The sequence below is a fragment of the Myotis myotis genome, unplaced genomic scaffold, assembly GCF_014108235.1.
Source record: "Myotis myotis isolate mMyoMyo1 unplaced genomic scaffold, mMyoMyo1.p scaffold_m19_p_2, whole genome shotgun sequence".
Taxonomy (NCBI): domain Eukaryota; kingdom Metazoa; phylum Chordata; class Mammalia; order Chiroptera; family Vespertilionidae; genus Myotis; species Myotis myotis.
This window is the reverse complement of record NW_023416324.1, coordinates 171926236-172066736: the sequence shown is the minus strand read 5'-3', so window position 1 is coordinate 172066736 and position 140501 is coordinate 171926236. Positions and strand designations below refer to the sequence as shown.

The 140501-nt window shown below is 42.2% G+C and overlaps 5 protein-coding genes and 5 non-coding genes across 11 annotated transcripts in view; 9 read left to right on the top strand and 1 right to left on the bottom strand.

The window, feature by feature from the left end:
* HRG (histidine rich glycoprotein) overlaps positions 1-1207 on the top strand; it is a 12071-nt gene extending 10864 nt beyond the window's left edge. The window contains 3 exon segments of the mRNA XM_036348551.1: positions 362-597; positions 599-898; positions 900-1207. Coding sequence (XP_036204444.1) covers positions 362-597; positions 599-898; positions 900-1164 — 801 coding nt within the window. The 3' untranslated portion in view covers positions 1165-1207.
* A 5154-nt stretch (positions 1208-6361) lies between these two features.
* LOC118675748 (kininogen-1-like) lies at positions 6362-38155 on the top strand. The gene is given in 11 exon segments (XM_036348549.1): positions 6362-6711; positions 10825-10931; positions 12693-12777; positions 18478-18650; positions 19780-19887; positions 29207-29291; positions 30155-30228; positions 30230-30337; positions 36254-36361; positions 36479-36565; positions 37887-38155. Coding segments are annotated over 11 exon segments (1245 nt in total). The 5' UTR covers positions 6362-6512; the 3' UTR covers positions 37998-38155.
* A 42719-nt stretch (positions 38156-80874) lies between these two features.
* EIF4A2 (eukaryotic translation initiation factor 4A2) lies at positions 80875-87142 on the top strand. Its single transcript, XM_036347775.1, has 11 exons — positions 80875-81011; positions 81798-81843; positions 81930-82062; positions 82344-82483; positions 83238-83406; positions 83494-83603; positions 83852-83995; positions 84308-84445; positions 84690-84779; positions 84996-85075; positions 86355-87142. The coding sequence occupies exons 1-11, from the start codon at positions 80983-80985 to the stop codon at positions 86497-86499; spliced, it is 1224 nt and encodes a 407-aa protein (XP_036203668.1). The 5' UTR covers positions 80875-80982; the 3' UTR covers positions 86500-87142.
* Positions 82174-82242, top strand: LOC118678071. The gene has a single exon (XR_004974739.1). It is a non-coding gene; the product is annotated as a small nucleolar RNA SNORD2 (small nucleolar RNA).
* LOC118677929 lies at positions 83650-83776 on the top strand. Its single transcript, XR_004974635.1, has one exon. It is a non-coding gene; the product is annotated as a small nucleolar RNA SNORA63 (small nucleolar RNA).
* Positions 84042-84219, top strand: LOC118678065. Its single transcript, XR_004974733.1, has one exon. It is a non-coding gene; the product is annotated as a small nucleolar RNA SNORA81 (small nucleolar RNA).
* LOC118677928 lies at positions 84497-84628 on the top strand. Its single transcript, XR_004974634.1, has one exon. It is a non-coding gene; the product is annotated as a small nucleolar RNA SNORA63 (small nucleolar RNA).
* Positions 84809-84945, top strand: LOC118677969. The gene has a single exon (XR_004974668.1). It is a non-coding gene; the product is annotated as a small nucleolar RNA SNORA4 (small nucleolar RNA).
* Positions 86898-101367, bottom strand: RFC4 (replication factor C subunit 4). The gene is made up of 11 exons (XM_036347776.1): positions 101104-101367; positions 99474-99615; positions 97340-97418; positions 94258-94337; positions 91974-92093; positions 89924-90067; positions 89621-89741; positions 88825-88950; positions 87558-87638; positions 87367-87483; positions 86898-87285 (listed from the first exon to the last, which is right to left on the bottom strand). Exons 2-11 carry the CDS (start codon positions 99602-99604, stop codon positions 87190-87192), a joined length of 1095 nt encoding a protein of 364 aa, XP_036203669.1. The 5' UTR covers positions 99605-99615; positions 101104-101367; the 3' UTR covers positions 86898-87189.
* A 92-nt stretch (positions 101368-101459) lies between these two features.
* ADIPOQ (adiponectin, C1Q and collagen domain containing) lies at positions 101460-139484 on the top strand. 2 transcript variants are annotated; one of them, XM_036347778.1, is made up of 3 exons: positions 101460-101496; positions 136127-136348; positions 137236-139484. In XM_036347778.1, the coding sequence occupies exons 2-3, from the start codon at positions 136135-136137 to the stop codon at positions 137754-137756; spliced, it is 735 nt and encodes a 244-aa protein (XP_036203671.1). In that variant the 5' UTR covers positions 101460-101496; positions 136127-136134; the 3' UTR covers positions 137757-139484. The 2 variants fall into 2 exon arrangements, with proteins under 2 accessions (XP_036203671.1, XP_036203670.1); XM_036347777.1 differs by lacking the exon at positions 101460-101496 and adding an exon at positions 122485-122607.
* The last annotated feature ends 1017 nt before the right edge of the window (positions 139485-140501 follow it).

The window sequence follows — 140501 nt, the reverse complement described above, 5'->3', positions numbered from 1 at the left end:
CCATTCTGTAATATAATTTTATGATTTCATATGGAAATGAGAAAAATAAAGTTAATAAGATAAATTGTTTGTGGTATAACATATTACATATAAAAGAACCATCCTTTACTCTGAGATTATCTTTCTGACTGTTGTTATAAAATATTATTGCTATTGTGAAATGATGGTGGTAGATGATAATTTTTCTTTGTATTTTAAATGCCAACTTTCCTAGATAAAAATTTGAGAACCCTTCTTTGATATCCTACTTTTAAAATTTATTTCTGCAATCCAAAAGTATGGACTTAGTTGAATTAAATCAAGTTAAACATCTAATTTCTTCTTTACATGATGATATTTCTTTTTCTGTGTCCTTCACCAGAAACATAGAAACATCAGTGATGTTCAACCCCATTTGGACCATCTCCTACACTCTGGAGGCCATGGGCATTCCTCTGCTGGCAAGCCTTCATTTACACACAGTAGATCCAGATATAACCTCCATCCCCACAAGTCACATAAACCTGGATGCCCACCTCCTCTGGACGACAAAAATCACTCAGACAGACCACCACTTCAAGAAGGAGCTCCTTCTTGACTGCCCCCTTCAAGATGTCATCTTCCTTTTTGGCACCAATGGCACACATGCACCCCCTCATAATCATAGTTCCAATGAGCACCATTCCCATGGACAGTGTCCTCATGAGCATCATCCTCATGGACATCATCTCCATAGACATCATCCCCATGGACACCATCCCCATGGACACCATCTCCATGGACAACATCCCAATGGCCATGGTTTTAATGACCATGGACCCTGTGACCCACCACCCCATAGGCAAGGTCCCCAAAATCACCATCACTGGGGCCATGGCCCACCACCTAGGCACTCAGAAGAAAAAGGTCCAGGCAAAGGACACTCCCTTAAAATGGAGACAAATTGGATATGTTTACCGACTCCCTCCATTAAAGAAAGGTGAAGTTCTTCCTCTTCCTGAAGCCAATTTTCCCAGCTTCTCATTGCCAAACCACAACTATCCTCTAAAGCCAAAAATTCAGCCCTTCCCTCAATCAGCCTCTGAATTATGTCCAGGGATGTTCAACAGTGAATTTTCACAAGTTTCAAAGTTTTTTGAAGAGACATTTCCAAAAAGAAATCTGAGTTCCTTGAAAAATGAGTAATGTTCTGAATTAGAACCATAAATAAAATGTAACCAATAATAAATGCAACATTACAAGTTATTGTAATCTTAACTTTCATATTCAGAATAGGACAAAATGTGGGTAGGGGAGGAGATGACGTGAGAAGAACAAGAAAAATGGAGAGGAGAGGAAAAAATCTTAGTGTCCCAAGTCAAAAGTTAATTCTCTCACTGGCTACTACACCACTCAAAACAAACTTTTGATCCTCAGAATTTCTTTACTTTCTGGGCTAAACTCCTTTAATTTTAGCATCACGATCCCCTTTTAGTATTTATGTTGTAGCTGGGCACCCCAAGAAATCATGTATTGTCATATAAAGGATTGTTCTTATAAAAGTGTTCCAAATTCTCTCCTACTTCTTATTTCTAGTTCTCTATATCATCTTTATTTTGGGAAATAAGTTTCTTAATTTAATTATGAAGCAAAAAAAGCTCAGGATATAATTTTCGAAGAAGTTTATAGGCATGAATCATGACCATAAATTCAAGTGCCCCAGAAATAACACTTTATTTTCAAAACATTAATTTATATTTCAAGTTGCCATCCTGCTGGGATAATAGAAAACTTAACCTCAGTCCTCTTAGAGTTTTCCCTCCCTGCTCCTCCCCACACAAAGTTATGCCACAGCTCAAGATTCTCATATAGTCCCAGGTGTTTGTGTGGTGGGCATAAGATGGTCTGATTCTTTATCACTGGTTTCCCAGGTCCCTCTACTAAGGGATGCTTACTACCCTGTCCACATCACTCTTTGGGTCTAGTGTATCTGCTTCTTCTGAATCAAACTGGGGATGCAGGAGTCTCTCTAAGACTACTGATGAACATGACTCTGAAGAACACCATATTCATCTCCCCCTAGTATCTTGCTGTCTTTCAGGATACATGTCCAGAAAGCAGGACTGAGGGTCCTCTGCTTCCAGACCCCCAGACTCCTTTGTTCTTCTCATATCTTCTCCCATGTTAGGGGCCTTTCTAGTCTCAGAAAGTTTTCTTTATTCATTTTTGAGGCCAGGGGACTCTATTTTCACATTTTCTTTTTCTTTTTCTTTTCCTTCTTTCCAAACCAGATTCAAGCATTTAGACTCAAGCTAATAAGACTTTAGATTCTCTCTATCTGACTTATTGAAGCAGTTCAGGTGTGTGGTGGTGGCAGCAGGTAGATTCTAATGGGGGAAGGGAGAGAAAGAAAAAAACTTAGGGTGAAAGAGACTTGGGTAAGGTATTGAGCTGGGAAGAAAGAGGGACCCACAAGATGCAGAAGCTGAGGGTGGGAGATGACTGATGTGCGTGGTCCAGGAGGAGTGGAAAGGAGCCCAAGGCTGATCACAGTGGGTGCTTCAAGTGAAGACTCAGAAACAGGACCTGGAGATGAAGGTGATCAAAAGATGCAAACTTCCATTGTTAAGAGAAGTGAGGACTAAGGTGAAATTTACAGAATGGTGACTATAGTTAACACTGCTGCATGATTTATAGGAAAGATGCTCAGAGAGTAGATCCTAAGAGTTCTCATCACAAGAAGAAATCTTTTCTTTTTATTATATCTACATGAGATGTTTAATAATAACTAAACCTAGTGTAATCATTTCAAACGATATATAAATCAAAGCACCATGCGGAACACCTTAAACTTACACAGGGATGTATGTCAATTATCCTATATATAAAAGCCTGTGGTTGTGACGCCCTCACGCCATAATGACTGATCACCAGGAGGGTGCATGTGCAACAGGCACACTGCGTGGGCAGGGCTGCGTGTGCAGCGAGGCGTGCATGTGTGGGTGGAGACTTGATGCTGATTCTTGGTGGGCGCTGGCCCAGACTCTGACAGGATGGAGGAGGGAGCTGGATACCCACACCCAGGACATGACTCTGTGTCTCACAGTGCTGGCAGGACCTGACGCTGCTTCACTGCGGGCACAGGCGGGGACTTGACGCTATATCCCTGTGGATGCCGGTCCAGACTCTGACAGGATGGAGAAGGGAGCCAAATATCTGTACCCAGGACCCAGACAGCAGGGCAGAGGGAGCCCCATACCTCGTGGAATCGGCCATTGTTCAGCTTGCTCTCAGCGGCCTGTCAGCCCGGAATCCCATTCAGCCGCACCAAGGATGCAGACGGGAGGGTGGTGGGAGTCCTGTCCCTCACAGAATCAGCCAAATCAATGTTGTTCTTATATCATGTTTTTGTTGTTCTTATATCATGTTTTTGTTGTTTTTATATCATATGTTTGTATTTGTTATATGATGTTATTGTTTATTTATTAATAAATTTATATATTACTTTCATATACATTTTTCTAATTTTCTTTAACCTCTGACACTTCTATTATAGAGAAATGGCAAATAGTGATATTAAAATATTTCTTCTAATTAAATCCCTTTCAATGTGCACAAATTCATGTACCAGGCGACTAGTTCATTAATAAAACTGGAACATGGCAATGGATTCAGGCAGTATAATAAATAGAAAAGCATGTGACTTTGAAGAAGGTCCATCTGGGCTCTAATCCCAATCCTATAATTTATTGATTATAAGATTCTAAGAAAGTCATTAAACCTCTTTGGGACCCATTTCCTTTTGTAAAAAATGGTGATGGTGGCAGCCCATTTCCTCTTTCTCCCTAGAGTAGAGCTAGATGTCATTTCTTGAAACCACACGATGATACCCAAAATATTTAATAATATTTAATAACCCAAATGACACCAGTGCTGACCAACAGAGCAGATACAACAGTCAGTCAGAACGGTCGCCAGCGGTAAAAAACCAGGGAGTCTCCAGCCAAATGTTTGCTCTGCAGAATCACGTTCCTCCAATGGCGTGAATACAGGGATGGCTGCTTAGACAAAGAATAAAGAAAGGTGAAATACAAGAACCCCCCTCCCCGACCGACTGGAAAAAAATGCAAAGCTCAATAACTCACAGAAGCATTTCACTAATGTTTTTTTTTAATTTATAAAGTACTTTCACAAATATTGCTTGAGTTATTGAAAATAGTACCTGGAAAACATGGGATTGAATGTTCTCAATTTATGTCCATTAAATGCATTTATAATATGCAAACACAGTTGCCACAGCTGAATAATGGGGTAAGAAACAATCTCTACTCTAGTTAGCTTACATTGTACTAGAGATTTAGACAAGATACCATTGATTGCTCCTTTTCTAGATTTGTTTTATTACATGATAGCTAAAAAGTGTTTGTTATAGTCAGTAAATTGGGCCTGGGATTAGAACCCAGATCAGCCTCCTCCAAAGTCACATGCTTTCCTGTTTATTATGCTGCCTGTATACACTGGCAAGTCCTGTTTCTGAATCTTCACTTGAAACTCCCACCCTGATCAGCCCTGTGCTCCTTTCCAACTCCTCCTGGACCATGCACATCAGTCATCTCCTCCCTCTCCCACCCTCAGCTTCTCCATCTTTGCGGGTCCCTCTTTCTTCCAAGTCTAAGAACTTATCCAAGTCGTTTTCATCCTTAGTTTCATTTCCTACATCTCCCACCACCCCCTGGCCCTGCCACACACACACTAGAACCTACCTTCTGCCATCATCACACACCTGAAACTGCTTCACTCAGTCAGGGATTCTTAACCAACCAGCCCTAATATTAGATATAATTTATAGGAACAATTATCATGCTCTGCACATATATTATCTCATTACTCCTCAGAAAACCTCATAAGATATTATGATATCTCACTTTTCCAGATGAGAAATGGAGGCTCAGAAAGGCTATATGGCCCTGATTTGCTCAGGATCACATAGCAGTTAAGTAGCAGAACTGGATTGGAATCAAAGTTAGACTTACTGCTGCCGAAAGCCGGTCCATCCTTGCTGCTTGACACAGTCGCTGCAGGGAAGAAACATCTGCACAGCATATGTTTCAAGGGACCTGGCGTATATGGCATACTGTTCTTAATATGTTTGTTCACCTTCTTGGCGCTATGTGTTTTAATCAAGGTCACCTATCCGAGAAAGGTTGTTTCCCCAGGTAGGGATTTTTCCCTGAAGTTAGGGAGGGAATAAAACCCCTTAACTAAATGCCAGGTGGGTAATTAATCACTTTAACTAGGAACAATCATGCTTAAGCTACATAATCTTTACTCCCTGGAATGGAGATAATTAACGCCCTAACCTTTGGAATAGAAATTGATAGGATTAAAATCAAATGGTATAAATACAGATGTAATAAGACAATAAAACACAGAACTTGGCTGGAGATCCTGGCTAGAGATCCTGGCTAGGATGCTGATCAACTGAATGCTGTCTCCGTGTCATTTTTTCTTCCCCGACTCTGTCCACACTTTTGGGGACCCATGGACCTGCTGGGGTTGGACCCCAACATACTGCCAAGCTCATGTTCCTGCCACTCTGCTACAAGGCCATCATTCAGCTCCCATCGATCCCTCTTTTCCAGGGGCTCTCAGGGAAATTGCTTGCCAAACTAGATACCCGATTACCAACAACAAAGAAGCCAAACATCTTTGCGGGGGAAGAGGGTAAGACTTGAAGGCAAACATCTACTAGCCCTTATCTTTAACCTACCTATAGACCGCCTCTCCCTGAATAGTCTAACTTTACCTGAAAGGTCAATTAGGCTTGGTGAATAAAAGACCCCTATAAAGTCCACCAAACCAGAAACAAGAAGGAAAGACAGGGTAAGCAGGCTTCACTCAAACCATCTCTCCTTAAGTTTCTCCCCTGTCTCCTCCACCCTGGGAACATTTTCCTTTCTACAGAAGATCCAGTTGAGTGGAGAGATGCTGGCTTGGCCAGAGACCAGATAGGATGCCCATTTTTTATTTTCAGTCATGCCAATTTCCTGTGTGAGACTCCCTGCACTCACTATGTCCCTGTGCATGTGCTCTCCAGGAGTACAAAGAAATTTTATTGAAAGGGTTCTGCACATGTTGCATTATTGTCACATGTAGTGACCTTCATACATAGCTTTGGGAAAGTCATTTGGGAAAGGGAATAGCAGGTGGTGTGTTTCTTTCCCTTTTATTAGATTGTACTCTGATTTTCTATACAAACTTGTGCAATTACCTGGAAATGTGCTCACACATGCCTCCCAAATGAGAACAAGGATGTCAACGACCCAGTGTTGTAATGTAGCAGCCTGAGATCTGCTTGGGTAATCCAGCAGAGCCATTTGTCCTTTTTGTAGTAATAGCAAATAGTGGAGGGCAGCAGGAAGCCAGGCAGAAACCTGAAGTGCTAAGGCAGAGAGAGGAGAGACAGAAGAGATAAGAGGCTGAAGAGGGTTAACATCAGCCTCCAAGTTAGCTTCCAATTCTTGGTGAAACTCCCAGAGGGAGACTGATAAGTCATGAAGTTACTTGCCATCCTTTTCCTTTGTTCCAGGCTGTTAACAAGTTTTGCCCAAGAGGACCAACCGCAAGAAGTTGACTGCAACGATGAGGATGTATTTAAGGCTGTGGATACAGCTCTGAAGAAATACAATAATGCAAGCAACAGTGGCAACCAGTTTGTATTGTACCGCATAAAAGAAGTCATCAACACGGTGAGTGAGTTAACCTTGAAGTCATTTGGGATTTATGCTATCACTTGAACCCAGGACACACACACACACACACACACACACACACACACACACACACACATACACAGACCATATCACACACACAAAAAACCCCCTTATAATTAAAGGTAGAGGCTTGCAGCTCTTAGAAAAGACCAACCTCACTCTCTGGGCTGGGACTTGGGCAGGGTATGACTAGTCCTCAAGCCTCCAAGGTTGGCCTCCCGGGTGATCAGAGGACAGGTATCCTAGGCTGAAATTAAAGAAAGGTAGATGCAGTCATTTGAAAGGGACTATGTAGAGTGGGCAAATCCAGAAACTCAGTCAGGCCACAGCCAGAGGATTTACTTGGTGACTGTCCTTAAACTAAAATATAAAGACTTCCAGACCTCAAAGGGGAGGAGGTGTTTAAGGGAGTATGTCTAACACATACTGTATAATCTCACATATAAATGGTATCTAAATAAGTCAAACTTAACAGAAGCATAGAAGTAGAATGGTGGTTGCCAGGGACTTTGGGATGGGAGAAATGGGGAGGTGTTTGTCAAGGGTACAAACCTTCAGTTATAAGATGAGCCTCGTCGCTTAGCTCAGTGGTTGAGCATCAACCTATGAACCAGAAGTTTGTGGTTCAGTTCCCAGTCAGCACACATGCCCTAGCTGCAGGCTTGATCCCCAGTGTGGGGTGTGCAGCCAATCAGTGATTCTCTCTCATCATTGATGTTTCTATCTCTCTCCTTTTCCCTTCCTCTTTGAAATCAATAAAAATATATTTTAAAAAATAAGATGAGTAGGTCCTGGGGGTCTAATGTACAGCATGGTGAATAGAATTAATAATACTGTATTGTATACTTGAAATCTGCTAAAGGGCTAGATTTTTTTTATATATATTTCTTTATTGATTTCAGAGAGGAAGGGAGAAGGAGAGGTAGAAACATCAATGATGAGAGAGAATCGATTGGCCGCCTCCTGCACACCCGCCCCCCCCGCCCCCCCGCCCCCCCACTGGGGAATGAGCCTGCAACCCAGGCATGTGCCCTTGGCCGGAATCGAACCTGGGACTCTTCAGTCCGCCAGCTGATGCTCCATCCACTGAGCCAAGCCGGCCAGGGCTAAAGGGCTAGATTTTAAGAGTTCTCACCACACACACAAAAGAGGTAATTATGTTAGTTGACAATATGTTAATTAGCTTATTTGTGGCAATAATTTCACAATGTATACATATAGCAAATCATCTTTTTGTATATCTTAAATATATGTAATTTATTTATACCTCAATAAATATACCTCAATAAATTATATCTTAATAAAACTAGGGTAAATGAGGGACAGTGGGGTATGTCAAGAGGAGTCAGAAAAGAAGTTAATATAGTTCTATTATATTAGATAAAATATCTACCATGAAATCCTGATGGCTGGATGCATCAGGGGTAATAGCAGTGTTCTAGTTGGTTTAGAATATTCTTTATCACTAATGGATACACTCAGGTTGAAGATAAATCCTGACAGGATGTGTGATTCCAAGAAATACAACTGGATGCATCAAAACTATTAGGTTGGGGGGATGGGGTGGAGGGTTTAGTTGTGATTTTTTGTTTTGTTGTTGTTTATATGAAAACATTCAGAATGATGCAACTGAAAGGGAAAAAAAAATCAAAATCAAACAACCTTTAGCTTTATTTCTCTTTAAAGTCAATCATCATCTCTTGATAAAGGAAAGATTAAGCAAACATGGCTCAGAGGACCACTCTTCTCTCCAAGGACATCCCCAGAAAGAGTTTGTCTGCCTAACTTTGAAAATAAGCAAATCAAACACAATACAAGAACACTTAAAGAATGTATATGGCGTTAAGTATCTCTGTGATGGTGCATTCCACAGAACATATGCATATTTGACACACTGCCGTATTGCATAACTGATCTATTTATTATTGCATGCAGATAACCTAACGTTGTTGAGGGAGTGACACCACAGGACATTATAAGTACTTGGTCCCATGGATGCTCTTTTTTGCACTGTCCTTGACATCCCAAGCCCAATGACGTTACTCATACACCATTTGCTTCTCTCCACCAACTTTTTCCGACTACTTTAATTCATTGCAGTCCCTGTTTTCCACCTTTCGTTGTTCCAGTTCAAACGTTAACTAGGGAGACAAAATAACTACCCTGATTTTCTTCTTTGTGGTCATTTTCCTGAAAGTTGGGGCCCAGTCTTTGGCTGTATCCGTATAATGATCTTGGACACTGTAGAAAAAGCATCAAATAGGATCATATGACTTGCTGTCTAGCCTTAGTCAATAAACCTCTGGAACTTTTAAACAAAAGTGCACATGTAAACGTCCTGCATCCAGCATTGTTGAGCTGTCATCAACGTTCTTGTGTCTGTTTTACTGTTACAATATTAGGTAAATATGGAAGCGAAGCCATTCCACAGGGTCATTTTGAAAAAGGAATTCTGGTTCTGTTTTCTAAAGAAATGTAGAAATTCTTAATTTGGATCTATTTATAGTTTCAGCTTTCTTCAGCTGCCAGTGTGTTATCCATCTTTAGCCTAAAAAACCTGGCATAAGAGATTTTTGTTTGTTCACATATGATCCTCATAGACACTTTTATATTTGGAAAATTAACATCTTTCTTTGGGGGAAATTCTTGGTTATTCTGCCATAACAGAATATGTATTAACTTGTAGATTCAGTGGTTCGATACCTATTTAATCACGTGCTGATATTCCAGAAGGATTTCTTGCATGGGTGAAAATAAAGATGAGACAAGGGGGGGTATTTTTGTTTTTGATGTACCCTGTTTAGAAACTAGAAGTCTTGTGTCATGCAAAAGAAAGCAAATTATTTTCAAAGGAAAAAAAGCAAAATTTAAAAAATGCAAACTTTCAATAGTTTGTTCAAATGAATTTCACTATGTCTCTGTGATAGTTTACTTTGGTGGAAGAAAAAAATCCATCCATTTGACATGATGAGATTAAAGAAAACAGCACAGTGGGCTTTTTATCTATTTCTGAAAGTAACATTGAGCCATTCTTACAAACTAGTGTAGTCATGCGAGTCCTGGTGCCCTCGGCAATATTTTATTGGTGTTGTCGTCATTGGCGGACATCTGTGGCAAATGTGTTGTTGTTGGGTATTTTTTTTTCTAAAATGTCCACAGAATCACTATCACCTACTGCTTTATCTAAATCTGAGACCCGAGACCCCAGACGAACCTCGGAACTATCGTGTTTGACTCCATCATCTCCCAGTTGCAAATACTCTGACAAGTGCAGGCTCTGAGAGAGCACTGCCCCTGGACTCAGGAGACCCGGGGTCTGGGTTGGCCTTGCCTTTCCAAGGTGGGAGGCTGCCTGAGCTCTGCCCTCTCTACTTGGGGCTCCTTTCTCTCACCTGCAAAGTGAGGGGCTGGGCAGCAGCACCTCTCAGGTCTCTTGCTGCTCCAACGTGCCAGGATTTTGCATCTAAAAGCTCATCTAACTCAGAACCTTGCTTTAAAAGTTTTATTTATTATTTTATGACATGTTAGAAAAAAATAGAAAACAAACAAAACCAAATAAAAATACTAAAATTACCCATAACTAATCCCATCATCCAGAGATACCTGTTAACATTTTTTTTTCAAAAAAATGACAAAAGAAAGTACTCTTGTTTGTTGGTTTGTTGATTTGTTGGTTTATTTTCTAATTGTAAAAGTACTATATATTTGTTTTCAGGAAATAGTCAGAACATTTAGGAATGTTTATTTAAAGAAGAGAATAAATGATAACCATACATCCACCACTGAGACGATGTTAACAGCTTTGTTGCATAACTTTCAGGCTTTTAAAATCATATATGTACATGTAATTTGGTTTCTACAAAAATAGGCTAATACTATGTATACTACTTTGTTATTTGAAAATACATGTTTATAAATATATTATGAACATGCTTCCAAGTATTTATAACTTTCAGTACTTTTAGTAAATGTTTTGCTCTTGTTGAATTAAATCAATATCAAATATACATAACTGCACCAGATCCCTCTCCAATGGTCTGCTGTTGTCAGTTGAATGAGCCCTATGTATCTTTGTTTGCTTTTTTCCAGGGAGACCATGACATATTTTATTCTGTCAAATACGAAATGAAGGAGGGCGACTGTCCTGTACAAAGTGGCAAAACCTGGCAGGACTGTGACTACAAAGAAGCTGAGCAAGCTGTAAGTGTGATGGTCCAGAGCCTCCAGTTTTCTCAGTCGAGACTGTGGGGTTATTCTGTTAGTGCTGGGGGTGATGAGTACTGTGGAGCCTGCTTATTGTGAGGGGCACATAAATGCTTATATGTGTACAAAAGTGAAATGGTTGATGTCTATTTTCTTGCACAGACAGAAAGGGCATGGGAGGCCAGCAATGAGAGTTGAAAAAGCCCTCCCATGAAGAGGGGATTCCTATGATCAATTGGGTGCTTTATTTCTGCAGACCTGAGTTGGAATTCTACTCTGTCTCTAATTAGCTGACCACTTTTAACCCAGGAGCTCCCTTGTAAAAAGGAAGTAAAATTGACCTAACTTGGAATGAAAGAATATACATATGAAAAGACCTTGTTTTAACAACAAGGAATATTATCCAAATGCCTACCATCTGTTTGCCACACCACAGCTGTTGTTTGGCCTTACCTGAGGGAGTGAACAGCCAGTGTCTGCCAGGAAGGAAGCCACACTTTCCACAGTCCATGGACTCACCTCTTTAATGTGTCAAATGTTATTGGTGGAAATGGGGTGTCCACTGGTGGGAAGTGGGGGATCCCTTTCCCCACTGGATGTTGGGGGTACAGTCCTCACGACATCTTGAGAAAAATAATTTTCTAAGACTCACACTTTATTTGTGTGGAATTCCATATCTGCATTTCTAAAGTCCCAATTCCCTTAAACCAGTCCTAAAAGAGGTGCAGCTGGGGACGCAGCAGAGCCAAAAGCAAAACCAATGTCTCAAGTTTCCATTCCATGGTGGAGCTGGGTCTGGCACAGCATCAGGCTAGTTCCCATCCATTAGTCCATTGTGTGTGTGTGTGGGTGTGGGGGGGACATATGGCTGTGGGCCATGTGGGTGCATGCAGGGAAGTGTGTCCCCTGCAACAAGAGAGCCAGGAGCCATAGTGTGCAAGAGAGACAAGAGAGAGAATTCCTTTGTTTAGGAGTTTAATATCTGAAATCTTCCCGTGCTTGCAGTGGCCACACCGACTATGTTCCCAGGGGTGACTGACAGACAAGTACCTTCCCTAGGTCACCCAGACTTTACTGGGCATGTGTCTATTTGGCCTTCCCTTTGCTCATTTTCAGTTAATAACTGGTTATTACAATGGTATCAAAAGTACCACATCCTCTGTGCAGTTGAAACCTGAAGTTGAACTGTAAGAGGAGAGTTGGGCAGGCTAGTTTTAGGGCACTGTGTTCACCTTGGTGAAAAAGGAATATCTCCAGTGCTCCAAACATAACATTATTTTAAAACCTCACTATCTATATTGCCTCTCCTCCGGACACCTCATGAATATCAATGACTTGTAAATAATAATGATTAGGCTACAAAAACATTCATTCTTGTGTCTCAAAACTCTGTTAGAAAAGAATCTTAAGTTTTAAATAAGAGAAAAGCCATACTTACTAGTAGCAACAGCACTAGGTGCCCTTCTCCATCTGAAAGATTAAGATAAATGGTCTCCTTTTTCTTTCTTTCTTTCTTTCTTTCTTTCTTTCTTTCTTTCTTTCTTTCTTTCTTTCTTTCTTTCTTTCTTTCTTCCTTTCTTTCTTTCTTTCTTTCCTTTCTTTCTTTCTTTCTTTCTTTCTTTCTTTCTTTCTTTCTTTCTTCCTTCTTCTTCTTCCTTCCTTCCTTCCTTCCTTCCTTCCTTCCTTCCTTCCTTCCTTCCTTCCTTTTTTTCCTTTCTTCCTTTCTTCCTCTCTCTCTCTCTCTTTCTTTCATTCTAGGCCACAGGAGAATGCATGGCGGCCATAGGGAAGACATGGAATATGGAATTCTCCGTGGCTACCCAAACCTGCCACATTACTCCAGGTAGCTGATATATAGGGTGGCACTGTCCTGGGGGGAAATGAACCATTTCCATGTGGGGCCAGGAGCATAACCTGGACAAAGCCCTTTCCCAGAGGGCAGTGGATGGCTATGCAATGCTATTTGCAGACTTGGGGGTTGGGGGTCTTTGGTGACAGAGTCCTGAGGTGGGGCCAGGCTCCTGCCAATCATCCCCTGGCCTCTCCCTGAACAGCAGCACTGAATTAGGTGTGTGCAAAGGCCCTGGGAAAGGACTAGAAAACATGCCACATGCTTCAATTGTGGGGGTGTAGTAGAGCCAGAAAAGCACAGGCTTTGAGGTCAGATCTGGTCTGCAATCCTTCAAAAGCTCTTCACATTTTTGGTTTCCCTTTTCCTTAAAAGGGAATCAGAGTAATTCTCACTTCAGAGGGTTATTGTAGACTGAAACTAGATGGTAGGCTTGAAGTTAAAGCATAATAATTAATTGATGATCATCAGAATAAAAGCAATCATAGCTAAAAAAAAAAAAAAAAGTAATCATGGCTGATATTTATTGAGCACTTATTGCTAGCCACAGTGCTAATCATTTTTCATATGTTGATTTATTTCATCCTCACAACAATTCTATGAGGCAAGTGTTAATAGTCTCATTTTATAAATGAGGAAACCCAGGCCCACCACAGTTAAGTATTTAGCAGAGTTGGTATAGTAGAACTTATAAGAATGAAGCAACTTATGCAGAGATATAACCACTGTTAGCTCCTTCCCTCTGGTGGCAGAGTGGCTGGGTGCAGAAGAATGGGCACATCTAGGGACTGTCAGTCACAAAAGCCAACCCAGAACTGGCCTTTTGCAAGATAGGGTTTTAGTATATGAGGCTCCAGAACAGCATCTTCAGCCACACTGGTGAACATCAGTGGAGGAGCCATTGTTCTATCTTGGCCTTAGTCATCCATAAGGAACCCACAAAAACTCTGTTTCTTGAGTTTCAGCTCTTGCAAGAAGTGGCATTCAAAGAAAAACAGTCCAAAGCAGAAATCACAATTGTTTTTTAAAAAAATGGAGTAGCTTTTAATTATTTAGTTTAAGAACTCTAACTCATAAGCAAATTTTCACATGATCCAGAACATAGCACTTATATACTATGAGTGAAAAAGCTCTTTGCAACACTGTGTAGATCCACAATTACTTCAAGATCCACAGTCCCTTATCTGAAACCTTTTTGGCCAAATATGTTTCAGAATTCAAAATTTAAAATCTTTTTTACATTTTTTAAAAATTTCCCTAGAAATGTTGGAGCAGGATGAAAAATCATTCCATTGCCTGGAAAAACTGAATTTGCATCTTTCACCCTCAAAAGACTGCTCCATCTCTCCTCTTACCCCAGTCAGAGCTGCCCTTGAGGTCAGCAAACCAGCCTCTGGTCTCTACTCCCTCCCCCTCCCCTTCTGTGTTCATCAATCTTTTGTCCTGCCCTCAGTAATTCTCTCTCCTTTCCCATGTAAGTCCCCTCCAGTTTGTTAACTTTGTCCACTGCCCTGATGCAACATACCTTCTGCAACGGGAGAGCAGTGAGGAAAGCTATGAATATTCACCCAGTAAATCTTTTTTCTGACACACATGCTTATGGAGTGAGTGCCAAGAAACAGCTGCAAGGGGAGTTGTGTTGAGGGACACTATTGTAGAACACTGTTGGCCTCCTGATTCTGCTTGGGTCCTACACACTCAGACAGTGAGAGCCCAAGGCAAAGGGGCCCAGGATGCCTTCATGGATTCCTCTCTATAGCGTGTGCCTCTACTGACCAGTGGGTTAAGACTATCTGTTATAAACATTACTTGGTAACCTAATACAAGCTCACTCCTGTTTTAATATTTTATATTATTTTATTAAAACCCAGTCAGTGGCACCCCATCTTTACTGTCGACCACTCTTAATTCACTTCAGTGGGTCTATGCACACCCTGAAATTATATGGAGAACGTTGTGAGTACCGGCATTTTCCTGGAGAGGGCGCCATAGTTCTCATCAGGTTCACCAAGGAGCCCATGACCCTTGGAATATAGTTCATAACTCCTGGACTCCAGAGAGTGGCCTGGGTACCACAGCAGAGGACTCTCTCTTTTTTTTTTAATTAAATCTTTATTGTTCAGATTATTACAGTTGTTCCTCTTTTTTCCCCCATAGCTCCTCTCCACTCTGTTCCCACCCCACCCTCTGCCCTTACCCCCCCCCCACTGTCCTCATCCATAGATATATGATTTTTGTCCAGTCTCTTCCCGTACCCCCACACCCCTACTCCCCTGAGAATTGTCATTCCGCTCCCTTTCTATGCCCATGATTCTATTATATTCACCAGTTTATTCTGTTCATCAGATGATTTATTCACTTGATTTTTAGATTCACTTGTTGATAGATATGTATTTGTTGTTCATAATTTTTATCTTTACCTTTTTCTTCTTCCTCCTCTTCTTAAAGGATACCTTTCAGCATTTCATATAATACTGGTTTGGTGGTGATGAACTCCTTTAGCTTTTTCTTATCTGTGAAGCTCTTTATCTGATCTTCAATTCTGAATGATAGTTTTGCTGGATAAAGTATTCTTGGTTGTCAGTTCTTGCTATTCATCACTTTGAATATATCTTGCCACTCCCTTCTGGCCTGCATAGTTTCTATTGAGAAATCAGCTGACTGTCCTATGGGTACTCCCTTGTAGGTAACTAACTGTTTTTCTCTTGCTGCTTTTAAGAGTCTCTCTTTGTCTTTTGCTCTTGGCATTTTAATTATGATGTGTCTTGGTGTGGTCCTCTTTGGATTCCTTTTGTTTGGGGTTCTCTGTGCTTCCTGGACTTGTAAGTCTATTTCTTTCACCAGGTAGGGGAAGTTTTCTGTCATTATTTCTTCAAATAGGTTTTCAATATCTTGCTCTCTCTCTTCTTCTGGCACCCCTATAATTTGGATGTTGGTATGCTTGAAGTGGTCCCAGAGGCTCCTTGCACTACCTTCATATTTTTGGATTCTTTTTTCATTTTGTTTTTCTGGTTGGGTGTTTTTTGCTTTTTCGTATTTCAAATCTTTGACTTGATTCTTGGGATCCTCTAGTCTGCTGTTGGATCTCTGAATAATATTTTTTATTTCAGTCAGTGTACATTTAATTTCTTGTTGATTCTTTATCATATCCTCCAAGGTCTCACTAGATTTATGGAGGATCTCACTAAATTTATTGGTGGTTTCTAGAAATTTTTTTAAAAACCTTATAACGGTGGTTTTGAACACTATATCCAGTAGTTTGCTTTCCTCCATTTCTGTCATTTGTGACCTGTTTCTTTGTCTCTGCTTTTTTTATGCTTCCCTGTGTTGGTAGAGTGGCTCTGTGTCCTCAATTACCTAAGGTGGACACTCTTGGTGCACCCCTTTGTGGGCTTTGTGCACAGTCTTGTTGCAGTTAAGCCTTGATTGTTGTAGGTATCACTGGGAGGAATTGACCTCCAGGACAATTGGCTGTGAGAATCAGTTGTGGTTAGGGTGGGAGAACTTCGGTGCTGAAGACACCCTTCTGGGGCAAGACTTGCTTCAGTGGGGCTTGGTGCTCACTGAGTCTGCCCCCTGTGTGTGTCCCTTATGGAGCTGAGGATTTATAATCTGGATGGTCTAATCTGACCACTGGGTACACTGGCTCTTGGATCTCCAAGGAGGTGCTAATTTAGCCTCTGCCTGAGGTTACCCAGCAGGAGCTACAGAGAGATCTGCAGATTCCTCTTCTTTGTTTGGAGTTTGTAGGTGCCCAGATGAGGCCCAGCTGTGAAGCAATGAAAGCTGCTGTGGGGCCTTGGGTCTTCTTTTGGATTTTCTGTATCTCTCTGACCCAGCTGCAGTTTGTTAGGTAATTTTAGATTTCAAAGGGCCAGGTCATTCATATGCAAAAGCATCTGTGCACAGCTTGGGTGGGGCGGGGTCTCAGGGAATCAACAGGATGGAGCAAACAGCTATGGCTGATCCTCAGCCCTGCCCTAAGATGCCCCGGGTCTCACTCTTCCGTGGTAATTGCTGTAAGCACCTCTGAGAGAAATCGTCCTCAAGTTCTGCCCAATGCCAGATAGTCCAGTTTCTCCCTGTATGAGTCTGGGTCCTCAGAGACTCACCCGGAACTGGTGTTCAGAGCAGTCGGGAGCTTGTGCCTCCCTCCCGATTGAAAAAGCCAACCACGTCCTCAGTTGCCAGCTCTTTCCACGTGTGCCTCTGTACCTCTGCACTTTACTTCCACACCTCCTCTGAGTCTCAGTGTGCTTTTCTCTTTTTTTCTAGTTGTAGAATTTCCACTCATCCAGCCTTCGTGTGGTTCTGGATGATGTCCGTTTTGTCTTTTAGTTGTATTTTTGAAGTGTTTGTGTGAAGCAGCAATTTCAGGTGTTTACCTATGCCACCATCTTGGTTTCTATTTCCAGAGGACTCTCTTTAACTGTCCAGACCACAATAGCCAGTCCCTGCCCCCTGCTTTAAGCCCAGTAAAAAGTATACACCGCATCCCACACGCTGCCCCTGACTCATCCTGCTTTCTTGAGAGCCATTCCTCCCTTTGTTCCTTCTTCTCAGGCTCACACTTTATGTTGCCCAGTTGACCTTGACCACTTTACACCCTTCTTAGCTCAGGCCTCTTCTCCTCATGAAAGTCTTTCTTGAGCTCACTCTGGGCTCCTGCCTTCCCAAGCTCTTGCTGAATTATTTTGAAATATCCATCTGCAGTTCTGTCTCTCCCACTCCACTTTGCTCAACACCTTCACTACTGCCAGTACTGACCAGCAGCCCCTGAACGATGGATGAACAGATTACTCAGACACAGTATGACTATGAAAGACAGGGCTAAGGGGCTCCTGGCTCTAGTGGCCAGAGCAGCCTCAATTGCCTGTCTTGTTACCCTTTTGTTGCAGTTTTTATCTTTTGATACAATCAATAGGGTGAGTAATCTCAGGGGGACACAGGTGTTTACATTGTCATCTATGCAAGGGCATCCAGGGATTAAGCATAGGGATTCCAGTTAAGACCTGGGGTCTGTATGTAATCAGACTTGTTGGGAAAGGTCAGGAGATAATAAGGGGTGCCAATTTTGGCACTGCCCTATGTCTCCCCTAAGTCGGAATTCAGATAAACAGGGCAGGCGACCTTCCACACACTTCCCTTTTATCAGAATGTCCTCCTTACAACTTTCCAATCCAAGTCTCCTGTGCTCCCCAACACACCACAGTGACCATTACTAACAAGTTAACATAACCACACAGTCTAGCTCAGCACCTGACATATTACAAAAGGAGCAAAATATGTACATGTTTGTTGAAATGAATTGATACAAAACATATTATATCCTGAGTGAGGCTTCAAGGAGCTTTAATTAACACTGAAAAATAAATAATACTATATCTGTACTGTTTTACTTTTTTATAAGAGGATAAATTAATGTATTATTTCTATAATTTATAATGATTTCTAAAGAAATTTAAAATAATTATGCACAATAGTATGCACATAAGATGTTCATAAGTCAATGGTAGGTTTTTTCTCTTGACCAAAAAAGCAGTCCTATGTTCTCTTTTTCTAATACATACCAGAATGTACTAGAAATGTTGTTTACCAGGGTCTTTGAAATTATCTTACTTATTTAGGACAATGTATCTGAATGCGGGTTTTGCTCATTAACACTGCCCTTTTGCCTACTCTTTCTTTGTCAAGCCGAGGGCCCTGTGGTGACCTCCCAGTATGACTGCTATGGCTGCCTGCACACCATAAGGACTGTCCCCCCGGACTTCGACCCTGTTCTGAGACATGCCATTCAGCATTTTAACAACCACACTAATCATTCCCACCTCTTTGATCTTAAAGAAGTAGAAAGGGCACAGAGACAGGTTTGTGATTTAGTTTCCATTTCTCACAGTATTGCTAAAATTTGTTGTATCTTTATGTTTAGGGTTTCATAACCTAAAATAAACCATTGGTCAATAGAAAACCTATGATTCCGTTACTGGTGGTGAGGGAGCTCTTTTATGTCCTCATCTGACTGGCATAGGAGGTAAAGCGCTTTCTCTTGAGTCAAAGTGATTGGGATACTACAATATATAAAGGGCAAAAGTGTGGCTAATCAGACCCCTGGCTCTGAGGTTGGTTTTATTGAATGGGTAGTCAGAAATACATGTTTTTCTTCGAGATGGTGAGATGAAAAGATCATTCTAGCCTTAAGGTTTTAAGAAAAGTACATTATCACTTAGCCATCATGAGTCAAACATGGCTCCAAAATATGAAATGGAACCCAAACAGTTGGCACGGCTTTCTGAGCACTCTCTAAATTATAGCTTTCATATCATTAAAAAAAAGTAACACTCGGAAATCTGGCCTCTTCATTGACCCAGTTCACTAAGTCTTTACTGACAGTTGACTGGGTTCCTTGTATTTCAGTGTCTAATTATGAGGGACTTACTTTAGTCAGTAACATTCCCTGCTTTTAATAGACCATCCAACTTCCCTTCATACAAGATGCATGTTCTACTCAATTATGTTCATAGCCAGCGATCGGGGTGGGACTAGCCCAAGATAGAGCAGCACAAAGCTTACTGCCTGACTGTCTGGGAACCTGAGAACTTATCAGTAAAGGCCATTCTAGCTCCAATGTGTTTTTAACCATCTAGAAGAATATTATTAATATTTCACAAAATTCAAAAGGACATTATTTTTCTGTTGCTTGGCAGAGGTGATGTTGCTAGGTTTTTCTTAAGAAAATACAGTAACTCACGTATATATTGCTTTTTATTTTCAGATGTGAGTGTGTGTGTGTGTGTGTGTGTGTGTGTGTGTGTGTGTGTGTTGAGGAGTGTGAGAGTCATAAAGTGTTCAATATTTATTCAGTCATGACTTTTGCCTAGTACTAAGAGTTTATATTTTTGAGTACTTGCAATATGCCAGGCAGTATTCTAAGTTCCTCATAACACAGTGAATAATGTTTAAACTGCCCTTTAACTATTCAATTCAACATTGTTTCAGGTGGTGTCTGGATGGAACTATGAAGTTACTTACTTAATTCAGCAGACTAATTGTTCCAAGGAGAATTTTAAATTCTTAACCCAAGACTGCAAGGCCCTTCGCAGTGGTGTAAGTAGGCAAAAATTGAATTATAATGTTATTAGCATTTGGTGTCCTGTATTTACAGGTGTGGGAATACTCAGCCGCATAGGAAGACTTGTAAGATTTTAGATGACATGCATGAATTCACAGCCACATTCTCCATGTCACTAGTCAAGCTGCCTTACCTACCTGGTCACAAGATCTGTACATCTGGCAATAAGCATTTACAGATATAACCGGGGCTTGAGATAAAATGATGCCCTGTCAAGTTTGTCTGTTCATGTCTTCACACTTTCCTGTCTCCCTTTCTTCGCCACCTGCTTAAGGTCCTTCCCGGTGCTCCTGAGCCCTGCGCAGGACACTCCTTAACTTCAAACTTGCCTTTGCTTATTTTCCCCATCCCCTCCCCTCTCTTTTTATTTCTTTATTTTTAAAAATATAGTCCTGAGCCTCCATAACTGTATCAGAACCAAAATTATGTTACAAGAGAGTATCACAAGGTGGCAGTAGTTAGTGCATGTGCAGATGCCTAAGGCACAATGACCATCCCAGGGATATTTGCATTTTAGCAGAAAACTACTTTAAGCAAGGGATTGCTTCAAGCCCTTTAGTCTGTTGTTCTACTTCTACAATTCTATTATGTGGGAAGAAAATGAGGAACCCAGACAGTAAGATATTAATTTCAGCATTATTATTAATAGAAAAACATTGGAAATGTTTTCAACATTAGGGAATGTTTAAATAACTTACAGTATATCCACACAGTAAAATATATGCAGCCATTAAAGTATGTTTACAGAATTTTTTAGTGACTTAGTAAAATGGTTATAATATGGTAAGTTAAAAAATATATAAAATTATAGATACATATTCATTTAAATATATAAAGTAAATGTAAATATCAAAAGTGATGGAGGGGCCCTGGCTTGTTTGGTTCAGTGGATAGAGCGTCGGACTGCGGACCAAAGGGACCCTGGTTCAATTCTGGTCAAGGGCACATTACTCGGTTGCAAGCTCCTCTCAGCCCAGACCAGGCCCTGGTTCACAGCACGTGCAGGAGGCAACCTATTGATGTGTTTCTTTTCTTTTTTAAAAATGTATTTTATTGATTTTTTTATGGAGAGGAAGGGAGACGGAGAGAGAGTTAGAAACATTGATTAGAGAGAAACATCAATCAGCTGCTTCCTGCACACCTCCTACTGGGGATGTACCTGCAACAAAGGTACATGACCTTGACCAGAATCAAACCTGCGACCTTTCAGTCCACAGGCCAACACTCTACCCATGATGAGTTTCTCTCACACCGATGTTTCTCTCTGTCTTTCCCTTTCTCTGCCACTCTCTCTAAAGTCAATGGAAAAATATCTTCAGGTGAGGATTAACGACAACAAAATAGTCATGGAGGGGAGCATTTGAGAATTGCTCCCTGTCATATGTTGTTCGTTTGCCTCAAGTAAACTCATAAAAAAACATTAAGTGATAAAAAAATATGCAAATACATAAAACATAGTTGACTTTCAGTTGAAACTATGGCTGATTTTTTTTTTATTCTTTATACTTTTTGATACTCTTTAGTACTTGCCAATGTTTCTAATCAAGCATGTATTTATTTAATAATTGGGAGAAAAGTTAAAAGGATACTATTAAGAGAGTGAAAAGACAACCCAGAAAATGGGAGAAATTATTTACATCATATATCTAATAAAAATTAAGTATGCAATATATAAATAACTCCTATAAAACAATAATAAAAAGACAATCAACCTAATTTTCAAATGGGTAAAGGACTTTAAAATAAACATTTCTCTAAAGAAGATATGCAAACAGTAATTAAACACATGAAAAGATGCTCAACATAATTAGCTACCTGGGGGGGAGGGGATGTAAAACAAGTCACAATGAGATGCCATTTCACACCTAAAAGATGGCTATAATTTTTTAAAAATTAGAAAATAACTAGTATTGGGGAGGACGAGGAAAAATTGAAACATTTGTACAAAAGTACATTTGAGTTTACTAAAAGCTAGAGGGAGGGAAAATGGGGACTCATTACTTAATGGGTACAGAATTTGTGTTTAGGGCAGTGGTCGGCAAACTGCGGCTGGTGAGCCATATGTGGCTCTTTGGCCCCTTCAGTGTGGCCACAAAGTTTCAATCCCAGTGTATGTGCGTGCCCGCACTTGGTATTTTGTGGACGAGCCACACTCAAGGGGCCACAGTTTACTGACCGTTGGTTTGCAGGGGTGGGCAAACTTTTTGACTCGAGGGCCACAATGGGTTCTTAAACTGGACCGGAGGGCCGGAACAAAAGCATGGATGGAGTGTTTGTGTGAACTAATATAAATTCAAAGTAAACATCATTACATAAAAGGGTACGGTCTTTTTTTTTTTTTAGTTTTATTCATTTCAAATGGGCCGGATCTGGCCTGCGGGCTGTAGTTTGCCCACGGCTGGTTTAGGGTGATGAAAACTACTGGAAATAGAAAAACCAAGATGGCGGCATAGGTAAACACCAGAGATTGCTGCCTTGCACAACCACTTCAAAAATACAACTAAAAGACGGAATGGATATCATCCAGAATCACAGGAAGGCTGGCTGAGTGGAAATTCTACAACTAGAAGGAAAGACAAAAGCATACCGAGACTCAGAGTGGTGCGGTGCAGAAGTAAAATACAAAGGTGCAGAGGTGCATGCGGAGAGGGCTGGCGACTGAGGACACAATTGTCTTTTTCAATCGGGAGAGGGTCTCAGGCTCTGAGCTCCAGTTCTGGGTGAGTCTCTGGGGATCCAGACTCATACGGGAGAAATGGGACTGTCTGGCATCGGTGGGAACTCGAGGGCAGGTTTCTCTCCGAGGCACACTCAGCAATTGCCCGCGCCTTTGAGGGCAGGACTGAGAGCAGCCATACTGCTCGCTCCACCCACCCTGTTGATCCCTTGAGAACCCGCCCTGCCCAAGCAGTGCACGGAGGCTTTTGCATATGAAAGGCCCTGCCATAACCGGTTTGGCTCAGTGGATAGAGCATCTGCCTGCGGACTGAAGGGTTGCAGGTTCGATTCTGGTCAAGAGCATGTACCTTGGTTGCGGGCACATCCCCAGTGGGAGGTGTGCAGGAGACAGCTGGTCAATGTCTCTCTCTCATCAATGTTTCTAGGTCTCTATCTCTCTCCCTTCCTCTCTGTAAAAAAATAATAAAAAATATTTAAAAAAAAAAAAAAAGAAAGAAAGGCCTGGCCCTTTGTAATCTGAAAATTACTTAACAAACTGCTGCTGCCCCAAGGCCCCAGGGCAACTTGCATTGCTTTACAGCTGGCTTCTGCTGAGTAGCCTCAGACAGAGGCTTGATTAGCACCTCCTTAGATCCAAGAGCCAGTGTACCCAGTGGTCAGAGTGGGACCATCCAATTACAACTCTTCAGATCCATAAGGGACACACTCAGGGGGCAGACTCAGTGAGCACCAAAGCCCCACTGAAGCAAATCTTGACCCCTTAAGGGTGTCTTCAGCACAGAATTCTCCCGCTGTAGACACAGCTGATTCTCACAGCCAATTGACCTGGAGGTCAAATCCTCCCAGTGTTACCTACAACAATCAAGTCTTAACTACAACAAGACTGTGCACAAGGCCCACAAGGGGGTGCACCAAGAGTGTCTACCTCAGGTAATTGGGGAGGCTGAGCCACTGGGCCCTATAGGACACTTAGCACAGAAAGCCACTCTATCGACACAGCGAAGCATAAAAAATGCCAAGACAAAGAAACAGGACACAAATGACATAAATGGAGGAAAGCAAACTACTGGATATAGAGTTCAAAACCGCACTTTTAAGGGTTTTCAAGAATTTTCTAGAAACTGCCGATAAACTTAATGAGACCCTCAAGAAATCTAGTGAGATCATCAATGTTGTGATAAAGGACCAACTAGAAATTAAGCATACACTTACTGAAATAAAGATCATTATACAGACTCCCAACAGCAGACCAGAGGATCACAAGAATCAAGCCAAAGATTTGAAATACGAAGAAGCAAAAAACACCCAACTGGAAAAACAAAATGAAAAAAGAATCCAAAAATACGAAGATAGTGTAAGGAGCCTCTGGGACAGCTTCAAGCGTACCAACATCCAAATTATAGGGGTGCCAGAAGAAGAGAGAGAGCAAGATATTGAAAACCTATTTGAAGAAATAATGACAGAAAACTTCCCCCACCTGGTGAAAGAAATAGACTTACAAGGCCGGGAAGTGCAGAGAACCCCAAACAAAAGGAATCCAAAGAGGACCACACCAAGACACATCATAATTAAAAATGCCAAGAGCAAAAGACAAAGAGAGAATCTTAAAAGCAGCAAGAGAAGGAAAGTCAGTTACCTACAAGGGAGTACCCATAGGACAGTCAGCTGATTTCTCAACAGAAACTTTGCAGGCCAGAAGGGAGTGGCAAGAAATATTCAAAGTGATGAATACCAAGAACCTACAACCAAGATTACTTTATCCAGCAAAGCTATCATTCAGAATTGAAGGTCAGATAAAGAGCTTCACAGATAAGGAAAAGCTAAAGGAGTTCATCACCACCAAACCAGGATTATATGAAATGCTGAAAGGTATCCTTTAAGAAGAGGAAGAAGAAGAAAAAGGTAAAGATACAAATTATGAACAACAAATACACATCTATCAGCAAGTGAATCTAAAAATCAAGTGAATAAATAATCTGATGAACAGAATGAACTGGTGATTATAATAGAATCAGGGACATAGAAAGGGAATGGACTGACTCTTCCTGGGGGGGAAAGGGTTGTGGGGGATGAGGGAAGAGACTGGACAAAAATCGTACACCTATGGATGAGGACAGTGGGTGGGGAGTGAGGGCTGAGGATGGGGTGGGAACTGGGTGGAGGGGAGTTGTGGGGGGGAAAAAGAGGAACAAATGTAATAATCTGAACAATAAAGATTTAATTTAAAAAATGGTCATGATATATGATATGTAAAAAAGATAGATTACATATCGTACTAGAGGCCCAGTGCATGATATTTTTGCTCTGGGAGGGGGGTGGCCCTCAGCCTGGCCTTCACCCTCTCTAATCAGGGACCCCTTGGGGGATGTCTGACTTGCAGTTTAGGCCTGCCCCCAACTGCCCTCCCCTACTGGCCTGATCGCCCCCAACTGCCTTCCCCTGCTAGCCTGATCTCCCCAACTGCCCTCTTCTGCCACAACCCACCTCCGCTGGACCCCGCGAGTCTCTCTCATCATTGGTGTTTCTATCTCTCTCCCTCTCCTTTCCTCCCTGAAATCAATAAAAATGTATTTAAATTAATTTGAGAAGAATTGATGTATGTATATATTTTGTCTTTTCAGTCAAGAACTTGGCATACATCTATACTTAGTCAAGTTTTATTTTAAACTTCTAAAAGTTGTGTGATTTTATTTATATATCCAGAACTTTGCTCACTAAAGTTATTTCTAGGTGTTATAGGGGTTTTGTTTTGTTTGTTTACTTTTGTTTATTGCTCTGAAAAAATTACATTTTGTTTTTCATTTTATTTTATTCTTTTTAATGTTATTTTTATATAAATGTATCAATTTAGACATATTTAGCTTATATTCAGCAAGTGAGCTCTAATTAACTCTAACAGCTTTGCATTCATTCTTTTGATTGTTCTAGGTGTTAAATAAGATATTGTTTTATCTCCTCTTTTCCAATGCTTATGTTTTTTTTTAAATATATATTTTATTGATTTTTTACAGAGAGGAAGGAAGAGAGATAGAGAGTTAGAAACATCGATGAGAGAGAAACATCGATCAGCTGCCTCCTGCACATCTCCTACTGGGGATGTGCCCACAACCCTGGTACATGCCCTTGACCGGAATCGAACCTGGGACCCCCCAGAGTCTGCAGGCCGACGCTCTATCCACTGAACCAAACCAGTTTCGGCCCAATGCTTATGTTTTGTTCTATGTCTCAATGAATTGATCAAATTTCCAGAGATATTCCACACATCTTTGTTTCATTCCTGATTTTATTAGGAAAGCCTCTACAATTTTGTCATTTATAATATTTGCTATGGGTTCCAGGTAGGCATTCTTGTCATATTAAAGAAGCATCCTTGCATTCCTGCTTTTAAAGAAGTTTGTTTAGTTTTTAAATAAGATATTGGTGCCGAAACCGGTTTGGCTCAGTGGATAGAGCGTCGGCCTGCGGACTGAAAGGTCCCAGGTTCGATTCCGGTCAAGGGCATGTACGTTGGTTGCGGGCACATCCCTAGTGGGGGATGTGCAGGAGGCAGCTGATCGATGTTTCTCTCTCATTGATGTTTCTAACTCTCTATCTCTCTCCCTTCCTCTCTGTAAAAAATCAATAAAATATATTTAAAAAAAAAAAAAAGAAATTGGTGTTAACAGACTCATAGATACAGAGAGCAGATGACAGCGGTCAGAGGGGAGACTAGAGTGGGGTTAGGTGAGAAAGATGAAAGAATTAAACAAAACAAAACAAAACAAAACCCAAGAACTCACAGACACAGATTACCAGAGAGAAGGGTTGGGGGAAAATAGAAGAATATTAAGGGAGGATAAGTGATGACAGAAGGAGACTTGACTTTGGGTAGTCAACACTCAATACAATATACAGATGATGTATTATAGAATTGTACACTTGAAACCTATATAATTAACCAATGTCACCCCAACAAATTTTTTTTAATTTAAGAAAAAAAAGAAATTTGTGTTCGAATTTAGCAAATGCTTTAAATATGTATTGAAAAAATATCATGTTATGTATTTCTAATTCAATCTGTTATTTTGTTTTGACAAGTTTCCTAATAGTAAACTTAGATTCATAAACTATTTGCTTAGAGTTAGTTATTCTTTAAATATGCATTTGGATTTTATTTTTAGTTCAAGAAGTCTACCTCTTTATAAGTGAAAGTGGTTTGGCAGTTTTCTAGGCGTGGCTGTGTGTGCATTCTATTTTTTCAGGTTTTAGTATCCAGATTATACTACATAATAAAAGGGCAATATGCAAATTGATCCTAACAGCAATACGACCAGTCGTTATGGTGCACACTGTCCACCAAGGGGCAGATGCTCAACACTGGAGATGCCCCCTTGTGGTCACTGCATTTCCACAGGGGGAGCTCCGCTCATCCAGAAGCCAGCTATAGGGTAGCTGCAGTGGTGGGAGCCTTTCCCGCTTCTGCAGCAGTGCTAAGGATGTTCAACTAACGGCTAAGGCCTGCTCTCACTGGGTAGCAGGCTGAAGCCATCAGTCAGACATCCTCCAAGCCAGTGGTTCCAAACCTTCTGGCCCCTTAAATATAGTTTCTCATGTTGTGACCCAACCATAAAATTATTTTCATTGCTACTTCATAACTGTAATGTTGCTACTGTTATGAATCATAATGTAAATATCTGATATGCAGAATGGTCTTAGGTGACCCCTTTGAAAGAGTCGTTCGACCGCCAAAGGGGTCATGACCCACAGGTTGAGAATCGCTGCCCCAAGGGCTCCTGAGCTGCCAGAAGGATGTCTGACTGCCAGCTTAGGCCCACTCCCTAGGTGCCTAAGCCAGCAGGTGGACATCCACTGAGGGGTTCCAAACTGCTAGAGGACGCAAGCTGGGCTGAGGGACCCCTCTGAGTGCACGAATTTTCATGCCCTGGGCCTCTAGAAGTTTCCTGGAATGAATTGAGTATGTGTTACATGCAGTTGAGTCAGCTCTGATTCCTAGTGACCCTGTGAATGAGTGATGGCCACACTGTCTTGACCTCAACAGCTCTGCTGAGCACCTATAGACTCATTTCTATGGCTTCTTTTATGGAGTCAGTCCATGTCATATTTGCTCCTCTGCTTTCCCTACTGCCTTCTATTTTTTAGTTAGGTGGTTAGCCACTATTTTTTGGCTTGGGTAGCTTGCCACTATTTCCTATATTCAGAAACAGTTTACATAGGAAGGAACTAAATGTTTCTTTAATTTTAAAAATTATTCATCTATAAAACATCTATGTTGTTTGGAGGTGAGAAAAGGAAGTAGTTTCTTGTTTATTTGTTTAAATATATTTTTAGGAACTTTTTTCTTTTGGTGCTAAAGTCAAAGCACATGACCTGTATTGATTCAATTTGGAAGTTTATTGAGCCTTTCTTGTAACCTAATGTGAAAGCAATTAAAAATATCTATATCATACTTATAAAAATATCATTTAAGTCATATGGATCAAATGAAAATACCACCTAAATATATTTTTATTATTTTATTTATTTTTTATCCATTTGGTCTATCTTAAATTTATAGTTGTACATAAAATTTCTCCACCACCATTATTTTAATCTATTTCTACACATATATATCTAATTTCTGCTTTATGTATTTTAACTCCATGCTTCTAGACTATATCTTTATAAAAATAAAATTATCTTGTTTACTACCATCTTGAGTTTTTTGTTACCTTGAAGTTTACTTTGTCCAATATTAATAATACTCAAGATCCTTTTTCTGTTTATATTTGCTTCATATAGTTTTGATCATTCATTATATGTAACCTACCTTTATCTTTTATATTACAAGATATTATTCTTGAAAAATGTAATGCATTAATTTTGTTTTTAACTTAATACAGAAGTCTTTGCCTTTCTCTTTTTAAAAATGTTTTTATTGATTTTTAGAAAGAAAAGATGGGAGAGTGATAGGGAGATAGAAATACCAATGAGAGGGGAATATCATTGATCAGCTGCATTCTGCATATCCCACTATGGGGATTCAGCCCACAACCCAGGCATGTGCCCTGACCAGGAATCTAAACATGACCTCTTGGTTCCTGGGTGGACACTCAACCACTGAACTACACGGGCTGGTCCTGAATTCTTTGTTTTTCTAAAAGAAATTTTACCCATTCAAATATATTATTTCTTAAATATAATTTGTTGACTTCAAGGAGGAAGGAAAAGAGCAAGAGAGATAGAAACATTGATGAGTGAGAGAACCATTGATCAGCAGTCTCCTGCACACCCCACACTAGGGATCAAGCCTGCAATGTGGCCATATGCCCTGACCAGGAATCAAACCATGACCTCCTGGTCCATAGGTTGATGCTAAACCATTGAGCCATGCTTCCTGGGCTATATGATTATTATTTCTATACTAGGTATTCTTGTCATCTTATTTCATATGTTTGTGTAAGTACATTTTTTGTTGTTGATGTTAATACCTAACTGTTTCTTATTCTCTCTTTTGCAATGAGGTTATGTTTTGTTTTGTTTTCTATGTAAAGTCAACATCCTATATTTAATGTTACTAGTTGTTTACTTTAAAAGTTCTTAAAAACATTTTTAACTTATTTACTTTTGAAAAACTAGGATACCGTTGAATGTACAGATCTTGCATACGTGGATCCTCAGCTAAGAATTGCTTCCTTCTCACAGAAGTGTCAGATTTTACCAGGTATGCGATAATACATGTTTGTGCTCTAGTAGTACATGTTGATCCCAGACAACTGGCTAGGGGTTTTTATAGGAATTGTGCTTTAGGTCCCATGATATAATCAACAACCCTTACAGCTGTACCCTATTTCTGCACAGCTGTGGTGTAGCTGATGCAGTTGGGACTGCTCTGCAAGTGGCCAGAGGGAATATGGTGACAGAAAAAGATTTATGTTCTTTGGGCAAAGCTGATCTCCAGATGCAATGTCAGCTGGTCTTCCTTGTGTATAAGATGTCACTACATCAGGTGTTATAAATTGGGGAAGCTGTATCTCCTATTTAATTACTCAGAATAAGTTCTTTCAATTAAATACTTTTTTTCTCCTGCATGTTATAATGGGGGGAAAGTGAGATAGTGCAAGTTTATGGTCAAACCAGTGTTTCTTATACCAAGAGTTGGCTTTTCTCATACTTGGAAGATATTTGCATACATTCCACAGTGAGAAGCATCATTGAAGCTCCCTGCTCACCAGAATCAGAGGACTTAAAATTTTCCCACTAGAGAATCATTCCTTTAAATTAAGCATTGCTTTTTTACACTCTTTCAAAAATGCAAAATAGGAACAGTGCAGCACATTGATATTGAAGGTGTACTAACTAACACCTTCTGATGGAAGGCTTCCCTAAATGCCCTTGACTCTGAGGAGAGGAAAAGAGGGCAGGCAGTAAGGTGAAGGTCACACAGACAACCTCTACCCACTCACTACTGGCCTTAGGCTGCACATGGCCCCATATAAATGAGTGCTGGACAATGTGCAGGAGAGGTCCTAGGCTAGACTGCTCCTTCAGTACACACACTGACTTAAAACCTGATTCTTCTTTCAGGGGAGGATTTTGTACCACCATCTCGCAGAAATTGCCGTGGCTGCCCCGAAGAGATACCTATTGACCACAAAGCCCTGCCCTAATCTGAAGGATGCTCTGACTCATTCCATTACAAACCTTAATGCAGAGAATAATTCAACTTTCTATTTCAAGATTGACATTGTGCACAGAGCAACATCACAGGTCTGTAAATTGAGCTACAAAAATAGTGATATTATAGTCTATGTGCGAACTGCTTACTAATATTGCCGCTGATCTTGGAGGGGGGAAATAGTGTACCTGGTAAAAAGAATTGAATATCAAGTCTCAACCTCACTATATGCTTGCTATGTGGCCTTGAAAAAGTCATTTAGAACATTTTCTGTCTTTAAAGGATTGGGGTGAGACTCAAATAAGCCTTGGCCAGGTAACTCAGTTGGTTAAAACATTATCCCTATATGCCAAGGTTGCAGGTTCAATCCCGTCAGGGCACATGCAAGAAGCAACCAGTGTATTCATAAATAAATGGAACAAACAAAGAGAGATATAATATATGTCAATACATTATCTTCTCGAAATTTAAAGTGTTATATAAATTCTAGCAACTATTATATAATTAATAAAATGTAGGGCAAGGAAAAGCTACTCTTATTCTCTGCCTCTCTAGAGTTGTTCCTTGTTGTAGCATCACTTAGTGCCTTGGGATCAGCCACATGTCAGTCTATCATCACCCAGACTCTCTTCACACTCTCACCTCCATGTCACTTCCCCCTTGCCTACGTGTCCTTCCAGCCCACAAATGTACCCTCTAGGACAGTGGTTCTCAACCTGTGGGTCGCCAATCTGTGGGTCGCGATCCTTCGGGGGTTGAACAACCCATTCACAGGGGTAGCCTAATACCATCGGAAAACACATACATAATTACATATTGTTTTTGTGTTTAATCACTATGCTTTAATTATGTTCAATTTGTAACAATGAAAATACATCCTGCATATCAGATATTTACATTACAATTCATAACAGTAGCAAAATTACAGCTATGAAGTAGCAACAAAAATAATCTTATGGTTGGGGGTCACCACAACATGAGGAACTGTATTAAAGGGTCGCGGCATTAGGAAGGTTGAGAACCACTGCTATGGCTTCATCTTTTCTTCCATGCCCTGTCAAAAGATAAGGAGCATCCTAGTCTGGGGGTCAGAAGACCCAGTTCTACCAGAGCCTCAGCCCTCATGTCCTGGGTAACCCCGGGCTGTCATTCAGACTCACTCAGTCTTGTGGCCCCATCTGTAAAATGAATGGCTGGGTGAGAAGAGCCCAAATTTCTTCCAACTCTAACAGCATCTGAGTAATCTATTCATGGGCAGATTCCTATTATAAACCTCAAAACTGGCCTCCCTAAATGTGAACAAAATAGAACCAACAAAAGTAATCAAAATAAAACCAAACTGTTTCAGCAAACCAACATAATCTGATGGGGGGAGGGGTACTTCAATTATAACAATTCATACTTTTGGCTCAGTAATTGAATTTCTAGAAATTTAAAATAGAGTCTTTATAGACAATGATACTCATTGCAGCTTTAACTATAAAAGACAACATGGTAAACTGTCAAAACGATCAATAATACAGAAATGATCAAATACTGTCTGGCATATCCTTAAAATAGAGTATCAAGGAGCAATTTTAAAGCATCGTTGTGAGGAGTTCTTGATGTAGGAAATGCCTTGTGTTAAAATATGCAGTGGGGAAAAAAGAGGCCATAAAATTGACTATACATTCTGTTGTCAGGTGTGTTATAAAAAGTACAGAAAACAATACTGAAAGGAAACAAATGCCTCCAACTATTCACAGTGGTGGGCTTTAGGTGATGGCACAATGGGGTTTACTTTCATCTTCTAATTTCCTGTATTAGTTTCTCTACTGCAGGGGAAACCTAACCAAATGGTATTAAAATAAGTCAAAACTGACACTTTGCTCTCTCTCCTACTCAGGCACTTATTCCTGCCCCTGACACCACAACCTTTCTCCCTCCTTTCAGGGACACATGACCCATGTTAGTGGTGTACTCACATGGTTCACCAATCCATGCAATTCTTTTGTTTAATTTGAATTCTTTATTGTCTAAAGTACTGCATATGACTCCTTTTCCCCCATTAACCTCTCCCAGGCCGGTCCAACTGCCAGCACATTCCCTCACCCCCTAAGGTCTTTTTCCATTGGTTATGCTTAGATGCAAGCATACAGGTCCTTTGATTGATCTCTTACCCTCCAGGCCCCTGCTTTCCCTCTGAGGTTAAATGGTCTTTTCGATGCGTCTATGTCTCTGAATCTATTTTTGTTCATTAGTTTATGTTGTTCATTATATTCTACCAATGAGTGAGATCATGTGATATTTATCTTTCTCCAATGGGCTTCTTTGGCTTAGCATAATGCTCTCTGGCTCCATCCATACTGTTGCAAATGTTAAGAGTTCCTTCTTTTTTACAGCAGCATAGTATTCCATTGGGTAGATGTACCACCATTTTTTAAGCCATTCATCTGCTGATGGACACGTAGGCTGTTTCTAAATCTTACCTTTTATAAATTGTGCTGCTTTGAACATAGGGGTGCATATATCCTTTTTTAATTATTTACTTTTAAAGTATTTCATATGTCTCCTTTTTTCTCCATTGACCTCTCCCCTGCCCTTCCCACACCTAGCACACGCCCTCACCTCCCTAGTGTCTGAGTCCATGGGTTATGCTTATAGGCATGTATACAAGTCCTTTGGTTGCTCTCTTACCCACCCACACCCCCCAATGCTATTCTTGTGTTTGTCAGCTTTTCTTCTCACTTCATATTTCTGCTTTCTTGTGAATCTCCCTTATTCTTGATGCAGGAATACCATCTACTCCACCATATATTGCATATCAGAGGTTTGCTGTCAGGAGAGAAACACTCATTTTATACATGACTATCTAGTCTTCATAGTACTTATAGTTCTCTGTAAATTAATGAATCAATATTCTAGCGTGGTATGTTTTGTTTATGCTGAGGATGCTAGAGGAACAACAATAGGCAATGTTGTTAATTGAAGGGAACTGTCATTCCTTCACTTGCCAAGTCAATTTGAAATATGTTGAGAATCTCAAACTTACTTACAAAAGATGAATCTTTACTGGTTTTTACATTTAAAGAGAACAATTTGGCTGTTCTGACATGATTATTCAAGGAAGCCCTGCTGGAAGCAGCCGAGTTACTCGAAATCCATTTACCATGTGATGAATTTGCCAAATGACCAATTTTTGCCAAAGATTTATTTTACAGATTTGGTCTTGCCTTGGCTTTGCATATTTAGTCCTATTTGGATGCATGTCCATTTCAAGCTGGTTTCAGATGCCAAATGTTTCTTAAATTCTCCATTTGCACATGTGAATATTGTGATTTCTGTCATAGGCCATTTATTTTGCCCTGCCTCTGCCGCCACTGTCCCCACTGTTGTCCATATTCCTCCCTGTTTTTGCTCAGATGAATAAACTTCAAGGACCTCTGTGTGTGCACATTCAGGAAGTTTTCCTTTAACAAAGTACTAGAAATGTCAAGGCGTATGTATAGTATGTCTAAGACTTCTGATGCAAATTGCCAAATTGCCAAACTGTTTGCAATTATGCCAATTTACATTCATACCACCTGGCCATAGGACCTTGATCATCTTGCTTTGAGTTCTATTCCTACCAACAGTGACTGAGACTGTGTGCTCCCCACACGTGGCCAATACCAGGTATCACCTCTGTCTTTTATCCTTGACAGCATATGGGAGATTAACAATGCTGTTGCGTTGTTGGTTTTTTTTTGGTTATTAATGAAGATAGTCATTTTTTCTGGCTTAATGACCATTTTTTGTTTCTGGCTTAATGATCATTTAAACTTATTTTCTGAAATACTTGTTCATGTATTTTGTTCATTTTTTCATGTTGGGCTTTACATGCATAAGAATATTAATCTTATACCATATTTCCCCAGCTTTTATTTTTTTACTTTGCTTGCTGTGATGTTTGAGAATCAGTTGTCCTTTCTGTCTGAACAAATTTAGACTTTTTTTCTCCATTTATATTTTCTTCCTCTGGTTTTCACCTAAGAAAAGCCTTCTTTCTCTTGAGACCTGATGGGTACATATTTATATCTTTTGAGCTTATTTCTTTAATTTAAATTGTTAATACATTTGGAATTTATTTTGCTATGTGGTTATCTCTACTTTAAAAACAAAGGTTGAGCAGGATGGGTTTGAGCAGGGAAGACTTTTGATAAAAATGACACCTGATAATAACGGCAATATAGATGCCATCCTGAGGCCCTCAAATGGAAGATTTACATATATTTAATTCCTTCTTCTTGACCCTGAATAGAGTTGAGCCATCAGTTGTGGTTTGTGTCACATATTGTCCAGTTTCTTAGGCAACATTACTGTGATCAACATTATTGTTACAGAAAATTGGATTAAGATATATTCTAAACTGAGCAAGAAAACTTATGATCACCAAAATATAGACCCTATAACCCTCTTAGAACCTTCCTCCCCATTTACACCTATACCTGGAGTCTTAAAAGTTAAGTATCAAATTTTTCTTAAAAATGTAACCATGTTTACCCAGCAGATCAATGCCAGAAAAAGTAGAGGGGGAGCTTAGCTCTTCCTATGACTCTGTTCTCCTGCTCTCTTCCTCCCGCCACACGTTTTCCATGCTTTTAAAAAACAGAGAGAAAGGGAAGGCAGCTGTGTTTTGCTTTTTCAAACGACATTCTACTATTACCCTGTGATTTCATTTATTTTATTTTTTAATATGCTTTTATTAATTTTAGAGAGAGAAGAAGGGAGAAGGAGAGAGAACCATCAATCCGCTGTCTCCTGCATGCCTCCCTCCCGCCCCCCACCTGGGGATTAAACCTGCAACTCTGGAATGGGCCCTGACTGAGAATCAAACTCAGGACACTTTGGTGCCTGGGATTATATTCAATGAACTGAACCACACCAACCAGGGCTGGAACTTCATTTTTAAAAATAATAGTCATCTCTCCAGGTCAACTGATATATTCATGTGTTCTTTTACACACACACACACACACACACACACACACACACACACATTTAGATCCTAGAATTAAGTACTGAATAACTTGAACTACAAATTGGGCCATGTCAACTAACTTTTTAACATACAATTTAAAGTCATTTTTACCAAGTGTATTTTTTAAGTGTAAGAGATGTAAGATATGGCATTTTGAAATGACTTTTAAAAAGCCATATGTGCAATTTTATTGAAGTCAGTGCATTTTAAAAAGCAGTGTGAGTTTAATTTTTTAAATAAATAAAGTGTGCCTCTTTCATATAAAATAAATAAATTGGGCCACAAAATATTCATTGTGGACACAGCATTGTATAAAGATTAAAACTGTTGCTACAGTACTGGCGAGTGTGGCTCAGTTGGTTGAACAATCCTACTGAGCAGCAAAAGCTTGTGGATTCAATTCCCAGTAAGGGCACATGCCCAGGTTGTGGGCTTGATCCCGAGTAAGGGGCATGCAGGAGGCAGCTGATCGGTGTTTCTCTCTCTCCCTCTTCCTTCCTCTCCCTCTAAAAATCCAGTTTAAAAAACTATTGATAGAGATTAAAATGGTTTCTTAATATAAAACAATTAAGAGAGGCAAACTACAAAATCCAAAGAATTTTCCTAATCACATAATTTAACCCACAATTTCTGTAGTGACACTAACTCGGTATTTCTCTGATTCAAGACTTGGAAAGACAATAAACCATACTTAAAGAAAATGTTTAAGTTTTTCTTCCTACTCTTCTTAAATTCTATTACAACTTGAGCGCTTGAATGTTATTGAATAATAAAACTCAGAAAAGTATAAAAATAAAAATTGTAGACCAAACAACAGCCAAATATTTTACACATGTATAGAAACTAAGAGTTTATTTGTCAAACATTTGTACTTTATTTGTATACCTCTCATTTGAGCAGTGTTTAATTAAAATTTTAATATTCTCCCCTAAGATCCCTTAGAGCAAAAACATATCATTTATTATATAATATTAATGAAGGTTCTACTTTGTGCTAATTAATTTTCCAGGTGGTGGCTGGATCAAAATATTTTATTGACTTTACGGCCAGGGAAACCACATGTTCCAAGGAAAGTAATAAAGAGTTGACTGAAAGTTGTGAGATCAATAAACTTGGAGTGAGTAGTCATGCAACTCTCTACTTATTCCCTGGAAATCTACTTGATATTTTATACTTGTTTAAGTATTTCATGAATAACACTGTTCTCTCTTTTGGCCTTTGTTTTCACGGATAGGAAATTCTAAGATGCACTGCTGATGTTTATGTGGTACCTTGGGAGAATAAAATTGACTCTACTGTCAAATGTCAATCACTAGGAAAGGTATGATTTAAATTTTGCTCATTCTGCAAAGTCCTATTTGGGGTTGAAAATGAACCACTATTTAAATGAATTGGGGGACTATCTTTTTAGAATGGAGAGAACTCTCACATTTCTGTGCTGACCTCTCCTTTTTATGTCTAGAAAGGAAAACAACAGTCAGTCCCCTAATCACTTCTCACCCTTTGTCAGTGTCCCATCCTTCAGGAGGCTCTCTCTTAATGAAGGGCAGCCCCTGCCTTGCAGAGCCAATACTAGCTCTGGGGCTTTAAGATGTGCCTGAGATGCTTCACTGGCATCTGTCTCCATCCATGGGACTTGGGAGAAATACAGATCTCAGACTCCACTCCACATCGACTGTATCCAAATCTGCATTTTAACATGGTCCCCAGGGCTTCATACCCACATTCAAGTGTGAGAAGCATTGGTTTTTATCATTTTCCAATTCTAAAGAGAATCTTGGGAGGTAAGCAAGACTTTTCCCATTGTTAAGGATGAGACACTAAAAATTACAAAGATAATGAGATCCTGAAGTGGATAGTAGTATGATCAAGTGCTTGCTCTGTCCCAGGCACTGTACTGAGGGCTTCACACATATTTTTCTCTTGACAACTCTATGAGGCGGGTTCCCTGTATAGGTATATATGTAATCTAACACAGACATTATATAAAGGCTCTGTTTCAAGCTTGTGAACATGACCTAATATGTTTCAGCCCAACAAAGTAATTGTGGGCACATGCTGCATATATATTTAGTCCATAAAGCTATTTTGGGTCTTTGGTATAAAAACTGTAATTGTGCTAATAGAATTAGTATCAATTAATAAATAATGTGCCATGGTATTATGTAGTTCAACCTCCCAATTTTTCCAGATGAAGAAAAACCTCTCCAGTTTAGAGGAGTATTATTAAGAAATATCCACAAATTATAAAATCAATTAAAGAGAAAAAGATATTCATTCTCATCCTTTCTTCAATATTAACATAGCATTTAATACCTGGCTATGACATTGAAGAGCGCTGATTTTTACCAAAAAAAAAGACAATATGGTTGTCTTTAATTGCTTCTAATATGAAGGAAGAACGCACTTCATAATCCTTGCTGTGTTCTGCCTAGATAAACAAGACAGGGCTTTAAACACCTACAGTTGCTTGTGGAGGCATATGCCACTGCTACTCCAAGTTATCAGATGCATTTGATCCTTTGAGTTTTTATTCCATTTCAAATATTATCTTTACTTTTCAATAAAGAACCAATGATGTCAGGAAAAAGTCTCCTCTTGACAACTGGTTGCTTCACTCTTCTCTTGTTGAATGATAACACCATATTAACAGAATTTTACTATACTTACAGAAGCAACTAAGGCCCTGCGTGTACAAGGGCCGACCTCGGGAGGCAGGGGCACAGCCAACATCTGAGAGTGTGGCCTCTTGACCAGTGGGCAGAATCTCCACGCCTGGCACAATAACCCCAGCAACCTGTCAGCAGCCCTGAATGGAAGGACAAGAAGATGGGATAGAATGTCAATAGAGAAGAATGCCATTTTATCATTCTGTTTCTGGGTGAAATAAAGTTTGATCTTAATGTTCTCACTCCTGGTTCATTCACAGTAGTCTGCTTTCAGCCACACCCATCCTGCAGCAAAGTCCAGTTGATCAGAGAGCACGCTCTACCATGGAGACTCATAGTGCAACTCTGGAACAGGCGGGGATCCCTTAAGTGGGCCTTCCCTACCACCAGGACCTCATCATGGGCTCTAAATCAAGGGTTTGTGGGTGATGTTTCCATCAGAAATGTACGGAATCTCTCTACCTTCCCTTCTTCCTCTCTCACCTTTTTTTGTTTCCCTCCTCCTGATTCCAGCCCAAAGTTAAGAGTGTTTTGTCTTGCTTTTTTCCTTTTTTTAAGATCTAGATAACCACCAAAAAAATAAAACAAACACAATTCTATGTAAATAGGACACTTACCAATTTTCACTAGCAAAACACATCAAACCTCAAAAAAGTTTAAAGAAAATTTAAAATTATCTTTCTGGTTCAAATAATGATAAAAAGTAGAAATCTAATAGAATCAAAAGTGATAAGAGATTTTTAATTTTCTGTAATAGGTATTTACTGAGTGCCTATTGGAGCCATTTACCATGCTAGACAGTTTCTGTTTGGTGTGTGACTTAGTCCTCACAACAACTCTGAGGTCCCCAGGACCACCTTTCATTTACAATGAGGAAACTAGCTCCCAGTGCCCTGCTCAGGGTCACATAATTACTACACGACAGAGCTGGCATTCATAGTCAGACCTTTTGAACTTCATTACACCAAGTTACCATGAGGTATTATTATCAATGTCGGCATTACAAAAACACATTTCTGAATCTGAGATGATCATTATCTCAATACAAAAACCCTTATTGAATATCTTATTGTGTCTGATGCTGTTCTGAGTACTGCTCAGGGTAAACTATGATGGAGTCAAGCACTGGCATTGGCTAGTTACTGTTTGTTTAGCACTAGGTACTGAAAAGAAGAGAAACAAGTGTTAAAAGACATAATTCCTGAAAGAATTTACAATCACATTGAGAAGTTACGACTAAAGCAGGTAGAACAACATTTAACCCATGCCATGATCATTTGTGGAGCAGTAAGCAGACCTGATGGATGGTATAGGAAGATATGGAAGACGTGGAAAGATAAAATTAAGCCCAACATTAGAGCATCTCCTAAGAAAATGAGTAAAGGTTGTTCAGTTGAGTGGGGGACACAAACACATAAAAACGTATATAAAGATTACAACCAGAGGTAGAGGTGTGCTTATGGGGCAGTGAGAGTAAAAAGAAAGAATCAAGTTTGGGAGGCAGTAAGCAAGCTGAGAGGGCAAGGACTTGTCTCTCACAGCACCATTTTCCCAGGACCGAGGCACAGTTAGTGTCATTTAGTGTCCACACCCATGTGTGGTCTTGAGACCACTGAGTTGACAGGGAAACATTATCTGGAACCCTCCGGTCTTGGGATAATTGTGCTGTCCTGGTTCCCAGGTACAGAGGAATTTGCTTTCTAAAACCAGTAAGATCACAATCAATGGGATTACAATCAATAAAGCATTCAATCTAATGGGATGACTTATATAATTCAGAAAATCAAAATAACTTTTCTATTGGTAAGCCAAACAGCAGGATTAGAGTTAAACTACAGTTTCTACCTGGGATGATTGCTACCATACTTCAACTGCTACTATTTGTCAAGTCAGTGATTTTGACCCTGACCTATACATTAAAATCACTTGCAGAACCTTTAAAACATGACTTAACAGGTCTGGAGTGATGGTCCTAGCAAGGTATTTTTTAAAAGTTGCCCCAGTGATTAAGAACTGTTACACCAGCAGTTGTACAATATGCCTTAGACCAGCAGCACCAGCATCTCCAGGAACTGGGAAGCTCAAATTCCAGCCCTTCCCCCAGGCTTATGGAAGGAGAAATTCTGGGAGTGGCCCCAACAATCCAGGTTTTAGCAAGCCTTGCAGGAGATTTTGATGCATGCTCAAGTCTGTGAACCACTGCACTAGATTGTTAGCTAAGTGAAGGCATGAACTAGCCGTGTTTGTCTTGTTCAGTGCCCTATTCCTAGGACTTACCACTGTGCCATATTACAATTCAGTTTACTTCAATTCAATTCAATTTTTTGTGAAGGCCTGTTCCAAACAAGCCTTCCCCAGTTTTCTACAGTTGAGGTTTGTACCACCCCTGACGTGGGCATGGTCACACAGGCCTGAAAGAGAGTATACAGGCTGCCAACTGTTAACTGTCTCTTAATAGAGACCAAAACCTGATGGGTATTCTTCTTTGCCCAGATGGGCACCTGCCCTCTCAGCAGCTACAGCTACATTAAAACCTGTAAGAGAATAAAAGGTTAATATAACATATTAATACAATGAAACATAATATTGGCACCATGGCCACTTCAGGCAGCTAAATCTTCTGCTACTACACATGATATATGGTAGGGCTATAAAAACATCTTAGGGATAGAGAAACCAAGATGGCGGCATAGGTTAACGCTGGAGTTTGCTGCCTTGAACAACCACTTCAAAAATGAAACTAAAAGATGGAATGGACATCACCCAGAACCACAGGAACGCTGGCTGAGTGGAAGTCCTACAACTAGGAGGAAAGAGAAACGCATACGGACACTCAGAGGAGGCGCAGTGCTGAAGTCAAATTCTGAGGTGCGGAGTGCGCGGAGCGGGCTGGCAGCGGAGGGCGCGGTTGGCGTTTTCAACCGGGAGGGAGTCGCAGACTCTGAGCTCCAGATACGGGCGAGTCTTTGGGGACCCAGACTCAAACGGGAGAAGCGGGACTGTCTGGCTTCGGTCAGAGCGAGTGCAGCTTTCTCTCCGAGGTTTGAAGCGGGTGCTGGGACTCAGAGAGGCAGAGCCCCTGGGGACAGGACTGAGAGCCGCCATAACTGCTCTTTCCAGCCCACCCTGTTGATCCTGTGCAACCCGCCCCGCCCAAGCCCTGCACAGAGGTATTTGCTGGATAGCCTCAGGCAAAGGCTAGATTAGCACCTCCCTAGAGGACAGAAGTTCTCTCACTGCAGACACAGCTGATTCTCACAGCCACTTGGCCTGGAGGTCAAACCCTCCCTGGTATTAGCTACAACAATCAAGGCTTAACTACAAGACTGCGCACAAAGACCACTAGGGGGTGCACCAAGGAAGCATAACAAAATGCGGAGACAAAGAAACAGGACAAAATTGTCAATGGAAGATATAGAGTTCAGAACCACACTTTTAAGGTCTCTCAAGAACTGTTTAGAAGCCGCCGATAAACTTAATGAGATCTACAAGAAAACTAATGAGACCCTCGATGTTATGATGGGGAACCAACTAGAAATTAAGCATACACCGACTGAAATAAAGAATACTATACAGACTCCCAACAGCAGACCAGAGGAGCGCAAGAATCAAGTCAATGATTTGAAATGCGAGGAAGCAAAAAACACCCAACCGGAAAAGCAAAATGAAAAAAGAATCCAAAAATGCGAGGATAGTGTAAGGAGCCTCTGGGACAGCTTCAAGCATACCAATATCAGAATTATAGGGGTGCCAGAAGATGAGAGAGAGCAAGATATTGAAAACCTATTTGAAGAAATAATGACAGAAAACTTCCCCCACCTGGTGAAAGAAATGGACTTACAGGTCCAAGAAGCGCGGAGAACCCCAAACAAAAGGAATCCAAAGAGGACCACACCAAGACACATCATAATTAAAATGCCAAGAGTAAAAGACAAGGGGGAAAACTAAGATGGCGGCATAGGTAAACACCGGGAAATTGTCGCCTCACACAACAATTGAAAATTACCGCAAAGGACTGAGCAAACATCATCCAGAACAACAGGAAGGCTGGCTGAGTGTAAATTCTACAACTAGAAGGAAAGAAAAGCACGCTGAGACCCAGAGGCACTGCAGAGGTGAAGTGCAGAGGTACGGCGGCTCGAGCGCGAGAGGAAAGGGCGTTGAGCCTGAGGATGCGGCTGACTTTTTGAATCACAAACGCCCGAATGCTCTGAACTCCGGTTCCGGGAAGTCTCTGGGGACCCAGGTCTCATACGGGGAGAAGCTGGTCTGTCCGGCAGCGGGCGAACTTGAAGGCGGCTTTCCCTCAGAGGTGCTTGCAGCCGTTACCGGAACACTGAAACGCGCGACTCCGGGCGGAGAATCGGCCATAGCTCCCTGATCCGCCCTTTGACTCCCTGAGACCCCGCCCCACCCAGGCTGCGGCAGAGGCTTTTGCATGTGAATGTACCTAACTGCAGCCCAGCCAGGCAGACCCGGAACTTCCAAGAGAAGGCCCAAGGCCCCGCAGCGGCTTGCATTGCTTCACAGCTGAGCCTCTTCGTGGCTCCTGCTGTGTGGCCTCAGGCAGAGGCTGAATTAGCACCTCCTTAGATCCAGGAGCCACTGTACCCAGTGGTCAGAGGGTACCAGACTGCAACTCCACAGATCCATAAGGGACACACTCAGGGAGCAGACTCAGTGAGCACCAAAGCCCCACTGAAGCAAGTCTTGCCCCAGAAGGGTGTCTTCAGCACAGAAGTTCTCCCACTTTAGACACAGCTGATTCTCACAGCCAATTGGCCTGGAGGTCAATTCCTCCCAGTGATTCTACAACAACCAAGGCACCAAGAGTGTCCACCCCAGGTAATTGGGGAGGCTGAGCTACTGGGCCCTACAGGACACCTGGCGCGCAGGGCCACTCTATCAACACAGGGAAGCTGCCAAAATGCGGAGACAAAGAAACAGGTCACAAATGGCAGAAATGGAGGAAAGCAAACGATTGGATATAGAGTTCAAGGCCACGTTTATAAGGTTTTTCAAGAATTTTATGGAAACCGCCGATAAATTTAATGAATCCCTCAATAAGTATAGTGAGACCATGGAGGACATGAAAAAGGACCAACTAGAAATTAAGCATACACTGACTGAAATAAAGAATAATTTACAGAGATCCAGCAGCAGACAAGAGGATCCCAAGAATCAAGTCAAAGATTTGAAATACAAAGAAACAAAAAATACCCAACAGAAAAAGAAAAAAGAAAAGAGATTCCAAAAATATGAAGATAGTGTAAGGAACCTCTGGGACAACTTCAAGCGTACCAACATCAGAATTATAGGGGTACCAGAAGGAGAGAGAGGGCAAGATATTGAAAACCTTTTTGAAGAAATAATGACAGAAAACTCCCCCTACCTGGTGAAAGAAATGGACTTACAAGTCCAGGAAGCGCAGAGAACCCCAAACAAAAGGAATCCAAGGAGGACCACACCAAGACACATCATAATTAAAATGCCAAGAGCAAAAGATAAAGAGAGAATCTTGGAGTAAACTGGAGAGAACCAAGATGGCGGCATAGGTTAACGCCGGAGTTTGCTGCTTTGAACAACTACTTCAAAAGTGAAACCAAAAAACGGAAGGGACATCACCCAGAACCACAGGAACGCTGGCTGAGTGGAAGTCCTACAACTAGGAGGAAAGAGAAACGCATACGGACACCCAGAGGAGGCACAGTGCTGAAGTCAAATTCTGAGGTGTGGAGTGCGCGGAGCAGGCTGGCGGCAGAGGGCACGGTTGGCGTTTTCAATCGGGAGGGAGTCGCAGACTCTGAGCTCCAGATCCGGGCGAGTCTTTGGGGACCCAGACTCAAACGGGAGAAGCGGGACTGTCTGGCTTCGGTCAGAGCGAGTGCAGCTTTCTCTCTGAGCTTTGCAGCGGGTGCTGGGACTCAGAGAGGCAGAGCCCCTGGGGACAGGACTGAGAGCCGCCATAACTGCTCTCTCCTGCCCACCCTGTTGATCCTGTGCGACCCGCCCCGCCCAAGCCCTGCACAGAGGCTTTTGCCGAATAGCCTCAGGCAAAGGCTAGATTAGCACCTCCCTAGAGGACAGAAGTTCTCTCACTGCTGACACAGCTGATTCGCATAGCCACTTGGCCTGGAGGTCAAACCCTCCCTGGAATTAGCTACAACAATCAAGGCTTAACTACAAGACTGTGAACAAAGACCACTAGGGGGTGCACCAAGGAAGCATAACAAAATGTGGAGACAAAGAAACAGGACAAAATTGTCAATGGAAGATATAGAGTTCAGAACCACACTTTTAAGGTCTCTCAAGAACTGTTTAGAAGCCGCCGATAAACTTAATGAGATCTACAAGAAAACTAATGAGACCCTCGATCTTATATTGGGGAACCAACTAGAAATTAAGCATACACGGACTGAAATAACGAATATTATACAGACTCCCGACAGCAGACCAGAGGAGCGCAAGAATCAAGTCAATGATTTGAAATGCGAGGAAGCAAAAAACACCCAACCGGAAAAGCAAAATGAAAAAAGAATCCAAAAATGCGAGGATAGTGTAAGGAGCCTCTGGGACAGCTTCAAGCGTACCAACATCAGAATTATAGGGGTGCCAGAAGATGAGAGAGAGCAAGATATTGAAAACCTATTTGAAGAAATAATGACAGAAAACTTCCCCCACCTGGTGAAAGAAATGGACTCTCAGGTCCAAGAAGCGCGGAGAACCCCAAACAAAAGGAATCCAAAGAGGACCACACCAAGACACATCATAATTAAAATGCCAAGAGCAAAAGATAAAGAGAGAATCTTAAAAACAGCAAGAGAAAGAAACTCAGTTACCTACAAGGGAATACCCATACGACTGTCAGCTGATTTCTCAACAGAAACTTTGCAGGCCAGGAGGGAGTGGCAAGAAATATTCAAAGTGATGAATACCAAGAACCTACAACCAAGATTACTTTATCCAGCAAAGCTATCATTCAGAATTGAAGGTCAGATAAAGAGCTTCACAGATAAGGAAAAGCTAAAGGAGTTCATCACCACCAAACCAGGATTATATGAAATGCTGAAAGGTGTCCTTTAAGAAGAGGAAGAGGAAGAAAAAGGTAAAGATACAAATTATGAACAACAAATATGCATCTATCAACAAGTGAATCTAAGAATCAAGTGAATAAATAATCTGATGAACAGAATGAACTGTTGATTATAATAGAATCAGGGACATAGAAAGGGAATGGACTGACTATTCCTGGGGGGGAAAGGGGTGTAGGAGATGCGGGAAGAGACTGGACAAAAATCAAGCACCTATGGATGAGGACAGTGGGTGGGGAGTGAGGGCGGAGGGTGGGGCGGGAACTGGGAGGAGGGGAGTTATGGGGGGAAAAAAAAGAGGAACAAATGTAATAATCTGAACAATAAAGATTTAATTAAAAAAAAAAGATAAAGAGAGAATCTTAAAAGCAGCAAGAGAAAGACAGTCAGTTACCTACAAGGGAATACCCATACGACTGTCAGCTGATTTCTCAACAGAAACCATGCAGGCCAGAAGAGAGTGGCAAGAAATATTCAAAGTGATGAATAGCAAGAACCTGCAACCAAGATTACTTTATCCAGCAAAGCTATCATTCAGAACGGAAGGTCAGATAAAGAGCTTCACGGATAAGAAAAAGCTAAAGGAGTTCATCACCACCAAACCAGCATTATATGAAATGCTGAAAGGTATTCTTTAAGAAGAGGAAGAAGAAAAAGGAACTCTTACCATTTGCCACAGCATGGATGGAACTGGAGAGCGGATAAATACCACATGATCTCACTCATTTGTGGAATATAATGAATAACATAAGCTGATGAACAAGGACTGATCCAGAGACGGAGAGGCATTGATTGGACTGTCGGGACTTGGAGGGAAGGTAGGGGAGGGTGGGGGTAAGGGGGAAAGATCAACCAAAGGACTTATATGCAAGCAAATAGGCCTAATCAATGGACATGGACAACGGGGGGGAGAGGGCATAAGCGGGGGGGGGGGGGGTAGAGGGTAACGTGGGGACAAGGACACATATGTAATATCTTAATCAATAAAAAATATATTAAAAAAAAAGAGTAAAAGACAAAGAGAGAATCTTAAAAGCAGCAAGAGAAAGAAACTCAGTTACCTACAAGGGAATACCCATACAACTGTCAGCTGATTTCTCAACAGAAACTTTGCAGGCCAGAAGGGAGTGGCAAGAAATATTCAAAGTGATGAATAGCAAGAACCTACAACCAAGATTACTTTATCCAGCAAAGCTATCATTCAGAATTGAAGGTCAGATAAAGGGCTTCACAGATAAGAAAAAGCTAAAGGAGTTCATCACCACCAAACCAGGATTATATGAAATGCTGAAAGGTATCCTTTAAGAAGAGGAAGAGGAAGAAAAAGGTAAAGACACAAATTATGAACAACAAATATGCATCTATCAACAAGTGAATCTAAGAATCAAGTGAATAAATAATCTGATGAACAGAATGAACTGTTGATTATAATAGAATCAGGGACATAGAAAGGGAATGGACTGACTATTCTTGGGGGGGGGAAAGGGGTGTGGGAGATGCGGGAAGAGACTGGACAAAAATCGTGCACCTATGGATGAGGACAGTGGGTGGGGAGTGAGGGTGGAGGGTGGGGCAGGAACTGGGAGGAGGGGAGTTATGGGGGGAAAAAAGAGGAACAAATGTAATAATCTGAACAATAAAGATTTAATTAAAAAAAATAAATAAAAATTTAAAACTAGTTGGGCTCACTTAAAAATGGAGCGATTAAAAAAAAAGTGAGTGACTGAGTGTGTGTGTGTGTGTGTGTGTGTGTGTGTGTGTGTGTGTGTGTGTGTGTGTGTGTTGGTTTAGAGAAAAATAAAATAAAATAAAAAAAATAAAAAAATAAAAACATCTTATGGAGGTGACTAAAGTCTACTCTTGACCTTCCTATATAAGGCAAAATTGTCCTTGTCTCTTTGGAGCCATGTCCATGAAGATACAGGCATCATCTAAGTTTATTATACAGTTTTCTGTAGACCACTGTTAGGGTTGTGCACTGTGGCCAGTTCTTCTTTTTAGCTATAAATATGGTTTGTCCAATTTTCTTAAAATGTATTCTGGCACAGGAGAAGATTGTTTGCTGCCCAGAGGCAGCTACCCTCTACATAACTGGGCTCGGACATCTGCCCAGCAAACTGCAGCCTATAAGTTCAATATGCATCCTCCAGTTCTCCTAACCCAAGGAGGTTTCGGCCAGTCTCTGAGTCAGACTCTTCCTCTCTTGGAGAATTTCAAAGTCCTGATGGCTCCCAGGTCCAGGGAGAGTGCTCTTTTCTTTGCCCTTTTGTTAACCCTGTTTATTAGTTACAGGGCCCTGCTATCCTTGACTTCCCACCAGTCCCCTTTGTGGCAAAGCAACAACCAGGCCTCTTCCAAGGGAGTGCATTGGAAGGGGATATTAGCCCCTCCTCTTCCAGCAGCAAGAGGTACTAAACCCTTTCAGTACATTTGCAAACAGGGAGCTTTCGCTAGCTCTATCCGCAGCTTTCCCTACTTCTCTTGCTGCTGCTTCTTCTTTTAGGGCAGCGGGCAGCTCAGGCATCCAGCCCCCCTTCTTTGACCTGGCTCTCAGGGGCGGAGTCTGCCTAGCAAACAGTTCTAAACTTTTAAATCACCAGGGCGGCTGCGGATTTCAGGTCTGTTTCTCCTCCACTTTTCTCCTGGGAGTTTAGTTGTTTTTAATGTATTAGAATTTTTTATTCTTAGAAATCTTAATCTTTTAATGATTACTAAAAGTGAACATTCAGTATTGGTGCTCACAGAAAACTTGTGACCTTGGAGTTTGTTGATAATGCACCTGCTAGCAGTCTGCAGCCAGTAACATAACTGCTAACACCCCGCTTCTTTGTCTCAGCCCAAGCCTGTTTCTTTCCCTCACAGATTTTCCTTTTTACTTTTGATCTCTCCGACCAATTCCCCTGTCCTCCAGTCCAGTTGTTTGTCTCCCTTTAAACAGTGGGAGTTTTGAAGAAAACTATAGACTGCTTCTATAGAGTCCTCCCTCCCAGATGCTGGGGTCTGACCCATGGGGAAGCATGACTCCTAGTCAGCCTGGAAAGATAATGGGTACATAGGGAGATTTTTGCAGACAGAGAGCCTGGAGACCACCTGAAATCCAGTTACAGATGCTTTCAGAATCGGGATGAGGGAGGGAGGGAAAGACCAGGTTATATCCCCTATGAGGATTCTAATAAATAACTGAAAACGGCAAGTTAAATAAAACATATAACCACAAAGACAAAGACAACAGACCACACGAAACACACAATCAGGGGTTAATGGGGTCTATAGACAGTTAATAATAACTTCAGCCTTAGGGTCAGGGCCAGTAAATCTCTCCGTCCTGTGGAGCTGCAAGTCCCACCGTGTCCACCAAAGAGATAGGATAACCATAAATAACAAGTTCTTTGAAATTTATTACTTTGTTAATTTGCTAAGCAAATAGTTAACTTGAAAAGACTTCTCTCTTGCTTTTTACAAGCAATCTCAGAACTAAGCAATCTTGGAACCTAGCCAGCCTTTATTTTAGCCTTTAAATCTACCCTAGCACTTCAAAATTTCAATTTAATACAGCGAATTTACAACCCAGGTAAGAGCAACTGATAGAAGTTTTTGTTAGCGAAGTGGGCTGATTCCTTCTGTAATGGCGAGCAAAAGACTCTGAGAACTATTAGAGACTCTTGCAGGCCATCACGGGTCCAGTCCAAACGTTCAGCCAGATGAATTAACAGAAATGCAAAATAAATCAAAATAGCTTTCACTTCACACAGACCAGTAATAAGCAGCCAAAATAGACAAGAACTCATATTCACACTCTCTCAGTAGATTAGCCCAGAATGGAGCAGAGCAGATAAACAAAACAATGCCCAACTCCCCAATTGGGTGTGGGGGCACTCCTGGCACCCATGTCCCAGAACAGAATTCTCGACCAACGTCTTGGTGAGAACCTACCGGAGGAGTTAAGACTGCGTCCAGTCCCCCTTTTCGGTAGCAAATTGGCTAGTCCCACACAAACAAACAGCTGTTCACTCAGAGTTTAAACAAATTCCCAAATTAAAATAAATTCCAAATTCCAAATTCTAAATTCTAACAAATTCCAAATTTCCAAACAAATTCCAAATTCAAAACAAATTTCCAAACAAATTCCAAATTCAAAACAAATTACAAATTACAAATTCCAAACAAATTCCAAATTACAAATTCCAAACAAATTCCAAATTCCAAACCCCCAATTCCTAAGGGAGCTCTGTGGCTTCCCGGGAGGTGATCAAGCTCCCCTTCCACTCATTCTGAGTGGGCCAAATGGTAGGGGATTGGGACCCCTACCTTACCAATTCTGTCGACAGGTCCCAAGGTGTATCCGTCCATGCTCTCCAGATGCCGGCCGGGTCCTGGGCTGAGGTCCAGGAGTGCCCAGAGTTCCCCCAGTTCAATTCTGCTAAATTAGCAGAGCGGCGCCTCCCGGGGGCCTATCTGGCTCCCCCGGTGCCCAAACCCAGTCCACACCAGAGGCCAAGAGGCCACGATGGGTGGTTCCCCGGTCTTCCCGAAATGTCAGGGAACCAATTATGTTACAGAAAAACCGGACCAGAACCAAACAACGCTCTGAGAGTTTGGAGTTACACTTTATTCACCGCGGCAGGCTCAGGGAAATGAATCCAAATCTAAGCAAAGCTACAAGCAGAACTTCCCTTTTTATAGAAGAGCCAGCCCTTTGTGTGCTTGCTGGCGGCGGCATTGAAAACTATACAGTTCTATCCAATTAAAAAATGCACCTGGCATGGCATTGGATGTATCCAGTCTCTGGCCTACAAGGTCAGAGAGCTAAGTTTATCTCCCCCACTATTCAAGCAGGATAGAAGAAAGCAAAGTTACTTTTTCAGAATAAGAGGCTACCCAAAGAATAGCAGAGAATTCCAAACAGTAGTTTTACAGAATAGGGGTTTTCTTTCACAATTTGGTCACAGTTCCAGGGTTATGTAGGCAAAAAATCACAAAGGTATTGATTACATCTCAGGGTTTGGAATGAGGAACCTGGCTCACAAAAAAAAAAAAAAAAAAGCAGTTTACAGAAGCAGAATTAAGCATGTTAACTACAGTTTTGGGCCTCGGGATCACTGAGTTGACAGAAACACATCATCTGGGACCGCTGGGTTGACAGGAACACATTATCTAGAGCCCTCGGGTCTCGAACCACTGAAGTCATTATCCACCGAGGCAATTTAGAGTAAGTGCACTGTCCTTGTCTTAGGACCACTGAGTCAACTGGAACGCACCATCTGTGGCCACTAAAACAATTTAGGATAATTGTGCTGTCCTGTTTCCCAGGTACAGACGAATGTGCTTCGATAGCCAGTAAGATAACAATCAATGAGATAGTCATTCAATCGAATGGGATGATTTATACAATTCAGAAAATCAAAATAACCTGTCCATTGTTAAACAAAGCAAATAGGTACCATACTTCACATGTAAAACACTATTAGGACCCACCTCAAATTATTTCATTTACTACAATATCTGTGGCACCTGCCATGTTGACAGGGAAGTACCATTTGAAACTCATGGACTAAGCTTGTGAAAAACATGTGAGAAAACTACAATTACAGGACTCCTCCCATCAAAAAGAACAGAAAGGAGAGAAATTATTTTCTGAAAGTAATCTTAACTTCTATTTGATTGATGAATTAGAAGCCTGAAACTAGCAAAAGATCTTCATATTATGGCAGCTTTTCTGTCTCCTATCTTCTCTCTATGGCATGTCTGAGTGTGTGGAAATACCAATATTATTAAAAACAGATAAAATAGTAGCTCTTAGAAAAAATAAAAGTACCAGCTTTTTTACATAAGTAATATTTACCAATTGGGAGCTTTTGTCAAATTAACTAAATAGGAATTGTGTCCAAGAAGCCCCTTTTCTGTATGGTTCTGGGTTAGATTTGTTCAAAGGAGACATTTGTGTGTGAACAAGAAGATGGAAAGAAGCAGAGCCACAACTCTTGGAAATTCACAGGGTGAGATGCAATGAGTGAGAACTAAGAAGAAATTGCTCAAGCCTGGCCTCATCTTTCCTTCTTTGGAGAGTAGCTGTGGGAAACTGATATAGGGTTGAGCCTAGGACTGACCTGCTGGCAAAGTCACAAACAAGTCCCAGCTTAGAGGGCTCAATCCTCTTAGCATAATTAGGCTTGACCTTATAACACTCCCCAGATCTTACCTGGGAAGCTAATGGGCTGAGGGAAGTACAGGGAGTGTAAACATGATCAAAACAGGTGAAACTCACAAGAACTGTAACTATGGTAACCACTGCATTGTTTACCTCAGACTATAAAAGGTCGTGCGGACTGAGCATGGATGGAAGTCCTTCCTCTTGAGTTGGACTTACCCGCCTGGTCCCCCAATATTTCCAACTTATCTCTTGTCTTTTCTATTTCATTTGTGTGTGGCTCCTCTTCCAGATATTGAACCCTGAACCAAGCAGGACGTGGAAGGAAACATTTAGGACAAGTAGCTCTCTCCCCCACCACTGCCCATGTTGACCTATAGCCACAGGAGGCGCTCTAGGGCAACAGGCTTCTGTGGGTTTCTTCACTAACTCCCCTCACAGTTCCTCTGGACCTGGATGTGCTTGTCCAGATTTCCTTAAAATCTCTGACTTGTCCTACAGCACCAATGCCTGGGGAAGGCTGATTTGTAACTTTGATCCTCCTACTTCTTTACCCTGGATCTTACTTCCCTAGCTCCTCCCACAACGGTGTAAGGTCTAATTCCTAAGATAAATCCTTATACCCTAAGACTCATAGTGTTGTTCTGCTTCCCTGATCAAACCTTGACTGACACACCAGACTCCCCGCCCCCATCATTTTACAACAGGAAACATAGTCCATTTCTTTCGAATACAGAACCAGGTCCAGCAATGCAACTGCATTAGAGCATCTCCTAAGAAAATGAGTAAAGGCTGTTCAGTTGAGTGGAGGACACAGACACATAAAAACGTATATAAAGATTACAACCGGAGGTAGAGGTGTGCTTATGGAGTAGTGAGAGCAGAAAGAGTCAAGTCTAGGAGGCAGTAAGCAAGCTGAGAGGGCAAGGACTTTTCTCTCACAGCACCATTTTCCCAAGACCAAGGCACAGTGCCTTCACAGAAAATTGAATTGAATTGAAGTAAACTGAATTTGCATATGGCACAGTGGTAAGTCCTAGGAATAGGGCATTGAACAAGACAAACACGGCTAGTTCATGCCTTCACTTAGCTAACAATCTAGTGCAGTGGTTCACAAACTTGAGCATACATCATAATCTCCTGCAAGGCTTGCTAAAACCTGGATTGTTGGGGCCACTCCCAGAATTTCTCCTTCCATAAGCCTGGGGGAAGGGCTGGAATTTGAGCTTCCCAGTTCCTGGAGATGCTGGTGCTGCTGGTCTAAGTCATATTGTACAACTGCTGGTGTAACAGTTCTCAATCACTGTGGCAACTTTTAAAAAATACCTTGCTAGGACCATCACTCCAGACCTGTTAAGTCATGTTTTAAAGGTTCTGCAAGTGATTTTAATGTATAGGTCAGGGTCAAAATCACTGACTTGACAAATAGTAGCAGTTGAAGTATGGTAGCAATCATCCCAGGTAGAAACTGTAGTTTAACTCTAATCCTGCTGTTTGGCTTACCAATAGAAAAGTTATTTTGATTTTCTGAATTATATAAATCATCCCATTAGATTGAATGCCTTATTGATTGTAATGTGAATATCCCATTGATTGTGATCTTACTGGTTTTAGAAAGCAAATTCCTCTGTACCTGGGAACCAGGACAGCACAATTATCCCAAGACCGGAGGGTTCCAGATAATGTTTCCCTGTCAACTCAGTGGTCTTAAGACCCAAGGGCTCTAGATAATGTGTTTCTGTCAACTCAGTGGTCCAAAGACCCAAAACTATAATTAATCTTTGTAGATAACTAATCAGCTCAATCTTGCTTCTGTAACTGCTTTATACAAACCAGGGTCCTCATTCCAAACCCTGGGATATAATCAATACCTTTGTGATTTTGCCTATATAAATCTGGTGTTGCGGCCATCTTATCACTTCGAGATTTGAGAGAGTGAAATGCCCCCTCGGAGTCCTGGATTGCAATAAATGTGACTCTTTAATTTGACTTCTTGAGGCGTCCTTCTGTGATTCGCGGGGTACATTATAACAGTTACCATGTATTACTTACTTGCTGTGTGCTGGACCCCATATGAAGATCCCATACACATTATCACATCAGGATACCCCATTTTACAGGTAAGAAAACTGAGGCTCAGAGAAGTGAGATCAGCTGACCAAGATCACATAGCAAGTATCATTAGGAAAGGAAGGATGGAACCCAGGTCTCTGACTGGAGTCCACTCATGTAACCACAGATGCCTATGCCACAGGGGCTTGATTTAAAACAGCACAACTGATTTATATATTGAGAATTTTCCTAGGTAGACAAATAGGAAAACACTTTTCAGGCAAAAGTACAGGCACACTTTGTTTCATTGTACTTTGTTTTATTGTACTTCACAGATGTTTCATTTTATGTAAGTTGAAGGCAAAACCCTCCACTAGCAAAACGATTGCAACACTCGCTCTGTTGCTGTAGTCTAGAACCAAGCCCACGTCTCTGTGGTTCACCAACCTGAGCTCCATATCTCTGAAGGTGCTGAAGCAGAGGCTGGGAGTCAAATGTATTCTGGGGCAGATAGTTGGGTAGCAGGGCAGGACAAGATGACAGCTGTGGCTCACCCTCCTCCTAGAGTCTAGAATTCTATAATGAGGGGATGGAGACCAAGAGGAGAAGGAGATGGACCAAGAGAAGGAGAAAGATACAGGCAGTGACCTGCTCAGAGTTGCCCTGAAAATTAATGAGCAGATACCTCTTTCCTGTATCTAGTCTCTGTGGTTTGAACATCCACTAATGCTTGGTTCTGACATCTTATCTACCCCCAAACAACTTTCTGCTAGTTACATGTGCCAGATAAATATATATAATAATAAAAGCATAATATACAAATCAACCAAACAGCCGAACAGGACTTTCTGGACGAAGCTGAGGCTGCAAGTGCCAAGGTAGCCGGGGCTATGAAGGCCTACTCTTGCACGACTTTCATGCATCGGGCCTCTAGTTAATCAATAAAAGCCAAAACATAGGACAGGCAAACGTAGGACTAAGATTGAGGCAATTCATATTTAAATATTCATTTAAATGTTGAAATTCACTATTAATTGTTCTATTGTATAGTACAAACATAAGTGCATAATGTGGAAAATTGAGAAGATACAGAAGGACTTAAAGCAGAAAATAAAAACTATTGAAATTTTACTGTTGAAATTTTGGTTATAACTTTTCAGAAATGTTTTCCTGTTTTCAAATGTCTGTAGGTATGTGCATTCCAAAAAAAAGGATCCTGCTATAAATCTATACTAAAATGCCTAGGTGATTGTCATGCCCTCATGCATCATGCTCTCAAGTCATCACAAGATGGCCGTAACAAGATGGCCGTGAACACAGCAGAGGTCAGGCCCAGCGGAGGAGGCAGTTTGATGCCGGGGAGGGCAGTTGTGGGCAATTGGGCTGGCAGAGGAGGGCAGTTAGGGAGATCAGGCCAGCACGGAAGGGCAGTTGGGGGTGATCAGGAGGGCAGGGGAGGGCTGTTGGGGGCAATCAGGCTGGCAGTGGAGATCACTTGGCAGCAATCAGGCTGTCAGGGGAGGGCAGTTGAGGGTGATCAAGCTGGCAGAGAAGGGCAGTTGGGAGCAGGCCTAAACCGTCAGTCAGACATCCCCCAAGGGGTCCCTGATTAGAGAGGGTGCAGGTCAGGCTGAGGGCCACCGGCCCCCCCGAGCAAAAATATCATGCACTGAGCTTCTAGTATAATATATAATCTCTCTTTTCTATGTAACATATATCATGACCATTTTTAATGTCAGATTTGATTTCCATTAATCTTTCTTAATTACAATAAATACGTATATTAACACCTATTAGCAATGATATGTTGCTGGAAAACCATAGTGAGTAAGAAAATTCAGTGAATATGGCATTTCTTTCTTTTTTTTTTAATATGGAATTTCTTGTTGCTATTACTGTGGCTGATATTATAAAAGGTGGATCCACAAGTAAGTGGAGACCAATATTTGAGTGGTTGACTCAGAGGACAGCCAACAGTCCTTACTTTCTCAATGTGTTTCTATAGTTGAGAGGTGATTCAGCTGAAATATTTAATCTTATTCAGGCTGGGAGGCTTCATTGTGAGAGTCCAACCCTAGTGAGAAGCAAGTTTTCCCTTATTGCTAGTAAAATGAGAAATGGAATGAGTGACTGCAAAGAGGCAAACTCCTTTCCCAAGGATCTCTCCTCTTTCACAGGGAGATGCTGCCCTCCAGAGGCAAAGGTCTTCACAGGTAACAAGGCCCCTGGGAGAAATTGAGTTCTCTCATTTTTTCCCCCTGTCTGACCTACTGTCTAATTACTAATTCCTTTTGTTAACTAGCTGTGATTTTTTTTCTATGTGAAATTCCTTATACCCAGGAGGATGTAGGACCCTAAAAGGGATGGATTCTAGCCTCTCTGAAGCCTTTAGCAGTAAAAGCTTTCTGTTCCTGGGAGCCTGGTGTAGAATGACAGATGACAGGGGCATCCCTTGAGAGACCTTCAAATTATATAGGATAACTCACTCATGAAGAAAATTAGAAAATAAAGTCAAACTAAGTATCTCAAATTTAATAGGGCTCCTATAATTGGTTTCAAAAGATCACTAAGACTTCATATAAATCTAAGAGAAAGAATCAGGAAGCTTTTCAAGAAAAGTGTGACATTAGGGCTGAAGAAAAATCCATCTGGCTGGGAGGGAAGGTCAGTGCTCTGCTGTTACCTGAGTGGTAGGGGCCCAGCGACAAAACTACACTCTCTGGGCTCATAGAAATGCATCAAGTAGCTTAAAGTTAGTCTTCAGAAGACTGAAACATAAAAGGGTTTTTTTTTCTAGGAATAGGTGACTTCCAGGTAAAAAAAAGTTTAAGTAGTTTAGATGACATTTAAAACTATATCCGTCCAAAACAAAACTGAAAACATATACATTATGATATAAAGGTAACGAAATTATTAATAAACAATTAAACAGTATGTCTATTGTTTTAATGACCTGGTATCCCTCTTAATTATAAAATTAAACATAGAGAAAAGCCACCCAGCCAGCGTGGCTCAGTGGTTGAGTGTCAACCTATGAATCAGGAGGTCATAGGTTCAATTTTCATTCAGGGCACATGCCCGGGTTGCAGGTTTGGTGCCCAGTATGGGGTGCAGGAGGCAGCCAATCAATGATTCTTTCATTATTGATGTTTCTGACTCTCCCTCTCCCTTTCTCTCTGAAATCAATAAAAATGTATATTTAAAAAAAGGAAGTAAAATATAAGCAGTTTATTTAATACTACTCAAATACTTGATAAAATTATTTAATATATTCTTTATGTGAAATATAGTTATATATCTCCTGGTTTTGCCATGTGAGAAATAAAAATGCAATCATAACATTTTGTTTCATGTGAGAAATTTAGCACTTTTAAAAATGCTAAATTAAAGCTCTAAAATTTGAAACACTTGCCTTACAAATTATTATTGCTCACACTAATATTTTAAAGTCTGGAAACATACTAGTAAGAACGGCATACAACTGGATTGAGTTTTTATTTGAATGACTGGTGTCATTAGAAACTGGTCTCCAAAAGTTCAGACAGTATTACAATTTATGAGAAACTATAGAGTTCCTCCACTTACCCTTTATATGCAAATTTATAACATGTGATCTCTCTTTGGTAAAAGTTTTAAAACAGTATTATATTGAACTTTAGCTCACTTAGTATATTTTTCTAAAATCCCAAATTGTCTTTGGAATTTTGGACTAATTGATTATTGAGATACTTAGTTAATAACCAATATTTAACTGGGGACTTTTAAAAATCTTTAAATTGTGTCAAGAACTGTAAAAAATCAAAGATTTTAGTCTAATTTCTAACAATTTAGTCTTCCACAGTTTCATGGACGCTGAGACAAGACTCAAGACAAGACAAGACAAGACTCCTGAGTCAGAGACAATATTACTCAAGCAATCCCCACATTTTACAATCCGCAAGTACCCAATGCCCACAAATGACCCAAAGAAAGTCAGATGATATCTGCATGGTACACACAGGGGATTGCATTACAGGAGAGGAACCCCGAGTTTAAAGAACACAAATATATTATAATGAGCAGTAAGACAGCATGACCCTTGTGCTGGAAGGAGACATTCTTATAAAGGACAATAAGTAAAATTTCCCTTTGCTCTGGATGGAGTCACAATCTCTATCTCCCGGGGCTGTTCTTTGTACAAACAGCCTTGAAATATAGTCCAGAACAAAGTTAGTCATTGCCTCTGCTCTTAAGATGTGTAGAATCGTGCAGAAACTCATAAAGAATTGTCTTCCAATACAGAGAAAAATCCTATATAATAAAAATCTAATATGCAAATCAACCAAATGGCAGAACGACTGGTTGCTACAAAGTGCACTTGCCAGTGGTCTTGATTCAGCATCTAGAAGGGTTCAGAAACCTGGAGAAGGCCCTGTGCGTAAATTAGAGTCCAGAGACAAAACATAATTTTGGAAGCATTTGGGGGCCAGAGGAGCTTGGCTAAAGGAACTAAATTCTCTTTGTCTCAGGACCCCTTGCTTTTTATTAACGCAATTTGTCCTAAAGTAAGGTGGAGATATACACATCAAAGGCCAGGGTTAGTTTACAGAATGCATTGTCAGATTGGGGAATTGCCTTTGGCTGTTCAGGTTTTTGGCCAGTTAAAGGCAATAACATGTAGATTGAAATGCCCTTAGCTGTCTGGCAGCAAGCAATCATTTAATGCATCCTTTTTAGGTTTGGGGAAATGCCCTCAGCCATTTCCAGATGATTCAGCCCTGTTGACATGCTGGAATGGCTTCCAGCATGCACTGGCCACCAGGGGGCAGATGATCATTGCAGGAGCTGCCCCTAGGCATTCAGTGTGCTCCCACAGGGGGAGCACCACTCAGCCAGAAGCTGGCTCATGACTGGCGAGCACAGCAGTGGTGGCAGGAGCCTCTCCTGCCTCCATGGCAGCACTAAGGATGTCCAACTCCCAGTTTAGGCCCACTTCCCCTGGAGAGCAGGCCTAAGCTGTTGGTTGGACATCCCCCAAGGGCTCCTGGACTGTGAGAGAGTGCAGGCCGTGCTGAGAAACCCTGCTGAGTATACGAATTTCATGCACCGGGCCTCTAGTAAAAAATAAAATGCATAGTTTCTGCACATCTATGTATGTTTTCATGTATGTATATTTATGCATGAACACTTTTTCCTTCAGAAAACTCAAATTGAGATAAAATAAATATAAACATACTAGAGGCCCTGTGCACAAAATCGTGCACTTGAGGTGGGGGAGTCCCTCAGTCTGAACTGCACCCTCTCGCAGTCCGGGAACCCTCAGGGAATGTAGAACTGCCAACCCAGGGGGATCAGGTCTAAGCCAGCAATTGGACATCTTTCTTGCAGTCTAGGACCCCTCGGGGGATGTAGCAGTCCGCAAGAGGCAGGAATCCAGGGAGGAGCCCAAATTGTGGCCGGGTGCCGCACTACTGGCACTTATCCCAGCCCACTGAGCCTGCTGCTGTGGTGTCAGGAGAGGCTCCTGCCGTGGCAGCTGCACTCCCCAGCCGTGAACCTGGCTTCCGGCTGAGCAACATGAGCCCTTTGAGAACACACTGACCACCAGGAAACAGTTCTGGCATTTAGCGTCTGCCCCCTGGTGGTCAGTGCACATCATAGTCACCAGTCGTTCCTGTAGTTCTGCTGTAACTATCTCTTGGGCTTTTATTATATAGACTAGAGGCCGGTTGCACAAAGAGATTCATGCAATAGGCCTTCCCTTCTCCTGGCTGCCGGCACAGGTTTTCCTCTGGCACCTGGGACCCAGGCCTTCACTCCAGCCAGAGCCACCTTCACTCTTCCGTCTTCGCTGCTCCAGCTTGCTTTCAGTCTTCCCTCCGCCGCTTGGAGCTTACGTATGCAAATTAACTGCCATCTTTGTTGGCAGTTGATTTGCATATTGCACTGATTGGCCGATGGGAGGTGTAGCAAAGATATGATCAATTACCATGTTTGTCTATTATTAAATAGGATAATTATGATATACAGAGTGGGGCAAAAAGTAGATTTACACTTGTTTGTATGGAAATTAAAACAATAATTAATAAATAGTAATATACAAATAACTTCTATTTCATATGCTCACAATTGTAAACCTACTTTTGACGCCACTCTGGACTTGATAAAGTTGGTTAAAGCTACTGTTTTATTATTTTTTTAAATTTTCTTTTTATTGATTTCAGAGAGGTAGGAAGGAGCAGAGAGAGAGATAGAAAACAAATGATGAGAGAGAATTATTGATTGGCTGCCTCCTGCAGGCCCTTCAATGGGGATTGAGCCCACAGCCCAGGCATGTGCCACAACTGGGGAAAAAAACTGTGACCTCCTGGTTCATAGGTCAATGCTCAACCATTGGGCCATGCCAGCCAGGCTAAAGCTAGTGTATTAAAGTTTTAAGTATTGTTATTCAAACTAACATGACCATATAAGTACCTATGTACATATCAAAGCTATATTAAGGCTAATAGCATTTTTTAAATTACATATAATAGAGGAGAGATGATTTTTACTTTGAGAAAAGAAACAGGATATGTCTCAAGGTATGTCCTCTGTTGTTAACATGAAGGAGATAAAAGATCTTTGCCTAAACTATGTTCTGACATGGTAGCAACATTGGTGTCACCATTCTGGGTGTGTACTCTCACTTTTCACAAGTGTGTCATGTTTATACAAATCCTCGTGATTCTTTTAAGTACTTCATGATTGAACATAAGTGCAAAAATAATGCAGTTTCCAACTGCTGAAAGAATAACAATTTCTACTGTTACCTCTGTGTAGCCAGTATAAAATATCCATTTGTCATTTTCAGCCAGCTTTGCTAATATTGTTTATCAACTATCCAGTCTCTTAGGCCTACTTTTTCATTTGTTATTCATTTCTATAAATTGACTGCAAATTCGGTAACTTTGGACATTTACAGGTTGTTACTTTCACTCCAACGGTTTTGCTGCTCCCCAGAATAACAAAGATTGGCTCCCTCACCTTGTCCAGCTCAGCATTCACCAACTAGGAGGGTAGAACAAGAGTGAACAGGCATGACTTGTATGCTGTGGCATTTTCCCAGGACTGCTCTCCTATCCTGTAAGGGCTGCCCTTTCTTGTGAGCCCCTCAATGTTGAAAGCATTGTTAAGACTAAGAGGAGCACACCTCCCCTCCTAAGGAACCTAGTGAAGAGTGGCTCATATGAGCACACTCACGCTTGTGAGCACCTGTTAGCATGGGTGGGCACAATGGCTATCCACAGAAGACTTCTAAATGACAATGGACCCCCAGGTTTGGAATACCCTTGTCTGTTAACAATGTTGGGATACACTTTACAGGAAACATAGTAAAAGCATCTTGTTAAAGGCCCTGCATAAATGAAATGTCAAAGTAGAAACCTTAAAGAAGAAAAAGGAGGAAGAGAAGGAGAAAGAGAAAAGTTGTAGAAGAACAAGGCAGGGGAGGAGGGAGATAAAAAGGAAGGAAGGACCGATATAGTAGTCAAGGGTTTTTAAACAATTGGATAAAAGTGTCTTGAAATAGTACTCATAGCAAAGAAGCAAGTAGCAGTGGTAACCTCTGGGGAGAGGAGCTGGAAGGAAGGGGCTATGAGGAAGACTTCTTTTGCACCACTGACCCTCATGCTCTGTTGCATTTTGTACAAGGTGTATTATTGTTTATCAAAAAGTGAGTATAATAAAATAACACTCTCCCAAATTGCAAAGCTGTTCATAGAGTGATGTGTGTAGTTGCAAAAGATGGAAAGTATCTAAATGTCCATTGAAGGGATCAGTGAAATGAACTGTGTACATCCATGCAATGGAATACAATGCAGCCCTAAGAAAGGTCAGGAAGTTTATTATGCAGATATGGAAATGATGCCTCCAAAATATATTAAGTAAAAAAAAAAAAAAAAAGAATGAGTGATGTTGAAAAGTAAAGTATGCTCTTATTTTCTGTAAAATAGACACCATTTCCTTTCTTGTGCCTTAACAAATACAGAAGGATACAGAAGAATTTAATATCATTGGTGGAATCTGGAGAGAATACAGTAATTAGGTGTCAGTTAGACAATAGTAAGAGGATGGCTCTCCACTGTAAGTACTTTTGTACCTTTTTGGACTTTAATCTTGCAGATATATTACCTGTTTGGAAAATAAAATTTGTCAGAAGAGGAAGATTATAGTGAAATGTTACCAGTTTCAAAAAACTTCATCTGCAGGCATTTAGAACACCTCTACCAAAGCTCAGTGGTATCCCAGTTAAACTCATTTAAACTACCTCTGAAAATAACCTGAGACAGTGAAGTAGAAAGAACATGGCAACTGAACTATCATGTAGAAATAAACAATGAAACCCAGGTAGTTTTTCCATAGGTGAAAACTTTCTTTGATGCACAAGTACAAGTACGCAAGAGTGTTCTTCTTCTTGTGAGTTTTTAAAACTTAACTTATTGTGACAAACTTTTAGACTTAAGGAAGAGTTTCAAAAGTAATACAGATAATTTTTGTATCATCCTTTTATCCAGCTTCCCACAATGTAAATATCATATATGACCAGAGTACAATTATCGAAATTAAGAAATTAGCATTGATACAATACTATTAACTATACTACATACTTTATTCTGATTTCCTGTGAGCTTTTAAATTATCTTCAAGACCTACTTGATTCAAGCAAGCCATTAGTAGGAACATAAACACATTATTTCTTTCTGCTACACAGCAAAAAATTGTATTTTTTGTCCTTGGATTTTAACTTTTGTCACAAAGACTTTGCAAATGTTCAAAAAAGCTATTTTGAAAATTTTAAAATTTGTGTATACAGATTGTCTCAAAAAAATGTACACACATTTTAACAGCTAATAGCTCAATTTTGAAAATGAAATGTATTTTAATAAACACTAACGTTATAATTATTCAAAGTGTATGTGTACATTTTGGGGACACCCTATATATGTACAGATTGAATTTATACTGCAAACAATGCTATGCTGTAGAATTGTGGAACTGGCTGAAGGTACTACTTGAAGAAGGTGCTGTTTCATCACTTAATCATAAAGTTTTGATAGTCAAAAATGTACAAATTCTCAACTTAAATAAAAATATTTCAAATCCATTCCTGAGCTTACCTCCCAAAGCAGTGGTTTTCAAGGATGGTCCTCAGTCAAGCAGCATCAACTTTACCTGGCCAATTGTTAGAAATGCAAATTTCCAGCAATCTGTGCATTAGAGAGCCCTGGTTGATTCTGAAGGCTAAACTTTAAGGCTCTCTGATTAAAAGAATTGTTTTGATGACTAAAGGGAGAGGCCTGAGGAGTGAGGGACTAATAGAGAAAGGGAAATTCCCAATGGGACATTCAAATTGCCTGTTTGTTAAGGGAAAGGTCTTGTTTCAGACTACTTGTTTGTTTCTTAGAAATTAGATTGTAACTTTGTTTCTCCTAAGTATGGACTTACTTTTGCATATGTCAAAATTTGGCTTTAGCCACCTTTGACCTGAGTGAATTGTTTCCAAAGACTACAAAATGAGTAATGTAGAGCTTCTGTGTTGGTAACCTCTCTGCTAGAAACAAATCAGGAAAGAGTATAGGCGATCCTGGTTTTGCACAGTCCTGAGATGCCTAAATTTCAGTCTAGTTAAATTAAGACCAGTCTCTCAGCAACAAGGTGCAAATTGTAGTTACCATAGGATATTACCTGTGAGTAACTACATTGTACCAACTTCACTGTCTTCAAAACACTAGAAAAATAACAGATGTGCATCATGATCAGTGGCCAATCACATGAATTCTTTCAGAGTCTGTGCATCTGTTATTCCGTTTCCACAGTATAGCAAAGCATGTAGTTGCTTCATTGTCTCCCAGTGATAACCTCATATGACATTTTACAAAAATGGATGATTGAAAGAGGGAATTGTCCAATAAAGCTGAAATTGCCAAGAAAGGTAAAGTGATATTGCTGGGAGTGAAATTGGGTGTGATGGAATGTTGATAAAGCTGCAATTCTGAAGACTCTAGGCACGCAGCCTGAGGAGTTTTGTGAAGGTGAACTACAACATAAATGCAGAAAGTAGCTGTAACACAAAAGGTGAAAAAAGTGTCCCAGGTGAAGTGATGCCTGCAAAAACCTTCACATTAAAGGATCCCTCAGAGATATTTCATAACATGAAATCACAAAGGATAAAAACTTGCCAGCAAAAATAAGTCGTCAAATTGTATTCCTGGGAGCTGGGACCTGTTATATAAGTGGACTGTTAGACTTTCAGGGAATTAGGACCTGAAAAATTGTGTAAGTTCGAAATGTTAGTTCAGAGATTGTAGTTGTGTCTTGCATCAGTTAGCTTTATCCTCTAAAGTTTAATATCTTGCTGGCAGTAATGCTTAGTAAGTTTCTGGTCTGGTAATAATATTTAATTTTCTTGTTGTTGTTAATCCTCACCCGGAGATATTTTTGCAATTGATTTTTTCTTTTTGAGGGGGGGAGTGGGGGGGAGAATGGAAGAGAGAGAGAGAAAGACAGAAACATCAATGTGAGAGAAACACAATGATTGGTTGCCTCTTGCACACACCCAACCAGAGTCCAGGCCAGGGAGGAGCCTGCAACTGAGGTACATGGGGTTGACTGGATTTGAACCCGGGACCCTTTGGTCCACAGACCTAAGCTCTATCCACTGAGCCAAACTGGCTAGGGCTGGTAATAATATTTAAATTATTGTCTCTTTTTATGAAAGATACTTGTGTATTTTCTTTATTAAGCTAGAAAAGGATTTTTGGCTCTTCTTCCAGGTTTATCAGGGTTAAAAGGAAGGAAGGGGAGGAGATAGAGAAGAGGACAGGAGAAGAGAGGGTGGGGGGGATAAAGAGCAAAGACTGGAGAAGAAGAAGTGGAGCTCTGCTCCCTCCCATCCATCCCCCCTCCTTATGTTCTTTGTAATGTCGTTCTTTCCTTAGGGATTTAATTCTTCTCCGTCTTTGTCATTTTACGTGTTCTTATTTCATGTTGTCTTTCAGATACTCTATTATCTGAAGCTCATGGCCACTGAATCCTGCTGCTTGTTTAAGTACTGACCCTCATGCCTGGTGAAATTTTTCCATGTGTGTTTTGAATATTAGCTCATCTCTAGCAGGGCCTGCTTTTTCCTAAAAGAACCCATTTAGCCCTGGGTGGAAAAAAGTCACCTGTTAGATCCATTCTCTCTTGACTTTTGCCAAGAGTCTTGGGGTGTTACTGCACTTTGACACATTTCTATGTTAGGTTCTCAGCTTGGGCTTGACCCTTATAATTCTACACTCACTCCCTAGGAAATACTATCCAGTTCGATGATTTTAAATGTCTACATATGTCAATGAATACCAAATTGAGATCTTATTATCTGGTTTCTTCCACCCCCTCCCCAAGACTGCAGACTCCTATATTCAACTGCCTACTCAACAGCTCTACTTGAATGTCAAACTTAATATGATCAAAATAGAATTCTACATTTGGTGCCAATAGTAACAGAATAGATTGTTCAGTATATGCCTGTGATAGGTCTTAGCCAGGCCTGCTGATATAGCAGCAAATAGAACAGAAAAGTAAAATTATGACATAGCAAAATATTTATAGAGAAGTAAGCAGACCTTTGAGTATGAAGGTTGGCCTTCTTCAAGTCTAATAGTATGAGATGGTAAACCATAGTTCTCTATGTCATTGACCACCAAATTTTAAGTACAACTTCATGAGAGGCCTCAAATCAGAGAGATTCTATTTTACTATCTTTGTAGAAAAAATCTTGAGACAAGCCAGATTGAATGAGGAAATTATGCCTAACTACATGAAGAAAGGCAGGAATTCCTGATGTCTGTTTTTTCTTTTTTCTAGTTTAATTTCACATTTATTCTCATTACATTGCACTTGGAAAGAAATGAGTCAGTAATGTATAGAATTGGCCTATTCTGTTGTCTTTCAGACTTGGGATCTAGATTCTAGTATTCTTTAAGTTGAGTATCTGAGTCAGATTCAGAGGTCAACTGCTGCTTGGAGCTGGAGAAAGGAAACAGAAATGTATTTGACAATAGAAGGTTCATGTCCCAGAATTCCATGTGGGTGCCTGAGGATCCTCCATGTAGATTACATGTATGTGGCTGGGAGAAGGGCACAGCAGCTCATCAAAGGGAATGTGATTGGTACAGGCCTGGGCTGGTACTTAGGAGGTGGGAGGATAATCGCATGTGCACAGGGAGGACCTGAGAAGACACTGTCTGCTCTTCTATAGATGAGGGTCCTGTGAAGGGCCTCTTCATAAGGACAGAGCCAGGGTTTGCTCTTTGGCCTCTGGTTGGCCTCCTTAATAGTAGGGTGTACACCCTACAAATTTATGAGCATTTGTGGACATTGTTTCCACTTTTCTTTATTCTTCTGTGCTTAAGACCCTGAGCAATTGTGTTTGACCATACATGATTCTGAGACTGGTTAGTAAAAGGCTAGAATATTCCTTGACAAATGAAGTGAGGAAACTGAGACAGATAGTTACATGGCTGAGAAATTTACAGCCAGATGATTAATCACAAGGTCTTATCTTCCCCAACCAAAACCACTTAGGAACAAGTGGTTTACACATTCCAGACCATGCTTTTGCTCCTCTGTTCTGGCAAATTCAAATTGCTTTTTTCAACAAATTTTCTACCAGTGCTCCTGTTTGATTCTCACATGCCCATGTCCAAAGGAACATAGTGGTACCAATTCCTGAGTTCTTGGTTCTATCATATGAATGAGGTTGTTTATCAGCTTTTCCCACTTCCAGTTTAGGACTAAGCTTTCTCCTATCTGGTAATTTTGTCACCATTTCCCCCATTTGCTTCCCAATTTAAGCAGCTTTGTGAGCTGTTTTCTGTTTCCAATTTTCTCCAGTGTGTACAAGACTTTTAAACAAGACTTTTAGCCTGGTTAGTGTGGCTCAGTGGTTGAGCACTGACCGGTGAACCAGGAAGTCACAGTTTGATTCCCAGTCAGTGCACATGCCTGGGTTATGGGCTTCATCCACAGTAGGGGGTGTGCAGAGGCAGCTGATCAATGATTCTCTCACATCATTAATGTATCCATCACTCTCTCCCCCCTCTCCCTTCTTCTCTCTGAAGTCAATTTTTAAAAAAAGAAATAATAATAAAAATATAAAAGGAAGGAAGGAAGGAAGGAAGGAAGGAAGGAAGGAAGGAAGGAAGGAAGGAAGGAAGGAAGAAAGGAAAAAGGAAGAAAACCTTTACTATTATTTTAGTGAGCTTTCAAGAGAGGGCAGAGATTAAATATCAATCTTTTAACTTTAAAAATAATCAAGACTTTAATATATAGGGGCAAAAAATCGCCATTTGAAGGGAGAGAGCAGGGTGAGGCAAAGGTGGGTTATTGATGCCTCCAGGAACCTAGCAGTGGTTCTCAACCTTCCTAATGCTGTGACCCTTTAATACAGTTCCTCATGTTGTAGTGACCCCAACCATAAAACTATTTTCGTTGCTACTTCATAACTGTAATTTTGCTACTTTTATGAATCTGATATGCAGGATGTATTTTAATTGTTCGTGACCTACAGGTTGAGAACCACTGATTAGAGTCACAAACCATTCAGAGTTCCCTGAGAAGCTTTGAAATCTGATTGCTAAGAGTTACCCTCAGGGATCGCCCAGGGGGCTCTCATCCCTGTTGGCTCAAGCAAAGCATTCAAAAGCAAGCATTTTTGCATAATACTCTACAGATTACAGAGATAAGTATCACTTGATCTCACTCATGTTGAAGCAGATGTGCAAAATAAACTGATGAACAAAATAGATCCAGAGACATAGAACCATGCAACAGACTGACAAACTTCAGAGGGAAGGTGGGGTGGGAGTAGGGGTAGGAGAAATTAACTGGGGAATTGATATGCTTCTATGCATAGCCCAGGGACACAGACAATAGTGTGGTGAAGGCTTGGGAAGGGTGGGTGTGGGGTGGAGGGAGTCAATGGGGGAGAAAACAAACAAACAAAAAACAACAAAGAGCACATTTGTAATACTTTCAACAATATAGATAATTTTAAAAAAGAACAAACAGAACAAAAGCAAGCATCTTGCGATAAATCATTTAATCTCTGTCCAATCCTATCCACTCCCCATATTTTTACCTTTAGGAACCCCAGTCAGTGCAAAGGAGGAGGGCAACCAAAGTTAGAAAATACACGTCCCAAATAAAAATTTAGTAATTATGCCTCAATACATATACCCTGGTGCTGTCTATCTCTCAGTGGTTCTCACTGTTCACAAGTAGACTTACCTCTATCTTATCAATTAATATAGAAATGAGTATATTGATTCTACTTTATAAATCTAGGAACCTCATTTAGTTCATGTGACAGATTTTTTTTGTCATTATTTACTTTGAAGTGTCTAGATTCAGCAGCTAATCCCAGGTTAGAGATAGGCAGGAAAAGACAGGAAGTTTCCCATAGGAGACTTTGCCTTTTACTTCTTTGGCATGCCAGGAGCTCAGTCCAGAGTATCGTGAGGGAGTCTGACAACTGAGTTTACTACAGCACCATCTTATCCAAGAATGAGGTTTTGAAGTGTACTTAGAATTAAATCTATTAGAATCATATTTCATTTTAGCTGGCAAAAAAGACAACTAGACACAGGATCTGGGTTTTCTTTTAATCCACTAATAGAGAGACATCAGATTATGTAGAAAGGTAAGTCATATCAGGAATAAAGAGACCAGACTGGTTCAACTACAATTTAAGCAAACATATCGCATTTTATACTATAAACATATTATGTAGATTGAAAAAACACTGCAAAATTGTATTTACTTTGTAATAGAAGAGAGATTACTAAACATGTAAGAAGCATTGAACATCTCAGGACCCTTTGGTTAGGTGTCATTCCAATACACCAAAGTTGAAGTTCCAACCCTGGTCAGGGCACATTCAAGAATCAAACAATGAATGCATAAATAAGTGGAGCTACAAATCTCTCTTACTCTCTCTCTCTCCAATTAATCAGTAAATAAAATAAAATAAAATAAAATAAAATAAAATAAAATAAAATAAAATAAAATAAAACATCTCAGAAAAATTTTTGGTGTTTCATTGAACCTAACCAGAGACACAGCCTTTTCCTATATAATAAAAGGCTAAATGCAAATAGACTGAACAGAGGAACAACCGAACAACTAGTCGCTATGATGTGCACAGACCACCGGGGGGTGCACATGGAACATGGTGGGCATTGGCAGCAGGTGGCAGAGCACGGAACATGGCGGGCATTGGCTGTGGTGGGATGGTGGAGCAGGTGAGCGGGGGCACCAGACCAAGGTGGAACGCTGGTCACTGTCATCGGGGCGAGCCTCTGGTGGTTACTGAAAATTCTTTGCTCCTGTGTTCCTCAGTCCCGCAGGGTGCTCGCACCCACTGCTGGCTCCTGGCGCTTGTCCCGATTGCTCGGCGCTCTCAGTGGGTGAAAGTGGCAGCTGCTGGCCTTGATCGCCCCTGAAGGCATCTCCACCTCCCCCTGCTCCTAAGGGGCGATCGGGGCAGTCCGCCATTCATACTGGCTAACGGCGCTGGCCCCCCTCGCACACACTGCTGGCACTGGCCCCAATCACTCCACACGGTCAGTGGGTGCAAGTGGCGGCGGTGGGAGTGGGGCTGCCTGCAGACAGGGGACCAGGAGGGGCTGGGCAAGGGTGTGGAGGATGGGCAAAGACCGGCTCCTGTGTCACCAGAGCCTTGCTGCCCACAGTTTCTTTCAAGGTGCATGAATTCATGAACTGAGACCCTAGTAGGTTATAATTAAACTAGAGGTCTGGTGCATGAAATTTATGCACTGTTGGTGGGGGGAGTCCCCTCAGCCCAGCCTGCACCCTCTCTAGTCGAGGACCCCTCAGGGTGCCGGGAGCCGGTCCATCCTTGCTGTTTCAAAGGACCTGGCATATATGGCATACTGTTTTTAATATGTTTGCTCACCTTCTTGGCACTATGTGTTTTAACCAAGGTCTCTGAGAAAGGTTGTTTCCCCAGGTAGGGATTTTCCCCTGAAGTTAGGGAGGGAATAAAACCTCTTAACTAAGTGCCAGGCGGGTAATTAATCACTTTAACTATGAACAATCATACTTAAGCTACATAATCTTTACTCCCTGGAATGGAGATAAGAAACGCCCTAACCTTTGTAATAGAGATTGATAGGATTGAATCAACTGGTATAAATACAGATGTAATAATACAGCAAGACACAGAACTTAGAATACGGAACCAGGGTGCTACAGACCCCCCTATAGAGGAAGATGCCAGGGTCCAACCCCAGCAGGTCCAGGGGTCCCCAAAGGTGTGGACGGAGTCGGCGAAGAAGGAATGACACGGAGACAGCGTTCAGTTGATCAGCAGCCTAGCGAGGATCTCTAGCCAGGATCTCCAGCCAAGTTCTGGTCTGGAACTCCAGCGAAGTTCTGGTTAGGATCTCCAGCCAGGTTCTGTGTCCATGTTCTCTTGCTGGGTTCTCCAGGTTTTCCAGCCAGGTTCTGTAGCCATGTTCCCTCGCTAGGTTCTCCAGCCAGGTTCTGTCCAGGTTCTCCAGCCAGGTTCAGTCACCAGGTTCTAGTCATGTTCTTTTGCCAATTTCTGTAGTCAGGTTCAGTCCAGGATCTTTTGCCATGTTCTCTCCAGCGAAGTTCTTCTGTCTGTAGAGAACGTTCTGTGTAGGTTCTGTGCCTAGGTTCTGTCTCTCTTGGTTCTGTATTCTAAGTTCTGTGTCTTGCTGTATTATTACATCTGTATTTATACCAGTTGATTCAATCCTATCAATCTCTATTACAAAGGTTAGGGCGTTTCCTATCTCCATTCCAGGGAGTAAAGATTATGTAGCTTAAGTATGATTGTTCATAGTTAAAGTGATTAATTACCCGCCTGGCACTTAGTTAAGAGGTTTTATTCCCTCCCTAACTTCAGGGGAAAATCCCTACCTGGGGAAACAACCTTTCTCAGAGACCTTGGTTAAAACACATAGTGCCAAGAAGGTGAGCAAACATATTAAAAACAGTATGCCATATATGCCAGGTCCTTTGAAACAGCAAGGATGGACCGGCTCCCAGCATCAGGGGATGTCTGACTGCCAGGTTAGGCCCGGGCCTAACCTGGCAGTCAGACATCTCTCACAATCCTGGACCGCTGGCTCCTAACAGCTCACCTGCCTGCCAGCATGATCACCCCTAACTGCCTCTGCCTGCTGGCCTGATCACCCCCGAATGCCCCCCCTGCCGACCTGGTCATCTCATGCAGCCTGCTATTTGGTTGTTTGGTCGTTCCTCATTGCCCTCAAGCTGGCTGGGTCGCCCCACGCAGCCTGCTGTTCAGTCGTTTGGTCATCCCTCACTGCCCCTGCAGTCAGCCTCGTTGCCCCACACAGCCTGCTGTTTGGTCAACCATTTTTTTTTTGGCTGTCAAGGTCACTGCCTTTTTATATATATAGATAAGACCTTTTCTCTACCAGTCTGATCTTTTTATTCCTGATATCACCAGATTGTCCTTAACCTACTGTGGAGGACAATGACCTGCCTAGTACTTTGAAATTTTCAAGTACTTGACATATTGGTTTCTTGCCCTCAAGACCTATTAAATAATTTTGTAACATATATAATTTCTTTCATTTAGATCAAGTGTAAGTGTAAAATTTTAAATATTACTTTTCAAAAGGATCTTAAAGAAAAAAAAAAAAAAACCTTCATCAAGGGGACACTACCCCTTGACTGTATTCTCCCTTCAGGGAAGACTCAAAGGCCTTCCCAAACAGAGACTGCTGGGGTCCAGTCCCAGCGGGTCCAGGGGTTCCCAAAGGTGTGGACGGAGTCGGCGAAGAAGGAAAGACACGGAGGCAGTGTTCAGGTGATCATCATGGCCAGGTTCCTCCTAGCCAGGTTCCTCTTAGCCAGGTTCCTCTCTTATTGTCCTCTTACATTTGTATTTATACTATTTGATCTTAATCCTATCCATTCTATTCCAAAGGTTAGGGCGTTTCTTATCTCCATTACAAGGTTACTCTATTGTTCTATTAAGCTACAAGGAAGTAACTGAAGGAGGTTATTCTAAGTAAAGATTATGTAGTTTAAGCGTGATTGTTCCTAGTTAAAGTAATTAACTACCTGCCTGGCACTTAGTTAAGAGGTTTTACCGATAAAAATCCTCACCTGGGGAAACAACCTTTCTCGGGGAGCTTTAAGAGGGGGAGCAAAGATATTAAGAACAGTATGCCATATATGCCAGGTCCCTTGAAACATCCCTGCAGCGACTGCGTCAAGCAGCCAGGGTGGATCGGCTTCCAGCAAATTCCCCCATTTTTATTTTTTAAATGACAGCGCGTGTAAATCAGCGGCCACCTCTCGGATTGGGTTGTTTAAGACTCGGAAGAAGACTGACAAGCAATGATAACGAGCATAGCAACAAACACAGTGGATGGAGTGCACACACAGCCTTGTTAGAAAAAAAAGAGGGGGAAGAAAGGGAAGAAGGCAGCATCCTGACACAGCCCTTTCCTTCAGCTGCCCCCCTCCCTGTGGTCCAAGGTAGAAATGGGAAACAAGTCCTGTTGCAGTGAGAGGGCAGCTTCTGTCAGCCAAGTCTCTGTTTTCTGGGTACTGATCTCAGCTGGGCCAAGTCTCTTTCTGTTCCCGATCTGAGCTGGGCCAAGTCTCTATCCATTATCTGGGTCCCGATCTGGGCTGGACATGGGAAGCGAGAAGCAGCCATGCAGGCAGAAGACCTCCCTCAGAAGGGCGAGTGTTCAAGCCCTTGCATAATTGGGGGGGGGGGGTGAGGATCTGTGCCCCACCTCTGTTGACCCCCAAGTTCTCTTCTGCCAGCCTCTCTGCGACTGTGCCTGTCTTAGGTCGTCCCTCCCAGAAGAATCTTACCCATCATTGACTAACCAGCCATCCTCCGGGGCCAAGCAGGGTGATGTGAGGTTCAGTTCTGTCTCCTTGGTAGCCTATGCCCCTGTGGCCTCCATGCCCAGCAACTGCCTTGGGATCCCATCGCCTGCTGGCGGGGCCCCGGCATTGATCACATATCTTGAGGAACCCAGGTTTTTTCTCCAGAGAGGGCCCAGCTCACACCATTGGGCGAGAGACAGATCTATGGTACCAGCCACCATGACCTCAGCATTAACAGAGAACTCAGGCAACAGCTGTGGGCAATTGGATAGTGAGAAGAGGGTCCCTCTTGACACAAGGGCAAGAGGGGCCAATACAGGACAAAGGAGAGTCCCGGGACAGGCTTTCTCAGACCAGGATGTCAGGCTCTTGGCACAAGACAACTCCATGTATGGGGCATATACCAGACACCCCCAGTCACGGTAGAAAAGGGAGGTGCCCTTCCTGGAACAGTAGGGTAGGGAGATTCTAGAAAAGGCTATGTTCAGGAGAGAAGGAGAAAGGCCAAAGAACCAGCAAACAAGTAGTCAGATTAAAAAAAGAAAAAGGAAAGGAGATGTGGGGCAAAGCTGGGACATATGGACAGACAAAAAGGAGGCACATGTGATCCTCCCAATGGACAAGTGGTTCTATCTCAGGGCTGCACATCTGCTGCAGACAGGCACTGGTCAGGTGTGCTACCATAATGAAAGTAAAACTTAAGCATCAAGAACAAAACTCTGGCTATTAAAACAATAACAAGACAATGCCAATGCAAAACCCAAAACATTTCAAAACTTAAACATAACATTTTTAAAACTAGTAAGAATAATAAAACAATGGCAATGCAAAACAGCAATAAGTGAGTTTCTGCTAAATGAAAATTTCTTTTGCTGATTTACTCAGAGTCCTCAGACTTGGCTGAGAGAGTAGCTTCCACTTCTTGCTTTTCTACCATCTGCTGGGCCTCAGTTGCTAACTTCTTCAGCTGACCCCATGTTGGCACCTCAGTCTCTTGCATAGCCTTCCTTTTCTTCTTTTTCCCGCTTTTCTTGGAACAATGGGACAAGGAGCTTCTCTGGGTCCATTGTGGTGTACACGTAATGCTCTGGTACCCAAATGGACTGCACTGCTCCTTCTGGAAAGATACAAAACACAACCTCTTCCCCACATCATTACTAGATCTGGTAAAACTCTTGTCTGGTTTATGTATCCTACCAGGCTGAGTTGGCAGAGGCTATTGTACAGGAGGCCCAATGCTTTTTGGCTGCTGTACAACCCTCTGCACTGTATTTCCAAAAAATCTAACATATAACAAGAGACCTCAGAGAGCACCAGTTAGTCTTATTGATATAATCAGAAATAATTTTCATCAGGAGCAATTGACAATATTATCTGGCTAGTCACAGACCTGTGGCCTATCATTCAGAATTCAAAACTGAAAACAAGATCTAATTTGCCTCTGCTAATTTGTCTGGCTAATGACTACAGATTTTGGTAGGCCTAAACGGTGTATCCCAAACTGTCAGAAATTTCAGGTGGAATATATTGACACACAGTATTTATATTAACAGTTATGGAATTGTTTTCATCAGTACTGGAAAAATGCAACAAGTTAAACCTGATTTTACTCAAGGGAAGTAAATGCAATTTGACTTTTAAAAAATTTGTGAAAGAATACAGATGTTACTCAAATGTGGCAAAAAAAAAAAAAAAAAATGATAGAGCCTGGATAATTGAAGAACGGCTGGATTCATACCAAGGAAGTAAGGTCTATAAATTGCTGCTTTATTTCTATGTACTGCACCCAGTTTCAGGTGCACAAACTGGATTTAAGGACCCCTCTATCCAGTCCATGCTCCAGGCCTCGCTTCAAATTTGGGCAAATTCAATTTACAAAATTCACAAATAACATCAGCAAAGGTAACAACACTATAGCAACTAATGGGGCAGTGAACAGAAGGAAATGCCCTGCCTCACTGAACTTTGTTTCTTAATGTAGTAGGGTTAAGAGAAATTTTATTTTTTAAATGTTCTCTATTATTTTCAAAGCATTGCTCGTACAATAAAAAAAGATTAAAATTTACAAGCAATTGTAATTTGTTTTATAGTTAAGATAGTTTAAAACAGCTCCTTGTTAAAAGCATATAAATCATCACCACTTCAGTAATTAAATGAAGGCTCATAAGTCTAGGCAATAAAAATGGTCATATAAGCTGTAGGGAACATCAAGATGTGTCCTTTCTGACTATGAATAGCAAGGAGAAATAGTCAGCCATAACTGGTTTGGCTTAGTGGATAGAGTGTCGGCCTGAGGACTGAAGGGTCCTAGGTTCGATTCCAGCCAGGGTCACATGCTTGGGTTGTGGGCTGGATTCCCACTGTGGGGCATGCAGGAGGCAGCCAATCAATCATCATTGATGTTTCTATCTCTCTCTCCCTCTCCCTTCCTTTCTGAAGTCAATAAAAATAAGAAGAAGAAAAAAGAAATTAAAACAGAGTGTCTACACTAATAAAAGACAAACATGCAAATTGACCGTAACTTTGCTACACCATAAGCCATGCCCACCAGCCAATCAGAGTGACTATATGCAAATTAACCCAAACAAGATGGCGGCTGGAAGCCATGGAGCTGGAGCAAGCAGGAGGCTTGGCTGCCCCAATGATGGAGGAAGCCAAGCTTCCCGCCTGCCGCAGCCTGCTCTGAGTTCCACTCAAAGCAACAAAATTTCAATTATAGAAGGTAAATAAACCCTGGCTACCTGCTTTCAGCCAGCCGTGGCCACAGAGCTGGGGCGAGCAGGAGTGGATTGCCCCTGGTGATGGAGGAAGCCAATCTTCCCTCCCACCCGCTCTGGCCGGCTCTGGGCTCCTCTCAAGGCTACAAAGTTTCAATTATAGAAGGTAAATAAATCTCAGAATTAAAAAGAAAAAAAAAAAAGAAAAAAAAAGAGGCTGGGAGCTTCTGTCGCTGGGGAGGGCTTGGCCAGCCTGAAAATGGCCCTCAGGCCCTCACCCAGACTGGCCAGGCAACCCAGTGGGGACCCACCCCACCCTAAAGGGGGTGTGGCCAGCCTTAAAACAGCCATCAGCCTCTCACCCAGGCTGACCAAACCACCATGGGGTGAGGGTCCCCACTGCAGGGAGCTTGACCAGCCTGCAAACAGCCATCAGCCCCTCCCCCAGGCTGTCCAGGCACCTCAGTGGGAACCCCCACCCTGAAGGGGATGTGACCATCCTGCAAACACCCATCAGCCCCTCACTCAGTCTGGCCAGGCACCCCAGCAGGACCCCCACCCTGATCCGAGACACCCTTCAGGGCAAACCAGCCAGCCCCAACCCATGCACCAGGCCTCTATCCTATATAGTAAAAGGATAATATGCAAACTGACCCTAACAGCAGAATGACTGGGAATGACTGGTCACTATAAAACACACTGACCACCAGGGGGCAGACGCTCAATGCAGGAGCTGCCCCCTGGTGGTCAGTGTGCTCCCACAGGGGGAGCTCTGCTCAGCCAAAAGCCAGGCTGATGGCTGCCAGTACAGCGGTGTTGGTGGTAGCCTCTCCCGCCTCCTCAGCAGCTCTAAGGATGTCCTACTGCAGCTTAGGCCTGCTCCCCGCTGGCAAGTGGACATCCCCTGAGGGCTGCTGGGCTGCCAGAGGGATGTCTGACTGCCAGCTTGGGCCCGATCCCCCTGGGAGCGGGCCTAAGCCAGCAGGTGGACATCCTCCGAGGGGTCCCAGATTGCAAAAGGGCATAGGCCAGGCTGAGGGACCCCCCCGAGTGCACAAATTTTTGTGCACCGGGCCTCTAGTCATCATTATAAATCACTATAGGAAATATATAATATCCATTCTTCTAGTTATTCACTAACGAGTGGCCCGGTGCACGAAATTCGTGCACGGGGGACGGTGTGTTCCTCAGCCCGGCCTGCACCCTCTCCAATCTTGGACCCCTGGAAGGATGTCCTACTGCTGGTTTACAGGGATCGGGCCTAATCCAGCTGTTGGACATTCCTCTCGCAATCTGGGACTGCTGGCTCTTAACCGCTCACCTGCCTGACTGATTGCCTCTAACCACTCTGCCTGCCAGCCTGCTTGCCTCCAACTGTCCCCACCTGCCAGCCTGCTCACCCCCACCTTCCCTCCCCACTGGCCTGCTTACCCCCAACGGCCCCGACCCCACCAGCCTGATCACCCACAACTGCCCTCCCCTCTTGGCCTCTAACCGCCTCTACCTCGGCACCGCCACCATGGCTTTGTCCAGAAGAATGTCCGGAAGGTCTCCTGGAAGGTCTCCCAGTCTAATTAGCATATTACCCTTTTATTGGTATAGATAGAGGCCTGGTACATGGGTGGGGCCGGCTGGTTTGCCCTGAAGGGTGTCCTGGATCAGGGTGGGGGTTCCCTTGGGGTGTGGGGAAGCCTGGGCGTGGGGCCTGTGGTGGTTTGCAGGCCGACCATGCCCCCATGGGGTGAGGGTTCCTGCTGGTGGAGCGTGGCTAGACTGGGTGAGGATCTAAGGGCTGTTTTCAAGCTGGCCACACCCCCTTCAGGGTCGGGGTCCCTGCTGGGTTGCCTGGCCAGCCTGGGTGAGGGGCTGATGGCTGTTGGCAGGCTGGCCAAGACCCCCATCAGGGACCCTTATGCCATGAGGGTGTGGCCAGCCTGGGTGAGGGGCTGAGGGCAGTGTTCAGGCTAGCCACACCCCGTTCAGAAGGGGGGGCTCCCACTGGGGTGCCTGGCCAGTCTTGGTGAGGGGCTGATGGCTGTTTGCAGGCTGGCCACGGCCCCCAGGCAACCCAGGCTCTCAGACCCTCCTTGAGCGGAGGCCATGCCGGCTGGAAGCAGGTATCTGGGATTTATTTGTCTTCTATAATTGAAACTTAGTAGCCTTGAGTGGAGCCCACAGCCAGCCAAGGCAGTCAGGAAGCTTGGCTTCCTCCATCGCTAGGGGCAACCCAAGCTTCCTGTTCGCTCCAGTTCTGTGGCTGCATTCCTGATTGGCCTGTGGGCATGGCTTGTGGGTGTAGCGGAGGTATGGTCAATTTGCATGTTTATCTTTTATTAGATAAGATTTTTGAAAAGGTATTTGAGTGCTTATTATATGTGCAATGGACAAATGGGAAAATCTCTGCTGCAGTCTTTTTACAGCAAGGGTTCAGGAATCTGGAGAAGGGGCTGATACATAAATGGATAGAGACTAAACAAGAAATATAAATTTGGAAGGTATGGGGAAGCAGGTGGAAACCAACTCTCTAGTGGAGTGGTTTCCTGAGTCTCTGGACCCAGGGCTTTTTATTTACTGGAAAATACATTGGCCCTTTAGGGATGCAAACAGGCATATCAAAGTTAAAGTTTGGTAAACAGGAAAAGATTATCAGGTTAGGGGAAATGCCTACAGCTGTTCAGCAGCAGGTAATAATGTGCAGATTTTCAGCTTTGCTGAAAATGTCCATCAGCCTTCTGATGAACTTCTCGCATTTATTATGCTAACTACTGTTCTTAGCCTCCAGCAAACTTCTTATCAGTTCGTTTGACATTAGAATAAAAGCAAAAAAAAAAAATCTTTTTGCCATTTTTGGATCAAAACATCTTCTTAGATACTTTTCTGCATCAGTTCTAGTCTAATAATTTCTTTACTGTCTCCTCTCAGTCTTTCTTATTATCTTATTATTTACTATTCAAAAAAATGGATTGGGTATTGTGGCAGGCAGAATAATGTCCCCCCAAAATGTCCACATTCTAATTCCCCAAACCTGAGATTATGTTATCTTACATGCAAAGAGGATTTGGCAGATCTGATTAAGTTCAAGATCTGGAGGTGGAGAGATTATTCTGAATAATCCAGGTGGGCCCAGTATAACCATAAAGTCCTCATAAGAGAAAAGGAGGAGAGTCAGAATGGCAGATGTGTCCATAATGGAAGCAGAGAGGAGTCAAGAATGTGGGCAGTCTCTAGAAGCTGGGAAAGACAGGGAACAGATAAATTCTGTCAGCATTTTGAAAAACCCTAACTTAACTCTGGTGCCATGTTACATATAGAAATTTTTGGATATTTGCAACCATAGTAAAACAAAGATTTATATTTTTGATATTTTATATATTTAAATGCTATTCAACAAAGAAAAATCAACCAAAAAAATGAGTTCGCGTGTCACCTCTGACACGCGTGTCATAGGTTTGCCATCACTGTCCTATAGGATGATGTCACTACCAACATAAAGCATACTTTTAAGGTTTTGTTATTGTCTTTACATGTCATACTGACAAATTTGTACTACCTAATTCCTTGATTCCTCTCATCTGGTGAATATTGGCTTACAATTGCTAGATGGGTTTAGAATTGTCAGCTAAGGCTACTGAAGAGCAAAATTAAACTTGGTGGCTCATATGGGGAAAGAATCTGATTTTTAGCATCATTTGCAGTATAAATGGCCTCACATGCTCCAGGTTAGCAAAGAAGCATTTACGATTGACTTTGAGAAGGCTATGTAATTTTAGATCTCGAGTAAGTAGAAAAATTTTTTTCAACCATAAAAGAGTGTGCTTCTACATTGATATGCAAAACTTGTGTGTTTAGATCTTTAACTCAAATACACTGTAGGGTTTCAGGCAATGGGGTTCTGAATTTTCAGTGAATTTTGAATTATAGAGCTTTCTTACCTTAAAATCACTTCAACAATTGTGACCTAAACCAGAGGTTAGCCCTTGATTATTTCCTCTTAAGACACTGGAAATCCTGCACAGCATTTAACAGTAGGGCTAAACCTAAAGAAAACACTCAACAATTAGGTGTTAATCGTTGATTGATTTCACCCTATGAGTGACTGATTATACCCTAAAGCGGTGGCTCTCAACCTTCCTAATGCCGAGACCCTTTAATACAGTTCCTCATGTTGTGGTGACCCCCGATTTCATTGTTACAAATTGGACATAATTAAAGCATAGTGATTAATCACAAAAACAATATGTAATTATGTATGTGTTTTCTGATGGTCTTAGGTGACCCCGTGAAAGGGTCGTTTGACCCCCAAAGGGGTTGCGACCCACAGGTTGAGTCTTTAGGGCTTAAAGACTCAAGTGAGACTAAATGGTTGGTTGGTCACTTTTCTGATTCAGTATTTTCTTTTGTTATTATTATTCTTCTTTAAAAATATATTTTATTGATTTTTCACAGAGAGGAAGGGAGAGGGATAGAGAGTTAGAAGCATTGATGAGAGAGAAACATCAATCAGCTGCTTCCTGCACACCTCCTACTGGGGATGTGCCTGCAACCAAAGTACATGCCCTTGAGAGGAATCTAACCTGGGACCCTTGAGTCCGCAGGCTGATGCTCTATCCACTGAACCAAAACAGTTAGGGCTGGTTTAGTATTTTCATTCATTTCTTAGTTCTCAGGAGATTTTTTTAGTAAGTTTTAGATGAGACAATAGGATCTCTCATGTTCATTCTCAGAAAATGTCCAGCTTTGAACATTACAGGCAGATGGATAGGAACCATATTACTAAACTGAGGTCCACTTTTTTTAATCGTGGTATTCGTTTTTGTCACTTCCTGGCACGACAATAATTTTGAAACAAATAAATAAATAAATTAAAAATACATGTGTATCAAATATGATAAACAAATATAGAAAATTAAGAAACAGTATTTCCAGTCTCACACTTTAGGTTGGTCTTCTGAATTAATGAGAAAATGTTTTCCTGAATATTCGTGGTATCTTGCAGCATGAGAAAGATTGTATTTAAAAGGTACATGAGTAGATACATTGTTTTTACCGACGGGCCCGGTTTAAGAGACTACAGTTGAAAACCTCTAGAGCTTAAAGAATCATGCAGTTTATTTGAACAGCAAGTGTTGTATTGGTCTCACTTTCAGTAAATCAACATTCATTACGAATAAGCAATTAAAACTCCGTCTTCAAAAAACAGACCTAGATCGACCAGAATCAAAACCCATCGTCCCCAAACAGCATGGAGTTGTGTACGTCAGAAGCACCCCCTTAAATTTCTTGTCAGGAAAATGACTCCTCCTTAGCTTTTATCCATTTACAAAAGTTTAAAATGATTTTATCATGCATTCCTAACTGCGAAAATTAAGAGCATTATTTTAAAGAGAGCTAGAGAAGACCGGAAACAGGCGAGGAATAGAATTGGCTGCTCCCGAGACGTTTGCAGATGCCGCCGCCACACGCTCCCGCTCGCCCTGCTCAGTGCGGGGACCCGGGCTTTCCGGGACGCGCCGGGGGCCGCCTTTCCCAGCAGGACTTTTACACGTTTCCTATCTGAATGGGTATCAAGTGCTCGGGCTAAAGGCCAGGCAGCCCTTCAGGGTCAAATTAAATGCCCTGTTCCCACCGCTATTTAACCGGGCGGCGCGGGGTGGGGGTGCCTGCCTCTCTGGCACCGGGCGCCGCGGACAAGGACGAGGGCGGCGCACGGACCCCCGGGAGGTCGGGCCACCTGCACCCGGCGCGCCTCCGGCTTCCGCCTCCCGGTCCGGCCCGGAGCCTCCGCTTCAGGGACGCGGAAACCCCGTAGGTGCAGGGTGGGAGGGGAACGCGGGTCGAGCACCGCTTGCTGCAATATTCTTCCGCCTCCGAGCAAAGAGTCCCGACCTTCCCTCGGCGTCCGGCGATTTCCAGCGACCCTGCAGTATCTTGAAACACCCAACCTGGGTTTCCCCCCAGACCCGCCTCGGATATTTTCGGAGGTAAGGCTCCCAGGGTCACAATTTTGTGGCTCACCGAAGAGCGACGGGAAAATTCCTCCGCAGAAAACGGGTTCCGGTCGCGAGCCTATAAAAAACGGGTGGCGCGGCCCCGCTGTCTTTTCAGTCGGGCGCTGAGCGGCTCTTCGGAACATGTCTGGTGGCTCCGCGGACTATAACAGGTACGGCGCTGCCCGCGGTGCCCGCCGGTGAAGGTCATGCGGCGCCATGGGGGGTGTAGCGGCTGGCGTGGAGGCGGGGAACTCGGGTTCATAGATGTTAGCCCGGGGAACGGCGCCCCTGTGTCCTTCGAGAAGCTTCCATGATGGGCAGGGCCACGGACTGCAGGGAGACAAGGGTACGGAGATGGAGTGGTGTGGCGGCTTTTCCCGAAGGCCCTTTGGATTTCTGGCGCCGCCCGTGCCGCACGGAGCTGACGTTTGGGGAAGGCCGTGGCGCAGGCCGCTCCCGTGCGGTGTAACCGGCCTGAAGCTTTATGTACGGGCGCGGACGGAGGGAGGTGGGGGAGGGAGGCCGCGGCACCCACTGGCCACGACCAGGAGGTGCCGGGACCGGGCCGGCCACGGGGCTCGGCGAACCGTTGGCTTAGCCCCGGCCAGGCCTTTGCCCACGTCAATCACCGGCTTGCGCATTGTAAGGGGCGGAGCTCGGCGTGTGGCGCTCTCGCGAGACGGCCTGCCGTCGAGACCGGGGCGCGGGGCTGGGGGAAGGGCCGGCCGCCCGGAGCTTTTCCGGCCGTCCCCGCTCTCGGCCTTGCCGGCGGGCGCTCGGGGGATAAATGGCGTGCCCTTCCCGCCGGCTTCCTTTGCTGTCTCAGTAGGAAGTGACCACGCGGAGGGGAGGGGAGGGTAACCGGACGGGAGAGGGGCTGAAGGGCTGCCCCCTCCCTGAGGTGCGGATGGGGAGCTTGGAGAGGTGTTCTCTAACTGCGGTCTTTCTGTCCGCAGAGAACATGGCGGCCCAGAGGGAATGGAACCCGATGGTGTCATCGAGGTAAGAAAGGGGTGTGGATTTTGAAGCTGTGGACAGGTGAGGTTGGTCATCTTATTTATTCCGTTTAAAATGTTTGTTTTTTATAGAGCAACTGGAATGAGATTGTTGATAACTTTGACGATATGAATTTAAAGGAGTCTCTTCTCCGAGGCATCTATGCTTACGGTTTTGAGAAGCCTTCAGCTATTCAGCAGAGAGCTATTATTCCTTGTATTAAAGGTAAAAGAATTCGTTGGCACTTGATCACAGCTAAGCATTGTTTTACATAGACCTGCATTATAAAAGGGCAAATAGTCTGGGGGACTAGTACCTACCTACTTGTATTCCTTAAAGTGAAATGATGGCAATCATCTTTCGGGACTGACCTGAAATGAAGAGAATACTCATTGCTGATCACTTGATTATTTGGGCATATTTCATGTTCCAAATGGAATACATAGTGTAAATTAGAAGTGACGGTTTGATGTGGGATCGGTAAATATGTATCCTACTTTTTTTAGGGTATGATGTGATTGCTCAAGCTCAGTCAGGTACTGGCAAGACAGCCACATTTGCTATTTCCATCCTGCAACAGTTGGAGATTGAGTTCAAGGAGACCCAAGCACTAGTATTGGCCCCCACCAGAGAACTGGCACAACAGGTATTGATAGTGTAGTTAAAAAAAAAAAAACTGCTTGCGTGTTGCATAGGTTTCAGGTTTCACAACTGAAGAATTCAAAACAGTATAAATTGGTCTTATCAGAAACCTCCTTTTAACTGTCCATGCATGCAGGGAGTTTTTGTTAAAAGTTAAGTAGGAACTGGGTGTGCAAGTATGGTTTGCAGGTTTATATAACAGATGGAGAAACTAAAGTTTTCTGTTCAGGGTGGACTAGATCTGGTCTCAATTTTAAGTTTAAATGCAGTTGTGCAACATGAAAACTGCAGTGACATGTTACTAGATTGTGGTGCATCTTTTTGCATGATATGTTTTCAAGACTCACTGCTAATACAGGCTTTGAAGTACACATTGCTAATAAAACTGTAGGCTTTATTGAGGTCAATGTCACTGCCCTTTGGGGAAAATTAATGTAGTAATGATTTGTTGTAGCTGTAATTGCAGAGCGTGGCTCACTATTTATGGCTCCCTACACAATGAAGAATAAAGGACATGTTTTTAGTTCTTCATCTAGCAGGTACCTGGGACAATAGGATCCCAAGTTTGACAAGGCACAAGACATTGCAAGGGAATTATACCTCCAAGCAGTTAGATCAGTCTTCATTTTGAGCTTGGAAGTACTTAAGTGCTATGCATGCATAAAACCTCTGTGTAGACCCTCATATTTGCCATTATGCTTTGGAAGTTTAGTCACAATCTGTAATTCTGTTGGATAATTAAGGCTTTTGCCTTTTAGATCCAAAAGGTCATTCTGGCACTTGGAGACTATATGGGAGCAACTTGTCATGCCTGCATTGGTGGAACCAATGTTCGCAATGAAATGCAAAAACTGCAGGCCGAAGCACCACATATTGTTGTTGGTACACCAGGGAGAGTGTTTGATATGCTAAACAGAAGATATCTTTGTAAGTATTGCTGTCAATTGAGCATAAATTTTTTTACTATAATAATTTTAAAATTTAGGGATGATAGTATGATTTTCTTTTTAACAGCTCCAAAATGGATCAAAATGTTTGTTTTGGATGAAGCAGATGAAATGTTGAGCCGGGGATTTAAGGATCAAATCTATGAGATTTTCCAAAAATTAAATACAAGTATTCAGGTGAGCTTTATTTCACTCCCTCCAATAGCTGGAGGTCAGGTTTTTAATGCAGGAACTGTTACAATACAACTGAAGTGTTTTATTGTCGTTCCCCCTGCTTAAAGCAATTGATGCATAACTATCTTTGTCTAGCACAATTCCATAGCTAGGCAGAGACGCTTGGCCTCAAACATGGTTTTTTGAGTATTGTAAAAGTTCAGCTAACTACTTGTGTGATAACATCGGGTTTTTTGTTGTTGTTTTTTAAGGTTGTGTTGCTTTCTGCCACTATGCCAACTGATGTGTTGGAGGTGACCAAAAAATTTATGAGAGATCCAATTCGAATTCTGGTGAAAAAGGAAGAATTGACCCTTGAAGGAATCAAACAATTTTATATTAATGTTGAAAGAGAGGTAACTTGTCTAATTACTAAACATAAAAAATGTAGCCCGATTTTTGACCTTCTTGTATAAGCACTGTGCTAAAATTGCAGAAACTAGGATCACATCTTGGTTTTTGTAATAATGCTAGCAGAGTACACACAAGAAGAAAAGTAACTGCACTAGATGATAAAGACTGGGGTGGACCTCTTTCTTAATGTCCAGTGTCCTTTGTCTTAAAATTTGGTGCAACATGTCTTCTGATCAGCCTAATAGCGAATTTTTAATTATTGTAAGTTGTAAACAAAATTTTAATGACTTAACTTTTTCTTTGAAATATTGTAGGAATGGAAGTTGGACACACTTTGTGACTTATATGAGACACTGACAATTACACAGGCCGTTATTTTTCTCAATACAAGGCGCAAAGTGGACTGGCTCACTGAGAAAATGCATGCCAGGGACTTCACAGTTTCTGCTCTGGTAAGAGGTGTTCTACTCTAGCAGTGGTAATTACAATGTCTTCTCTTATTAAAGCAGGATTCAGACTACAATATAGCTGTTTAGTGCTGTGTTGTCGTTCCCCCTGCTCAAAATAAAGTTGTTTCTTAACTATACCTGTCTGCTAGACTCCTGTAGCAGCCAGGGACGCTTGGTCTCATACATAATTGTTAAAATAAATATTGACAGACTGGTGATTCTTGAATGAAGGTTTGTTAATTTGCAGCATGGTGACATGGACCAGAAGGAAAGAGATGTTATCATGAGGGAATTCCGATCAGGGTCAAGCCGTGTTCTGATCACTACTGACTTGTTGGTAAGTAAATCTTAACTGCTCATTTTGATCTACCAAAAGTTTTATTTTGGGTGAAGGTTTTTTAATAACCTTTACCAACTTGGACTCTTTGGGAGAATAAAGACCACACTCCACAGTGGACTATATCACTAAACATATAGCCCATTACTATTTTGTGGCCTACATTACGTAAGTCTCTATCAATTAGAATTTTAATACCATACCATTGTATTTCAGGCTCGTGGGATTGATGTGCAACAAGTGTCATTGGTTATAAACTATGATCTACCTACCAATCGTGAAAACTATATTCACAGGTGAGTAGATGTTACCTTGATTGTTACTGTATTGGTAAAATGAGCTCATGTATTTTCTACTGATTGATTTATCTGAAAGGTAACTTCAAGTCAGGGAATTGATTCAGTAGACAGTGTCATATTGGTAAGATGAAATTAAAAATTGTACTTGGGAACATTGGTCATGCCGTGGGAAAACAATTGCAAACATTGCCCAAATTGTGGACTTTCATACCTATGGATTAGATTGTTTTAGTTTAGATCTGTTGGTCTTAGATTATTTTTGAGCTTTATTTTTTGTGATGCTCTTGTGTGTCCATGTGCTTTCTTGGTGACAATAGTTGGGATTTTCTTGGTGTTGTCTGGTAGCAATTTGAGCGGTCCCTGGTTTAGTTATAGTGGCTTTATCCCTAAATAAATTGAATTGTACTTTGTTATATGATGTAAAAAAAGACTTTTTAAAAAATACAGGAGTCGATAGCAGCAGTTGATGACGAGATGGCACTCAGAAACGGCGTTGACGTAATTTAGGACGTGGAATCATAAGCGAAACAGCACACTGTTTGAATAAAGAGCGAGTCGGTATTTATATTTGTTTTTCTTTTGTCAATGATTATTTTATATTTTAAGTTGCTCCAGCCAAGGCATTTTTGTATATTAGCCTATTAGGTGGTTTTATATTGTCTGGTTTCTATCAGGAAGGTAGAAAGTTGATTTGGAGGTAAACACGTTTGAGTAATTTGAGTTACAACGTGTGAAACTGAGCAAAAAGCAGTGATGAGTTTGGGTTACCATACCAAATACTTGTTTTCCCACTGGAAAAAGTTGTAAGCTCAGGCAATAGTTAACCGTGCAGCATTTGTATTTACAGTTTACAGTTCCAGAAGTGCGCCGATATGGATTATGTAACTGTTCTTTTTTGCTTCATCCCGGTGTGTTTATATCTGTCCCAGGCTGACTTCTGCTCTTGGCTGGCCCACTTTGGTATGGGCTTTTTTTTTTTTTAATTTCACTACCCCAAACACAATACTGTCATCTGCTTTAAAAATAACAATGCTCAGGGCATCTGATAAAATCTCATTTTGCAGCCAGACAAGCTTTGAATCCTTTTGGCACTAACTGCAAAGGAAGATTTTTTTCCCTCTAGATATTGATTAGCAGATAGTGCTCCAATTAGAAGCACGAACTATAACCTTGATAAGTAAACAGCAGCTGATGGTTAACAAGTGGATCATCATGTTCAGTAACTCAAGCATTGTTAGAAGTAACATTCTAATTGCTGTTTTCTTTTCTTACACAGAATTGGCAGAGGGGGTCGATTTGGGAGGAAAGGTGTGGCTATAAACTTTGTTACTGAAGAAGACAAGAGGATTCTTCGTGACATTGAGACTTTCTACAATACTACAGTGGAGGAAATGCCAATGAATGTGGCTGACCTTATTTAATTCCCAGGATGAGATAGTTTTGAATGCAGTGCTCGCTGTTGCTGACTAGGCGATCACAACGTGCATTGTGCTTCTTTCTTTGGGAATATTTGAATCTTGTCTCAATGCTCATAACGGATCAGAAATACAGATTTTGATAGCAAAGCGACTTTAGTCGTGAGCTCTTGTGAGGAGAGTCATTGGCTTTATCCTCTAGAGTTAGACTGTTGGGGTTGGGTACAAAAGATGGGGTCTGTAAAATCTTTTTTTCTTAGAAATTTATTTCCTAGTTATGTAGAAATGGTTGTATTAGATGTTCTCTATCATTTAATAATATACTTGTGGACTAAAAGATATAAGTGCTGTATAAAATCAGCCAATTATGTTAAACTAGCTTATCTGCCTTTATTGTGTTTGTCATTAGCCTGAATAGAAGGCCTTTAAAATTGATTTTTTTTTTTTTAGGAAGCATTTGAATGCATTTTGTTTGGTATTGTATTTATTCAATAAAGTATTTAATTAGTGCTAAGTGTGAACTGGACCCTGTTGCTACGCCCCAGCAAGCAATCATATCCTAGGTAGGGTTAAACCCCCAGTAAAATTGCCATATTGCACATGTCTTAATGAAGTTTGAATGTTAAATAAATTGTATATTCACTTTAAAGGTGCTTGCATTATTTTATTGTAAAACAGTATGAATTGAATATGGTTTTAACAATTCTGGGTTAACTGTTGCATCACAGTGGCACAGAGGCTAATCAACTGCAGATGTTCATCAGCACCATCTGCTAAACACTTGTCAACATCCTGCAAGAAAAAGAAAAGGTTAGATAATTGTCCCTTTTAGGTAGAAGTATTCTGCTGAAATGTACAAAGGTGCCTACTTACAGCAAGTTTTTCTGTAATAATGGACTTCTGTTTATCAGAAAGAGCATCATTTTCTACAACTACATCATGAAGTTGATTTACAAGCTGAGTTGCTGCATGACCTTCATCTATTAAGTCCTGTAACAAAATTACATGGTGTCAACATTTAATTTTTCTCTTCCCCAAAGTTAGTAAAGTAACTTAAAACTTACCTTTACCACAGCTTCTAGCTTGTCAAAAGAGCCACTCTGACATGCAGCAAATATTCCATCAACTGTCTCAACTGGTATTACCTAAAAAGATAATTTTGGGGGAAAGGTAGTTTGGACATAACTCTGCCAAGCCTGTGCCCACTCCCTTCTGTTCCATGTTTGGTTGCTTCACTGTGTAAAATGACATAAAGCTGATAACTGCTATCCTGGTAAGTCAATCCAGAGTTGAAAAGGCAAGAAACTAGAAAAGGGTCTTAATTCTGAGCTGATAGGTGATCCAGAAAAAGGTACTGGACCTGAAATTTAAATATGCTCTCCAGGTGGCTATGCCAATACATTAATCCAGTCACTACAATGCAATAAGGATGATACATTACTTTTAAAATCCTTGAAAACTAAGTTTGGACTTGCTAGCTTTAACAGTGGCCGATATCCTAGTGGCTGTCATTCCTCAAAGCAGTGGTTGAAGTAATTTGAAGGGAAAGTGCCTTTCTCCAAGGAAAGATGCCTCTAAAGAGATTGGTTTAAATAATCCCTATTACCCAGAAAAAAGGGACCAACGCTGTTTAAGATATGAACATGCAATAAAGCCTGAAAGGAGTATTCAAAGACCGGTGTGGCCCTCTAACAAAAGATTTCTCTTAAAGTTGAAAATGCATGTGCCTTTATTATATGACTTTGTCAGAATAGACTACGTTTATAAGGGAAGACATCAGAGGGGGGATGGATGTTGGAGATATGGGATATCTGTACTAGTTTCAACAATAAAGATCCCTGCAGCATTCTGATACTCCCAGGTTATTCACTTAGTACTGTTCCTAGCACAGTACTTTGCACATGCTATAGACTAAATGTAACCCCCTCCCCAATTTATGTGGGAAAAAAAAAAAAACCTAAAATATTTGGAGGTAGGCCTTTGGGAGGTGATGGGGTCATGAGGGTGAAGCCCTCATGAATGGGATTAGTGTCATAAAAGGGCCCAGGGAGCTCCCTTCTGCCATAGGAAGATGCAGGCCATCTGTGAATTAGGAGTCCAAGAACTAGAAAGTGGGTCCTCACCACATGGAATCTGGGCACCTTGACCTTGGACTTCCCAGACTTCAGAGTTATTAAATGAATTTCTGGAGTTTGTAAGCCACTCAGTCTGGTATTTTGTTACAGCACCCTGAGTGCACTAAGCACATAACAAAGCATTCTATATATACTTGTTAGGTGAAAATTCTCTAAAAGCTGCCTAAAAGAATTTCAGAATAACTAATGCTCTTACCCCAGCAATGTCTGTGATCACTTTATCTGTGACCTCCTTCCCACCTGTTAATCTAGTAGCACTTTGAAGAAATGTAATGGCTTTTCTTAAATCTCCTTCTGATACTTGAACAAGACAAGACAGTCCCTGAAAAGAAAAAAAAGTGTTTTTGTGTGTTTTTACCTATGACGACCATTTAAAGTTTTTTAATCTTAATAAAGTGAAAAGCACTATATTTTAGCCAAGAGTTACTGGGAAGAAATGAAATTTATTTCCATTTTTGAGGGAATATTAGTCCTATAGTTGCAGAATTCATGGAGACAGCCTCAGTCCAGTGGAAGGATAGAGATCTCTTGCCTTTGAAAGTTGCAGACAGATACTTGATACTTCTCATCCTACTTTTTTGATTACATAAAGAAAATTCAAATTATGGTTAAATTCTGTTATAATGAATAAAAGGCCTATATATTCTATCACTGTACCAGAATTTCATACCAAATAAGTTTTTGAAGTGGAGTTATTAGCTAGGAGACTAAAATCTTGTCATTATAGAGATTTGTTGCTGCAGAATTTGCATTATATGTATGAAATCTGCCCCAGTTTTGGGTCTCTAAAATACTAATAGATAATAAATTGCTAATAGTAACAGAAAGACTAAATCTGTAATTCCTAGACATTACAATTGTTCATTTAGCTTAATTTTGCCTGAAGAATTGGCATCAGAAATTGAAGCAACACACATGACTCCTTTCAGGGCCTCTTCATATGCATTCATCAACGTAATTAGTAAGTACAAGAACTAATAATTAATACTTACCTCATTGCTTATTTTGACATGTTCTTTATCAGCAATGTCTAGTAATCGCTGCTGTTGAATTTTATCTGACAGAGGTTTGAAGCGGAATTTAGAACATCTGGAGGTCAGAGGTTCAATTATTCTTTAAAATATAGGAAAAAAATAAGTCAGTGTCTAAAAGAAGGATTTCCCCCAAAGAACTCATTTTTATCAAGATTTGATGAAGGAGATATTAATATAGCCTTGAAACATTGATTTTTTTTTTTCTCTCCTGGTTAGCAAAATAAGGCTGCCTAGCATCTATCTTTAAGGCAATATACATACCGACTGACATAGTTACAGATGAGACAGAATCGGGTGGTTTTAGATTCTTTCTCCATGGTTCGTCTTAACGCTGCCTGAGCAGCTGAGGTCATAGAATCTGCTTCATCCAGAATCACAATCTTGAAAGGAGGACATGGCTTCCCACTGATTCAGAGAAACACATAGGAGTAATAATTCACCTATCATCATTACAATCTAATTTTATAACATACTCATCCTCCCAAAGAAAAGCCTCATGCCCAAGAGGAGTTACTCCTCTTCTCTCCCAACTCTCTCAGCCACAGGCAATCATGATCTCTACTTTCTGTCTCCAAAAGTGCCTATTCTGGACACCTCTATATATAAAAGCCTAAGTGACTGTCTGACTGGTAGCTTTGATGCACAATGATCACCAGGGGGCAGACGCTCAACGTAGGAGCTGCCAAGCTGCAGTGACTTGACAGCTGTGGTTCTTGGATGATGCACCTGGAAGTAGAGAGGAGGGAGACCGATTCCCGGATGCCTCAGGAGCCCTCAGGGGATGTCAGAGAGCCGGTTTCAGCCTGATCCCCACAGGCCAGGCCAAGGGACCCCACCGGTGCTCGAATACGTGCACTGGACCTCTAGTTTCATATAAATGGAATCATAGGATGTCAATCTAACATGTTATCTTTTATGATTGACTTCTTTCACTTAGCATAATATTTTCAAGGTTCATCCCTATTATTGCAGTGCTATTCATTACTTTTAAATAATATGGCAAATGGATATACTGCATTTTATTTGTCCATTCATTTGTTGATGGGTATTTGGGTCATTTCCATGTTTTGATCATTATGTATAATCCTGTTATGAACATTTGTGTACATGTTTTGAATAGACATGTTTTCATTTCTTGTGGGTACATACCTAGGAGTAGAATTACTGGGTCATGTGGTAAATCTATGTTTAACTTTTAGCCAAACTTTTCAAAGTGGCTGAATCTTTTTACTTTACAACCAGCAATGTATAAGGGTTCCAATTTCTCCACATCCTTGCCAATACTTACTATGTTCTGTATTTTTAATTATAGCCATCTTAGTGAGTGGAAAGTGGCATCTCATCATGGTTTTGAATGGCATTTCTCTAATGGATAATGATGTGGATGATGTTTTCATGTGTTTATCAGCCATTTGTGTATCTTCTTTGAGGTAATGTTGATTCACATACCTTGCCCATTTTAAAATTAGGTTGTCTTTTTATTATTGAGTTGTAAGAGTTCTTCATATATTCTTGATATAAGTGCCTTATCAGATATGATTTATACGCATTGTCAATTCAAGGTGGATATCAAAAATTAGTCATTCACTTCCTATAAAAATTTAATCTCGAAACTTTGCCACCTGAGGAGTATAAGTAGTTGGCTAAACATCCCTGTTTAATTTACGGTAGTCCTATTTAATTATTAATAACTGGAGGCCCGATGCACAAAATTTGTGCAAGAGTAGGCCTTCCTTTTCCCAACTGCCAGCACTGGCTTCCCTCTGGCACCCGGGACCCAGGCTTGTCTCCGGCTGCCAGCAGGCACCCAGGATCTGGGCTTCCCTCAAGCTGCTGGCAGGTACCCAAGACCCCGGCTTCCCTCGCAGCCCCGGCTTCATCCAGAAGGACCAAAGGACATCTGGAAGGACCTCCGGTCTAATTAGCATATTATGCTTTTATTATTATAGATACCTCCTTTTTCATTCTAAAAGCATCCCAGTTTGGACAAGAACTTATATGGTCACCCTACTATGAAATATACACTGAAGCTTAAGAGAGTTGACTTTTTAAAAATAACACAATAGCAAAAGTCAGGATTTTTGTTATGTGTGCACACCCAACTATCACATTTGAATTAATAAATACTCCTTAGACAAAATATCAGTAGAAAACCCTTGACAGCTAAACAAAATTAATTATAATGGAAAGTTTATTTCTGGCTTTAAATAATTTAGATAAAAATATGATCCAACATGAAAAAAGTTGTAAATTTGGCAGAAATATGTATTTTAAACAACACAATGACATGGTATGGAGAAGAGAAACTTACTCTGAACGACTTCCTGATACAGTTAATTGAGCAAAATTCTTCACTTTCTCTCTAACTACTTGTATTCCACGTTCATCAGATGCATTTAACTCAAGAACTCTTAATCGAAAAAGTTCATGCCTGTAAAAATGAAGCAAATATGAAATGTCATAGAGCATGTAAGTAACTGAGGTTTAACCACATTTTAACATTTGCACATCTTGCAGTAGTTTAAAATCCACCTATTAAACAATATGGATAGAAGGTACACAATTGCTTCTGTATTTTCTCTTTTTCAGAGACATACAGTTAACATTTTGGCTTTCTTCCATGCTTTTTAAAAAATATAGGTAAATGATATCACATAATATATAAAATTTTAAATCAATTTTCCACTTTGTATTGTATCATAATCATCTTGCCATCTTGCAACTAATCAAAATACTATTTTTATAGCTATGTGAATCTCCCGAAATGCCATTATAATAGCTATATGACATTTCATCTTATGACTGTACCACCATTTACTTATTTAACATCCTTCTATTGTTAGACGTTTATTTTTAAGTATGTTGCAATTTTAAATAATGCTGCAATACAGTACATTTTGAATTATTTCCATAGGGTAGCTTGCTATAAGTAAAATTACTAGATTAAAACATGAATGGTTATTTTAAAGTGAGTTTATTTATTTATTATATTTGTATTGATATCAGAGAGGAAGGGGGAGAGAGAAACATTAATGATGAGAGAGAACCATGGACTGGCTGCCTCCTGCACATCCCCTACTGGGGACCAAGCCCCCATCTTGGGCATGTGCCCTTCACTGGAATTGAACCCAGGACCCTTCAGTCTGCAGGCTGACACTATCCAATGAGCCAAACTGGCTAGGGCTTAACGTGAGTTTTTAAGAAAATTATTAAAAGTAATTCACTGTAGGGAAATCTGAGAAATCAAAAGATAATTAAAACAACTGGCACACCCAAAGCACTATTTTGAAAGATTCCTTCTAGTAATTTTTGTACTTATTTATACATACTTTTAATAAAAAAACTAGATTTAAATTTGTTTTATTTTTCCTAAATATTTTTCCAAAAAGCTATCTTTGCTATATTGGAGCATGTTGCATGGGTATCAGACCCAAGCTAATATCTTTTCTAGGTAGAGGGCTCCTAAACAATGGTTGGCTAAGCCAAGACAGAATCTAAGAAGAGGACTCTAGGAAGGTGGCTCACAGAGATTTTCTATACCTAGAATCAAACTGTATCGGTGACCATACACTCTGCTTACACTCAGGATACCTGAGGGTAAGAATCTGGTCCAGCCACTCCAGAGACAGGGCCTAGGAAAGCCAGTGCAAGAAGGAACTCAAGAGGTGGTGCGGTCAGTAGCATCAGACACAACAGATTTGATCATACGAAACATGTTAACGCAATAATTAAGAGTGTGATGAAATGATCGATGTGACTGGAGACAGGCTGGGTTTTCTGGGCCCAAAATCATAATAAATAGTGATAAGCCCTTGCCAGTTTGGCTCAGTGGATGGAGCATTGGACTGCGAACTGAAGGGTTGTGGGTTCGATTCTAATCAGGGGCATATGCCCAGGTTGCGGGCTCGATCCCCAGTGAGGGGCGTGCAGGAGACAGTCGATCGATGATTCTCTCTCATCATTGATGTTTCTCTCCCTCTCCCTTCCTCTCAGAAAAAAAAAAAAATATATATATATATATATATATATATATAAATATATTAAGAATATATTTATATATATGTATATATATAAAATCATGCCCTGGCTGGGTATCTCAGTTGGTTAGAGCACCATCCCATTCACCAAAAGGCTGTGGGTTCAATACCTAGGTTGCAAGTTTGATACCTCGTCAGAGAGCATACGGGAGGCAAGTGATCTATGTTTCTCTCATCTCTTTCTCTCTCTCTCTCTCTCTCTCTCTCTCCCCCCCCTTCCTCTCTCTAAAAATCAATGAAATCATATTCTCAGATAAGAATTAAAGTATATACATATATATACAAATATATATACATATATATACATATATATCATGGGGCTCCCTGTGTGTAATATATTCAAACACTGAATAAGGTTCAGAATGAAGGTCACAAAAGATGTAGGCAAGCAAATTTACTGGAGGAGAGGAACTGGAAATCGGCCCACTGGATTAATAAAACATTCAGAAATGAAAACAAACCCAACAGTCTCACAGAAAAACCAAATGCAAATTTTTAGAGAAAGAAAAGCAGTACCAGATATTTTCAGTGTCAAGTCTAAAAGATATTTCAACTTACCCAAAGAGTTCCCTCGCTGCTGCCAAAATAGTGGATGTTTTTCCAGTTCCAGGTGGCCCATAAAACAGGAGATTGGGGAGCTGTAGAAATTAAATTTTTTTAAAATTGTACTCTGGCACAAATAAAGGAAGACTGAAAATGTCTGGAACACTGCAATAATTTCCCCAATAGAGAGGGTACATATCCTATATAATAAAGAGCTAATATGCTAATTAGACTGGACAGCCGAACGACCATCCGGACAACATTCCAGACGAAGCCAGGGCTGCGAGGGCCAGCCGGGGCTGCGTGGGCCGAGCCCCTTGCATGAATTTTGTGCATTGGGTCTCTAGAATCTTAATAAACAGGTTTCTTAATATAACTGGTATCATAGTATTCAGTTCTAAATCCTGCTTTTCCATATAATACTACTAGTGACCCAGTGCATGGATTCTTGCACGTTGAAAGGAAATTAATTAGAAGGTGGCTGGCAGGGCGTGACTGGGTGAGATGCCCCATCACACTCTAGAGCCAACTTCCCAAAGTCCCTCCCCGGTGTCTGTGGAGTGAGCGAAGTCCCTCTGGCAGGTGGGGTCCCTCAGCCTGGCTTGCGGGGATCAAGCCGAAACCAACTCTCTGACATCCCAAGGGGCCCCAGAGTGTGAGAGGGCACTCTGTAAAGTTGCTGTTGTACAGTGTGTGGAACGCAAATGCAAGTGGCAAGTGTGCAGTAAACCAGATTCAGGGCCAACAGTGTCCCAGCAACAACATAACCCATGGCCTAAGGGGAATCACTTGGCCCTGGAGGAATTGGGCTTCCTCCTCTCTGGTTTTGGGGTGTGTCACCTGAGAACTGCCCCCCAGTGGTCAGTGCGCATCATGGCGACCAGTTGGAAGGTAGGAGGCACAGTTAGCATATTAGCCTTTTATATACATAGAAGATAAATGACTTCTTCCCCAATATGTTTTTCTAATACCTTAAATTGAATCATATTTATGATTGTTCTACTCCTGATTTACTTAGGTGGAATTTTCAAAGCTGAAATTAGAAACCTTTTATTTCAGAACCCCAGGCTTTTGCCAGGTCCCTATCCCACCCTTTCGCTCAGCATTGGGCAAGATTTTATACTTGATAAAGATGTCAGTTATTTCAAAGTGGAAATAGAACAAAGGAGTAATTGGATTTGGCCAATACTGAGGGAAAAGGAGTGAAAAAACATATTAGGGCTTTGAATGAGTTGAGATTGCAAAAACAGAAACATTAAAAGAACTAAGCATCTAATAATGCCAGGCAGTACTCCACATCATGATCATGTACTCTGTAGGATGCCTGCATATATCAGGGAGAATTCACTAGAGAAAGAAGGATAAGGTTAAATAACTGGTTATCTTCTTTTATACCTTAAATATAGCTAACTTGGCTCCTTATAAAGCAGGCAATTGATCTGTGGTACAGATTAATAAATGTAAAAATTTCTAATGAGCTCTCTTACAAAACTGTACATTCTTCAGTATGTCCTTTCATGTAGGGAAATAATTGCACATAGGAAACTAGGCAGTCGTTTATTTGCTTCTACTCTTGCCTAACCCCCAACCTCCACCCTTTCCCATCCATTCATTCTTTACCCAAATTAATGTTGCTCTGCTTGTTACTTAAAACTATTCACTGGCTTCATATTTGCATGTAGGAAAACAGAAGCAGACAAACAAATTGACTGGTTTACCATAATCTTTAAGGACATCCATGATCTGCTCACCACTTCTCCTACCTCACCCAAGGATATTTTTTCCACTGATTTTTAGAGAGAGTGGAAGGGACGAGGGTGGGAGGGGGGTGAGGGGAGACAGAGAGAGAAACATTGATGTGAGAGGGACATATTAATCACTTGCCTCCCACATGCTGCCCCCGACAGGGGCCGGAATCAAACCTGTAACCCAAGTACTTGCCCTTGACCAAGAATTCAGTGTGTTGGCTGCTGTTCTAACCTCTGAACAACACTGGCTATGGCAAGAAAAATATTTTGAATAGTTTTATAAATATAACTTCTTTCAAAATATGTACTGTAATTCCAGGAAGAGAACAATGGCAGCAAAAACCAAAAGAATCTCTATTTCAAAGCAGCCAGGGTAAGAGGAAGGAAGCCAATCTAGGGAATAAAGCAAAAACCAAATACTACTTTCATCTGTAACTTTTTCTCTTCCTTCACTGAGTTCTTAAAGCACTTTATCATATGCAATTTTAAACTAATTTTTAAAAATTAAATCTTTATTGCTGAAAGTATTACGTATGTCCCTAAACTGCTAATTCTTTATATGGGTTTAGTTTGTCTCTGAATAATCTAAAGCAGTGGTAACCAACCTTTTGGACCTCACGGACCACCAGTGGTCCGCGGACACCGTTTGGCGACTGCTGATCTAAAATACAAGTCACCCAAGGGCATTTTATCCTACTCATCAAAGTAGGAGACACAATGCTATAAGCAGAATTAAATGCTCAATTTTTTTGTATGGTAGTTCAAACCAAATCCTAAAATTAGTTGAAAAACTATACTTTTTCCTTTTCAGTTATAGTTAACGTTCAATATTATTTCATATTAGTTTCAGATGTACAGCATCATGGTTAGACATTTATATAATTTAAGAAGTGATCCCTCCCCCATAGATTTAGTACCCATCTGGCACCATACAAAATTATTGACTATATTCCCTATGCTGTACAAAATTGCCCTGTGACAATTTTGTAACTACTAGAGAAATTACACTTTCAAAGAAACTCTTGACTCTTCTTTACAGCACATATCGTTATCTAGAATTCTCTTACTTATTTGGCTTCTATGTTTACTCTATTGTTCCCCACCAAAATAAAAGTTCATGAGCAAAGAGATCCAGTCTGTCTTGCTCAATGATCTATACTTGAGTACTATATAACAATGCCATAGGATAGAATTGGAGATGCTCAACAAATACTTGTTGAACTAATCATCCATTGTACAAATAGTCATCAAGGCCCCGCTGTATACATATCATAGTATTTAAAGGGGGTGGGGGTTATAAAGGAAGAGGGTGAATCTCCCAGTGACATTAAACATCATCTGCTACTCACATCAGCTCCTTCTAAAGACTTTTTCAGTACTGCAACCACTTCTTCCTGGAAAGCAACTTCATCCACACATTTTGGACGACTGTAAAAAAACAACAATAAAGGTTATTTTGTATATTATAGTAGCCACAGAGAAGTTTCCAAGTGTTCTTTTTGCTACAATACTGATGATAATTCTCATATTGGTAATGAGAAACTTTCATAATTGGAAGTAGGTGGAAACGCCATTTGTACCTTAAACAAATACATACTAAAGGAGTGAAATAATTTTTCACTTTTCAGACACATAATTTGCATGTTATGCTTACCAAAATTAAAAGGATTTTACTACACTACAAATGCCAAGTGCTTAAAAATTTAAAGTGAACACTTGCCTAGAAAGTAATATGATATATATATATATATATTTATCCTCACCCAGGGATATGTTTTTTTATTGATTTTTCTAGAGATAGGAATGGTGGGAGAGAGAGGGGGGAGAAGAGGAAAGAATGAGAGGGAAACATCAATGTGAGAGAGAAACATTGGCTGCCTCCTATATGCACTCCAACCAAAGACTGAACCCACAACCTAGATATGTGCCCTGAATGGGAATCAAACCTATAACCTTTTGGTGCTCGGGATAATGCTCCAATCAACTGAGCCAGGGCCGAAAGTATTATATTTTGACAAGATCATGCACTTCAGGTGAAAAAAGAGAACTATTTAGTAACCTCATGATAGGCAACTATTTTGGTTAATACAGTTACATAAATATAGTTATTATATTTTTAATTGGTTAATACCAGTTTTTTCCATTACTTAACTGCACAAAAATGCATATCTATTCACTTCACTTAGAGCTAACAAAATAAGTTTAATCAATATGAAGTATAACATATAATTTTCTTCTTAAATCATTAACTAATGATTTTAAGAGAAGCTTGAACAGATATACTTCCAACCCTAAGATTAGGCTTTGTGCTTAGTTTACTAATCTGAAACTTTCTGAGTCATATTTTTCTAAGTACTTGGATCAGTGCCAGGCAGGAATTTCATGTTAGATAATGTTTTCTAGAAAAACCAGTGTATGTTATAAACCAGTTTTTTATTCAAATACTTGCAGAGGCCAGGTAGACAACAAGAGTGAAGAAAGCAGAGTATAAGGCAAGAGAAAGTAGGGACTATGGTGAATTGAGGAACACATGACCTTTCCAAAATGAGAAGCAGTATCCAAGTCCATCTAACTGTTGTCAGGTGAGAATTTGCATCTAGAGGCTGCCTAATCTCCTGAGGAGCTGAAAATCTAGATTTTTTTCTCCCCTTGCATAATATATTTTTTTAATTTAAAAATATATAGATTTTTATGTGAAACTTGCCGTTTTTAAAAGAACTGTCAGCACCAAACAAAACATGAGGGCCCCTAGGGTCTATAAGCAATCTGCAAACCCTTGGTAATTGAGGCTACACCCGGAGTTACAACTACTATTTGCCATACTACTACTTAGCTGATTAAAATTTAAGTGTGACTTCAAGTGTTGTTTTTGCCAAAAACGTATAAAAAACTCAACAATTTCCACCTATCAGTAATGAAAGGGGAATAGATTACTTGAACTTAAGTAGAACTCCTGATCAAAAGCCGGCTTATAAAAAAAATTATGTTTTCTTCAATGCTGTTTGTATCCTGGCCCCTAAAACCATAGACCTGAGTTATACAGAAGACGTTAGTTCATAAATAAGGGAATTAAATTAGATCATTCTAAGGTACCTTTCAGTACCAAGGTTCTATGACTTACATCCTTGGATGATTTTCTTTTTTTTTCTTTTCTTTTTTTCTTTTTTAATATTTTATTGATTTTTTACAGAGAGGAAGGGAGAGGGATAGAGAAGTTAGAAACATCGATGAGAGAGAAACATCGATCAGCTGCCTCCTACACACCCCCTACTGGGGATGTGCCCGCAACCAAGGTACATGCCCTTGACCGGAATCGAACCTGGGACTCTTCAGTCCACAGTCCACTGAACCAAACCGGTTAGGGCCCTTGGGTGATTTTCAAGGACAACATCTAAACCAAGCAAATCATCCCCCATCAAGAAAAAAAAAAGGACTTAGAAATGTAATTATTAACAATTTCAACAAAAACACAAGAATTCTTACTATTTTTCCACCCATGGAACAGGTTTGGCTTTCTTGTTCTCTCCACTGCTTCCAGCAGTGGCAGCTACTCCTCGATCCTTGGTCAACGGTGGTTTAGTACTGATGGATGTGCCTTTTAAAAATGCCTGCATGGTTACTTCACCTGACCAGGTGCAAGACAGAAAAAGAAAAGCTCTTTGGAAACCATTATGAAGAAGTACCGCTTGAAAGTGCACTTTAACCTTGTGCAAAGATATTCAATAATTACTTATTTAATAAAGAACACCAGCCCCATGACCTAGCACCCTCTGACTGCATTGTGCTGAAGGCTGCAGGGACATAGAAGAGGTCACAGTGCTTAGGGAAATCAGAATATATTTACAGTGAGGAGGTGACAGAGTAAAGATAAATCTTATGTCAGAAAAATCTGAGATCCAAACTTTTTGATAACGATGATGTCATTAATGGCCCAACTCTACATGGGCTCTATAGCCTCTTCCCTTGGATCATGGGCCTAGTTCCAGCTCAGACTCTGGAATGGGCTCAGCAGTTCGGAGTGCTGGGACCACAAAGAGAACCTCCACTTTGGGGGATGGGGGGGCAGAAGCTAGAGCTCCACTCAAGGGTCTGTTTTACTGGCAGCGCCAATTACTGGCTTCCGAGGCTTTTTTTTTTTTTTTTTAACATTGATTTCAGAGAGGAAGGAAGAGGGAGCGAGATACATCAATGATGACAGAGAATCACTGATGGCTGCCTCCTGCATGCCCGCCCCCCTTCCCCCCTCCGCCCCCACTGGGGATCGAGCCCGCAACCAGGGCATGTGCCCTTGACTGGAATCGAACCCGGGACCCTCAGGCCGACGCTCTATCCACTGAGCCAAACAAGCTAGGACTCAGCGGCTTTTTTTTTTTTTTTTTTTTTTTCTGGGGAGAGTCCTACTATCCCGGAGTCTGTTGTTAAAATGTAAATAGCTGTTTTTGCTCATTTGAAGAAATCAAAACATTGCAGAAAAGCCAGAGTTTAAAAAAAATGCATGCAAAATCTCACCCTGGAGATAACCAGTACTAACATTCAAGTAAACAAGTACGTTTTTTAGGGAAAGAAAGGCATCCTTAGCTTGCCTGAAAATTGCCAGCGTTAGTGGCCATTCTGTATTTTTCACTGCTATGTCCCCGAGGCCTAGTGTCCCCGAGGACTGGTACATGACTGATGCTCCATAATATTGATGCTCCATAATATTTGATGACTGAATTCAGATTTGAGACACAGGCTCCCCTCCTGTACAAGGAGCTAAGGCCTGTTCCATAACTGAGTTAAATCAAAGAACTGTGCAAACACGTAGCTCTGTGCTTGGCCTGCGGGTATATCCTCAAACAAAACACAACACTAATATCTGTGAACAGCTAAGGTTTGCAATGTGTTGAATTCCTCCATCCCCGCCACGGGCTGCTCTATAGCAATACATCCCAGAGCAGGACTCGGAAAGATGCTGCTCGGTGCCTCCATGTGCGGAAAGGGTGGGAGGTAGCCAGGCCGCAGCGCGGTCCAGCTCCGTGCGCGCCACTAGGTGGGTGCAAGGCAGCCCAGGGGCATGGCGGGCGCGGGAGTGGAGCGGGGAGAAGGCGGCTTCCCCGGCTCTCCAGCTGGTCACCTGTGATCCGCCGCTCTCCGCGCGCGTTCCCGGGCACCGCCTGGGCCTTCCAGCCGCCCGACCCCGGAGCGAGGACGCTGCCGGCTCGTTCTCGGGGTTCCCGGACGATGAAGGGGCGAGGCGGTGTCACAGTCTCAGCTCCGTTCCCCAACCTGAAAATATGAGGCTCAGGGAGCCCCGAGCGGCCTGACACGGCGACTGATCTGCCACCGTCCGCACAGCCGCCTCAGTTCCCGCCACGGAGGGGCGGGCGCAGGGCAGGGCGGGAATTCGCGGGTGCGCACGTCACTTCCGGTCCGCCGCGCTCCCGCCCCAGGTTAAAGGAGCCGTTTCCTGCGGAGGAGACACACAGGCTTTTAGGGATGCGTGGATTGGCACCGAGCGACTGAAGAGGTGGAAATATAAGACACCCTGTCCCCGCGCACTCGTCCCACTGGGGCCTGGGGCCTCGGGCCTCCGGCCGCGACCGAGGCGACCTGGCGCCGGAACCCGCCTGCTCTGCGCGCCGGGGGTGGGGGGAGGGGGAGGGGGAGGGGAGGAGTGGGGGGGGCGTCGGCCGCTGCTCGCCTACCCCGGCGGTTGGGGGAGTGGTGCGGGTCGCGGGATTCCCGAGACCCACCCAAGGTCTCCAGAGGCTCACTCCGTTTTCGGGGTTCGAACCTGCACGGCCTGAACGTCACTGTGAACTTAATGCCAAGGCAGCGTCTCGCTGGCATTTCCGAGGGGAATCCTGCTTTCAACCTGCTTCTCCCCGAGGGCGGCGACTAGGGAGGGTGGAGTGGATCTTTTGCCACAGGAGGGTACCCTGAGGCTCCCCATTTCCCCCTTTGGCCTCCCTTTGGCTTCGTCATCGTGGAGTAAACCGATTGTGTTTTAAGGGCAGAAACGTTTGAAGAAAACGCCTTTCCTACCCCCCTGCCCCCTATTTTTAAAAAAATATGTTTTTACTGATTTTACTATTTAAAATCCTCAACCAAGGATATTTTCCCATTGATTTTTAGAGAGAGTGGAAGAGAGAGGGAAAGACAAGAGAAAGATCCTCCCCTGGATTTGTTGCCTCCGGCAACACCCCTGACCCCCCGGGGGGGGGGGGGGGCCTGCAACCAAGGTTCATGCCCTTGATTGCAATCGAACCCAGGACACTTTGGTCCAAAGGCCGGTTAGGGCTGTATTTTTTTTATTGATTTCAGAGACGAAGGGGGAGAGAGAAACATCAATGAGAGAACCATTGGGGGGCTGCATCTTGCACATCCCCCAGTGGGGATCCAGCTGAAAACCGGGCATCTAACTGTGACCTCCTGGTTCATAGGTCAGTGCTCAACCACTGAGCCGCACCAGCCGGGCTATTTTTATTGATTTTAGAGAGAAACATCCATCGGCTGCCTCCTGCACCCTCACCAGAAGGAGCTCACAACTTGGGGCATATGCCCTGACCAGGACTCCAACAGGCGACCTTTTGGCATGGGCCAACCAGCTGAACCCCACTGGCCAGGGCTCCTACCCCTTCTGAGTGCATCTGGCTTAGATCTTTATTAGTGTCTGCTCCTTGTGAGAGGGAGGACTTTGCCATGTAGCTATGGTCATCTTCTGGTCCTGGAGCCCTGCCCAGAAATCAGGTGGTGCAGACACTCAATAAAAGTTAACTGATTGATAATAATGTTTAACCCCACCAGGGTACAGGTCCTGCGGGCTCTAGATTTCTACCGCACTTGACCTCACAGTACAAATTTTGGCCAATCCTGCCTCCCTGACCGCTCTCAGGGATTGGCTTCTAGAGTACCACCCACCCAGTAAAAACCCTGCATGAAAATCTCAGAATCTGTTTCCTAAGGAATTCAACCAGTGAGGTTTGGTACCAAGAGTGGTCCTGGGTTTAAAAAAAAAAAAAAAAAAAAAAAAGAGTGGTCCTGGAAAAAGACTCCAAGATGGAAGTTTGAAGTTGGATCACCTGCCAGCCCATTGGTAATGAGAACCCTGGTGGCGGTGGAGCACTGGTAGCTCCGTGAATGCTATGGCAATTGTTAAACTTTCAGCAGTGGCAAACTACAATGGGGTGCAGGAGGGAGTGCACCAACAGATGCAGTATTTCAGGGCTTTTAGGAAATAGCAATTGTAAGAATTTTGGAACTGAATGGCCGTGTGTGTGTGTGTGTGTGTGTGTGTGTGTAGGGGGGAGAACTCATTAATTCAGAATGAAAGAAACATTAAAGAAAGATAATGTGAAACAGGGTCGTTAATTGTGGGTATCAGACCAAGGGTGGAAGCCAGAGGGTCTTTTTGGCAGCGTATGAAATGATTCACATATCTTGTAGCCAGAGGGCAAACAAAAATCTTTGGGCCAAAAACTAAATTAGCAGAGTTCCAGAGAAGTTAAATTCTCAACTCCACCACGTCTGCTACACCAAGGTCACGGCCCTGATTGGTGAGGTATGGTTGGGGAGGATGCTGAGACTTAAAATGGGTCATTTGGGTCAATGCATTTGAAAATCTTACATTTTCATATTTCCCTGAACTCTGTTGACCTATAGGAGTAACCCATTCTTTTCTGCTAAAGGCTGATGGTCCTCTCAGGGATGTATGTATAAGCTTGATGATGTAGAGATTTTTGCCTTCCAAGACAATACATATCTCCCTTTATTCCCCAATCTCCACTACCAACAACCAGAGCGATAGCCAGGATTAAGTCACAGTGCAGCGCCCCCCCCCCCCCGCCCCCATCCCCCCCAGAGAAATGCTGGGCCAGCTAAAGGTAGAAAAAGACTATGCGTTGAAGGAACTGCAGACTGGGCAATGTAAACTGGCAAAGCAGGAGAGCATGTATGGGACTATGCTAGATGAAGGGGGACAGAACACAAAATTGGAAAAGGGAAAAATAGACCTATGACACTGGATTTAATATCTTGGCAAAAACCCCAGGTGATAGTATTTGGTTGGCCCTTGGAAACTTGGAAAAAGAAATGATCCTCATTAAGCAATGTGGAAATGACAGGACTGTGGTGGCAAACACTGGAGGGAGATATAAAAAGACTCAGAGAAGTGGGATATACCATGTAACGTAAAAATTAGCGCACTATTGGGGTCTATTCTTAAGATCCATGATTCTAGTCCAATGTGATAAGGAATGTACTGATGAGAGGTCTCCAGCATTGTAAGAAACTCAGTGTAGGATTGTTCTCTGTAGAACAAGGCTGTGGTAGAAGCTGCTGGGACAGAGCAGGGCAGGGCTCCTAGCACGGTGCCTGGCTCACATGCTTTCATTCATGTAAGCACCATGGCACTCTCCAAAGGAAGAGGAGACAGCTCCAGGCTCAGGCCCTCAGGCAGTGAACAAGAGGTTCTTTAAGGCAGTTACAGCTCCCCAGTCAAAATGACCCTATTAATATACTAAAAATTGCCCTAAAGTCCTGACTGGTTTGGCTCAGTGGGTAGAGCGTCGGTCTGTGGACTGAAGGGTCCTGGGTTCAATTCCAGTCAAGGGCACATGCCCTGATTGTGGGCTCCATCCCAAGTAGGGGGTGTGCAGGAGGCAGCCAATCATTCTCATCATTGATGTTTCTATCTCTCCCTCTTCTTTCCTCTCTGAAATCAATAAAAATATATATATTTTTAAAAATTGCCCTAAAATTTGCATATACGACATTTACCTTTCTTTTCCATTAGGTGAGAGAAAAAATCTGGAAGGAACCAAAACAAAAATATAGTTTGACCATTTAAAATCTGTATAGGAAGAGCTGCCTCTGAACTAGCAGGATCTAGAGTGGTTCCATTCCACCATCTAGTGGACAAGAGAGAAATTTAGGGCAAAATAATTGATCTTAGATTTTGTAGTCAACATCTGTAATTTACCAAACATATGTTTTCTGAAGAGTACTAGAGGCCTGGTGCATGAATTCATGCACGGGTGGGGTCTGGCACCGGCCCACTCTGATGCGGGCAGATCAGACCAGGCAGGCAGGAGGAAGGGGACACTGGAGGTTGGCCGGCCAGCCCCACCCCCCGATCGGGGGGGGGGGGGTGGGGGGGGCCCACGGACGGTAGGCTGGCTGGCCCCCCCATCGGGCTGGTTGGCTAGTTGGCTAGCTGCAGTGTGCATCATAGTGACTGGTCATTCCAGTCGTTCCAGCGTTCCAGGCGCTTTGCTTTTACATGTGTAGATAATTTAAACTCCCAATTGAGTTCAATTATTAATAGATTCATTTAACTTTTGTAAAGCAAAACAACAACCCAATCTAAGCATTAAACACTAAAACTAAGTTTCCTAAAACATTTGTATTTACAAACTGTGAATTTTGAAGATGGTCTGTGGAAGGAAGAAAGCAGGCTCTCGATTTCTTATGAATTTTTCTGGCGTACCTTCCCCATTTATTTTATCCATCTCTATAAATCACTTTGCATTTATTTTGGTACATAGACTAGGGTAGCCTTGAGCCTCTGAGGGTTATGTCTTACCCAAAATACTGGATGAAATCAGTGGGGAAATAAAAACCATTCCATTTCTCAAAAATGTACACTAAACATGTTGGTATAGCCAAGATGAATATTTATTAAGGCCTGTAGGTATATGTATACACATCTTTCCTATTTCTATTTCTAAGGTCATTTCCTTACATGCCTGTGAAGATTTCCATTTTGTCTAGGGCAGTGATCGGCAAACTGTGGCTCGCGAGCCACATGCGGCTCTTCGGCCCCTTGAGTGTGGCTCTTACACAAAATACCGACTTCTGCGCATGGGCCACAAAGTTTCAATCGCACTGTACGTGCATGCCTGCACGTGGTATTTTGTGAAAGAGCCACACTCAAGGGGCCGAAGAGCCGCATGTGGCTCACGAGCCACAGTTTGCCGACCACTGGTCTAGGGTGAAGACATTGGCAGCCAAATCTCCCCAAAGAGTTAATGATGGCAGCATACTTGAAGTGGCCAGTGCTGTCTGAGATTGTTTTCACCCTTGCTACTACTAGCCATAATAATAGCAGGTGCTGTTTATTGAGCTTCTGTGGTGTGCCAGGCATACATAATACTAACTCTCCTGCTAATCTCTACTATAGATATTGCTACCTTCACTTTTATGTGAAAAACTGATGCTTGAGACCAGTCACCAGCAAATCCTGACTATGCTCAGGGCCTGACTGAGGTGAATAATCTCAGCCTGACTGGCTGGCTGGCTGACTCACTCAGTTTCTTCCCCTGGAAAATGATACACTTTGACTAAGGGATGTCCTTTAAGGTTTTCTCTGATTCTAAGAATTCCTCTGCTAAGAGCTGTGGGGTTTATAGAGGTGCAAACGATTTTGTTCCTGCTGCCAAGTAGCCCGGGGACCACTGGAAAAGACAGTGCCGAGGGCACACACAGAGTGGGATGTGGTTATTAGAGAGCAAATGCTCTTGAAGAGACATCATGGCAGGCCTCTCTGTGACCTCCTTGCTCACCTTCTTTCTCTGTTCTTCCTTTCCCACGTTACTCCCATTCCCCTTCTGATTTTCTTTCTTATCTTTCTCCCCTCTATTCTTGCCTAGAACAGTGCTTTTAACTAACACAATGCAAACTATAGAAGGACATCACTCATAGTGAGGGTTATATCGTGTAAAACTTGTTTTAATGTGCATCTACATGTGTGTAATACACTGGGTCATGATGTATTTAAAGACAGTAGGAAAACCCTGCTTCTCCACCCTTACCTATGGCACCATGAGCTGAGGAGGCCATCCATAGTCCCCAGCAGGGAAGTGGAATCTGAGTCTTGGCAGTGCTGGGAGAATCCTTCCTCTTTCCAAGTTCAGAAAAATCCGCACCTGGAGGTGGGGAATGACTCAGGTGCAATAATGCAGTCAATTGCCCAACTGTGTGAGAGCCCCTCTAAACTTGCCCTTCCTAGAGTTCTTCAGCTCATTTATGGCTTTCTCATTGGTCCAGCTGCTCCTTCCCACATACCCTTTAAGGTGAGTCCCACCTTCCTCCACCCTTTGTTGCTGTTTCTTAAACATTTGTAGGAAAGGAGGGGGATTGAGACCAGCCAACTGTGCCTTGAAGTGAAGTCGGGTGTGACTCGCAGGTGAGGTCAGCTGCAGAGGAGGCACAGGAGAGCCACTGCAGGGTCTCAGGGAGGTTCTGCAGAGCAGCTTTGTTAGGCTCCTGCATAACCAGCCATGACCTCCTCTGCCTGCTGCTGAAGGGTTGTGGGGATGTCCTTCCCAAAGGTGGGAACCTGCTTTAGACCCAACCCAAGCTTGTGAACCCACAGACTGGGATTTTTAAAAATAACTCTTTATTGTTGAAAGTATTACATATGTCCCCCTCCCCCTCCCCACTTATCCCCTCCAGCCTGCCCCTGCCCAACTCCCCCTCCCCCTCAACCCCAGGCCTTCAGCACCCTATTGTCATAGATTGGGATTTTTTTTAAAGCACACAGAGCCTTTTGCTGCATGAACAGCACTGGTCATGTCTACCAAGTCACAAGACCGTATACTCATGCTGGCATGTTTTCACACTTCTTATAGTGTGTGGAGAAGCACAAGACTTGGTTGGAAAGTTTGTAAGGATGAATCTCCAAAAGGTTAGAACCTCTGGGTCAGGGGTCCTCAAACTACGGCCCGCGGGCCATATGCAAATACAAATATTGTATTTGTTCCCATTTTGTTTTTTTACTTCAAACTAAGATATGTGCAGTGTGCATAGGAATTTGTTCATAGTTTTTTTTTAAACTATAGTCCGGCCCTCCAACAGTCTGAGGGACAGTGAACTGGCCCCCTGTTTAAAAAGTTTGAGGACCCCTGCTCTAGGGGGTGGGGGGGGGGGCTGGCCAAAGGTGGCTACAGCCCTGCCTTGACTTTTCCAAACAACTCTAAGCCCCCAGGTGTTTTACTGGTCTCTTTATGTTTAGTCTTTAGATGTCCTTGCTTAAAGGACATTACAGACACATGTGTCTTCTTTTTTTTTTTTAAATATATTTTATTGATTTTTTTACAGAGAGGAAGGGAGAGAGATAGAGAGTTAGAAACATCGATGAGAGAGAAACATCGATCAGCTGCCTCCTGCACATCTCCTACTGGGGATGTGCCCACAACCCAGGTACATGCTCTTGACCAGAATCGAACCTGGGACCCTTCAGTCCGCAGGCTGATGCTCTATCCACTGAGCCAAACCGGTTTCGGCCACATGTGTCTTCTCAAGGATGATTACTGTACTGATAGTATCTAATAGTTAAATTTAGTTCAAGCTGTTGTTACAATAAACGGTGGCAGGCAAATGGGGCTGTTTGGTTTCTCAAGCCAAGCAATCCTTTAGCCCTCTCTTTCACAGAAACATATGTCAGAGTAATCATTCATCTGTCACTCAGGGTCTGCCAGTCAGCCCCGGCAAGTGGTTCCCTGTGTGAGGAACAAGGAACACAATTAGACACAGTGGAATCCTCAAAAATGAAGCGTAAGAAAAAAAGTTACTGTGCAGTAAGTCATTGGAGCCCACTTGGGATTTCCAAGTGCGAGGGGCTTATTTCTCAGGCTAAGGTTTCACAATTGGACAACAGGTGTCCAGAGAACAACAGCAATATATCACAGTGCTTAAATAGTTATCAAAAGCAGGTGGTGCCTCTGTTACGGAAGAACAACTAAAGAGCCTGTTACAGACTGTTAAAATTTATAATCCTTGGTTCCCTAATGCTGGAATGCTAGACCTTAATCTCTGGGAACAAGTGGGCAGGAATTTAAAGAGAAATCAGGCCCAGGGAAAACGAGTGCCCTTGTCATCATTAACTATGTGGGCTCTTATTCAAGCTGCACTATGCCCATTTCATATAGAGGATCAACCCTACAGAGAGACAGGAGGATTTACTACTGCTCCCTCCTGAAGCAGCGCCTGTAGAGCCTGTAATACCTAAGGCTCTGCCGTCCTCTCGTGTGGGAAAGCTCATCAACTAGATCCTCAATTATAGGATCACTAGTGGCCCGGTGCACGAAATTTGTGCACATTAAAAGGGAATTAATTAGAGGAAATATCTTAACATTGCTATTTGCCCTTTCTCTATAATAGAAGTGTCAGAGATGAAAGAAAATTAGTAAAATGTATATGAAAATCTCCCTCCTGTCAGAGTCTGGGGTATGCCACAAGACCCAGAGTCAAGTCCCCGCCCACCCATGCACACCTCAAAATCGTGTGAGAACCAGACCTGGCTGGTCCCACCCCTGACAAGCCCCACAGGGCAGGGGGTGTAGCCTCAGGTCCCCCAGCCTGGTGCGGTGTTCAGCCTCAGGTCCCTTGTAAAGCCCCACCAGGTGGGGGGCACGGCCTCAAGTCCCCCAGCCCTGGTGCTGTGGTGGGGGGTGCGGCCTCAGATCCGCAGTCCTGGTATGATGGCCTGACAGCATGATGGTGTGATGACCATTTGCATATTAGCTCTTTATTATATAGGATGTGTCAGGCAAGCTATGTTAGGAGGAGAGCTTTTTTTTTAAAAAAAAATATATTTTATTGATTTTTTACAGAGAGGAAGGGAGAGAAATAGAGAGTTAGAAACATTGATGAGAGAGAAACATCGATCAGCTGCCTCCTGCACATCTCCTACTGGGGATGTGCCCGCAACCCAGGTACATGCCCTTGACCGGAATCGAACCTGGGACCTTTCAGTTCGCAGGCCGACGCTCTATCCACTGAGCCAAACCGGTTTCAGCGAGGAGAGCTTTTGACTTGCCCAGTTATGCAAGATCAGCAAGGTAATCATGTACATGAATCACTCTCCTTTAATACTTTTAAGGAAATAAGGAAGAGTTTTAGAAGAAATGGGGCTAACAGTCCATTTACAAAGGGAGTCCTTAATGCCTTGTCTGAAGATTATCACATGACTCCTTGGGACTGGCAGATTTTAGCCAGAACAACTCTAGACACCAGTCCATATATATTATGAAGAGAAGAGTATGATGAGACCTGTAAACAACAGGCTGTTTGTAGGTGTTCACTGGCGACCCCACTTGGGAGTCCTCTGGGCTGCATTCTGATTGTAAGTCCTGGGCACCGTAAGACATCTTCTGAAAGATCCATGGAAATTATTAACTAATTTATTACGTCTTGTCTGTGGGTTGTGCACGCCTATAAATATTGTACATAGAGTGTCTCTGTTGATTGTTGTTTTGTATCTTTGTTTGGTTTAATTTGTTTAAAAATGGGGCATATTTCACTTTGCTAGGGGCCCCAGCTACTTGTGGCAGGCTGAACATGTGGCAGGGATTGCAGGAACTTCCCAGCAGCTGCCAAGAATTCTTAATCTTGGGGACCCTTCCTACTCTCCCTCTCAAGGCATCAGACACTGGAAACTTTTAGTTAGTGGACGTCCTTATCTGTCTGTAATGTAATTTGGTTACTGATTGATATTCTTTACTTGTTTTCTTATCTTTGGGGGACTTAGTTTGCACTTCACCATTTTATAAATATAGGAAATCCTTCTTCTCTGCTGTTTGGGCTTTGTGCCACTCAGAACCCATTTGCTGTGCTGGGTTAGTGTGAGATAAGATTCTAAGGCTAATGTCCCAGTCCACCCTTTTGTGAATACTCATTCATTTGCTGTAGGGTTTTTTTTTGTTTCTGTTTTTAAGATCTTATATACAAAATTTCATATTATTAGTCTACTCAAAAAGAGAAAAATATGGGAAAAATTATTTAACTTCCCAAGTATTTATTCTAGAGGGCTGGAGCTACAGAAGTAGCCTTGAATAGGATGCAGAAGCAGCAGCAGCGGGGTCGGGGGGCACTCTCCTTGTAAAGGAAAAAAAGTGGTACTTTACACTAAAGCTGTTAGAGGCCCGGGAGTTACTACAGTCCTGGGAACCAACCCCAGGACCTGCTTTCTCCCCACATACACACCCAGCCTCCTGAGAGTTGTCAAGGTTATGTTATTTCTGTTAAGAATATATTTTCTGTTGAAAAAATAAGCCTATTTCTGAAAGTTAAAAAAAAGTGTTTCCTGTATTTGCCTAGGAAGCAAAAGCTTTATATATATATACTAGAGGCCTGGTGCATGAAATTCTTGCACTCGGGGGTGGGGGTTGGGGAGGGAAGTTCCTCAGCCCGGCCTGCGCCCTCTTGCAGTCCAGGAGCCTTTGGGGGATGTCAGACTGCTGGCTTAGGCCTGAATGTGCCACCGCCGCTGCACCTGCCAGCCTTGAGCCCCGCCCCACTAAGGGCTTCTGGCTGAGCGGCGCTCCCCTTATGGGAGCACACTGACCACTGGGGACAGTTTTAGCATTGAGCGTCTGCCCCTGGTAGTCAGTGAGCATCACAGTGACTGGTCGTTCTGCTGTTTGGTCAATTTGCATATTAGACTTTTATTATATAGGATTATTAAAATAATTATGTCATGTTAATCAGGAGCTTGATTACTTTAATGAATAGATTAATTAATACTGTTTGATAATAATAACAATAACAATAATAATAATATATATATAATTTTTTAATCTAATGTATTTGACTACCTTCCCATGATTTGAATTTTTTAGAAACTTTTCCTTGACCTAGAATTGGCTTTAGATCATTCCAATAGACTCTGGAATGCCTCAAGTGTTTGTTTTCTCTCTCATAAAGGAAACTTTTCTGCTTAAGGTACATGGAAAACTTTGTCAAATAATAGTAACTATATTATGCTTTCATTTATAGCTCTACTTGTTTCTCTGCAATACTGTGTTTTTTAGAAAGGACAAGATTCCATGTCATTTGTATTACTCTATAAAGTATTTGAACTTATAGAAGTACTAGCAGGGAAAACAAAAATTTTATTATAGGGTTGAATGAATAATTATATAGTTTTTGTAACTTTTGTTAAAAGTATTGCTAATTCTTAAACATTTTGTTTTTCAGATATAAGGAAGCATTTTTAAAGCAATTTAGTAAATTATATATTTTTCTCCCTGTCCCTCCAACACCTCTTTTTATTCCAGTTTACTACCCTTATGCATTACCTCCCCCAATTCCTCTCTACTGTATGAGAGCTCATAATTAGATTTGGTTATATATCATTCCTAAACATGATCAAATTAAAGCCTAGTTAACCTTTCTCTCAGCAGGCAGTCTGGCCTGTGGCAATCTGACTAATACTACTGGACCTCCCACCCCTCCATATAAGCAAAATAAGCGGTGGGACCCTTCTGCTGAAGTATTCCATTGGGAAGTTTGTTGAGGAAGTCATGCCCATTTGACAGTCCTAGGGGACCAACAGATTATAGATTGGAGCCCACATGGTCATTAGCAAGCCAACCACACTGACATTCTGGTACACAGTGCATCTAATACTAGTAATATCAGTTATGCAGGCATGCCTGTGGTTTGGACTGAGGGAGGGGTGAGTTCCCCATAACCTCGAGTACTAGGCTTGCCAGTTCAGGAAACTTTATAGAGATTAGGCCATATTTTCAGTCCTTTGAAATTGTGGCATGGTGACTACCAGAGCTCCCCTGGCTACTATAGTATGACTTTTACTGATAATCATACTGACAATAGCCTGATTTGCACCACTCACCCCTATGTCTTTGTTATGGGCCCCCATCTACTAATAAACCATAGTTCATCTTTTCTAATACAGGTTGGAGAAGGAGCTTATTTTGCATCCTGTATTACCACCCAGAATATAACCTCATTGAACATCAGCACTATTATAGTACTTAGGAGACAAGCAGAAATCCTAATACCTGTTAATCTCAGTAGGAAATGGCAAGGCTCATAGCTATCGAAATCTTAGAAAGAGCATTGAGGCAATTACAGCCCAAAAGAGTTTTGGGAATGCTCATTGCAGCCATCATCTCAGCTGTTGTTATTCTTACTACCACCAGCACCGCTGTGGTGGCCCTTTGTGAGTCTGTGCAGACTGCCACATTTGCAGACAGTATGGCCTATAATGTAACTAGGGAATTCACTATAATGTAACTAGGCAATAGCACATAGATCAAAAAATATTAGCTAGACTACAGGTAATAGAGGCAGCCATTGAATATTTGGGGGAAAGACAGGACACTATAGCATACAAGCAAGTGCTCAATTGCGATTGGGAACATAAGCACATATGTGTCACCCCCTTAAAATGGAACAGTAGTCACCATCAGTGGATTGATGTTAAAAAACATCCATGGGGAGTCTTTCATGATAATCTTACTGAAGAAGTAAATATGTTACAAAGGCAAATTAAAGAGTCCTTACTTGCTATCAATGAATATGAAAAAATAGACTTCTGCTTAGAATACGGTAAAGGAGCATATAGACCCCACTACATGGTTTCCTAGAATCTGATCGGACTAACCATTGCTGTCATTGTAATTCTCTTTGTTTTTCTTATAGTCTACAAAATCAGAACTTGAGTAGTGAATGTGCTTCACGCACCCTAACATTCCAAAGCAGAAAGTTCACCGTCTCCTTCTGTCTTCTGCAGCCAGCAAAACAAAAAAGGGGAGATGTGGGTAAGCACAGGACTTGATTGGAAAGTTTGTAAGGAGGAATCTCCAAAAGAGCGGAACTCCGGGGGGGGGGGGGGGGGAGGGTGCTGGCCAAAGCTGACTTTTCCAAATAACTCTGAGCCCCCAGGTGTTTTATCTGAAATCTTTGTTTAGTCTTTAGAAGTCTTTGCTTAAAGGACACTACAGACACATGTGTCTTCTCAAGGATGAATACCCTCCTAATAGTACCTAATAGTTAATTTTAGTTCAAGCTATTGTTACAATAAAAGCCTAAGGAGGCAGGTGAACGGGGCTGTTTGGTTTCTCAAGCCAAGCAATCCCTTAGCCTGCTCTTTCACAGAAATGTGTGTCAGAGTAATCATCCGTTGCTCAGGGTCTGCCTGTCAGCCCCAGCAATAGTGCACATTCATACAGGCAGTCTTGATGCAGGTTTCTCAGCAAACTTCTCTGCTTTGGCCTCCCCCGTTATCAATCACAAGATAATGCATTTCTCAATGAGGATCTGTAAAACTAGAGCTGGACAGAAGAATCCCCAGGGTTCTGACTATTAGAATAGTCAGGAAACACATCACTTGGATCCTCTGAAACACCTTTTCCACTGATTAGCCAGCCACTGATTACAGAAACACAGCTCAAAGTGTTCACCATCCTTTGGACCATTGTTGTTTTCTGAATCTTTGAAAATGGCCACACATGACAGTGCTGGCTGAGCACAAAGTGCCCAAACCCCTTGGCCCCCCAGGAAGACCCTCTCCACAAACCTCACATCTTTCACATCCCAGATGGGCAGCCGGAGGAGCCAGTGCAATACCAGGCCTCATGGCTGGTGTTCCCAGATGTCTCCCAGCTGCTCTGGGTGGTCCTCTCTGGCCTTCCATTTGACCTAGTGGACCTTGTATCTTTTCAAGGGCCTCATGCACAGTTGCCACATAGGAAATGTTGCTGGATGAATTCTGGTTGCAGTACATTTTTAAAACCCTTTGAAAATCTCTCTATATAAAAGCCTAAGCGACCGTTAGACCAGTCAACTGAATGACCAGTCGGCCGGTTGCTATGACATGCACTGACCACCAGGGAGCAGACGCTCAATGCAGGAGCTGCCCCCTGGTGGTTAGTGTGCTCCCATAGCCAACCTCCCGCCGCCAGCCAACCTTCTGCGGTCCCTCTCCCCAGCCGGCCAACCTCCTGGCCCCAATCAGCCCAATTGGGAATGGGTGAGACAGGGCCCGATAGGCCCCAATTGGGCAGCCAGCCCAAGGGACCCCACCCGTGCATGAATTCGTGCACCAGGCCTCTAGTAAATAAATAAGAAATGACTCTGCTGTGGGTAAAACTTTTGTCATCTTTCCATTTGTTTGACAAAAAAGAATATAGAACAATGAGATCAAAATCTAAAGCTTTTGGAAGAATTATTCACATTCTCTATGGTTTAAAAATATTGCCTGTTGTCCCCTAGAAATGACATGTTCTGGCTGAAGTGCTTGGAGTAAAGCCAGCCTTGATTCTTTAAAATTTGATGGTGTTCTGAATGCATACTAAACACTAGCCGTACATTATGCAATATTTAGAGAAAATATAGTCATCTAAATCAGCATGTTCCAGATGTGCCTGTCAGAACCAGTAAGAATTTTCTCCCTCAATTTGCAATATGGGAGAAAAGAAAAGATTTATTCTAACTCAAAGAATTTTTATAGGAAGAAAACTTGCATACTTTTATTAACCCTGTCATTTCTTTTTTTAAAAAAATATATTTTATTGATTTTTTACAGAGAGGGAGAGAGACAGAGAGTCAGAAACATCAATGAGAGAGAAACACCTATCAGCTGCCTCCTGCACATCTACTGGGGATGTGCCCGCAACCCAGGTACATGCCCTTGACTGGAATCGAACCTGGGACCTTTCAGTCTACAGGCTGACGCTCTATCCAATGAGCGAAACCGGTTTCGGCAACCCTGTCATTTCTTAAACTCTTTGACTACAAAACTCTTTTCTTTGTGAAACGTCCATGCCATTTATATTAGTCAGCTGCTGTAACAAAGAGGTCAAACAATATAATGACAAGTTTATTCCTATTTCATGTAGCAGTCCAGGGCAGGTAGGAAGACTGCTCTACTCCATAGATTTAGTCAGAATTCCCAGTTCTATCTGGGTTTTCCACCATCCTAGAACATCATCTCTGCCTGTATGGTCAAAATTGGGTCACAGGCCTATAGCTAATATGTATTATATACTTGAAAGTTGCCGAGAGTTGATTGTTTTCTCACCACACACACACACACACACACACACACACACACACACACACACACACACACACACACACAGAGAGAGAGAGAGAGAGAGAGAGAGGATTAACTATGTTAGGTGATAGAGATGTTATTTATCTTGATTTTGGTAATCATTTCACAATGTATATCAAATCATTGCATTTTACAGTTTAAATATATACAATTATATTTGTCAATTATTCCTCAATAAACTTGGGAAAAAATGTAGTTCTTAAAACACATAAAACAGAAAACCTCCATTACAAAGAACTGGATCACAGGTATATCTGCATTCCAGTTCATAGGTAGAGAAGAATTTGAAGGATCATATGTGCAATATTTTAAGACTATCTGGAAGTAGCACACATCATCTTCTGTCAAATTCTAGTGTTGAAAATGTTGTCATATGGCAACTCCTAGCTTCAGAAAGGGGTATAAATTATAGACCCTAATAATGGAGGCAATTTTTCAGCTATTAGTCCATTAATATATATCATAGTCACCAAACTAGGAAAGCGCATATGACCCTACCCATCCAGGAAAGCTGCCACTTAGGTACCAGCAAATAGTGGACCAATCAAAGACTGCCAAATGTACTTGAAAGCCAATTAGAAAGCTTCCCTCACTTTCAAAAATTCCACCCTACTAGAATTAGAAAATCCCACCCTGAAAGAATACTCACCAAAGACTGTCATAAGACTTCCTCTTTCCAGCCTATAAAATCCACTCTCCTTTTAATCCCCTTACAGTCTCTACTGGAATAAAAGTGATGGCAGTGACCACCTTTCAACAGTAAGATTTGAATAAATAGCCTTTGATTAACTCTATAGGTGGTCTTTGTCCTATTGACAAAATAATTACAGGTTGGTCAAATAATGAAAGAATAGGAAATCATGAACATTCTAGAAGAAAACATATCTTAAAGAATAACTTTGGAATGGGAGGGATCTTTTAAGCAAAACACAAAATCCAGAAGCCAAAAGGAAATGGTAAAAAAAAAATTAGGATGAACAGGAAGCAAAATTTTTTTGTATAAAACATTTTTAAAGTTAAAAGATAAAATTTCCGAGCATATAACAAAGGATTGATTTCCTTGATATAGAAACACTTTAAAAAATTAATGAAAATAATTCAAGAAAAATGGACAAAGGAAATAAATACAATTCATAGGAAAATAAATACAAATAACTAATCCTATCTAATAAATGAGTAATATGTAAGTTAACCATCACTTCACAACAAAGATGGTGACGCCCATAGTGGCTGGGGTGCGACACTGGCAGCGTTGCCCTGGCAAGGCGAGGCCAGCGTCTGCGCCCTGGCTGCATGGAGGGAGGGAAGCAGAGGGCCTTCGGGCCAGAAGCCGGGGCGAGGGACACTGGTGTCGTTGCAGGCCAGACTGAAGGACACCCGCCCCCCCCCGCCCCATGCACGAATTTTGTGCACCAGGCCTCTAGTAAATATATAAAAAGAAGCATAGCCTAACACATAATCAAAGAGTTACAAATTAAAATAAGATACTTGAAAATCTATTAGAATGTCAAATTTTAAAATATTTGATGGTATGCAATATTGATAAGAGTGTAAGGGAACAGGTACTCTCATACCATGTTGGGAACAGGATAAAACACTATGAATTTTTAAAAGTCAATTCACAACAATAAAAATTTAAGATGTGTATATGCCTTGATCGTGCAATTCTACTTTTAGGAATTTATTTTATGAGCAAAGATATATATGAAGAGGCATATTCAGGTTATGTGTAGGTTTTTGTTTGGACTTAATTTTCATTTTGGGAGGTATAAATGCTTAGGAGTGTGACTACTGTTTACTTTTTAAAGAAACTGCCAAACTATTTTCCAGAATGGCTAGAAAAATTTTCATTCCCACTGGCAAATAATCATTGGTCCATTTTCATTATGTCATTTCCCAAATTTAGTATTCTTAGTGGTTTTTTGATCCTGAAAAATTTATGCTACTTTCCCTACCTTTAAAAAAATCATTCTAAGTCCACAGTTTATGTTAGAGTTCACTCTTACTTAGTGTTGTACTTCTATAGGTTTGGACAAATGCATAATGACATGTACTCACCATTATATTGTTCCTACTATTTTCAATTGTAGCCATCCTAGTAGGTGTGTAGTGATATCTCATTTGTGGATTTAATTTGTGTTTCCCTAATGGCTAATGATGTTAAACATCTTTTCATGTGCTTCTTTGCCATTCATATGTCATATTTTGTGAAATATCTTTCATATCTGTTACCCATTTTCTAATTGGATTTCTTTTTTTAAAAAAATATATTTTATTGATTTTTTACAGAGAGGAAGGGAGAGTGATATAGAGTTAAAAACATCGATGAGAGAGAAACATCAATCAGCTGCCTTCTGCACACCCCCTACTGGGGATATGCCCACAACCAAGGTACATACCCTTGACCAGAATTGAACCTAGGACCCTTCAGTCCTCAGGCTGATGCTCTATCCACTGAGCCAAACCAGTTAGGGCTAATTGGATTTCTTTTACTGTTCAGTTTTGATAGTTCTTTATATTATCTCAATACAAATCCTTTGTCAGCTATATGATTTGCAAATATTTTCTCCCAGTCTATAGCTTGTTTTTTCATCCTCTGAACAGGGCCTTTCACAGAGAAAAAATTTTAACTTTGATGAAGTCTTATTTACCATTTTTTTCTTTAATGATCATACCTTTGATGTCATATGTAGAATTCTTTCCCAACTCTACATCCCTGTATTAGTTCCCCAGAGTTGCTATAACAAATCAACATAAACATTGTGACTTAAAGAAGAGAAAATTATTTTCACCTCTGTGGCAAAATATTCATTATTTTTATGCATGCTATATCCTGTCACCTCTAAATATAATTATTCTTAAGCTGTACAATTTTTTTTATTATTATTAGCTTTGTTTCCTTGGGTGTAAATTCTTTGATTTTTTGAAGTTGTGGCCTATGCCAGATCATGTCTGTTGGTACTTAGCCCTATATCCACTTTGCTATAATCCCCTTTGTATTCCTGAAGCTGGGTATCTGAAATGACATATCCCAGACTCCCTTGCCAGATGAGTGCTATTTAGATTATGCAAATGAAGGACAGTCACACAAGATTGAAGGAGGGAAGAAGGGAGAAGTATTGTGTTTCAGACAGTGCCCATGGCAGTGGCAGTGGCCCCTGCTACTGTTCAGGCAGTGAGTGCAGGCTTATGGGCTACAGCTCAGGGACTGTAGCCACTTCCTGATCTATGGGCAACACCATCTCCCTCCCTTGGCTTCTCCAGCCTTTCCAAAATTATGGTAGCAACTTCCTTGATGGATGCAGTATTTTGGTATTGGAAGCAGTCCAAGCAGATAGGCTCTCATAGATATGAATTTAAGGTTGCTTATCTGAACTGGCCTCCTTGCCAGTAGAACTGGGTTATTATTAGTCTAAAGCATGAGGGACAAAAGAGATACTTAAGTTAGAATTCAGGGTTGCCTTGAATGGAGTGCAATTGTAGACAAATCTTTGGAAGATAGAAAGGAATATTTTCCTTTCTTGACATTTCTGAGGATTCGAGGATGGAATGGAAGGCTGCAGGGTATGCTTACTCTGCCATCCTGTATTATCCTGCAATCTTCTGTATTATTTTTTGAAATGGTGATTATGCTTATTGTTCAATTAAGATTATGTTTTAAAAATCACTACAAGGAAAACTATGTGGCAATATTTAACCATACTTCATGGACACTTGGCCTGCTATTTCAATATCCCAATGCACATGTTGAAGGGGTTTGAACAGTAGCCATGATACCCTGGAGGAAATGATCATATTTTTTGATTATTTCATTCCAGTAACAGTTCTGTCCTGGGAAAAAGATTAGCCTCCAGGCATTCCTGACTGTTTTTCAATTACAGTCTCTAAACCAGTATGCAGCAGCATTGCTTCTTTCCACACAGTGGCCTTTGTAGTAGCTGGCAGATTTCCCTGGGGCCTCAGAATGGCAGACTTTCACAATGTCACTGGCTGACAGTTCGATCCAGCACAGGCTTGGCGAGATTTTAAGGCTAAAGTCATTGCACCTTGTGCAATAGTTAAAGCTTGCAATAACCAGCTGCAGTCCCTAAGGCTGGGCAAAAATACTTCTTATGCCAATCTCAAAACTACCCTAAAATACATGCACGAATCTTAGAGTCTCAGAGTCCACCGGAGGGGTGAAGAACATGAGGTATTACAAAGCCTAAGAATTTTGTAGTCTGATGGATCTGGGTTCAAATCTTGAATCTGTACCTTGGACAAGTCACTTACTAGAACAGTGATGGCGAACCTTTTGAGCTCAGCGTGTCAGCATTTTGAAAAACCCTAACTTAACTCTGGTGCCGTGTCACATATAGAAATGTTTTGATATTTGCAACCATAGTAAAACAAAGATTTTTTTTAAAAAAAATATATTTTATTGATTTTTTACAGAGAGGAAGGGAGAGGGATAGAGAGTTAGAAATATCAATCAGCTGCCTCCTGCATACCTCCTACTGTGGATTTGCCCGCGACCAAGGTACATGCCCTTGACTGGAATCGAACCTGGGACCTTTAAGTCTGCAGGCCGATCCTCTATCCACTGAGCTAAACCGGTCAGGGCAAGATTTATATTTTTGATATTTATTTTATATATTTAAATGCCATTTAACAAAGAAAAATCAACCAAAAAATTGAGTTCGTGTGTCACCTCTGACACACGTGTCATAGGTTCGCCATCACTGTACTAGAATGATCTCCAGATGCTTTATTTGTAAAATGGGAAACAATCATAGTTATCTCCAAGGGAAGATTATAACAATTCACTTACTAATTGATTTAACATTTGTTATTGCCTACCTTTTACTAGATCTTATTCTAGGGCCAAGGGGACACAATATTGAACAGGCAATGTGCCTGATTTCATGACGTTTACATTCTAATAAGTAGAGAAAGATAGTAACACAGACCAAACTAAATAAGAAAATGCCACAATAAAAATGAAACAGTGATGAAACAGAGAGTTGCTGCAGTTTCTCTGTGTTTTCTTCTTGGTTCAAACTACCTAGTAACTATATAGAACCTCATTTTCACAGGCCCCTTATCTAAGCCAGTAGGCCTTTGGATAGGGCCTCATGATTAATTTTAATGGTCCAATGGTGATGGAAGGAGACTCGATTTTAGATGGTTAACACATAATGTGTTATACAGATGATGTATTGTAGAGCAGTATACCTGAAGCCTACATAATTTTATGAACTGATGTCACTCCAATAAATTCAATATATATTTTTTAAATGTTAACGGCTCAATGTGACTTCTCTGGAAACATTTGCATACAGCATGTCCTAAAATAACATCATTTCATTCAATGTTTTATTATAACATTGATGAGATGCTGTAGGAACTTAACTTCTGTTTATATCAATTAGACTATGGTAAAATTGGTTTTGTTTTATGTCGCTTCATAAAACAGAACCTATGGATGACATTAAGTGAGGACCTACTATATGAGCAGAAGGCAGAGGCCTTGGGCCATACTTTTACTTTACTTTGCTGGTGGACTTTTAGGCTCTGTGTGGCCAGTGGAGGTGGTATTTGGGGGTAGGCAGACACTTTCTTGCCCATCCTCTGCCTGAAAACACTCTGTTTCTGAATGTCTTGTAGAATTCGTTACTGGGATCTCAAGTCCTGCTGGGATCATTTAATGCATCAGAATTTGTGGCTTGCAAGAACCAACTTTGATCCTGCCCTTCAAAAATATAACATGGGTCTGCCAAGAAAGAGTCCAAGGTGATGAATGTTGCTATTTCAAGCCTAAGCCCAGGAACACCAATGTGGATGGCAGCGTCTGGTCCTCCAGGCTGCTCCAGCCCAGAGCCGGGTTCCCTAATAGGTGGATTAGGCACATGGTTAAGGCACTGGTAAAAGAGAACTCACACACACCTGAAAAGTTAGCTTTTAAAGCCTTATTTAGAATTTTGGAACCAGAAATATCTTGGAAGATGGTATTCTAATATCACATTTTATGTAAGTTTTCTGTTATATTGAGTATGAGTTACATAGGGGTTGGGCTCCATAATCTTTTGGAATTCAGGGCCTCTAAAGGTCATAATCTGGCCCTGCCCCACACCATCCAGAAACTTCCCCTCACCTCAGTTCTCAGAATTAACACACATAGTCTCTCACAAAACGGGTCCAGGCTAGGGAGTGGAGGATGTATTCTATTTCTTACTCTACTGCAGCCCCCTCTGCCTGTTCCCCTTTCTGTAGTGCCAATGACTGAATCACACAGTTTCACACTTCATCATATGCAGTGACCAGGAGTGTGATAGTGGTAACTGGTGCCTCTGACTTTTAAGACAAATCTATAAGGGCAGGGAGGTCTCCTGGACCATTGGATGATTCCATTTTACATGAGAAAATTTCTCCCGTGATGCAGAAATATATTGTTTTCCTGCTTCTGGTCTTGAACCTTACCCCATCTTCTATTGCTGTTATAGGAAGCAAAAATAAGGGCCAAGGCCTGGGAACATGAGGGTTTGACTGAGTCTCCACTTGGCCTCTTCAGACCAAGCTGGGCTGCCCCAGTTCCCCAGAGTAGAGACCTGGGCAGCTGCCAGGGGCAAGGTGCTGGCCCATTGGTCTCTGGCCTTCACAGGGTTGGCCAATGGGAAGGGACAGCTGTGAGGTGGGGACTGCCTGCCCCCATGAGTAGCAGGCTGCTGAGGCCGAGCCATCTCCTCCTCTCTTCCATCCTGACTGCAGTCTGTGGATCTGATCCCACACCTGGAGGTAAGAGCAATGTGATTAAAGTTTGAGGCTGGGGTTGGGGGTGGCTGCCCTGCCTTGGGGCCTCTGGCTCAGGTGCCCCCACACTCTCCTGTTGCAGCAGCGTGGTGAATGATACAGCAAAGCTTGGCCAGGGCAGTTTTCTTTTCTTTTTTTTTTTTTTTTAAATATATTTTATTGATTTTTCACAGAGAGGAAGGGAGAGAGATAGAGAGAGTTAGAAACATCGATGAGAGAGAAACATCGATCAGCTGCCTCTTGCACATCCCCCACCGGGGATGTGCCCGCAACCCAGGTACATGCCCTTGACCGGAATCGAACCCGGGACCTCTCAGTCCACAGGCTGACGCTCTATCCACTGAGCCAAACCGGTTTCGGCAGGGGCAGTTTTCTTGATTCTCTTCATAGCTCCGAGAGAAAAGAGACTGTTCCTCTGGTCAAAATGCCTGGGACCATCTTGAATTTTGACCAGGTCACTCTGTGGCAAGATGCCTCCCCAGAGAAAAAGTTAGGGTCAGCGAGGGGGAGGAATGGTCCAGTGGTAGAGTCCAATTAGATAAGAGGAGAAGGGGGTCAAATGATTCTCACAGAAAGAAGCACAGGAAGAGGCAGTTTGGGAAAGCCTGAGCTCCGACCTCAGACTGAGTTTGAAATCCAGGTCTACCACGTGATTCTACTCAGCAAATGTTATTGAGCAGATTTTACGGGTTCACAAGACACAAAAATGAATGAAACATTATTGCCTATAGATTTGGGAGTATCTGTGGATGTGGGGATATCTGCGGAGATGTGGGGGACATCTCACAGAGTGATCGAGAGGTTCAAATGAGACAAAGTGAGCAAAAGGCCTGGCATATACTGGAGGGGCTTATGAAAAATCTTATTTTTAGAAGACATTTTCTGATAGAAACAGCTGGGTCTGCCTAGCCTTTGCCAAACTCAATTCTGCTCTCCACAGTGAGCAGTGTCTGAGGCATCCTGGTTGTTTCTAGCTGTCAACATAGAGGCCAGAGTGGGAGGCATTTTAGATGTCAGGCCAGTCCTTGTGTGTCAGAGGATGTGGCTCCCTCGTAGGGAAGGTTCTGGTTTTCAGATCAAGCTTTGCGTGTAGCCACCTCTGTCCCGGTGAGTTTTTCTTAGGGGCAAAGTTGGCTCCTCCTAACAAGTTTGGGGAGCCGGGGAGCCCTTTATGCTGGCAGAATATGCCCAGAAGAGCATGAGGGTGTCTACTTTGTTCTTGAAGCAAAACAGTGGAAAGCCAGCTTTGCAGCTTAATTGGCAGTCCTTGTGGCCACCCTCCCAGAATGGTTGAGGAGTTGTAAAGAGAGGCACAGGACTTGGTTCTTGTCCTTTCTAAGGTGGCTGCAGGGACCTTTCCATCTACTCCTTGTTAAGCCAGAAGACCAGCGGTCTCAGACAGACACTTGGCAGAGGTCAGGAGGTAGAAACTCTGGAGACGAGAAGGTTTCAATCAGGAATTCCTTCATGTGCAGAGACCTGGATGCTAAAAATGTGGTGGAGGAATGCTCTACTTTACTAGCTCTTTGAGAACATGAATGTATGAGTGTGAGTGTGTGTGTGTGCATGTGCGTGTGTGTGTGTGTGTGTGTGTGTGTGTGTGTGAGAGAGAGAGAGAGAGAGAGAGAGAGAGAGAGAGAGAGACAGAGACAGAGAGAGACACAGAGAGAGAGACAGAGAGAGAGACAGAGACAGAGAGAGACAGAGAGAGAGAGATTTGGGCATGGAGATGCTGACAGTTTTCCCAGGGCTGAGTGAAAGCTTTCAGGTAACTCTCTTGGGAGCGGAGCTAATGCTTGCTTCTGCCATCTAGCATTAGGTCGCACCATGTGAAAATGCCAGTATTCTACCATTTTTTAACCTTTAAAAACAGCAAGTTCATATAATTCAAACTAAGAGTTGTATGATAGAAGCAGAGAAGCATTGATCAGACCATCAAACCTCAGAGGGAAGGTAGGGGAGGGTGGGGGTAAGGGAGAGAGATCAACCAAAGGACTTGTGTGCATGCATATAAGCCTAACCAATGGACACAGACACCAGGGAGGTGAAGGCATGAGTGGGGGGTGGGTGGGGCAATGGGGGCATAAGGTCACATATGTAATACCTTAATAGAGAAAATTTTTTAAAAAAAGTTGTATGATTTTTTAAACCAATATCTTGGTCTCTTCATTCTTCTATATAGGGGAGTCAAAAGCTATACAGGAAGGATTAAATGAAATCAGATATAAAAGTACCTCACACAATTTATGCTCCAAAGTACTCTTGCTAAATTTCAAAGTGTTCTCATGGCCCTCATCTTACATGATCTCATTTAGTGGATTAAGAAGCTGAGTCTGGGAAGCCTTTTGGGAGGCAGTGTAATGTGCTGGAAAGCTCATTGGTTTGGAAGCCAAATGGGAATCTCATAGGAATCATCTAAATCTCTGTTTCCCCATCCCAAAAGTTGGGGTTATTTTCCTTGCTTCATGGAGTTCTTATAAAGATTAAAATACTAGTAAGTAATAAATAAAATGAATAATGTGTAAAAGCTCCTGCTGTGGGAGTTAGTTTCTAGGTTAATCTAATAAAGGCATCTCTTTCCTTGCCCTTAGTCCCCCATTTGTAAAAGCAGGGGAGAGGGGGGGAGATGGTTTCTGGGGCCCCTCTTGTCTCCCAGGGGCTGTGTGAACTGTGCTTTACTGCCCTTTCCTGCTGGAAGAGTTGGCGCCTGGCATGGTAACTTCTTCCCCCCATACTGCTCTGTCCCCTGTCAGCCCCAAAGGAGACCTCATCCTTGTATTTCACAAGATTCTGCTCTTGTTACTGAAATTCCAGCAGGTCAAAGTGGAAGTTCTCATACATTTAACACTAGAGGCCTGGTGCATGAATTCATGCATCGGTGGGGTCCCTCGGCCTGGCCTGCGGTGGGATTGGGCTGAAACTGGCTCTCCAACATCTCGTGAGGGGTCCTGGATTGTGAGAGGGTGCAGGCCAGGCTGAGGGACCCCATCAGTGCATGATCAGGGCCAGGGAGGGACGTGGGAGGTTGTCCAGCTGGGGAGGGACCACAGGAGGGCTCCAGGGCATGTCCAGCTCATCTTGCTCAGTCCTGATTGGCCAGACCCCAGCAGCAAGGTAACCTACCTGGTTGGAGTGTCTGCCCCCTGGTGGTCAGTGCACATCATAGCGAGCGGTTGACTGGCCTTAGCATATCATTAGCATATTATGCTTTGATTGGTTGAATGGATGACCAGACAACTGGACACTTTTCATATTAGGCTTTTATTATATAAGATATGAAAATGAGAGATCATAGCATGGCCTTTGAGGACTCAAAGAACATCATGATCATCCCCTTGTAATTATTTATTTATTTTTTATTTTTTTCTTTATTGATTAAGGTATTACATGTGTTCTTATCCCCCATTGCCCTCCTCACTTGTACCCTCACCCCTTAGTGTCTGTGTCCATTGGTTCTGCTTATATGCATTCATATAAGCCTTTGCAATTTTAAAAGCAAAAAGCTCTTTTGTATGGGGCCAGGAAAGCCAGTGCAGTAGAGAGGAGCCAGCCTTCCATTCCAAATGGCACCTCTGCACGCTTCCACTTGTTATCCTGGGGCAGAGGTTATCACACCTCTCTGGTTCTCAGATTTCTCTTGTGGGCATTGAGTCCTACCTCCTGGAGTTGTGGGGATGAAATAAGATTAATAGGGGTGGTCCACAAAGCTTCCCCATAAATATTTGTTTGCTGTCATTCTCTTCACTTACATGTACGAAACACTTCATACATTTATAAAATACTTTTAGTCAATTGATTTGTACATAATAATGTGAAATAAATGAGATAAGGATTAATAATCACATTTGCAGGCAAAGAGCATGGTGTCCAAAAGGGAGTAGGGGCAGGTAAGACACCCAGTGAGTTAACGGTGGAGCTTAGACTAGGAGCCAGGTCACTTGCATCATGATCTGGAGGTCTGTTTATGCTATTGGATGTCTCCATCCTATGGATGGAATAGCAAAAGACAGATGTGTGACCCTGATGCTGTTTTCCTCCTCTGGGCTATGCCTAAGAGTTCATTATTGGGCTTTGGAAGGCCAGAGTTTGATTTCCAGCTCCTCTATGTGTAGGTTGAGGATGTTGGCCAAGTCACTTAACCTCCTTGAAGACCACTTTCCTCATCTCTAAAATGGATACAATTAGAGCTAACATTTAAAAAAAAATATTTTTATTGATTTCAGAGAGGAAGGGAAAGGGAGAGAGAAACATCGATGATGAGAGAGAATCATTGATTGACTGCCTCCTGTACGCCCCACATTGTGGATCAAGCCCGCAACCCGGGCATGTGTCCCAACTGGGAATTGAACTGAGATCTCCTGGTTCATAGGTCAATATTGGCTCAACCACTGAACACACTGGCTGGGCCAGAACTAACATTTATTGAACACTGACATGTGCCAGGCACTGTTCTAAGTACATTGTATGGCTTATGCCACACAATCCTCCAACTAATATGTGACTGAAACATGTTACAGGTAAGAACAAATTATTTTCACCTGAGCACTGAGATCATGAAGTATGTGCTCCCTATTTCTACCTCATACTGTCTCTCAAAATGGCTGAGAGAATTAAATATCAAGTGAGGCAGGACTTTCTACACAATGAAGAATTAGAAGTGGAACTTGGCACTGATCTTCATGATCCATGTGAAAGGTTTCTTTATATGCACAATTGAGTCTTAGATCACATGGTTTCATTTAATAATTTTAATAAAGAAGTCTTTCAAAATCAAAGTGTAACTATTATTATATCCAAAGAGCACAAACAATTTTTATTTATTTATTTAATTTATTTTTTAATAAATCTTTATTGTTCAGATTATTACAGTTGTTCCTCTTTTCCCCCCCATAGCTCCCCTCCACCTGGTTCCCACCCCACCCCCTGCCCTTACCCGCCCCCCCCCCCACTGTCCTCCTCCATAGGTGTACGATTTTTGTCCACTTTCTTCCTGCACCCTCCATACCCCCTTCCAGCCGAGAATTGTCAGTCTGCTCCCTTTCTATGTCCCTGATTCTATTCACCAGTTTATTCTGTTCATCAGATTTTTCATTCACTTGATTTTTAGATTCACTTGTTGCTAGATATGTATTTGTTGTCACTTTGTTGTTCATAATTTTTATCTTTACCTTTTTCTTCTTCTTCCTCTTCTCAGAGAATACCCTTCAGCATTTCATATAATACTGGTTTGGCGGTGATGAACTACTTTAGCGTTTTCTTATCTGTGAAGCTCTTTATCTGACCTTCAATTCTAAATGATAGCTTTGCTGGGTAGAGTAATCTTGGTTGTAAGTTCTTGCTATTCATCACTTTGAATATTTCTTGCCACTCCCTTCTCCCTGCATAGTTTCTGTTGAGAAATCAGCTGACAGTCATATGGGTACTCTCTTGTAGGTAACTAACTGTCTTTCTCTTGCTGCTTTTAAGATTCTCTCTTTGTCTTTTGCCTTTGGCATTTTAATTATGATGTGTCTTGGTGTGGTCCTCTTTGGATTCCTTTTGTTTGGGGTTCTCTGCGCTTCCTGGATTTGTAAATCTATTTCTTTCACCAGGTAGGGGAAGTTTTCTGTCATTATTTATTCAAATAGGTTTTCAATATCTTGCTCTCTCTCTTCTCTGGCACCCCCATAATTTGGATGTTGGTATGCTTGAAGTTGTCCCAGAGGCTCCTTACACTATCTTCATATTTTTGTATTCTTTTTTCCTTTTGCTTTTCCTGTTGGGTGATTTTTGCTTCTTCGTATTTCAAATCTTTGACTTGATTCTTGGGATCCTCTAGTCTGCTGTTGGATCTCTGTATATTATTCTTTATTTCAGTCAGTGTATGCTTAATTTCTAGTTGGTCCTTTTTCATATCCTTGAGGGTCTCACTATAGTTCTCAGAGGTTTCTAGAAGATTCTTGAGTAACCTTATAACTGTGGTTTTGAACTCTATATCCAGTAATTTGCTTTCCTCCATTTCTTTCATTTGTGACCTGTTTGTCTCCTCATTTTGGCTGCTTCCCTGTGTTGATAGAGTGACTTTGTGTGCTAGGTGTCCTATAGGGCCCAGTGGCTCAGCCTCCCCAATTACCTGAGGTGTACCCTCTTGGTGCACCCCTTTGTGGGCTGTGTGCACAGTCTTGTTGTAGTTAAGCCTTGATTGTTGTAGGTATCACTGGGAGGAATTGACCTCCAGGCCAATTGGCTATGAGGACCAGTTGTGTCTACAATGGGAGAACTTCTGTGCTAGAGACACCCTTATTGGGCAGGACTTGCTTCAGTGGTGCTTTGGCGCTCACTGAGTCCGCCTAGGTTTGTAGGTGGAGAAAGGCCAGGCCATTCATATGCAAAAGCCTCTCTTCACAGCTTGGGTGGGTTGTAAATTGTGTGGGGCAGAGTCTCAGGGAATCACCAGAGTGGAGCAAACAGCAACGGCTGCCAGTCTGCTCTGCCTCAGAGAGGTCGCGGGGTCTGTGTCCTGTGGCCTGTGCAGGAACAGTGACTGCTGCAAGCACCTCTGTGAGAAAGCCGCCCTCAGGTTCTGGCCCCATGCCTGACAGTCCAGTTTCTCTTTCTCTCCGTATGTGTCTGGGTCCCCAAATTCTCACCTGGAACTGGAGTTTAGAGCAGTTGGGAACTTGTATCTCCCTCCTGATTAAAAAAGACAACAACGTACCCAGTTGCCAGCCCCTTTCGCACACACCTCCGTAACTCCTCACGTCCATGTTTCTGCACCTCCTACCGGACTCAATGCACTTTTCTCTTTCCTTCTAGTTGTAGAATTTCCACTCAGCCAGCCTTCCCGTGGTTCTGAATGATATTCATTTTGTCTTTTAGTTGTAGTTTTAATGTGGTTGTGCACGGCAGCAAATTCAGGTGTTTACCTATGCCACCATCTTGGTGGTCTGAGCAAAAACAATTTTGGAATAATTTTTTGAAATGGAAGTACCTCTGCACTGACTGTCAATTGTTATCAATTACAAAATTATCCACCCAGAATTAGACTGGAAGACATTTTTTGTCTTCAATCAGAATCTGTTCCTCACTTCAGAAACTTTCTAGGATCATGTACCCATCTTCCCCCACCCTCTTTTCAACACCTCCACCCCATGCCACTGTCATGGAACCCCGCTGTCTCTGTTAGTGGAAAGAATAGATCATCCTGAAGTGTTGAAACAGAATGCCGTCCCTTGAGCTGGGAGAATGCATTCCCAACAGCTTTGGAGTCAGCCCTCCATTGCTATGATCTCTGGGGCCCTCCATAGCTGCCCCTTCCAATTCTCACGTTCTGGATTCTCTCCTCCTGTCTCTCTGTGGGAAAAGAAAATACAGCTTCATTGATTCCACCCTTCTTATTTCTGGAGAAATAAGCACAGAGCCTCTCAGAGGTCTTCTCAGGAGTTTTAGTGATAACTCCATAAGAAAAAAGAATGGAAGTGACAAACAGTGGGAAAGTTTAAAGACATATGAAATCTCAAAAGTCTCAGAACAAGTATTCTTCCCAAGTACAAAAGGGGCTTGGCTGGTCTCTCTTCCTTGGCTTCTCATTTAACTCAGCTCTTTCTTATCTCCCTCCTCCGCTCTTTCTTATCTTGACATGAGCTAAATCTAAGCCATCTCACTGTATTCCCAGGAGCTACTGAGAACACTCTCCTGAGCTCTCCACCCAGTAGAGGGCGACAAAGGTACATGTAGATGGTAAGAGTGAGTTTTGACAAGAGACTCATGACCACCAAGGGGTAGCATCCCTATCTGTGTTGTGTTGACTCCATCTCTCTGTCCTCCGCTCCATCCACCCATCTCATTCTCAATTCTCACTTTATGTATAAGGTCACATTTGAACTCGATATTTGATAAATGATGCATCAGATCACTAGAGAGAATTAATTTAATTAAATGTCTTTAAACAACTAGTTTTAATATCTTTAAACAAATGTCTTTAAGAAATCATTTGAATATTTTAGATCATAGTTTACACTAAAACAAAATATTAGAGATGCACTAAAGAGTGAAACAGTCATTCTATTATTAAACAATAGAGGAAAACAAAGTAGGATATTTATCAAACCCTAGCATGAATAAGGACTGTTTAACATTAGAAGCAAAGAAAAATATCAACAGAGTTGACTATATAAAAACTAAAACTTCTGTCACCAAAAAAATCAGGATAAACAAAAGAATAATCTGCATACTAGAGAAAAGAGTGATAGCATATGTGGTAAAGTGTTGGTATAAAGAACTCACAAAAAATAATTCAAAAAGCACATTGTGTTCTAATTACATAAGTGAAAAAAACTACAGGGGTATTATGAATGAAAAAATTAAATTAGAATAGAAAATCAAATTAGAAAACAGGCCTTTAATAAAATGTATAGCTCTCTAATGATCAAAGTAATGAGGTATCATTTCTTTTAGTCAATTAACAACAAAAAACGTTTTTAATGATAATATCCCAAGCTGGTAAGAGTAGTTAGGTAGGCTCTTTGATACACACACTGACATACTACTCGGTAACAATATAATAAACTGCAATTTGGGAATATGCATCAAGAACTTTAAAAATGTTCATAGTTTTTGGTTTAGTAATTTTACTTGTGAGAATATGTCATATAATAATTTGGCGATAAGCTATATGCCTAAGGATATTGGTTACAGATTTAAAAATAATATTTTAAAAATGGAAATTACTGGGGTCCAACCCCAGCAGATCCAGGGGTCCCCAAAGGTGTGGACGGAGTCGGTGAAGAAGGAATGACACAGAGACAGCGTTTAGTTGATCAGCAGCCTAGCCAGGATCTCTAGCCAAGTTCTGGTTTGGATCTCCAGCCAAGTTCTGGTTAGGTTCCCCAGCCAGGTTCTGTGTTTTATTGTCTTGTTACATCTGTATTTATACCAGTTGATTTTAATCCTGTCAATTTCTATTCTAAAGGTTAGGGCGTTTCTTATCTCCATTCCAGGGAGTAAAGATTATGTAGTTTAAGGGTGATTGTTTGTAGTTAAAGTGATTAAGTACCCGCTTGGCATTTAGTTAAGGGGTTTTATCCCCTCCCTAACTTCAGGGGAAAATTCCCTACCTGGGGAAACAACCTTTCTCGGAGAGGTGACCTTGGTTAAAACACATAGCGCTAAGGGGAGCAAACATATTAAGAACAGTATGCTATATACGCCAGGTCCCTTGAAACATATGCTGTGCAGATGTTTCTTTCCTGCAGCGACTGTGTCAAGCAGCAAGGATGGACTGGCTTCCGGCAGAAAATAACCCAAAAGTTCAACAAAATGGAAATGGTTATATATATTTTGGTTGTATCTATTTAATGGACTAACATAATGATTGCAAAAACTAGAAAAAGACAAGGCAAAAATAGGGGAATGAAATTTCTATGTAAAGTATGTTTTCACTTGTTAAAAAAGAAAAAAGAAATAAAAGAGAGGTTGGGCGCTTCAGTCACCCGCCAGCCTGAAAATAGCCCTCAGCCCCTCACCCAGACTGGCCAGGCACCGCAGTGGGGACCCCCACCCTGAAGGGTGTGTGACCAGCTGCAAACAGCCATCATCCCCTCATCCAGGCTGGCCAGGCACCCAAGCGGGACCCCCACCCTGATCCAGGACACCCTTCATGGCAAACCAGCCGGCCCTCACACGTGCACCAGGCCTCTACCCTATATAGTAAAAGGGTAATATGCCTCCCAGCACCGGGATCAGCGGAGCTGTGAGGCCTCCTGGCCTGTGATCAGCGGAGCCACAAGGCCTCCCAATACCGGTTTCAGCGGAGCCGTGAGGCCTCCTGGCACCGGAATCAGCAGAGCCGCGAAGCCTCCCAGCACCGGGATCAGCTGAGCAGCGAGGCCTCACTGCCCTGGTGTCAAGTAGAGCCGTGAGGCCTCCCAGCAGAGCCGAGAGGCCTCCTGGCCCCTGATTGCCCTGCGGCTCTGTGTGTGACAGAGGGCGGGGTCACAACCTCCCTATCCACCCTGCTCTGTTTGTGACAGGGGAAGGCGCCCCAACCCCCTGATCGGCCCTGCTCTGTGTGTGACAGGGTAGAGCCGCAACCTCCCCATCGGCCCTGCCTTGAGTGTGACAGGGGGTGGCGCCCCAACCCCCCAATTGGCCCTACCCTGAGCATGACTTAGGGTGGCATCGCAACTTCCTGATCCGCCCTGCTCTGTGGGTGACAGGGGGGAGCTCCCCAACCCCTTGATCGACCCTGCTCTGTGTGTGACAGGGGGCAGCACCCCAACCCCCTGATTGGCCGGCTCTGTGTGTGACAGGGGTGGTGCCACAACCCCCTGATCTGCCCTGCTCTGTGCGTGACAGGGGGTGGTGTCGCAACCTCCCCATTGACCCTGCCTTGAGTGTGACAGGGGGCGGCACCCCAACCCCCCAATCAGCCCTACCCTGAGCGTGACTGAGGGTGGCATCGCAACCTCCTGATCTGCCCTGCTCTGTGCATGACAGGGGGTGGCGCCCCAACTCCCCAATCGGCCCTGCTCTGAGCCCGACCAGGGGCTGCGGGGCAGGCACCTAGGGATTGGGCCTGCCCTCCGCCACTTGGGAGCGGGCCTAAGCCAGCAGGTTGTTATCTCCCGAGGGGTCCCAGACTGTGAGAGGGCACAAGTGGTGCTGAGGGATACCCACCCCCCGCCAGTGCACATATTTTTGTGCACCAGGCCTCTAGTATATATTAAAAGAGAAACATGCAAATTGGCCGCACCTCTGGTACACCCAAGCCACACCCACCTGCCAATCAGAGTGGCTATATGCAAATTAACCCAAACAAGATGGCGGCCGGCAGCCACAGCGCTAGAGCAAGCAGGAGGCTTGGTTGCCCCAGAGATGGAGGAAGCCAAGCTTCCCACCTGCCCTGGCCGGTTGTGGCCTTGGCTCAAGGCAACGAAGTTTCAATTATAGAAGGCAAATAAATCTGAGATACCTGCTTCCAGCCAGCCTCCACTGGGAGCTTGGGTGGCTGGGGGCCGTGGCCAGCCTGAAAATAACCATCAGCCCCTCACTCAGGATGGCCACACCCTCATGGGGTGAGGGTTCCCACTGGGGGGCTTGGCCAGCCTGCAAACAACCATCAGCCCCTCACCCAGGCTGGCCAGGCACCCCAGTGGGACCCGCACCCTGATCCGGAACACCCTTCAGGGCAAACCAGCTGGTCCCCACCCATGCACCAGGCCTCTATCCTATATAATAAAAGGGTAATATGCAAAATGACCCTAACAGCAGAACCACTGGGAATGACTGGTCACTATGACACACACTGACCACCAGGGGGCAGACGCTCAATGCAGGAGCTGCCCCCTGGTGGTCAGTGCTCCGACAGGGGGAGCTCTGCTCAGCTACAAGTCAGGCTGACAGCTGCAAGTACAGCGGTGGTGGTGGGAGCCTCTTCCACCTCCTCAGCAGCACTAAGGATGTCCGACTGCAGCTTAGGCCTGCTCCCCGCTGGCAAGTGGACATCCCCTGAGGACTCCCAGGCTGCCAGAGGGATGTCTGACTGCCAGCTTAGGCCCAATCCCCCAGGGAGTGGGCCTAAGCCAGCAGATGGTCATCCCCCAAGGGGTCCCAGACTGCGAGAGGGCACAGGCCGAGCTGAGGGTGCAAATTTTTGTGCACCGGGCCTCTAGTATATATATGGAAGATGAGTATATATATATGAAGATAAGGTGGTTTTGTCACATAGAGCCCAGGTAATGGGGCATAGGAGTGGATTCCAGACACCATGCACATCTTTGGAGGTAAGATTGCCAATCAGGGTCTTTCCTGCATCCTTCACAGAGGAGTTGTCTCCTAAAGCCAAACCCAATTCTGGAGATTTCATGTAATCTATAAGAGATAAGCAACCTGATGAAAAATAGTGTCTTTAGGGAAATAAAATATATATAGACTGTTTTGTTTAGAATCAGGTTCTTGGGATTAACCACCTTTCAAACTAGACAGAAGGTCTTAGCAATACCTGTGATGCAGGGTCCTAGGACCTATTTCCCTCTCTTTGGCGCTTTCAACTCTCTTGCATATTTTAGGGATGGGAGACTAACACTCTGGCAATCAGATGTGGGAGCTAAGATCACTCTAATATCAAGGAAGAAGTTATGAGGGTACAAGTCCCTAGGTATGTAAAGGACCATCTTCTGGGAGGGGGTTATCGAGGGATGGTTCTGAGACAGAGAGACCCTTGGCCACTTGTGCCACTTAAGCTTTTTGCTTGGGCTCCTATAATTCATATTTCAAATATACTCCACACTCCTTCCCTCTTGTCTTCTTTTCTTGTTCCCTTTCTTCCTCCTTCTCTCCTCTCTCTGGCTCTTTTTCTCTTTCTTTTTCTCATTATAAAAATATTTATTTAGTACCTACTCTATGCTGGTAGTGTGTCAGGCTTTGCCTCCCCCCACACATGTAGTTTAATGGGCGAGCTAATCAGGAACTGCAGTACAGTGAAGGAAGTGCAATGCTGGAGATAAGTGAGGCCACAGGGGAACACAGAGGAGAAAGAATCAATCCAATTGGGGGAGAGATAACCAGAAGGGGTTCCTGCGAGATGACATCTTAACTGTCCTGACGGCTGCATAGGGATCAGGCATGTGAGGAGATGCAGATAAGGGAGGCCCAGGCAAATGGACAATGTATCTTTTATTGTGTGACTAATCCAAGGCAAGGCTGTGTATGTGTGTGCGTGTGTGTGTGCGTGTGTGTGTGTGTGTGTGTGTGCATGTGTGTAATATACCAAATGGCCTAATGTCACCCAGGAGAAGGGGAGAGGGAGGAAGAGAATGGGAGAAAAAGGAGGAGGAACAGACATAGAAAATAAGGGACAGGGTAGTAAAGAAGAAACTGAAATGATCCAAGAGAGAGGATTAGTTAGAATGGAATGGAATGGAATGGCCCCGCCGGCATGGTTCAGTGGTTGAGCGTAGACCTATGAACCAGGAGGTCATGGTTCGATCCCCGGTCAGGGCACAGGCCCGGGTTGCAGGCTCGATCCCCAGTGTGGGGCATGCAGGAGGCAGCTGATCAATGAGTCTCTCTTAACATTGATGTTTCTAGCTCTCCCTCCCTCTCCCTCCCTTTGTGAAATCAAGAAAAATATATTTTAAAAAATAAAATAATTGGATGGAATGATCTGAGTCAACATCCGTGGAAAACTCAAAGGAAGGATTCTTGACAAGGTGACTCTTGGAGCCTTCCCTGTGCCTGGTTCTGTGCTCAGATATGAGTAAATTGGAGTAACATTGTTGTGCCATCACTGAACTCACAATCCTGTTGAGGAAAAATGGTTACCCATAAGGAATATGTTAAATATTGCAAATATCAGGGCAGAAAAAGATCGAGGTGGATTGAAATAGAAAAGTCTTCCTGGAAGAGGTGAGTATTGGGAGAGTAGGTCTCAGAAGTGGACCCTGCTGAGGTGGTGTGAGTCTTGCTTAGATCCAGTATGAGTGTGCTGTGTGGGGTCTGTCTCTGATGGCTGGTCTGATTTCAGGACTCAGGATGCTGTTGCTGCAAGCTGTTCTACTGTTACTAGTCCTGCCCAGTCGTGGTCAAGATACTCCGACCAAAGAACCTGGAGTCCAACTTCCCCTGCCTAAGGGGGTCTGCACTGGTTGGGTGGCGGGCATCCCAGGGCATCCTGGCCACAATGGGACCCCAGGACGTGATGGCAGAGATGGCACTCCTGGTGAGAAGGGTGAAAAAGGAGATGCAGGTAAGAACAAGTTTTTGGCCTTCTCCATCAGACTTGTCTTGGGTAGAGGAGGGCTTCTAGAACTATATAAGGGTATTAGTTATTGACTAAGGTCTAGACACAGGAAAGAAGCAAATATTTATTTTATGTGACTCATAAGCAACCTAAAGTGGATTTTGGGTTGGCCTTCCAGTGGTGACAATAGGTGTACTTGTGAAAAATCAAGTATCTCGTTCCCTGTCCCCTTTCCCATCCCCACCCTCATCCATCCCTAGTCCCAATCTGTTCATATTCCTATTTCTATTCATTTGCCCTTAATTCCCATTCCATGCAGTGACATTCAACCACACTTGGTGTTCACCTCCTGCAGGTCACAGTCCTGCTCCTAGAGAGCTCCTGGTCTAGTTAAGAAGAGAAGACTAATGCACAGGACTGTGAAAGGTTACTATTGGGAAGTCCAATCCAAATATGCCAAATTGAATGTGAACAAATGCCAAATTATGGAACAGAGAAAAGGTGCCCTTAGAGCAAACTTAGATTAACAATGAGGCTTTATGGAGGAGGAAGGGCTTACGCTAGGTCTTGAAAGATGAGTGGACAGAATAAAGAAGGGAGGGCATCCTACACAAAGGGATAGAAGAGCAAAAGTATGGTTGGTTGAGACAGTACATAGTTGACAGGTCGATAATGGAGACTTATTGGACACAAGGTTGGAAAGAATTAATGGAAGCCTGCTGGGGAGGATGTGGAAATAGGAGGTATAACTCTCCCCTTTGGGTGCTCCCACTGGCTCTTTGCTCGAAGTGAAGCAGGTTGTATATAGGGGCATAGGAACAGTGTTTTAGGTTGGAATCAATTTAGGCAGGAGTTCTGTTTCTTGTGATCACTGAGATCTTTTCATTCTTTAGGTCTTGTTGGTCCTAAGGGTGACACTGGTGAAACTGGAGTGACTGGGGTTGAAGGTCCCCGAGGCTTTCCAGGAGTCCAAGGCAGGAAAGGAGAACCTGGAGAAAGTGCCTATGTATACCGTTCAGCGTTCAGTGTGGGACTGGAGACCCAGGTCACTGTTCCCAATGTTCCCATTCGCTTTACCAAAATCTTCTACAATCAGCAAAACCACTACGATGACACCACTGGCAAATTCCACTGCAACATTCCTGGGCTCTACTACTTCTCCTACCACATTACGGTCTACCCAAAAGATATGAAGGTCAGCCTCTACAAGAAGGACAAGGCTGTGCTCTTTACCTTTGACAAATACCAGGACCAGGACTTGGACCAAGCCTCTGGCTCTGTGCTCCTCCATCTGGAGATGGGTGACCAAGTCTGGCTCCAGGTGTATGGGGAAGGGGAGAATAATGGGCTCTATGCAGATAATGTCAATGACTCCACCTTCACAGGCTTCCTTCTCTACCATGACACTAATTAGTGACCACTTAACCAGAGCCTCCACTGGGCCAAACAACCCAGGAGTCAAAGAACAGCCCAAGGGTTTTCAGTGTAGTTAGGAGACTGATATTATTATTTAGTTGGAGAGTTCTGAACATTATTCATGCATTTACTCATTCATTCATCAAGTGCCCTTTTTAAAAAGTTATACCGTTTATTCTCAATCCTAAAGGAGATATGTTCCCTGGCTGCAAGGATCTGGTACATAGTGTCAATAGAAGGATAACAGTATTTACTGGGGAGCTTCACATACATGACAAGATAACTGACACAGGAAAGTATTTGACAGCACTATTTTGTGCCCACGGTTTCTCCTCAAGTTCATGCCAATCCTCTGAGGTACACAGGAAAGATATTATTCTCCTCTTTTTTACACTTGGGGTGCTGAGAGCTAGAGAGTTAAGTGGATGCCTGACATCATCCAGGTATAAAGGGGCAGAGTTATAAATCACACTCGGGGCCATGAACTTTTTCTATTATACCGTGTCCTTTTTTAGAAGTACTTGCCCTCCTTGGGATGTTGGTAGAGGGCATCTCTCATCCATCTTACCTGAGGGCCTTAACTCATCATGAGTTAAGTTTTTTCCCAGGAGAGCTTCCTCAGAACAAGTGGTTCTATAACCAGGTTCCATTTCAGCTGGACCACTCAATGGCCCCTGCACTTCTCTTTCCTCGTGCTCTTCTCTCTAATCCAGAAAGCTACCTCCATTTCCACATGCTGAAATCTTCCCTGGTCCTCAAAGCCACCTGATCAGGAAGCTCCTCTGATGTGATACTCTTCCCTGCAAATCTTTCTCACATACTGCACCCCTGTGCTTCTTCATGTGTTATCCTGGATGAGAGCCCTGGGCGTGGGAGACATCTCAGATCAAGGACAACTGCCCAGAAGTACCATGTTTTCTACATGTCTGAGTCCCCTTGCAGGTCCTTGGTCAATGTCTCATGAAGACCACATCTATTCAGAATTAACTCCATTTCAGCCCCTTCATGTAACTAATCCTTATCAACAAAAATATTGTTATTTTAGGAGCTCTCTGATTTTAAGCATCTACTCCTTGTTCCACTGTATAGTTTGAATAATTTTCACCAAGGTTAGGAATGACTATGCTTTCCAGAACATTTGAAGAATTTTTCCTTGAGGAGATAGTTTGAGCCTGTAATGCAAAAACCTATGAAGGAATTTAAAAACCATTCTTTCCTTGAGTACCAACTGGGTTTGGGAAGACCTGGGCCTTCTGAATCTATTCTAGTTTTTTAAGAATTATAAGAAAACACACACACACACACAAATCCCCCAAACTCTCTGAGGTGATGTGGTAATTATCTTGATTGTGGTGATTATTTCACAATGTACATCTATATCAAATCATCAAATTATACCCTTTAAATATATAAACATTTTAATTATAAAATATTCCTCAAAAAGAAAAAAGAATTACAAGTGGTTGATAGTGGTAAATGTCTTCTCAGGATATTCTTCAAATGTTTTAGTGAAAGCAGAATTAATAACATTCTGTATAAATATAGAAATGGAAAACCCATTTTTTTTCTTACAGTTTTAAGTTCTGAATGATTCCCATTTATATATGCATTGCTATTCATTCAGTGATTATTTCTACATATAAAACTTTGTCTTTTTGAATGCTTTTGTATTATTATTTTCTAAAGATAAAGATATCCAGCATTAAAAGTAGAAGCATTTGCATCACATGGCTTTTGTTTTCATTTTTGGAGAAAGACATGGGGTTCAGAGAGGAATGAAGGGATAAACCCAACTCAAATTAATAGGCAAAAAAGAAAAATGTTCCTTGCATAATGGGAAATATCAGAGCTGTTCTGTCAGAGGCTCAAATGATGTCATTAAAGACCCTTTTTCTGTCTGTCCTTCCACTCTGTCTTCAACAGCACAGGCTTCAGCCTCAGGCTCTACACATTTTAGTTCTAGGTTCTCCCTCATGATATAAAAAAGACTGTAGCCTGCCAGCTGTCATACACTCTCACCACATCATTTAGCCAAAGGGACATCCTCTTTTTCTGGTGGTTCCCAGGAGGAGAGAGGAAGTTTTCTCTCCTGGAAGCCCCAGCAAACATGTTCTTGCATCTCATTGGCTCTGGCTGGGCTACATGTCCATCCTTGATCAATCTCACTGGGGTCAGGAGGATGGACTATCCTTATTTCTCTAAAAATATATTTTTATTGATTTCAGACAGGAATGGAGAGGGAGAGATAGAAACATCAATGATGAGAGAGGATTATCGATAGGCTGCCTCCTGCACACCCCATACTGGGGATCAAGCCCACAATCTGGGCATGTGCCCTGAGCGGGAATCAAACCATACCTCCTGGTTCACAGGTCAACACTCAACCACTGAGCACACAGGCTGGGCTGGACTGTCCTTGTTGATTTAAGTTGACCATGGCTCAATCTGGAGAAGGGGTATTTTCCCTAAAGCAAAACCTGAAGACAGTTACCAGAAGTGGGAGAACAGACGATAAATGTAAAAACAACATTTGTTTACAACAAGCTGTTAATGTTATGTTTGAGTTTTCTCAGGTTTCTCAGAGAGATGTTGCTGGGAAATTACTATTGATTTTCTCTAAAATTTCATTAAGTAACTAATGTCTGACCATGCTTACAGTTCTGCACCTGGTTAGGGTGGGATTCTCGCAGCACTGGACACGATGTCACACTCACTCTAAAGTCTCTGGAAAAGGATCATTTTT

Bases quoted from the DNA above. Each gene is read 5' to 3' on its own strand.
- ADIPOQ (XM_036347777.1), top strand. From the start codon at position 122,523: ATGAGTAGCAGGCTGCTGAGGCCGAGCCATCTCCTCCTCTCTTCCATC. The intron at 122,608-136,126 runs GTAAGAGCAATG...GTCTGATTTCAG, and splicing joins ATCTGATCCCACACCTGGAG to GACTCAGGATGCTGTTGCTG. The intron at 136,349-137,235 runs GTAAGAACAAGT...TTCATTCTTTAG, and splicing joins GGGTGAAAAAGGAGATGCAG to GTCTTGTTGGTCCTAAGGGT.
- RFC4 (XM_036347776.1), bottom strand. From the start codon at position 99,604: ATGCAGGCATTTTTAAAAGGCACATCCATCAGTACTAAACCACCGTTG. The intron at 88,951-89,620 runs GTAAGTATTAAT...TTTTCTTTTCAG, and splicing joins ATGTCAAAATAAGCAATGAG to GGACTGTCTTGTCTTGTTCA. The intron at 87,639-88,824 runs GTAAGAGCATTA...TTATCTTTTTAG, and splicing joins TGATCACAGACATTGCTGGG to GTAATACCAGTTGAGACAGT.
- EIF4A2 (XM_036347775.1), top strand. From the start codon at position 80,983: ATGTCTGGTGGCTCCGCGGACTATAACAG. The intron at 83,407-83,493 runs GTAAGTATTGCT...TCTTTTTAACAG, and splicing joins GCTAAACAGAAGATATCTTT to CTCCAAAATGGATCAAAATG. The intron at 83,996-84,307 runs GTAACTTGTCTA...GAAATATTGTAG, and splicing joins ATATTAATGTTGAAAGAGAG to GAATGGAAGTTGGACACACT.